The 117,943-nt window shown below is 52.5% G+C and overlaps 7 protein-coding genes and 6 long non-coding RNA genes across 19 annotated transcripts; 7 read left to right on the top strand and 6 right to left on the bottom strand.

The window, feature by feature from the left end:
- The first annotated feature begins 2,900 nt into the window (after positions 1-2,900).
- On the top strand, positions 2,901-6,558 carry HOXC11 (homeobox C11). Its single transcript, XM_031462392.2, has 2 exons — positions 2,901-3,619; positions 4,886-6,558. Exons 1-2 carry the CDS (start codon positions 2,938-2,940, stop codon positions 5,116-5,118), a joined length of 915 nt encoding a protein of 304 aa, XP_031318252.1. The 5' UTR covers positions 2,901-2,937; the 3' UTR covers positions 5,119-6,558.
- A 4,620-nt stretch (positions 6,559-11,178) lies between these two features.
- On the bottom strand, positions 11,179-14,595 carry LOC116156328 (uncharacterized). Of its 2 annotated transcripts, XR_010382932.1 has the most exons (3): positions 14,451-14,592; positions 13,362-13,590; positions 11,179-12,179 (listed from the first exon to the last, which is right to left on the bottom strand). It is a non-coding gene; the product is annotated as an uncharacterized LOC116156328 (long non-coding RNA). The 2 variants fall into 2 exon arrangements; XR_004140084.2 differs by lacking the exon at positions 11,179-12,179 and having other exon boundaries at positions 12,261-13,590; positions 14,451-14,595.
- A 259-nt stretch (positions 14,596-14,854) lies between these two features.
- On the top strand, positions 14,855-20,005 carry HOXC10 (homeobox C10). The gene is made up of 2 exons (XM_010986603.3): positions 14,855-15,739; positions 18,888-20,005. Exons 1-2 carry the CDS (start codon positions 14,989-14,991, stop codon positions 19,163-19,165), a joined length of 1,029 nt encoding a protein of 342 aa, XP_010984905.2. The 5' UTR covers positions 14,855-14,988; the 3' UTR covers positions 19,166-20,005.
- A 3,510-nt stretch (positions 20,006-23,515) lies between these two features.
- Positions 23,516-25,837, bottom strand: LOC116156325 (uncharacterized). The gene is made up of 2 exons (XR_004140075.2): positions 25,543-25,837; positions 23,516-24,715 (listed from the first exon to the last, which is right to left on the bottom strand). It is a non-coding gene; the product is annotated as an uncharacterized LOC116156325 (long non-coding RNA).
- Positions 25,838-28,735: 2,898 nt separating this feature from the next.
- LOC135322393 (uncharacterized) lies at positions 28,736-29,479 on the bottom strand. 2 transcript variants are annotated; one of them, XR_010382933.1, is made up of 2 exons: positions 29,414-29,479; positions 28,736-28,981 (listed from the first exon to the last, which is right to left on the bottom strand). It is a non-coding gene; the product is annotated as an uncharacterized LOC135322393 (long non-coding RNA). The 2 variants fall into 2 exon arrangements; XR_010382934.1 differs by lacking the exon at positions 29,414-29,479 and adding an exon at positions 29,282-29,345.
- Positions 29,480-29,734: 255 nt separating this feature from the next.
- Positions 29,735-32,674, top strand: HOXC9 (homeobox C9). Its single transcript, XM_010986602.3, has 2 exons — positions 29,735-30,435; positions 32,122-32,674. The coding sequence occupies exons 1-2, from the start codon at positions 29,898-29,900 to the stop codon at positions 32,364-32,366; spliced, it is 783 nt and encodes a 260-aa protein (XP_010984904.2). The 5' UTR covers positions 29,735-29,897; the 3' UTR covers positions 32,367-32,674.
- A 2,382-nt stretch (positions 32,675-35,056) lies between these two features.
- LOC135318437 (uncharacterized) lies at positions 35,057-38,638 on the bottom strand. Its single transcript, XR_004140080.2, has 3 exons — positions 36,357-38,638; positions 36,167-36,265; positions 35,057-35,764 (listed from the first exon to the last, which is right to left on the bottom strand). It is a non-coding gene; the product is annotated as an uncharacterized LOC135318437 (long non-coding RNA).
- A 473-nt stretch (positions 38,639-39,111) lies between these two features.
- On the top strand, positions 39,112-43,192 carry HOXC8 (homeobox C8). Its single transcript, XM_010986601.3, has 2 exons — positions 39,112-39,594; positions 40,969-43,192. The coding sequence occupies exons 1-2, from the start codon at positions 39,159-39,161 to the stop codon at positions 41,259-41,261; spliced, it is 729 nt and encodes a 242-aa protein (XP_010984903.1). The 5' UTR covers positions 39,112-39,158; the 3' UTR covers positions 41,262-43,192.
- A 2,554-nt stretch (positions 43,193-45,746) lies between these two features.
- Positions 45,747-47,728, bottom strand: LOC116156326 (uncharacterized). Its single transcript, XR_004140081.2, has 4 exons — positions 47,644-47,728; positions 47,459-47,524; positions 46,537-46,645; positions 45,747-46,099 (listed from the first exon to the last, which is right to left on the bottom strand). It is a non-coding gene; the product is annotated as an uncharacterized LOC116156326 (long non-coding RNA).
- Positions 47,085-60,338, top strand: HOXC6 (homeobox C6). 5 transcript variants are annotated; one of them, XM_031462390.2, is made up of 3 exons: positions 47,085-47,150; positions 58,112-58,457; positions 59,174-60,338. In XM_031462390.2, exons 2-3 carry the CDS (start codon positions 58,304-58,306, stop codon positions 59,479-59,481), a joined length of 462 nt encoding a protein of 153 aa, XP_031318250.1. In that variant the 5' UTR covers positions 47,085-47,150; positions 58,112-58,303; the 3' UTR covers positions 59,482-60,338. The 5 variants fall into 5 exon arrangements, with proteins under 5 accessions (XP_031318250.1, XP_064347138.1, XP_064347139.1 ...); XM_064491068.1 differs by lacking the exon at positions 47,085-47,150 and adding an exon at positions 49,055-49,191 and having other exon boundaries at positions 59,150-60,338; XM_064491069.1 differs by lacking the exon at positions 47,085-47,150 and adding an exon at positions 49,055-49,191 and having other exon boundaries at positions 58,232-58,457; positions 59,150-60,338.
- On the top strand, positions 47,087-84,890 carry HOXC4 (homeobox C4). The gene is made up of 5 exons (XM_031462386.2): positions 47,087-47,150; positions 82,029-82,145; positions 82,291-82,377; positions 82,784-83,228; positions 83,721-84,890. Exons 3-5 carry the CDS (start codon positions 82,339-82,341, stop codon positions 84,074-84,076), a joined length of 840 nt encoding a protein of 279 aa, XP_031318246.1. The 5' UTR covers positions 47,087-47,150; positions 82,029-82,145; positions 82,291-82,338; the 3' UTR covers positions 84,077-84,890.
- HOXC5 (homeobox C5) lies at positions 62,393-64,897 on the top strand. The gene is made up of 2 exons (XM_010986597.3): positions 62,393-63,106; positions 63,811-64,897. The coding sequence occupies exons 1-2, from the start codon at positions 62,653-62,655 to the stop codon at positions 64,023-64,025; spliced, it is 669 nt and encodes a 222-aa protein (XP_010984899.2). The 5' UTR covers positions 62,393-62,652; the 3' UTR covers positions 64,026-64,897.
- Positions 84,891-97,442: 12,552 nt separating the features above from the next.
- On the bottom strand, positions 97,443-107,892 carry LOC116156324 (uncharacterized). The gene is made up of 2 exons (XR_004140074.2): positions 106,636-107,892; positions 97,443-105,846 (listed from the first exon to the last, which is right to left on the bottom strand). It is a non-coding gene; the product is annotated as an uncharacterized LOC116156324 (long non-coding RNA).
- Between the last annotated feature and the right edge of the window lie 10,051 nt (positions 107,893-117,943).

Here is a 117,943-nt window from a genome sequence, read left to right on the forward strand (position 1 = left end):
CTCTTGGGAACCGGTTTGTGAACCACTTTGGGGTCTCATGTCAGGGGAAGCTGTGATGTCCAGGGGTGCAGGCTGAGGCAGGCAGCTCAGTCTTTGCCTCAAAGTGACCTGGACACCAGGCTGCTCGCCCACACCCCCACACTGTGGGCATTTTTGCCCATCAATGCCTGACTGACCTCAAAAGCAAGCTCCAGTTGCTGGGATATTTTTTTAAGTTATTGAAAAAATTAAAAGTCAGACCAAAACTAGAAAGAAAGAAAGAAAGAAATTTGAACTCTGTGCTTTACTTTTAGAGGGAAGAATATTCATGTTCAGAAGCTTTTATTGGGAGACCCTCAAGTTTCCTGAACATTGACTCCTTGGACATTCTTTCTTGCCTTTCTTTTTTGTTTCGAGGAAATAGAGCCGCCAGCAGCTCCTTGCAGCCGCCTGGCTCACTTTTATGGTGGCCCTGGAATAAACTTTGGTGGTCAAATTCAAGTGCTCAGGCCCACAGCTGTCTCCTTGCAGGAAGCGCACCCCCTCCCCACTGTCGGTCCTGGCGGTGCAGAATTTGCCTTGGGCCCCATGAAGCCCCTGATCCCAGGGTGGAGGAGGAAGCAGGGCCCTGGGGGGAAGTGGTGAAAGCCAGAGCTGAGACTCTGAGTCCTCATCCTTACCTCTGCAAGGGATAGGGGTACCTCTTACCTCCCTCTTGTCGGTTCCTAGCACTGTTTGGGGAGCATTTTGCCTCCAATAAACTCAAGTTTAATGAGAAGAGCATGAACCCCATAAAAGCCATAGTCCATAGTTCCCCATCATTATAATTAAAAACGCTGGCCCCAGCTTACCCTATAAAAAGGGGTAGAGGAAAGAGGAAAAGCAACAGATTTTTTTTTTTTTTTGCAGCCCACTCTTTAGCAAAGCCCCAGTCTAGTTCCTCTTTGCCCTTAGTTAAAGTCTGGCCAGAACTAAAGGAGGGCTTGAGGAAGCATTGCCCAGCAACGAATGGGTGGAGGGGTGCTGGAGGCCTATCCCTGGGTATTCCAGAGCCACCCAAGAAGGGAACCCCTGGCCAAGGCGGCTCCACCCCAGGTTTTGCTCTAAAGCAAATCTGAGGAGGGGGGAGGATTGAGAAAGAATGATTGGGGGGCTTTGTACATGGGGACAAGATACCATTTTTTGTGTATTCCCCATCTGGTGTTGGGGCCTTAGTATTTCAACAAGTTCAGCAAGGAAAATTAAAGACAAATAATATTTTTAAAGTGGACACAAATTTTAACCAAGAGTTAGGGGTGAAAAGAGGGTTTGAGCCATTTCTGGCTTTTCCTATGAGCGAAAGGAGCTGAGTCTTTGGGGGTTTCAGCTCTTCCCCGCTGCGGACCCGAACAGAACAGATTGTGCCGTCACAGCTCCTCCTTGGATGCAAAATTGCTTTTTGCTCATGGGCAGTTGCTCTGGTACCCAGTCCAGAACCTTTCAATAAAGTGATTTTCAGCTGCCCAGTTGTGTCCTGTGGTGCCCAGAGGGATGGGAGGCCAGGGAGGGCAGAATCACTGAGTCCATCCTTGGGTCATAGCCATCCAGGAAGCTGGCAGATGTGGAGGAGGGAAAGGCAGGGCTGAGAAACAGGAAAGAGGCACCAAGGCCTGGCTGCAGCCCTGGGGAGCGGGGGAGTGGGGCTGGGGGTTTCCACTAAGGAGTGGCCCCTGGTGCTGCACTGCCAGCCCAGGGTCCTCAGCTCCCTTCCACTGCCCTGCTGGTCTATCCCAGAAACCTGTACCCAGCCCCACTGTCCACCTCAGAGCCCCTAAATCACTCAAGTATATGAGCCCCAAACCCAGTCCCTCCACCGTATCTTTCCTAAACCCCGACACTAGGCTTCTTTGCAACGCACAAGCTGAGGCTGAACCCCCAACCCAAAGGGCCCCAGAAAGAGAAGATACAGGGCTCTCATTCCAACCTTGTTCTCCGGGGTTTGAGATTTAAAAATCCACAGTGGATGTAGCTTTCTGCACATTGATTGACAATAAAGGCAGGCATGAAATATTCACCCAGGGCCACTCTCTCATACTAAATATTTAACACAACATTAGAGAAGGTTTTTCCCAGACTTCGCCAGGCACCGGCTGGGCGGCTGGCTCACTGCTTACCACTGTTTATGACTAATCTGAGTCCCCAGCCGCCGGCAGCACAGCAAACCAGACAAAGTTGGGACACTGGCTTACTGCTGGGCCGCCTCACCTTTGGGAAACTTCAGATACTCTTCCTGGGAGTCTCTCCAAAGGGGAAAGGGAGTCTTGATACCCAGCCCTGGCCGGGAAAAGAATCGACTTCTTCAAACTCTTGTAAACAGGCGCTGGCCCTCTTCGGGTAGATGGGGTAAGAGTCCCTGAGAGTTGGGGAAAAGGATTCACATCTGTGGCGGAATCAAGCAGTGGGGAAAGAGGTCCTCATCCCCACTCCAGTCTTGGGCTGATCACGGGGAGGAGGCAAGTCCCCCCCCCATACGTGAGAACCCTCCTCCTTCTCCCAACCCTAGGGAGAAAAAAAAAGAGCAGCAGCTAGAAAAAAATACAATTACCCCCTCCCAGCCGCCGCCCCCGCCCATCCCACCGCCCACCCCACCCCAACCCTCTCTCTCCTCCTTTGCTCACTCTGTGGAATGGAGAGGAGGGGAGTGTCGAGAGAAAAACGAATACAAATCTGCAATTGATTTTCATAATGTTTCTGCGGTGTTTGCAAACCAATCGCCTGAACGTCCCCATCTTACCTAAGAGAGAACCCCTCCTACGTCTGCGAAGTGCTCCGAACTGATATATGACAATATCTACTTTGGATCACGTGCTCGGGGAGAGAGACTAAGACGGATAACGCGTCATCTCGCCTTCCCAAATTTTCCCCCCTCGCTAGACCAGGTCCAAAACCTCCATCTGGAGCCGGCAGGAGAAGAGAACGATGTTTAACTCGGTCAACCTGGGCAACTTCTGCTCGCCGTCGCGCAAGGAGAGGGGCGCTGATTTCGGCGAGCGAGGGAGCTGCGCCTCCAACCTCTATCTGCCCAGTTGCACTTACTACGTGCCCGAGTTCTCCACGGTCTCCTCCTTCCTCCCCCAGGCCCCCTCTCGTCAGATCTCCTATCCCTACCCGACCCAAGTGCCCCCGGTCCGGGAGGTCTCCTACGGCCTGGAGCCCTCCGGCAAGTGGCACCACCGGAACAGCTACTCCTCCTGCTATGCGGCGGCCGACGAGCTTATGCATCGGGAGTGCCTGCCTCCTTCCACCGTAACCGAGATCCTCATGAAAAACGAAGGGTCCTACGGCGGCCACCACCACCCCAGCGCCCCGCACGCAGCCCCCGCCGGCTTCTACTCCTCAGTCAACAAGAACAGCGTCCTGCCTCAAGCCTTCGACCGTTTCTTCGACAACGCCTACTGCGGTGGCGGCGACGCGCCTGCCGAGCCCCCCTGCCCAGGCAAGGGTGAGGCCAAGGGGGAGCCCGAGGCGCCCCCGGCCTCGGGGCTGGCGTCCCGGGCTGAGGCGGGGGCCGAGGCCGAGGCCGAGGAGGAAAACACGAATCCCAGCTCGTCCGGTTCAGCCCACTCGGTGGCCAAGGAGCCGGCCAAGGGAGCCGCCCCCAGTAGGTAGCAGCGGCCGGGAAACATGCGGACAGGAGGGAGGGAGCCAGAGAGGGAGGGCGAGAGTAGGGGGGAGGCGAGGGGAGCGGGGACGGCCTCGTGTTTTGGGTCAGTCCGATTTTATGTGGAGTTTTATAAGCATTCAAAGGATTTTATTATAACCTACAAAGCCCTCTCTCCCAACGACTCGACTTTTTACGATGGAGAAGGGGTGGGGAGGGAGGGAAAAGGGCTCTTTGGAAAAGCCGGGTGAACCCCCTCCCCGTTATCTCCCTCGGTCTGTGAAATTTTTAAAAGCGCCACCATAGCGGGTGATATTAACTTTGATCGTGAACTTAGAGGAGCATTTAAGGAAGGATGGGGAGCCGGGCTGCCGGGGGGTGGGAGGGAGGGGAGGGGTGGAGGGGGAGAAAGGGGAGGGCAAGGGAAAGACCGGGAGAAACTCAGAGAGGGGGAGTGGTGGGGGAGAGAGGCAATGGAGCAGAACCTGAGATCGAGGAGGCCAACCAGCACTGCTCTGCTTCTTTTAAAAACTATTTTTGAAATGTTCAAACTCTGTGTTCGCGGGTCCTTGAGCAGAACCCGGAGTAACCCGGGGTCAGGGGCGACAGGGGAGTGGGGGCGAGGCGGCTCAGGGGTCCACTATGCTCCAGGCCTGGGTCTCAGCGCTCCTCTGCGGCCCTCGGCCTCCGCGCCGGCCTAGCCCGGCCGCGGGGAAGGCGCGGCCCGCCGGGCGTCCCGGGGCGTCAGGGCCCCCGGAAGCGGCTCTCGGGTGTCTTTGGTGCCTGCTCGCTCGCTTCCTCCCCGCCTGCCCACGACTCTCGCCGGATCTCACTTCTTCGCGCCTGTTCTCCGCGGTTCCCCCAGATTTCTGGGTGAGGGGGGTGCTGGGTTTTCAGAGCCACAAGGAGGGCAGCGTAGGAAGGGGCAGGGGAGCGCGGCTGAGCAGGCTGGGGGAGCGCACCGGGGCGCACTTGGCCCCGGCTAGCTTCCTCGTCCCCCAGGCTCCGTCAGCTCCGGCCCTCGCCGGAGGGGAGGGGCACGGGTCCCGCGGTGGCCAGGGACGGAGGACGAGCTAGCCCCGGCAGGGGGTCGCGGCTCGGCCCGCCGCTGCGTCCGCGGGAGGAGAGCCGGCCGGCCTGGCGGGAGGGCTGCCCGGCGGTGGGGCAGGGAGAGGGGCCGCCGAGCGCTCAGCGGGCTGGGGTCGCTCGGGTCTCACGTGTCTCTCTCCCCCTCTCCTCGCACTTGCCCCCTCCCCTCCCCTCCAGACGCCCCCCGCACCCGCAAGAAGCGCTGCCCTTATTCGAAATTCCAGATCCGGGAACTGGAGCGAGAGTTTTTCTTCAACGTGTATATCAACAAAGAGAAGCGGCTGCAGCTGTCCCGGATGCTGAACCTGACGGACCGACAAGTGAAAATTTGGTTTCAGAACAGAAGGATGAAAGAAAAAAAACTAAGCAGAGACCGGCTGCAGTATTTCTCGGGAAATCCTCTGCTGTAACCGCAGACCGGGCCCTTTTGGGGGAGGGGGAAGAGGGGGAAATTATTTTATTTTATTTTTATTTTTTATTTTCTAACTCGCCTTCTTCCCGCGGGTGGAAAACTGGACTGTGGCCAGGGCTGGCCCCACTGCCGTTGCCCGCACTTCTTTCCGGAACCTCCTTCACCTTGGTCTGACTCAATGAGGGACAGGGACCGGGCCTGAAAAGGGGGGTGAAGGAAAGTGACCCACGGCGAGTGGACACCGTTGGCGCCGAGGCCAAGACTCTATTTAAAAGAAAACACACCTCGCGACAATGTCTTGCTGCTCCGATTGGGTGGGGGAGGGGCGAGAGTAGTGGGCGCCTGAGCCAAGCAATCCTTGAACTAAAAGCCTTCCCTTGCCCAAGTGAGAAGATCTAGGACACCGTGTCTGCGAGGGGAGACTTCCCGGGCTCCCCGCCCCCACCCCACCTCGCCCCACTGCTAGGGGGCAGCTAAATGTGATCCCGCCTTGCTGTGAAATTTCTGTACCTTCGACCTGGTGTTAGGTGTGCAAAGTCCGTGTCCTACCTCCGTCTGCGCCCAGGCCCCGCCCGAGCCTAGTCGTTCTCCCCTTGAACGTGTAGAGCCCTCCTTTGAAATTTCTTAACTGGTGCATTGAGGTTTCCTAACCTTTTTCCAAGCCGTGCCCCACTCCATGGATTTATAGCTATAGTCTATGCAGTTGTTACCTCCTTTTTTTTTTTAAGGAAAAAAAAAGATTGGGGTGGAAGAGGCACTAAGGAGATGGTATTGGGTGCCTCCCCCATGCTGGGGTCTGAATTTTTGTAAATAAATTTCACACGCGTTTCTTTCTACCCTAAGGGGATGTGGGGAGGACTCGCCTGGAATGAGATGCGAATCACCCATCTCCATGTGCGTGAGTGCGTGTGTAGTACGTGTGCAATCCCCACCCTGCTCCCGTCCCAGAGGGATTGCTGTGAATTTTTTTTCTGGTGGCAAATAAAGATATTTCATCCTGTTCAATATTATGATTTTATTTGACCCTTTTATTAGCCCCTCTCCTCTTAAAACCCTCAATGCTCCTGAGGCAGAGGAGGAGGCAGGAGGGCAGAGCCCAGCCGATGAAGAGGGCATGTGAAGGTGAGGTAGGCCAGAGCTGGTGGGCCTGCACCCCCTCTCCCATGGCAGGGGCCAGTGTGGCAGTCCTTCCTCCTGCTCTCAAGCTGAGGCCATTCCACACTGCTCTCAAAGCTCTCCTTTCTCACATGCAGCTCGAGCTGTGTCCAAAAGCCCTGCAACGCTTTCCGTTTAAGCACACGTTTGTTGCGGAGTTAATTGTAACCATCATCGAATTTAAATTTATAGGAATTTTCTTGGCTCCATCGCCCTCCCGCCAGATGTCTCCGTCTGTCGCAGTTAAATGTGTAAGGTTGAGGGTAGGGCTTTTTTTTTTTTTCTCTATGAGAAGACTGTATTGGAATTTTTATATAGAGTTTTGAGAGAGAGAAGGGAGAGGGGGAGAAACCAGGCCCCTCCCTTTCCTTACCACTCGGCCCCTGAGGGTGGGAAGGTGGGGCTGGGCCCCTTCCCCTCTAGCACAAATGGCCAGGCTCCTCCAGACACAACAAGACCCTAGGCTGGGGCCACCCTGATGTTTATACATTGGTCTCTTGGGGTAGAAAGCCCCAGAGATTTGTTTGGTAGGAGATTGGCTTGGGGTGGGGCAATGGGGGAGGAGGTGACCCTTGAGGACCGTCGCCACACCCGTCTGTGTTCGATGCATGTTTCTTCTGTGTAAAGATAACCACAGTCCTTTCAGTGCGTTCGTGAGGGCACTCTGAAGGTCTCTGTTCCAAATTCGTTATTTGGGGGCAGAGATTTAGAACCAATTCTCTCATCTTTCCCCTCTCTTTGGAACTCTTCTCTGTAATTCAAAGAAAATGTTTTTGTCAATACAATTCTGTTGAATGAAAGAAAAAGCACCATGACTCTGGGCTATTGCGTCTAGGTTCCGTCGTTTTTGTTGAGAGGGGTCACTGCATTTTTGGTGTCTGATTCTGTCATTTGTAAATGTGGGTCTTGAGACAAAATCTGCATACTGGGGTGTATATGCAGCCCCACAATTCCCTCGTGTGCCCACACACAAATATTTAAGTCGGATGCCTATGGGTGCACATGAAAAGAAATATTATTTGTACACTGTTGCCTGTAGTATGGAGTAAAATTGACCATATGCACATCTAGGGTTTGTGTCCTCTGACATGTGTAACCACTGGCAGTGTTTAGTGCGTGTCAGCAGGAATGCAACTGAGGATCCTGTGTGTCTGCATGTGTGTGCTTGTGCACGGGTACAAGAGGCTTCTCTAGGTATGATGTTTATCCACTCATCCAGTCATAAGAAGGAATATTAGCCTGCTGGACGTGTTTCCAAATAAGATGGGATGGAGATAACTATACAGAATGAATCTGTATATAAAGAATATAAAGAATCTGTTTATAAAGCAAAATATTAATCTTCAAATGGCCCCTGATTTTGGAGAAAAATATTTAAAAGCCAAAGCTACCACCTTCCCTGCAATGTGCAGCCCAGAAAAGATTCCCAGATCTAGAAGGGGTTTCTGAAGGAAGAGGGGGTGGTGTCATAGTGAAAGAAAAACAAAAGCATCTATGGCCCAGGTCCAGGAACCTGCCAGTCCTTGGCGACCTTCTAAAAATTAGAAAAAAGAGGTCTCTGTCCCCCAAACAAACCCACCTTTGGGCCCCCGGGATGTCCAACCCCCACTTGCCAGGGGCACTCTGGGCCCAACCTCTTCGGGTAATCCCCTCCAGCCCTGGCGCTGCCAGGGAACAAAAGAGCCTCGTCTAGACGCCGCCATAAAGCGCCCCCCGCGCCTCTAAACCCAGTTTCATTTTGCCCTTAACGACCCAGTCTGGCCTGTGTTAGAAAACGCTTCCGCCCTAAATAGTAAACAAACCCGCAGTGGACAGTCTTGGCTCCCCCAACACACCCCAGACCCCCACTCCATTACCCCCTTGCCCACATTTCCCCCTTCTTCTCCTCCAGCCTTTCTTAGCTCCCAGCCCCCCATCCCCTCCACCCCCACCCCAAGTAAATAAACCCGAGGCCGAGTTCAAAGTTTCCCGGAGCTAAGGAGGAATGTTGGTTGTAAAAATCCAAGTTTATAGCGCACGTGGGAGTTTACAAGGGTATTAAGTGGTGTCGGCTGAAAGAGCACTCTGGGCCCCTCCCCCTCCCACTGTGGGCTTTGGGGGTGCAGGGGGACCCTGTGGGACTTGAAAGGAGAAGTTGGTTGGAGCCAGCCTTGGGTTTGGGGTTTCTTTGTCACTCAGACCCCCAGGTTGCTGGGAGATGGTGATGCAAGGGCGCCTTGGAAGGTTCCCAAAGCCCCACCAAGCTCCTCTAAGAGAAAGCCCACAGATTCTAGGTGTCTCAGATGGGGTGGATGGGGTGCCCTGCTTTGGGGAGGCAAGAAAGTTGCAGACTAGTTGTCTGAATGGTGAATGGAGTTGGGGATACATGCAGCCACTAAAGGAGGAAAAACTATCTGGGGCCAATTTCTCGAGTGGGTTGAAGGCAGAGAGGGTTTTTCTTACTACGGCAAAGAAGAACTTTGAACTTCAAGGAAGTCAAGGGCACCACCCCTTCCCTCTCCCCGCCCCTCTCCGGAATCTGTAGGGCAATTCGTTTCTGGGCCAATATTCCCTCAAGGGGGCAGCCCCTGGGGTTTCCTGGTGCCCCAGGGCTGGATAATGCTGTTTGCTGAACCCTCCCAGCTCAGAGCCCGCCAGAACTGTGTGCACGCGACTGCACTCTTTATTATTCATATAAACCTCTGGAAAAGGCAACGCCTGGGAAGTTTTTATAACTTTGTTTGGCATAAAAGTTTTACAAGATTCCTCCCCCCTTTTTAAAAAACTTTTTTAAAAAAAGTTTTGGTCTTGCCATGGAATGAAATCTCAGGACCTTTGGGAGGCTGGGGAGAGACCGGATCTGGGGCCCCGGTTTGGGGTGTGGGGTGTCTGGAGCTGCATCTCTGCCTAAGGCAAAACAAGGCTTAAAGGTTAGGATTAGTCCTTCCTGAGTCCCGCCTTGGACTCAGCTTTGGGGACTACTAGGAAAGTCCTGGCCACCCTGCTGTTGAGACACACCCTTACAGACCCCCAAAGTTTAAAGTGTCAGCAAGACCACATCTTCCCTGTTGCATCCTTTTGTTCTCCTGTAGACATAGTTTTCTCTCTCTCTCCCTTCTTCCCTCTCTCTTTCACACACGCGCGTGCGCACAGGCGCGCGCGCGCGCACCCCCCCCCCCCCCCGCATACACCCTCAGCCCACTGCATAAAGTGGAGACCCATAACCTTGACTCAGACCGCCAAGTTAGGAGAGTCTGCTGCACACACAGCCCTGCATCCCTGCCTGCTGCAAAGTCCACAAAGGGTTTGATGAAAGACAGAATTCAAAAGGACAAGAAATGCCTGCTCAGAGGTTACAGTGGTTGTAGGATGAGGGAGAAGGAAGGCTGGCCGGCTGCAGTTCAGGAGCTCTCAGAACAAAGGTGACTGTGCGGGGACATGGCCTTGGGCTGCTAAGCCCGCAAGTGACCCTTCGGATCTGCCTTCAACCTGGAACTGACAGAACCCCACTTCTTCATTTCCCCTAATTCCAGCCTTGGGAAGGCAGGGGGGCTCAAACTGGGGCCGTTTTAATGTTCAGCTCTGGAAGTCAGGACAAAGATGGAGCAAATTTTCCAAAGACAGGCCCGGTGGATGAGGCTTGTTCAGGACGATGGACTTGAGGATACCTAAGCCCTGGAGTCGGGTGCTTCAGGGAGCCATCGGAGCCTGTCAGGATGTGCCCCACTGTCTGCTTTTCCTCCCCTCTAATGGCGACTGCTGAGGCCTGGCCGCCAGCCGCTGACAGCCCTACACTTCGCCTTGTGAGGAGCCGAGTTAGGGCTGAAAGCGGGAGAAGGTCAACTCCAAGCTTGAGCATCGGGGCTGGGGAGGGAGGCTATGGAGCCTGCTGCCCTTCCCCTCACTGAGCCCAGTGCAACCAAGAAAAACAAGAAAGGCTAGGGGTGAAAGTCAAGGGGAAGGAAAGCATTAAGGAGGAAAGAAAAGAGCAAAGAATAAATTGTATAATAAAGAAAGAAGGAAGGAAGGGAGACAATTCATTAAGAATCAGAAAAAGAGAAGGAAACAAATGAATTGCAGAGAAAAAGAGAAAGAAGCAAATAAAGAGAAAGGAGGAAGACGAAAAAAGAAAGGAAGAAAAGAGAAAACAGATCTTCAAAAAGGAATTTAGCCGGTAAGGGAGGAGCGGTCTTTTCTCCGGAGGAGGTCGGCCGAACTACAGCCTTGACTCCGGTTGGAAACTCGACCTAATGGGCAACATGGGAGCAAACCATAAAGCGGGGAGCAAAGCTCCCCCACTCAAGACATCCTCTCACCCGTCCTCCTCCCAAAGCTTCTCTTGGATGTGTTTGTGGTCTGGTTTCAATTCAGGAGGCAAAGTTAAATAACTGACTGGCTTCGGCAGGGCAAGAAAACAGTTGTGCTGGCTATCAGACCTCTGGATGCCGGGATCGAAGGGAGCACATTTTGGGGTAAAAGTGAATATTTCTGGCCCTGTACATATAATTAAGCGCAAATCAGACACGCGTCTAGGCGGTAACCTCCATAGCATCTGGGGGCAAATGTGTACAATGTCCAGATGTGAGAGTGACTCTGATGGCCCGGCTGCCGCCAGGGTGGCGGCAAGATCCGGAGTAGACCAGAGGCCCCTCCAAGCGTCCTCGGCCTTCCACTTTCTTCTTGTACCTGTTTGAAAATCTGTTTGGGGAGTTTCTGCGCATTCTGCCTTTTGCCTGGGATTTCTCTGCTCCCAGTCGAGCAGGGGGCAGGGCCCCGGTGTTAGGGAAGAAAAAAAGCAAATCCTTCCTTCAAGTTTTGAGAAGAGATTGATTTTTCTGGGCCTCCAAAACAAGAAGGAAAAACCTGCAGTTTTCACCACCGGTATAATTTGGTTTTCCATTTCACATGAAGAGATTTCAGCAAACACGCTGCTATAATTATTTTATTTTATTATTTTACCCCAAAGCGACATGCTTCCTTTTCTCTTCTCATCTTTGGAATTTCCTAGATGACTTTCTTAACATCGTGGGGAAACTCCACTAATTTTTCTTGGAGAAATCAGGGTGTCTCTGGGGCGCCTTAGGGGCTAGGGCCTGGAAAACAGCCGAGGTTCCTTTCTGTTGGTTGAGCACGATGCTTTCCTTCTTCTGTTTTCATGTGGGGACCCCTAGCCCCTCAGTCCTCAGCCTCCCCTCTGGAACCCCGCTGACCATCTTAAAGTCTGTGAGGAGCACCCTCCACCTATCCCTTGCTCACAGCCCTACAGGCTGTGGCAGGAGGCCCAGTTCCCCATCCCTGCTGCTCTTCCAGGGTCTCTGTACTGGGAAGAAGAGTCCAGGGGGCCAGGGCTCTTGGAGTTGGGGCATTCATCAAAATATAGGTGCAGCCTGAGCCCTGCTCTGGCCTGACACCCCTGGATTCTCACATCCTCAAGTTGAGGCAAGAAGAGGGAGCCCCTGGAGTCAGGCATAGACTCGGCACTCCCGGAAAGTTGGGGAAATGGCTTAACAGAGTGACTCTAGTCACACAGACTCCTCCTGGACCCCAAACCAGTTCCCTAGAGGTGCAGGCCTGAGGATTTTAGCCCTATGGGGCAGAGCCAGTGGGTGCCTGGCAGCAGAGGCGGCAGGCCTGACGGCCGTGGCAGCCTGAGTGCCTTTGAACGCCAGGCCCGGACAATAGGATGGAAGCAGCCTTTGCTTGTGGCCTCCGGAAAGACGGAGCCCAAGGGGGCAGGGCTGGGACCCACATCCCACTGTACTGTATCACACCGGACCCGCATGAATGCTCCCCTCTCCCCATCCTCACCCTCATGTCTTCCTTTCGCTTCCGCTGGGGCAGAATCCCAAGTCTGCAAAAACCCAACAAATTATTCAAGTCTGCGTCTTCGGGTTCTTGTTTAACAGCTCCGGGTTTGCGTTTATCCTGCGTAATTAGAGGCAAACATTTGTCCCACCGGGGGTCCCACTTAGGCTGATGAATTTGATTTCTTTTTTCATTAATAGGCCGTGTTTATCATACTTTTAATTATTTCAACTTTAAACACTATTCGTTCTTGTGAGGAGATGGGAGTGGAGGCAGGAGGCTCCTTCCTCCTGGGGGGATTATTTCCATTAATAATGGCAAGGATTCTGAAAGCAACTCCAGTCCCTTCCAGGGCTGAGGTAAGGAGTGAGTCTGGGACGGGGGTCGGCTGGGAGGGGGAGACAGGTTGCCAGGCCGAGTGACTGCTTCTCTCCCGCTGGTTCCTCAGGTTAAGCTGTGGGGCTTGATGTTTTTGAGAGGCTATCTGGAGTTTGTCTCCTACACTTTGCCACCTCCCTCACCCCTTCCCGGGTTGGGCTGGGCTCAGACCCTTCACCTTCGAGACTCTTCGAAACCTTCCACAGCCCCCAGCCCCAGCCGATTCCAGCCTGGCCTGGGCAGAGGCTCAGGGATTGTTGTCCGGCCCCCAGCTACCAACACCAAGAGAAAGACCAGGGAAAGCTGAGGTGACCAAGCAGCACCTGGGTGTCGGGGAGAGGGCCCAGCAGACCCCAAAATGCAGGGCAAGGGCAGAGGACTGGGATGCCAAACTCCAGGGACAGGCACACTAGGCAGGAAAATAAAGGAGATGTGAAAGAGAGGGGAGGGAACCCCCCAAAGCCATATAATTCTCAATTGCTTTGGTCTTTAATTTCATCGCCCCATAAATGAGGAAATATCAGTTCCCATACTAAATTTTTATCCCCGGCTGATAAATATGACGGGGAATTTTCGTTGGGTCCTCGTAAAAGCGAACAGTTTCGATCAAACTGGTGGGGAAAGACTTATGCAGATAATACAAACAGAGTGGCCATAAAGTCTCCGAGTTTCCCGCGGGGTGGGCGGTGGGGCAAATGGCTCCCTGGATTGACTGCCGCCCAGGCTGTCCCAAGTCTCGTCTGGGGCCTAAACAGCCTAACCTTGCCCGGCCCAACCCCCTGTGCCGAGCCCACGGCAACCCCTGCAAATGAAAACACAAAACCATTTCAAATCTCCCCAGGCTGGCCCTGACAGCAAGTCACATATTACGCATTTTCTGCCAGTTTTCCCGGGGTTCAGGTACCCCTGCGCCTTCTCTCTCACCCTCTGGATGAGAGAATTCGGCAGATTTCTTTCTGAAGTCTCCTTCTAGCAGCCGCGGGCTTGGGCCTCCCTAGAAGCGATCCAGCCTCCTTACTCCACACCAGGGCGACCGGAGCTCGGGTCCTTTCTTGGCCAGGCTCCGGCCCTTCGGAAAGTCAAAACCCAAGGCTCGGTCCAGGAGAAAATGCGGGGCGACCGGAAAGACAAGTTATTCTCCAGATTCCGTTTCCTGAGGAAGGGGTGGAGAGTTTAGTTCGCTTTGGGAGAAAGGCGATGAAGAAACGGAAAGAACTATTTGAAACGTACCCTGTCCCTTAGTTCTCTCTTCCCTTTATTAAAAAAATAATAACCACGAAAATAGACTGGTCCCTCTTCTCCTCTCAAAAATGCCCCCAGCTCATTCGCTCTGTAAAGGACCTTTCTCCGGGTGGGATTTTGTTGCGTCTGTTGTCCTGGTTTCCCGGTTGATACGTGACTCCCCCAAACTGCCAGAGGACCCGAGGTTTCCCTCTTTCTCTCTGGGAGTATTCCCTGTTTTCGCGGGGGCAAGGTCAACTGGAAAGCGAGGGCCACAAGGGCCTGGAGCAAAGCAGCCGAACCGACTCCAAGGCCAAAGCCTTCCTGCCCCAGGGTTGATAACCCAGGAGCCGCCCATCCAGCCAGGCCCAGGCCGCAATCTCCGGTCGGGGAGCCGGTGCCTTTGATTGCCGTCTTCCTCCTCCCGAGACCCCTAAGTCCTCTCGGAACCTCCCTCTCCCAAGCAGCCCTGAAGTCATCTTGACCCCCTCCCTGGCCCGCCCCAGACACTGGAGATTCCCGGTCAGTCCACACAGGGAACTTGCAATTCAACCAGCTTCCATGACGGGCGGTCCCGAGCTGAGCTCCCAGCCCCAAGGGCCAAGCCCGACGAAGGAAGACGCAGGAGAACAGAAACTTTAGTTCTGTTTGGGATTCCTTAACTTTTTCTCTCCCTTTCCCTGCCCGCTGGAGCCCTCCCCCACTCCTCACCCCACTCCCATCCCAGGGGAAGAAGCGGGGGGCGGGGGCCAAAGCAAGGAAAAGGGGAGGTGAGGAGAGGGGAAGAAGTACCTGAATCGTGTCTTGACCTTTTAATTTGAATTTGACTGTTTTGAGCCCCGAGTTGCCTCGCTCTCTCACTCTCTCCCGCACTTCCCCCCTCTCCGCCCTCCTCTCCCCAGGAGTTACAGGCTGGTTCCCGGGTAAACAAACCCCATTCTCCCTAGAACCCCCCCATCCCCCTTCACCCGCCTCTTGCCCCTGTCGCCCCGGGGGCCCTTCCTTTGTTCGCGGGGAAGGGCTCCGGCGCCCCTACCCCGAGGCGGCTGCTAGGTGGCGCTGTTACTCCACGCTGCGCGCTCCGCCTGCCGACAACTTGACCCCGCTGACGTCACGGCCGTCTGAATCATCAAGGCCATTTTCAAATCCCATTGGTCTAGCCGTCACATGGTGAGGACCGAATGCGCGGATAATTATGGAGCTGATATTTCTCCCCCTCCCCTTCTTTTCCCTCCTGCCCCTCCAACCGCCCCCCCTCCCGGATGGGGAAAAAAAAAGATGTCAGCTCCTCCGCTGTAGTATTGCTCCTTAAAAACCCCTCTCTCTGAAAATGACATGCCCTCGCAATGTAACTCCGAACTCGTACGCGGAGCCCTTGGCTGCGCCGGGCGGAGGAGAGCGCTATAGCCGGAGCGCAGGCATGTATATGCAATCTGGGAGTGACTTCAACTGCGGGGTGATGAGGGGCTGCGGGCTCGCGCCCTCGCTCTCTAAGAGGGACGAGGGCAGCAGCCCCAACCTCGCCCTCAACACCTACCCGTCCTACCTCTCGCAGCTGGACTCCTGGGGCGACCCCAAAGCCGCCTACCGCTTGGAACAACCTGTTGGCAGGCCACTGTCCTCCTGCTCCTACCCACCTAGTGTCAAGGAGGAGAATGTCTGCTGCATGTACAGCGCAGAGAAGCGGGCGAAAAGTGGCCCCGAGGCAGCTCTCTACTCCCACCCCCTGCAGGAGTCCTGCCTCGGGGAGCACGAGGTGCCCGTGCCCAGCTACTACCGCGCCAGCCCGAGCTATTCCGCGCTGGACAAGCCGCCTCACTGTGCCGGGGCCAACGATTTCGAAGCCCCTTTTGAGCAGCGGGCCAGTCTCAACCCGCGCGCCGAACATCTGGAGTCTCCCCAGCTCGGGAGCAAAGTGAGTTTCCCTGAGACCCCCAAGTCCGACAGCCAGACCCCCAGCCCCAATGAGATCAAGACCGAGCAGAGCCTGGCGGGCCCCAAAGGCAGCCCCTTGGAAAGCGAAAAGGATCGGCCCAAAACCGCCGACTCCAGCCCAGACACCTCGGATAACGAAGCGAAAGGTAAGGCCGCCTGGGCCGTGGCCCGGCTGGGACGTTCGGGCACTTGGTCTTCGTGGCTGTGGCCAGGGCGGGGGCAGGGAGAGGGTTGGGCCGAGGAGGCCCTAGATGGCCCTGGAAATGCGACCCCGGCTGCGACTAGTGTCTGCTGAGAGCCAGGCTGGTGGCGCGTCATTTGGCTAGGGAAGGTAGGAGGCGAAGTGGAGGTGCCGGGCCGACAGCGGCCGTGGGCGCCGAGACAGGGGTGGTGCGCAGCGTGGGCAGTCTGCAGGAGCCTTGTGCTGCCCAGGGAGGGTGACCGCTCCCGGGCGCGTGCTGGCTTTGGTTTGCTTGCTCTGCACTGGTGTCCTGGGAGGGGTGCGGGGGGCTGATGTCCCCCGGCTCAGGTCAGAAGCTTGCAAAACGCTTAAAATGGCGATCTTGGGCCAGGGACTAGGGAAGGCTTGGGAGAAGGGGGACTTCCTTTACTGCGTTTTCTCAGTTGAAAATTGTTTCCAGTGAAGCGCGATTTGTTGTTTGTGGATCTGATTTGGTCGTGTGGTTTGGGCTCCTGCGGTTTTGGGCTCGGCCAGGGGCCTCCGGCAGCCAGGCTGGGGCCGGAAGAGGTGGAGGTGAAGGGCTGCCCGCCACGTCCCTCCCTCCTCCAGACGCCTAGCTTGTGTATGGCGTTGGAACAGGGCATTTGGAATGTTCTAAGTTTTTTGTCTCCCCTTTAAATTTTTTTGTTTTCCTTTTTTTCTAATTACATTAAATTTTTTTTCTGTTGGTTTCCAAAAGCAGCTTACAAATGAGTGGTTGGGAAATTTCTGTGTGCATGGTAAATGGTTTTCTCCTGAAAGGCAGTGTGGCTTTAGTTGGATTTCATTGTGATTTTGGTTGGCGAGGGAAAAACCTAGCCAGAGTTCAAGCTCAGGGTTCAAGATTCATTTCTGCTGCAGAAACTGGAGGCCTTCAGGATCTTTCTCTGCCACCTGGAGAAAATGTGGAGGAAACGGGAGCAGTGGAGGGAGGCTAAGGGGACTTAACTTGAAAAGTTGGAGAAAAAAAAAAAGCATCAGTAAAGGCCCAACTGGCAGTGTGGGGGGTAAACCAGCTCCCCATGGCTCCACTGGCTACTGGAGGCTGTGTGTGAGGAGCTCTTTGGGTGCAGAGGCAGATGAAATAGTGAGAACTGAGCAGACTGGGGGCGGCCTGGGTCTTGTTGCGTTTTGTATATGGATGCGGTGCACACGCGTGCCTGGCGGCGACCTGGTGTCACACTCACACACACTAACATATGCCCACTCACACATGCACACACACTCTTTTGGCGGGCAAGGGCAGAGCCTCACCCTCTTGGGTCTCCTCTGCAAATCAAAGATGGCCTGGGCAAATACACCCATGGAGACCCTCCAAAAGATGGGCATGGGTGAGTTCACGAGGGTGGAGGGAGGGAGGCACACACCTCCATGAAGCTTTCACAGTGCCACGTGTGCAGCACAGAGGGTTTAATTTTATACCCTCTCTCCATACCCTGAGCTGGCTTGGGGTGCAAATGCAGGGTATGAAGAGCTGCATTCTAGCCCCACCAAATGCAAAGTCAAGTTTAACAAGCTCACCTCCTAACTCAAACTGCCCCCATGCCGGTAGGCTCCCCTTTCTCTCCTGCCCTCCCCATAACAATCCAAACCCTCCCACCTCAACTAATCCCTCTCAGTCTGTACTCTGACTGTGCCCTTCTTGCCTCCCCCACCCCATTTTGGTGTCTCCACCAGGCCAGAAGCAAGGCTTTGGGCCAGACTTCCCCATTTGTAATTTCTCCCCTTTCCCCTAGACCCAACAACCCCAATGAGAAAGTAAATGGCACAGAGTTAGAAGTGGAGAGCCTTTAAACAATTTGGCAGGAGGCTGCAGGTGCAGAGGCAGGAACAGAATTGAGGACATTAAGGAGTGTTTTCAACTACAGCCTCAAATTTGCATTTTTTTCTGGAGCCTCCTGGTTCCCCTAGGGCCCCCACCCCACTCTCCATCAAGACAAGGTCCAGGAACCAGGTGGTTTCATTTGGCATAGTAGGGGAGGCAGAGCACAGAGCCATCAGCAGAGTCCTTTACTCGGTGTCCCTCTCGGGTCTCTGGACCATGGATTCTTCCCTAGAAAAGATGGCCAAGGTCTCTGCTGTTAGAGGAGCAAGACTGGTCCATTGCAGCAATGTGAGCCAGAGGGAGAAGCTGTCAATAAGATAATGGGAAACATACACTGTACTTATAGAATCTCCTTATATAAATAGATCCATGTGAACATCTCTCTCTGTGTATGTACATATGTGTAGGAATGCATATTTCTGCAGAGATACACATGGACATGCACACAGGTGTAGCTACCTAGACAAGGCAGGAGAGTTTCAGGAGGCTGCATGTCCTCAAGATCTCTCTCTCCCTTGACCTTAGGTCTCTGGCCAGGGCAGTTGTCTGAGGACCCCTCAGCATGCCCAGAGCTGTTGCCCCTGACCTCTGCTGCCTGCATAAGCTCCCTGCCTCAGCTACTCCTGGGAGCAATGGCCAGGAGCGGTAGAACTGGCAACGGGAGACCCAAGTTGGGCAGAGTGGCTCTGTGGCACTTCCAGGTGGGAGCCAGGGCTGAAGGTCTGGCGCAGAGAAGGCTGCCATGGACTCTGGCCGCAGAGACCGGGGCGACATCCCTCCACTGAGTTGGAAGGGGTCAAAGCTCTCTGGGAATTGCTCTGGGCAGTGGGGGGTGGCCTCTGTCCCCCTGGCCTGAGGCCTGGAAAACACTTTTCCTTCTCTTTGGATTTTTCCAGAGTGAAAGGAACCAACAGGAGGGAGGGCCTGGTGAGGCTTAGAGCGCCCACCAGGGTCAGCAGGCTGAGGGAGAGCGGGAGTACTCAGAACCTGCTCGGTCAAGGTGGATTGGGGTGATTTAAATTCAATAGATGCCTTGGAGGCAACCATCTTCTGTCTTTCTCCCCTGTAAGTCTAGACCCCAAAGAAATTCTAAGAGCCCTGAGCCCAAGAGGACCCCACCAGCCAGGCCTGTGGGGTGAGAACGCTCCCCTGCACTCCCTCAGCCGCCCCCACAGCAAGCTGGCCACTGTGCGCTGTGAGGGTTTGCCTCTTCGAGGGATACTTATGTAAATAATGTTATTTTTAACAGAGGAGATAAAGGCAGAAAACACCACAGGAAATTGGCTGACAGCAAAGAGCGGAAGGAAGAAGAGGTGCCCCTATACTAAACACCAGACGCTGGAATTGGAGAAAGAATTTCTGTTCAATATGTATTTGACGCGAGAGCGCCGCCTGGAGATTAGCAAGACCATTAACCTTACAGACAGACAAGTCAAAATCTGGTTTCAAAATCGCAGAATGAAACTCAAGAAAATGAACCGAGAGAATCGGATCCGGGAACTGACCTCCAATTTTAATTTCACCTGAGCGCGCGGAGCTCCCCTCCCCTTCCCCTCTCTGCCCCCCTCCTTCCTTTCCCCGCCCCTCCTCCCTTTGTGCCTGGTGGTATATTTTTTTTTCCTCCCTGAGTATAAATGCAACACGCCTGCAAAAAAGGCAAAGACCTCAGACTCTCCTTCCGAGGGACCTATGGTTCGTGCTGCGAAGATGCATCCACCTACAGCATGAGAAATGGGGTGCTGGGGTGTAGGGTGTGGTGTGCCCGCATAGATGAGGGTGGGAGAGTGGCTGGTGTGTGTGTCAACCCCTCACTCACCCACGCACTCACACACAGCATCCTGTTCTCCAGGCAAAGTTAAGGTCGAATCCACCTGATTATAGGGGTAAAAAAAAGAGGGAAAAAATCAACCAGAGAAGGTCTGTAATCTCGCAGAGCACAGTCAGAATCGCTTCTTCCTTGCTGCATTTCCTCCTTAGAATAATAGACATTTTGGAAAGTTCGGCTAGTGTTTGTGTTTGTCGTAGCGTCCAGCGCCTCCACCAAACCCTCTCCGTGTCTTTACCTCCCAGTCGCTCTGAGAATCTGCTTGAAGTCTCGTATTTGTACTGCTTTCTGCTTTTCTCCCATCCTCCCAGCACCCCCACATCCCCCATTCACTGCCATCTCAGAAATTCCATCCAGAGGAACAAAAAATTTTTTTAAATTAAAAATAGAACATAGTGAAGCAGACAGAATGCCCCTCCCCCAAATATCGCCCTGTCGCTGTCTGGGAGTTGTGTTATTTAAAGATATTCTGTATGTTGTATCTTTTGCATGTAGCTTCCTTAATGGAGAAAAAAAATCCTAATAAATTTCCAGAATCGTAATCCTCAAATGGGTGGTTTTTTGTTTTTAGTGTTTTTTAGCGACACCCTCCCCCCAAAGAGGCTGAGTGTGTGGATGTGTGTGTTTTGTGTTTGACTCATCTCCTAGAGCCTTTCTAGAACGTCTCTTGGCGGGTTTAATGTAAGTGAGAGACCATAACGTTGATTTAAATATTATCCAGGTGACCACAATAAGTCAAGGTCATAAAACAGTAATGTCAGGACGGTCTTGGTGCGCGCGAGAGGTGGATTTTATGATCTGCAAATATAATGTGGTGCTGCAGTAAAAGATGCATTTAAAGGTGACTGGAGGAGGGAAAGAGGCAGAGAGCAAACTGCAATCTTGAGGAGCAGACGGATCTGATTGCCTGGGGTGCTGGGCCAGGCGCACCCCACCGTTGCTGGGGGGAACCCCAAGTGCCCCCCACCTATCCAAGGAGAGGAATAAACTTAACCGCCGGAGGGGGACGAGGAGCTCAGCCATCCCCCCCCACCCTCGACAGCAGCAGCAGAAGCGCGGGCAGCGACAGGAGGAGGAGGAGGCAGCGACAAGGTAAGAGAAGCGGTTTCTTGTTCTTCTCTTGGCGGCGGAGTGGGGACTAGCGGCGTCCCCAGGTGCCCGGCGTGCAGCGGGCAGAGCAGGGAGGAAGGTGTTTCGGGTATCCGGGCTTGCTGAGAGCCCAGGCTTGCCTTGTGGCGGCTCGCAGTGGCCATGAGCTCCCCCTCCCCGGCCCGTTGCTGTGGGGTTCGGTGGTTAAAGGGGTAAATTGGTGGTTTTTGGCTTCTTTCTCTACTCGGGCACTTAGGGTCGCCTCGAGGTCGACACATGGGTCTAGGTGTCTGGTCGTCTGCTGGCGGGGAGCAGAGTGAGGGTGGGCTTGGGAGGGTTGGAGCTTGAAGCTTAGGTTTTTCTGCTTTCTGCTGGTTTGGATGTGAGCCTTAGCCAGCCTCTCAGTCCCCACTCTCCCTGGCCATGGGGCTTTGCCAGGCAAGTGGCCTGATTGGAAGAGGCTCTGGAGTGGTTCGGCCACACATAGCTGAAGGGAAGCCAGAGTCCAGTTGAGAGAGGGACAGGCTCAGAGGGAATCCAGGAGGAGAGCACAGGAGAGCCAGAAGGGCAAGGCAGCGGACCCAACTCCAGAGTGGAAGGACACTCCAGCTTCCCCCCAGGGCCAGGGCCAGAGGCAGGGGAATAGCTCCACTGCGGTGCTGGGGGCGGGGCGGGGGTTTGGCGGCTGGAAGTCCCATTTCACCAGTCTCCCTGAGCGATTTGCTTAGACCAGAAGCTGATGAGGCAGTTAGATCCCCCTACCCATCCAGCCACCCAAAGTCTACTCTCTAGTCCTCAGGGAGATTGTGGGGGCGGAAAGGGGGACGGGGCTGAATTTCTTCCTTCCCCAACCCCCTTCCCTTCTCCTCCAGATAGATGCAAAGCTGAATCTCCCGCCCTGCTCGCTCAGCTGATCTGTGGCTTAGGTAGTTTCATGTTGTTGGGATTGAGTTTTGAACTCGGCAACAAGAAACTGCCTGAGTTACATCAGTCGGTTATCGTCGAGGGCCCCAACCCACCTATCCTGCTCCTTCCCTCCCCAGTGGGACTGCCGCCCAGCCCCCTCCTAGATAGGGCAAAGTGGGTACAGACTGAGGAGGGCGAGCTGTGAGTGGGGCGGCAGGACAAATCTGGAGAACCCCGCTTTATACTGTCCACTCCCCAGCCTGTCCCAATCCCTGTGATTGAGGGAGAGGAGTTTTTCCTGCAGCTATTGTTTCCTGGGCCCAGCTGATGGAGACAGACAAAGAAGGTCTAACCAATTCCAAGGAAATTCAGGAATTTGAGTAAGAGGTGGCCTGGAGGGCCAGCTCAGCTGGGTAGCAGGGTGGGGCAGGATGATCAGGAGAGGGAAGAGCACAGAAAGAGAAGGGAGGCCCTGGAAGGCTTAGCTTCTCCCACCTGCCACCTCCAAGGGAAAAAAATCTGCCTCCCGTTGGCTGGGGCTGGAGCTTCTCCTTAGAAAAGTGGGGTGCCTGGGGTCCCAAGAGTTGGGGATCTCTGAGCACTAGCTCAGTCTTCCCCTTCCATAGCTCCATCCCCAGGAGAAGGGCATATTTAGGGTGTTAGTAGGTTAGAGGAAAGCCATCAAGTCCAAGTAGAACCCCCCCCCCCACCCTACTGGGAAGCATCAGGGCAAGAATCTGGCTCTGGTCTCTTTCTAGCTGTCTGCTACCCGTAGGCCTTGGTCTGTTGTGTCTGTGCCTGTCAGGCAGCTGCTTGTCTTTGCGCTGTGTCGAAGTGTCTGGGTGAACGGAGGCTGCCAGCACCCACCATTACCATATTGTTGGGGAGGTTGTTGGCTGATGCCAAGGGGAGGAGGGGAGGCTACTGGGCTAAGGGGGACTCTGAGCAATGTGCAACTTCGCAAAGATTCTTCCCCTCCTTTCTCCCTCTGGCTCCTCACTTCTGGCCCTGGTTGCTAGAGAGAAGGCTCTTCAAAGAGGCTTTTCTGCAGAGAAAAATGGGGAGGGTCAGGAAAAATGGGGAGATCCACCCCTGTTCTCAGGGAGACTGGGAAAGAGAAAGCCAAAAGGAGAAGGATAGGTTCTTGGTTCTCTTACTTTGGAATTATTATGATTATTAAAACATTGTAAACTTTCAGACAGGGGAACAAAATCCTGTCCCTCTAACAAAATATATACATGAAGTTCTGTATTCGTGCAGTTGTCTGCTGGGGGGATATATGTAACCTTGAATGAGTGTAGGTCTCTGTTTCTAGATCTCTGTCTCCTCCAGGCTCTCTCAGACCCCCTGCATATATTTTTGTGCATCCTCATATATTTTTTTTCTCTCTTGTACAAAGAGACCCCAAGGAGTCTAGGGAAGAGAATAGGAATAGAGCCTTCCTTCTCTCTAGCTGAAATTGTCAGTCTGTCTGTCTGTCCCCCAGCCCTCTGTAGGGGGAAAAAATCTTTTCCCTTGGAAGGAAGTGCTCAAATCTCCCTGTGGCTTCCAGGAAGATGGGGAGATTTTCAGAGGAAGGCCAGCTGGTGTGAGGCAGGCAGGGGCTTCCCTTGTTTGGCAGCTCCTAGCAGTCTCTGAGTTTTCAGGCTGTCAGAAGCCCGGGGCCAGCTGGAGTGAAGGGAGTCTTAGGCAGGGGTGGGGTGCTCTGGAGTGCCTGGCTTGGAGACAGCGTCCCTGATGGGCCGAAATTCACCAATGAACGACTTCTGAGCTTTGGGTCTCTCTGCCCCAATTTCCCTTTCAGAGCTGGTGGGCTTTTGAGGGGGGTGGCCACAGAGCCATGGGTCTGGGTGTCCCCCCTACATCCTGAGGAATGGGGTGTGTTCTCACAGGGCCAAGGTGAGGGCCAGTCTGGTGGCCAGAGTCCACCCTGGGGCCCTGGGGCCATGGATCATGGCTAAGGCGATGGTGATTATTTATTCGCTTCGCTGGAAGGGAGTCTTCAAAAGAAACAGCGTGAAGAGGAGGGAAAAAATTATCTCTCTCGTCTGCGGATATTAAGATGGATTTTTATTTCTTAAAGGACCCTCCCCGCCGAGAGCGCATAAGCGTAAACTTAATATATGCTCCGCAGCCCAACTCCAGAAATCGCAATAAAAGTTAAAACCTCCCCTACTGGTTTTTTTTAATTATGATATGGGAAAGAGGAGCAGGATTTATAGAGCTGAACTCTCGGTGTGTGAGTGTTTAAGACTTGCGGGAGAAGGAGGAAAAGGCAAGAGCTTGCCAAGGAGAGCCTTGGTCTCTGAGATCTCTCGTTGGCTGCGGGGGCTTGGGCTTAGCCGGCAGATCCTCTGTGGCCTCCTTGGGACCTCGGCTCCCCAGCACCCTCCACCAGGGCCCACCGCCTGGCCTCAGCTCGCTGGGAGATGCCGCCCTTCTCCGGAACAGGTGAAGGGCAGCGGGGCCGGCCGGGGACAGGGGGCGGCGGGTGGGAGCTTCAGGACAGTGGGCTTTGTGTGGGTCCCGTGCATGGGAGGTTTGCAGCCCGCCCGAAGTAGGACTGTGGCCCGAGGGTGGCCAGCGCGCTCCTTGGCCAGGAGGGGTGTCCGGCCGGGTGAGAGAGCACGGACAAGGTGGACTGTGTGTGGACTTTGGCCTCAGACTGAGCAGAGCGGGCTCCGGGCAGAGGCCAGCGGCGAGGCAAGCAACCGGATGTTGAGTCTGTAGGAAGGACCTTGAGGTCTGTTTGGTGTTTGGGCTGCCGAGGGGCGGCGACCCAGAGTGTGGAGCGCGCAGTGCGCGGGGCGCGGCGGCCAGCGTGGGCGAGGCGGCAGGCCCGGCACACCTCTGCAGCTGCAGGGCCGGGGCCGGGACGTCTGAACCGAGGCCGACCAATGGTCAGAGCATGAAAAATAAATGCAGTCGAGGGTCTTTCTTTTCCACATAAGAGGTCCTTTCTTTTTTCTCTCTTTCGGAGATACCTGGATTTGGTCCAGAACAGGTTGCCCGCGGGAGGGCCCGGCGAGCGGTAGCGCGCGAGGGAGGGAGAGAGGGAGGGAGGGCGAGGAAGAGGGAGGGAGGGAAGGAGGGCGGGCAGCCGCGGCTGCGGTGGCCAGGGCTTCCCTCCCCCGGCGGAGGCGGCTGCCCTGCATCTGTGGCCATGGGGAGCCGAGGAGCAGGTAACGAAGGCGCTTCCCGAGGCGGGATTGGACCAAGCCAGAGGGACCGAGTCTTCCGGGCCTCTGCCCAACGCCCTGGAAGGGAGAGAAGGTAGGGAAATCGGCGCCCGCCGGCCTGGCAGAGAGGCCTCGGGGAATGTTGAACCTGTATTTGATTTAAGGCTCACACTCATGTTGTGAGTCTGTCTGCCTCCGGAGACGCGATTTGCCTGTCTGTCTGTCTGTTCATCTGAGACAGCCCAAACCCTATGCTGTCCTTCCAAAGGTTGAAAAAATCGGGAAAATTCGTCGGAATGTGCACTTTCATTCATTGGATTCTCTGCAACTCAGCGGGGCTAGTTGCTGCGCCCCCCAGTTGGAAGGGAGCATCCCTCCTGCTTTCTGGATGCCGGATCCTCTGGTTCCCTCCGCCATGGGTTGAGTTTCCGGCTCTAGGTTCGCGGGTTGCCCTGAGGTTTGAGGCCAGACAGCTCCCAGTCTGGCAGGGAGGGCGGGGGAGAGACTAGCGGCTCGGGCCCCTTAATTGTACTTCGGACCCGTATTGTCTCTCCTTTCGCCACCTCGGCTTCCTCAGTCTGGGCTCCAAAGTCACTGCAAATTTCCTTGCGACACACACATCACACAAAGATCAGGTAACCAGGCGCCCAGGGCTTCGGGGACTCCAGGCAGAGGGCACCCCTGGCTCTAGGGGCTGCTCCCCCTCCAGCCACTCCCCAGGCTGGGAAACCAGACGGGGTTGGGGGAGCCGGAAATAGCCCCGTTTGCTGCGGGGCGGCAGGGCAGGGGGCCGGCGGGAATGCAGGCCGTGGCGTTGAGAGGGCCACGTTCACAGGCCCTAGAGGTTTCACTCCCGCTGGGCTTAGGGGCTGGACTCCTGGTGTGTAGGGATCCGGGATACCCACCTGGGGTGGGGGCAGGACGCGGGTCTCCTCGCGGCAGGCCAGGAGAATTCAGTTTCTGCTTCCAGCGCAGGCCTGAGCTAAGAGGAGTTGTGTGTGGGTGTGTTTTTCCCAACAAAGAGGGATCAGGAGAGAAAAGGGGGGAAAGTCGAGGGGAACCAAAGAGGGGGCGGGGAGGAGAGGGCAGCGGAGAGGTGAACTGAGCCCAGTTCAGGGGGAGAAGGAAAATGAAAGCAAATGGAGCACGCGAGGCCTCCTCCGCGCGGGCGGTGCTGACGAGCCTGGAGCGGGCGCCCTGCCTGTGGCGGGGCGGCAGGGATGGCCCGCTGGGGCACCGGGAAAAGCCTGTTTTAAATTTAAACCGAACTTGACGGTGTGGATTGAACCGGAGGGAATTTAAATCACTAAAAGGGAGGTGCAGGGCAAGGGGAGGGGATGACTCTAACCTGTCTGTCTTTCTGTCTGTCTGTCCTTCCCATGGTGGTACTAGCTTGCTCTCAGCTGCACAGGTCTGAAGTGATGCAGTAAGGGGGCCCCTCCCACTTGAGGGGCTCTCCTGGGCCCAGTGCAGTCTTTTGGGGTCAGAGGAGCGCTCTGAGCACCAGAGTGAATGCAGAACTGCTAACTAAAGCTGGGATTTCCCCATCCCAAACAGGGACCCCCAGTGGCCTCTGGTCCCTTGGGTTGCCCCATTGGTGCTGAGGCAAATTGAAGGGAGTGGTGGGGGTGAGAGGGAGTCTGGGTAACTGGTGGGAGATTCAGCAGGAGTAACAATCTGGGAAGACAAACCACTCCTTCTTGGTGTCCCCACATCCGTCACACCCCCACACCTACAGGCCTGGACTGGGGGGAGCTTGAAGGCCTGCCTTAGAGCCCTGACCTTCCACCCCACCTCCAAATGCAGAGAATGGGGATACAACCCACAGGCAGTTGTGGAACCGAGAGACCTCAGCCTGGTGAAGTCAGGGGCTGCCAGCCGCTTCCAGCCCCCCTCCTCCTGGCCGCCTCTCTCAGCAAGGCCTAGGCAAAATGGGGCATTGGTTGGGAGGGGGCTGTGGGCGAGGCCTGCTTCCTGATCCACAGCTGTGTCTGTGTCTGAGTGGGGAAGGTCTGAGTTCACGCTCTGAAAGGAAGGTGACAATCTCCCCTCGGTTTCACAGGGAATTTGACGGCAGCGGAGAGCGTGGGCCTGGTGATCCCAGCTGCCCCACTGCTGCTGTCTCTGCTGGGTGGGCAGGCAGGGTGGGCAGGCCGCTCCAGTGCTGCAAAGAAGGCTGTGGCAAAAGGGGGTAGGAGAGAAAGGGGCATCTTTTTATAACCATTATGTCTGGTGGGGGCCTCCCCAATAGTAGAGGCCCATAGGAGAGGGGCTTTGGGGCGACTTTCTTCTAGGAAGACTGAGACTGGGGCAGATGGGCCCTGTTGCCTGGAGAAGATGCAAAGGAGGAGCGGGCGTGAAACCTTCTCCTTCCACATGTCTTCTTTGCTCCTTGATGAGAGCGTGGCTCGGCCCCCAGCCGCCTGGGCAGCTGCCTGGACCAAGATAGGGTTCCATATCCCAGAGGCCTGTTGTACCCACCCCAGCAGGTCGCCCGGGAGGGGCAAGAGAGGAGGCCTCTTCCTCCTTTGTGTCCGGACAGAAGTGGCCGCTGCGCCCGGAGCCGGTCCCGCCGCAAAGGCCCGGCCGGCCAGCGGGCTGCACAATGCCACGGCTGCTCCGCCAGCCCGCGCCCTGCCCTGTCCTGCCTGCCTGTCGCCGCCCTTCCTCCAGCTAGCTCTCCGCATGCCTTCCTTTCCCTGCTCTCCTCTCGCTTTTCGTCTTGCCTCCATTCTTTTCTGGAATTCTCCCCTCTCGCTTTCTTTCATCCTCATCCTTCGTTTTCTTCTTTCCTTCCTTCCTTCCTCTCTATGGGCCTGGAGCCGTGCTTCAGTCGTGCTGTCTCAGGCTGTCTCAGGCTCAGTCTCTCTCAGCCTCTGTCCCTTGATATCCTCTTGGTCGCAGTCTGGCCCCGGGCCCTCTGAAGGCTACACATCTTTGCTCAGCGCTGCCAGCAGCCACCTAAGAGCCAGGCAGGGTCCCCGGCTCCGCCTGGGCTGGGGGAGGTGCTGACGGCGTTGGGGATTTGGAGGAAGCCTCCGCAGGGGGACAGGAACCTCCTGTCTTTTCCTTGAACTAGTGAGGGAGAATTTTTGATTGACAGCTAACCCAACTCCATCAAGGCCAAAGAGATATTCTGTCTCTTGCTGTAATTTGGATTTCCCAGACCAGTCCAATCCGGGGGAGGGGAAGACAGAGCCGCCGAGGGTGAAGAGGCTGAGGCCCTGGGTCGCCTCTTCCCAGCCGGGCACTTCTCACATCCCCCCCATGCGTCGAAATCCCAGCCCCGCTTGACCGAAAAGGAAAGAACCGGAGAAGGGGAGGAGCAGGGACTGGGGAGGGGGCCTGGCAGGCTGGGGTCAGTGCTTCGGGGCTGCAGATCTACCCTCCCCCCCCTCAACTTTCCTCCCTCCCCAAACACACAAACTACACTCTCTGGGACACCTCTCTCTCTAGCCCTTCTCTTCCCCAGAGGAATCAGGTCGACAGAGATGCAGGAAAAAAGCAGCCTCCACCCCCACTCCTGGCGTTTGGTCCCCTCCTAGGGACAGGAGTGGGAAAGAAGGGCAGGCGTCTCAGGTCTGGGAAGCCTTGTCCTTCCCTGCTGCCTCAGAGCCTGTGTCTTAGCCTCAGCTCCTGCCTGTCTCCCCTAGTGCAAACTGAACTCCTTCCTGCTGACCGTGGAATTGCACCCCTCCTTCAAACTCACTCTGCCATGCCTAGGGTGCATCTGTCTCTGGGGACATCACCTGCCCTTCTCCTCCACCCCCAGCCAACTTCCCTGCCCCCTCTCTTGCACACACACTGAGAATTTCCTGTTTGCCTAAAGCCCACCTTGACTAAACCACCATGAGACAGTCTCAGGGAAAGCAGAGGGCTGGGCAACGAACCCCCAATTTGAGGAGGAGGGTAGCAACCAACTTACTGGGGGGAGGACTCCAAGTTGTGTGATCTTCCCTACAATCACACTGCCCCTTCCAGAATTCCTGCTTCTGACTCCCAAGAAATTGCTTTCCCCCATTCCTCTGTAGCTTTTTTCTCGTTCCAAAAACAGCCTACAATTTTATTTAATGAAAGACACATTTATGAACAATCAAATGATCCTCATAAAATTTTTATTGAAGGACGTAAAAACAAGCTACTTGCCCACGACTGAGGTCGCTCTCTTGCCTTGCCCGCTCTCACCCTGGCTCTCTGCAGACAGAGCCCTGTAGTGACTTCTTTTTGGGGGGGCGGGGGGCAGGATGTCTCAGAGATGCAGTTGAGGGCAAAGGAGGGTGAACAAGCAGCAGGGATGGGGTCACCCCACTGAAGTTGTGTAGACCTCTCCTCCACTTCTTCAGGCTGGCAAAGAAAGATAAATAGATACAGACAATAAATTTAAAATGAAGGCGTTTGCATATCTGTGCCAAAGCAAAGAGAGGACTTCTAGTAACAAAGGTGTACAGGTCCCGAGGTCCTACCCCTCCCACCCGTGGACCACCTTCCCCAATCTTTCCCTACCCTAGATTTGGGGGGCTGAATTGGCCAGTGGCAGAAGGACGCTCCCCTTTCCCTGCTTCCCTCCCTCCACCCCAGCTTCCGCAGTCCCCTCCCACTCTCCCTCCCTCGCTGCTGCTGCTCCTGAAAGAAATACATACGTACACACTATTTAAAAACGCATTTTTAAAAGCCACGTTCCGAACTGACAATCTCTGATCTCGGCTCGCGCAGAGACTGCGGGAGCGTAGGGGCCGACAGAGACGGATTACGTCAAGAAATAGTTCCTCCACCTACCTCGGCCGGCCTCTCAGCCCCTGCGGGTCTCCCGCGCCCAGCTCGGCCCCGGGGGTCCGGGAACCCTGGCTTCAGGGACTGGCATTTTCACCCCATTAAGAAATCCTCCTGGGGGTGGGGGCGGAGGCCATCTGCTTATGGGTGGACATGGGCCAGGGGGTTCTCTGCTGAGATGCGAGTTGTCCTGAGGGGGTGGCCAGGTCCTTGGGTCCAGAGTGACGGACCCCCAGGAAAACGCAGGTCGCGGGGATCAGCAGAAAGAAGGGGGTGGGAGAAGGGAAAAAAAAAAAGCCAGGAAAAAAAGCCCCTGCGCATTGATCCGCGCCGTATTTTTGGGTAAATACGATCACGTGGGGGCCAGGGAGCCAATGAGCTGCGGGGAAAAGGCTGGAAAAATAATTACCTGCCTTGATTGTTCTGTGAGCAGATAAAAAGTACATATACAGTTCATACAATAATCTTATGTATGTAAAACCCTGTTACGATGTCGGCGACGGGGCCCATCAGTAACTATTACGTGGACTCGCTCATCTCTCACGACAATGAAGACCTCCTAGCGTCCAGGTTTCCGGCCACGGGGGCTCACCCCGCGGCCGCCAGACCCAGCGGTTTGGTGCCGGACTGTAGCGATTTTCCGTCCTGTAGCTTCGCGCCCAAGCCGGCCGTGTTCAGCACGTCGTGGGCGCCCGTGCCCTCGCAGTCGTCCGTGGTCTACCACCCGTACGGCCCCCAGCCCCACCTCGGCGCCGACGCGCGCTACATGCGGACTTGGCTCGAGCCGCTGTCCGGCGCCGTCTCCTTCCCCAGCTTCCCGGCCGGGGGCCGTCACTACGCCCTCAAGCCGGACGCCTACCCCGGGCGCCGCGCCGACTGCGGCCCGGGCGACGGCCGCAGCTACCCGGACTACATGTACGGCTCGCCCGGGGAGCTGCGCGACCGCGCCCCGCAGACCCTGCCCTCGCCCGAGGCGGACGCCCTCGCCGGCAGCAAGCACAAAGAGGAGAAGGCCGACCTGGACCCCAGTAAGTTGGGAGCAATTTTCCTTTACAACCCGCGCGGGAGGGGAGGGGAGGACGGGCGGGGGGGGAGCCGGATTACAGCCCCTTGGAGCGGCGCAGGGAGCGCGGGAGAGGGGCGAGGGCGAGGGGGCGAGGACTCAATAAAAGCGAATTACCTTGGGGAGCTTTTAGGGGCAGGAAGGTCTGAGAAGGGGGCCTAGGGAGCCAGGTTGGGAGAGGGCTGAGGGGGATTCCTCTCTCAGGAGCTGGCTTTGATGAGAGCCCCCGCCCCCACGCCCCCAGTCCAGGCTTTTTGGCTCAGTCGCTTCTTTCGAAGAAATGCAGACAGGGCTAGGGGATGGGGTAGGGGCGAGGTTCATTTTATGGTTTGAGGTGGGATGGAGGAGAGATGAGGAGGACACTGGGGGCAGAGAGGAAATAACCCCAGGGAGAAAAGCTACCCCTAGCTCCTAGACAGCATGGGGGTCGTCATCCCACTAGAGATTCATAAAGCAGAAGGTCCATGGGCTTCTCCCCCAGGAGCACTTGGTGAGGGGTTTGGGGTCTTTCACAGCCTGGGAACTTGGAGAGATCAGGACTTTCAGAGTTGAGGGAGATAAGTGGGGTCCCAGTCTCCTTAAACTTGAGAGTCCTCTTCTGAGGGTCTGCATAAGAGAGGGTTAGGAATGGGGGTCAGAGGTGAGAAGTGGGGAGAGGCATCTCCCCAGATTAGAGAATTATACACATACACACACCCCAATCAAGGAAACAGGAGCCTTTCTGCAAAGAAAGGCAGGAGTAGGTGGGGGGACAGGTGAGAGCTGCAAGGCCAGAGAAAGAGGGAAGAAGGGGAAACAGCAGGGGAGGGGGTGCAGCCCCTGGGTGTGAGGAAGTGTCTGGGGGAGTCCCAGGAGGGGGCTGCAGGAAATCCTTTCCTCCAGCCCCATAAGGGGCCAGGGCCTAATTATACCCCTCTGAAGGCTTCCCTTCTTGCCCTCAGCTACTCCCATAAACCTGAAATTGGAGGCTTGGCTCCTGCAGAGCCTGTCCTGGGGCTGGCAGGAGAGGGGCACTGGAAGCCAAACAGGGGAGCTAAGATATAGGGGAGTCTGTCCCCAAGGCCAGCAGCTCCCTGGGGAGAAGAGAAAGGCTTTTGCCATCCCAGCATCACCCTGTGAATTCGCCTCAGCAGGGTTGAACTCCGAGAGAGGGAGAAGGGCGCTGGAGAGGGTAATGAGGGGCTTGGAGACTCTCAGGGTCAGGAAGCAGAACTGCTGAAATTTCAGGACTTGGTCGTGGGCTGGGAGGATGGGAGGGGGCAGGGGAGGAGGGAAGTGGGGAGGAGAGAGACCTCGCTATAAAAATAAAAAACAAGAGAGAGAAGCGTTTATGGGCCTATGAAACGGTTGGGAATTTGGACTTTTTATGAGGATATTCTCGAATTACTACTCTTGAAGCTGAGGACCAGACTGTAGAGGCTTTGATAGCTTCGATTTCCTATAGTTTTAGGTGCTGGAAACAGAGGAGGGGGGGAGATCGGAAGGGGGGAGGATGCAAAAGGAGTAAGGGGGGAATTCCTAAAGCAAAACGTGTCCAAATTCAGGTTCAATTATTGGGTTTGGGGAGCCTGGCTGAGCCTGGGGGTGGGGTGGCAAGGGTCCTGGGCTGGAAAGGGGCTCCACTGACCCCTGCCTGTGTTTGGCCCTCCAGGCAACCCCGTGGCCAACTGGATCCACGCCCGCTCCACGAGAAAGAAGCGCTGCCCCTACACCAAGTACCAGACGCTGGAACTGGAGAAGGAGTTTCTCTTCAATATGTATTTAACCAGGGACCGTCGGTACGAGGTGGCCCGGGTTCTCAATCTCACCGAGCGGCAGGTCAAAATCTGGTTTCAGAACCGGAGGATGAAGATGAAAAAGATGAATAAAGAAAAAACCGACAAGGAGCAATCCTAAACCCTGCCCCAGCCTGCTGCCTCGGCACAGCCAAGGGAAAAACAAAAAAACCCCACAAAAATACCCCAACCCAAGCGGGAGACAGCACGAAAAAGAAAAGGAAAGAACAAGATAGAGAAAAGCCAATCAGCTTAAAAAGAAAAAAAAAAAGGAAGGGGAAAAGGAAAACTCTTGCAATTTGGGAGGGTTCAGTGTTGAGAAATTGGTGTTTTAGAGTTAGTTCTACCCAGCGAGGAGGAGGAGGCGGGGAGAGAAACCGCTTTCTCTTCTCCCAGCGCAACTGAAATAAATGACAGACACAAATGTGATTTTTTTTCTCCTTTCTTCAGAGAAGCCAGTACTTGAATCGCTATATTTCTATTTTTTTTTCCTGTATCGTATTTGGTCCAGGCCATCAGTCCTCAGGCCTGGGGTGCTCTGTGTGCAGATTTTGTACAGAAAAAAAAAAAAAAGACACACACACACACACACAAGAATGCTTCCCAGCCCAGGAGCTGAGGGGCGAGGGTCGGGGACCGTGCCGCAGGCTGGGTCCGGCGGCGGCGCAGGCCGGCGCCTCGAGCGTGTACATAGCAATGTTTCCTCTCATCCCTAGAGTCCGTCCTGTAACGTGCTTCTGTTTGTTATGGTAGAACAGCTCTGTGTTAATATATCGAAGTCACTTAAAAAACAAGAAACCCAACCGCATCCAGTTCTCATTATTTCTCCTCCCTGTGGCTCCCAGGCTGCTGTTGTGGAGGAGGCAAGTGTTCAGGTCCTTTGGGGGAGGCCGAGCCAGGGAAGGGGCTCCCTGTACTTCGGAAGGGCAAGTGCCCTCTGCTTCTCTCCAGACAGGGTGTGATGGAGCTGAGGGCTCCCGGAGTGCAGTGGAGGCTGCTGAGGCCCAGGTCCAGCTTATGCCTGCCTAGGCTGGCTGCCCGTGAGTCTCCTGGTAGCTCCATGGAGTCCCTGAGGGATGAGGGCACGGCAGGAATGGTTTTCCCTGGCTGTAATTAATTGTAGTAATTTATGAGTACATGAGATCAGAGGGAAGAGATAGGTGAAGTTGAAAGTTGGGTGCTGGGTGAGGGCCCAGGTTGGATTCTTGCTTGTCTGCATGGTGCTGGTGCTTCGAGGGATGGCTGGAGGGGAGGGTACTAGGGAGGGTGAACAGTGAGGAGGACCGAGCAGGCCTCAGGGAGTGGGACAGGCACTGGGGGTTGCATTGAGACTAGAAGAAGGAGGATGCAGAGAGGGAGAGAGAAAGTAGAGAGGGCACCAAAAAAAGGAAGGAAGGAAGGCAGGAAAGAAGGAAGGGAGGGGGAAGGAAGGAAGGGAAGAGGAAGGAAGGGAGAAAGAATGGGAGGGAAGGGGAAGGGAAGGAGAAAGGAAGAAAAGAAAGAAGGAAGGGAGGGAAGGGGAAGGGAGGAAGGAAGGAAGGATAGGAGGGAGGGAGGAGAAAACCAATGCAATCAGAATTAGATTGTTTCTACTTCTCAATGTGTTCTCAGCTCCTCTCTCTTCCCCATCTCCTAGTTCTCTCTTTTCTAGTCAATCTCCATCTCTCTGTCTCTCTGGTGTTTAATTTGAATGTTGATCTAGGGGTGACAGGGTTAGGCTGAGTGGCAGTATTTCTGGGGGGATGGTGCAGATAGGACCCAAGGAAGCTGGTCAGGGATTAGCCAGGAGTGAAGTGTTCCCTGGTGGCTGTGGGACCCCTGGCGCAGGGATGTGGGGATATGTATGTAACCGCCCGATGGGGCTGGTCAGCTGCACAGCACCCCAGAGCGCCTTCCCCAGAACCGGCAGTTTTCATCTGCTAATCAGAAGCAGACTTAAGCTGCCGGGTATGCCTCGGCCCGGCGCCCCCTTTCTCGGAAATCCCCCAATCTGGAAACTATTAAATTCAGACTGCTTGAAATATAGCCCTTTAATATCTCAGGCTGCCCATTCTGGTGAGGGTGCAGGGTGTTGCTCTGAGTACTCAGGGAATGGCACAGTAAAAGAAAATAATTGGGGAGCCCAGTCCCTGTGCATCTCCCCTGATCGCATCACCTTACAGGATTGGTGAGGCACTTGCAGGGACCAGCCCCTTCCCCATCATTTGAATCTCCTACTCCCTCTTTCTATTAAATACTCCAATTCTGGGGGCTGGAGGAAGGTAGGAAGGGGTGAACATTTTGTTTGGATAATATTTTGAGGGGGGACAATCAAAGGTCACAAACAGGGCTTGGTTTTCCCAGTCGCTGAAGCAGCCTCTCCTCTTTCCCGCTTAAGAGACCTCCCCAATTCCAGAAGCGATTGTTTTCTTGGTCCTTTTGAAAGATGCTTTGCCTGTAGTTTTCTCTCTTTTCTCGCCTCCTCACTCCTCCCCTTGGCCATGTTGCTGCTATGGGAGCCTGGCCTCGGTTCCACACCGGGAGGAGGAAGGGACAACCGTCTCCCTCTGTCCCGTCCTGACCGCCGGGTCTCAGGCTTCTCTCCCAGCCCGAGCTCAGCGGCGTTTCCGGGCCTCCACCCCGCCCCTGCTCCAAGGCCCTGTCGCCTCCCCTCGTCCGTCCGTCAGCGCGGCCTGCTTCCTGCAGCCGCTGGAGCCGGCCTTACTCGGGGCAGGAAGGAGGGCCCTGACCAGAGCGTGGGATCCAGAGCAGGCCCACCCGGCCCAGACCACTGTTCAGTACCAGCTCAGCCTACAGCCTGCAGGTCAGGATTGGATTCGATTTTTATTTTTTGCAATTTGTGAATTCAAACCACAACAACACAGCACACATCTGGGGAAAGAAACGAACGCTGGGGTGGGGGGGAGAGGGGCTAGGAAACGCTCCCCTGCCCTAATCTTCCCCTCCCATCTCTCCTCTGCTCCTTTGTCAGAATCACAAAACCCTAAAGGATGTTCCACTTGGGAAGGCAGAGGATAGGTACATTTCCGCGGCCCCGAAATGCCACTTTTATGGCGCTGTTTGTCTCCCTGCGCTGGATTCTGAATGGGGCCGAACAAAACAGCAGCGCGGAGCTGGCTAGACGTCTGGGCTTAATTGTTTTATGGTTTAAATAAGGTGGACACTCTTTCCTTTGAAATCGGATTATAGGAATGTTTTGTCTATGGCCCACGGAGAACAGGACCTCACTGGCTGGGAGGGAGAGGTGGAGAGAGCGCGCGTGAGAGAGAGGGATGGGCTACAAACCAGGGGGCAAACAGCCGGGAGAAGTCAGAGTCCCACCCCAAAGTCCTGCAGGCGGCGGCGGAATAGGCAGTGCGGAGCCGGCAGCAGGGTAAGAGGAGCGAGGAGTTTAGGGTGCGCCCCGCGGGCAGGCGGTCGCGGGAGCTTCGGGGCGTGCATCTGCGTGCGCGGAGGTGTTGCGAGGCCAGAAATGCGCCTGAATGCGGGGGAAATCGTGGCAGTTCCTTTGCAGTGTCTCTTAATAAGGGAAGGGAGGTGACAAAAAGAAAATAGTGTGAAATCTTTGACGAGGTTTATTTCGAGAATTTAGAAAACAAAAGAACATTGGTCCGGGGGAAAATCCCTTCTGGGGACCCCTCGCGCGCGCACCCATTTGGAAATTCCTTCTTCCCACTTCCCACCTTTGGGCCAAGCCTGGGGACCTGCTTGCTCTAGCTGTTGGCCTTTTCCCGGCCGGACTGCATTGGAGCAAGTGGACGCGAGGTGGCGCTGTTGCTCAACGTTAGAGGCGGCGGCGGTGCCCCCGGCCGGCCTGGCCGCGCTGACATTTGAGGCCCGACCCCGAGGAGCAACGACGAGAAGGCCCCGCACCCCGGCCCAGCCCGGCCCCTCTGGCTCTGAGCAAATCAATCGTCTCACCTGCGAGGTGTAAATAAATCGCGAGTGGCGGCGGGAGATGGGCCCTCGCTCTGGCAGCAGACTCGGGAGGCTCAGGAGGGCGGGCGTCGAAAATAATCGCTTTGCGGAGGAGATAAGCATGAAGCAGGCAGCGCGTAATTAACACGAAAAGGCAGAATGACCCGGACAAACGAACATAAATCCGTGGTACCTAGGAGGGCGGTGCAGGCCTCGGGGCGAGGGACAGAGACGTCCCAGCAAGGATGGCTGCTTGCGGTTCCTTTATTTCCAGGCTCCGGGAGCGAAATCAACCAGAAACGTGTAAAAGAAAAAACAATCAAGTGAACGAAAGAAAGAGAAGGAGAGGGACACCACCCCCAAAGGGAAAACCAAGTCCAACCAGGGATTTCGGGACTGAGGGGCTCTCAGAGCAGGCGGTGCTGGTGGCACACTCGGGACAGTCGCATTCCAAGACACAAAGGCCCAGAAGAATAGCTCTGTGGCAGGGTTTTCGCTGGACCATAAAATGTCGAGATACCCCCCACCCCCTAAAAGATAAGGCGCAGGCCCCAGAGTGGATCCCTCCTGCCCAGCCTCCTTTTTCCAGGAGGGGAAGGGAAAGCATTTATGACAGTCCCCAGTGACCTAGATGCTGGGTGCCCAGAGTCTGTCTCTCCTTCTGCTTAGTACCCGCAGAACAGGCTCAGAGAAGGCAGGGCTGGAGCCAAGTCGGGAGCATGCTCTGGTAGTGGAGGAGAACTCTGTCATGCCTTCCACTGTCCTGGACCCTGGGGAGGACTGCAGCCCTGGCACAGCCCTCCGCTGACCCTCCCCTCCTGCTGCTCCAGGGCCAGAGTACTGGGTGTCGCAGAGTTTGGTAGGTCCCTAACTCAGATTGAGGTGGGTTCTTCCCAAATTCAGGGGATCCTACAAGCCTTCTCTGGCTGGCAGCACCAGTGACTCTCCAGTGGGAATTTGGCTGAGAGTGGCTATTTCCCCAGCAATATTTAGTTAATAGAGAGAGGGAGGGTCTCATTCTCTCTACACCATCCTCCCAGCACTTTCATTTCTTCCTCCATCCCCAGAGCTGGGCTCTGGATAGGGAAGAAAAAGATCTGGTTTTCTAACTGCTTCCTTTCCGCGTCCAACCCTGAAACCCCAGGATGTGGAAAGAAAAGAGGTAGCACATTTTTGTTTTCATGATGCAAAGAGCTAAAGATGTGTGTATGTTTATCAGGTCTTGTTTTCATATGTGCATAGATGTGCACGTGTGTGCACAGTGTCTGTGAGGTGACAGGGGTACTTCCTGGCATGCACGATAGTTTAGTGAGCATGCATTTGATGTTTTGGGGGGTGAAAGGTAGCACATACAGTACGTGTGTATCCCGAGTGTGTCCCCGTGTTGCCTGTGTGTAACAACCTCACACACTGTGGAGGAGGAGAACCAGAAAAATCATTCTTATTCATCTTCTTCATTCATCTGCACACAGCACACATGGCCACAGCTCTCTGACTTTCTCCCTTTTCTCTCTGTGTTAAGTCCACATAACTGTAGACATTTATGGCCAGAGAAAGGTGCTGATGGAATAAGGTTCTTTTATCCATTAGAATTAACTTGAATTTACCCAGCCTTGGGGATGGGGTAAAAAAGCCCAGAGAAGTGTGGGTAAATATTTAAAGAGTGTCTGTTGACAGTTCCCATCCACATCCTGGCCTGGGCAGCCTGCCTGGGGAAGTGGGGGGTGCAGTGAAGCCAGCGGGACACTATAGTCCCCGAACTGGCATTTCCTATGGGGTTAGGGTATGTGGGGACAAGGAAGAGGCCTGCTCTATTCTCCCCCAACCCAGATGCAAGTAGTCTCCTGAGAAGAAAGCTCCTGGATCAGGCCAGCCAGAAGCCAGGGACCCACCAGCTGCCCTCTCCTTCTCTGTCTCCACAAGCAGCTTTGCTCTCAGAGCCTCCAGGCAAGCTCGTGACATGGCTTGGGCTTCCTGCCTCAGACAGGAGCTGGTGTCTGAAGGGGCAGTGCAGCCCTAACTGGGTATATGGGGTGCCCCCTGCCCTCTCCATTACCCACAGCAGGCAGGCAAGAGATTCTCAAGGATCTAGGAAAGAAAGGGTAGCTTTCAACCCTGGGGAGGGGCAAGAGACATAGAGGGCTCTGATGCGTGAAGTGTTTGGGGCATATCATGTGCTTGTTCCTCCTCAGAGTCCCCAGCCTTAAGGACCCCCTGGGGAGCCCACCTTTGGGGGTTAGGGGACCTGCTCTCTCTTGTTGGCCTTCAACCACCTCGGGGGTCTTATACCTGTTGAGGTAACCTGAGTTGACCTGTTGGCTCAGGTATCTCTCTTTCTCTAAGAGGAAGGAAACGAGAAGGGGGGAGAGGCACCTTCAAATCTGAATGCGCACCTTGGAAAAGCTGGCCCTAGCCATTAGCTGGGGTTGGCTCACCCCCCCCAACACACACATATACCACACCCCCATCCCTCCCCCTTCCTCCCCTCCCCTTGTTCCAGGTCCCCCCCAGCCCTGAACCCCTCAACCCCCACCCCCCCCCGCCCTCCATCCCTTCCTTCCTTCCTTCTCCCTCTCTCTCTCCCTCTCTCTCTCTCTCTCTCTCTCTCTCTCACTCTCTCGCCTGTCTTCATGTCGTGGATTGATGAACGCGAATCGCGTGTAAGCGCCGCCACCGCCGGGAGTCTGAGGAATTCGCCTGGGCTGTTAAAGGAAAGAGCTAAGTGCGAGAGCGCGAGCTCTACCTACCGACAGTGAAGAGAGCCGCCGCCACCGCCGCCGCCCGCTCGCCCGCCGCCGCCCGCGCCCAGCCCGGGAGCTGCGCCGCCCCGCCGGCCGCCGGCACCCAGGCGCCCCCCACCTGCCCAGCCCGGCCCGCCGCCCCGGGAAGCCGGCCGGCCTGGGGTTCGCTCCCGGGGGGAGGGCAGTTTCGGGGGTCCCGGGCGGGGGAGTCGGGAGCCAGAGGGGAGGGGGCGGCGGGTTTTCATGTGCCCAGCATGAGCTCCTACTTCGTCAACCCCCTGTTCTCCAAGTACAAAGGCGGCGAGTCCCTGGAGCCGGCCTATTACGACTGCCGCTTCCCGCAGAGCGTGGGCCGGAGCCATGCGCTGGTGTACGGGCCCGGCGGCTCGGCGCCCGGCTTCCAGCACGCCTCGCACCACGTCCAAGACTTCTTCCACCACGGCACCTCGGGCATCTCCAACTCGGGCTACCAGCAGAACCCGTGCTCGCTGAGCTGCCACGGAGACGCCTCCAAATTCTATGGCTACGAGGCGCTCCCCAGACAGTCCCTTTATGGGGCTCAGCAAGAGGCGAGCGTGGTGCAATATCCCGACTGTAAATCCTCCGCCAACACTAACAGTAGCGAAGGACAAGGCCACTTAAATCAAAACTCGTCTCCCAGCCTCATGTTTCCATGGATGAGACCCCACGGTGAGAAGCCTTTTCTCTTTCCCCCTTGGTCTCCCGCGCTCCGGGGTCTTCCCCCCCTCCCTTGCCTCCTTTTTGTCTGCCCTCGCTTTCCCTCCTGGCTTGGGGATCTCTCCAGCCCCACCCCCGGGCCTGAGTGGGTTTCTGGAGGTTGGGAGGTTGCGCTGGGGGTGGGGCACGGGGCTTGCCTGGGAGATTTGGGGGATTGGGGTGAAGGTGGGGGAAAGGTGGTGTCTGGGTGCAAAGGGTTAAAAAAATCGTTTCTCCACCTCTGTCAGTCAGCCAGTCTGTCTGTCTCTGTGTCTCTCTATCTCTCCCTCTCACTATCTCTAGTCAAAGTTGGGGAGGTGGCTGGGAAGGGCCCGAGGACTCTGAGGTTGTCAGCCTTTGGAGAAAGCCAGTTTCTCCATAAGGCAGAGAGCCTCAGTCCAGGGCAGTGGCCAGGCTGTCTTGGGGCCAAAGGAGACCCCTGCTTCCTTCCCCTTGCTGGGCCAGAGGGTGGCGGGACCCCCAAGGACAGGTGCTCTGGCTCTCTGGGGTACCCACCGTCTCCTCTCAGAGAACTAGACTTAGGGCCACTACCCCAACTTTGCTTTACTTCCTTCAGTTGGAGAGAAGAGAGGAGAAAAAAGAGGCAGGAAAGGAGGGAGGCCATGCAGATTAGAGGGCTCTGAGGTCCAGAGAACCCTTGCCAAGCTGCCCGCAATCAAAGGTTTGTGGGGTCTTCCCCCTGAGACCCTCAGGGCAGCTCAGGTCATGAGCCCCTCCAAGGGTGGCCCCTCATAACCCAATTTCGAAGTAAAAGGGGAAGCAAGAAAGTGACAAGTTCCAGCGGGGATGGCCCGTGATTTATTTGCTGGTCTCCAGTTAGCAATCAGGCCAAGCACTGATACATTCTAGGAGATCAATTATTTTTCTTCCTGGCAAAGCATTAGGTAGAGAGGTCCGAGGAGGGGCAGTGAGCAGAGACCCTCTTCTTCACCCCCACCCTTTTGCCTTCCTTTTGGAAACAGACTCTGTCCCCAGCCCTGCTCACCCAATGCCCCTCTGCACTTGTAAACAAAGCTGCAAGAGCCAGTTTCCTGGGACTTCAGGCCTGGGGGGGGTACTCTGCAGTGCTACCCTGGCCCCTGCCAGCCCCCAGTTTCCAGGCAGACCCCAGTCCCTGCCCCTACCCTCATCCTACCTCCCCAAGCGAAGCCAAGCCAAAACAAACCCTCAAACTTTCCTGCCCTTGCCTGCTTTTTGCTCTAGCCTTTTCTGCGGGAGGGAGGGAAACTGGGGAGACCAGAGGGGGTACTTCAGGGGAGGAAGACTGACAGAGGAAAGCTCAGCCCCCACCCGTACATAACCAGACTGGGGTTCTGTTCTGTCCAGCTCCGGGGCGGCGCAGCGGAAGGCAAACTTACAGCCGGTATCAGACCTTGGAACTAGAAAAGGAGTTTCTCTTTAATCCTTATTTGACACGAAAGCGCCGGATTGAAGTCTCTCACGCCCTGGGACTGACTGAGAGACAAGTGAAGATCTGGTTCCAGAACCGAAGGATGAAGTGGAAAAAGGAGAATAACAAGGATAAACTGCCGGGAGCCCGAGATGAGGAGAAGGTGGAGGAAGAAGGAAACGAGGAAGAGGAGAAAGAAGAGGAGGAAAAGGAAGAAAACAAGGACTGAGCAAAAAAGAGAGACACCCCCCCCCCTCGCCCTTAGCAACTCCCTTGAAGTTTCGTTTTATGGTAGCGGATAAATTGAGAAGTTTACGACTGTCATTTGCTTTTATAGAGAATAGAATGACACTCACAACTCTAACTACCTGTCAGATACTTGCAGCTCTGGTTTTATTACCTTTGGACTTCCCTCGATCTTTATTTGTCTGGGGGCTGGAGGGGGGAGATGGAGACACTACGAAAAGTTCCGAGTCTCTGTCTCAGTCTTTGCCCCAACACACACACTTGTCCCTCCCCCCACCCTTCCAAGTCCTGCCTGGATTTTAAGGTCTGAGAGAGACCTGGCCTCTTTGCCCCTTCTCCCAGCCCCTTCTTGCCACACTCCCACCTCCCTACTTCTCTGATAGTTATTTTAGAGGGGAGCCCCCCTCAAAATGTGGAAGAAGACTCGTGGCTTTGTTTTCATGCTAGGATTAGTGTATTAGATTTACTTTTTTATTTTCAAAGGAAAGAAAAAGTGAAGGAAGGAAGGAAAGGAAAGGGAAGATGTTTAAAGACATTTTTCAAATGATAGCAAGGAATATCCTCTCTCCTTCCCTGGGGCTCCCTGCTTAGACAGACCCCCTTGACTTTCTCTAGGAACCTGGTGGAAACCTGAAGGAGATGGGGGTCTCCCCCTCCCCCCTCCCTTTCCACAGGGTAGATAGAAGCCTGTAGTCACCGCTAAGATCCTACCTAGCCATCCCATGGTCACTCGGGCCCATGCCTTCCCCCACTTCACTGTCTGATTTCTGTTGTTGGGCCCACATTCCTCTGAGCTGCATCAGTGTTAGTGCTCAGAAACCACCATAATCATGAAAATAATGATGATAGTAATAATAATACTGATAATAAATCTTTAACATACTACCTAAAGGGAACCTGCAATAATCTTAAAAACACAAAAAAGAGAGAAATTTTAAAAAATCCTGATACAGGAGAAAAAAAGAGAAAAAATTAAAATGAAAAAAAAAGAAGAAAGAAACTTCCAACATATTTTATCACTACCTATAGAGAGAAATCCTGCTTTGAGAGTATTTGTAATGCGGTTTTGTTGTCGTTTGTTGCTGCTTATTTCACTAAGAAAAACCCAACAACTGAGACTGCCTAGCCCGCCGGTCCTGTGCGCTTTTATTGTGCTTCTAACCCCAGTAGAGTAGAACTAAATTGCACTGAATGTATAGTTAACTCTGTCTTGAATTCTCTGTTTATGCAATGTGCTCGAAAGAAAAAAAATGTTAAAAATATATCTATAATAATAATTTTTGGTCATTTGTCTTTATGTCCAGCTATGAATGTAGATTTTGTGTCTCGGCAGCCCTGTTTCTGGTCCAAGTACTTTGTATTGTATACGTGAGTCATAATTAAAAAAAAGAGAAAAAATATTTGAGGCTGGAATGGCTGACTTGCTTTTTCCCCAATTCTCCTCCTGCCCATTCTCTAACACCTGTCCCCTCCTCATCCTTTTGCAACACTCTGGTGAAGGTCTCCTCCACTGATCTGACTTTGGTTAGAGGGAACTCATGTGGAGAGGAGCAGAGGGGTTGAGAGAGCAGGCTGGGCTGGGAGGGCAGGTGGAAGTGGGGAGGTGGAGAGGATGGGAAGAAGACCGGTATGCTCTTGGGAGAACCTTGGCTCCAAACAAATGGGTTTCTGAATGCCAGGATCCCAGTGGGAAGATAGCATCTTCCCTCCACTGATCCACTGTCTTCATCCTGGCCCTGGGCTGGGCCCAGACCCCAAATCTTCTCCCAGGCCCTTTTCGCAACTAGGCCTTTTTCTTCCAGGGTCTGGGGCTGAGGATGAGGTTGAGGCAATGGGGTTCCTTCTGATCTCCACACACCCCCAGGGCCAACCCTTGGTACACAGCACCCAGCACTACAACATGAACAGGGTGGAAACAAGGTGAGGCTCCAGGCAGCCTGGAGGGCTTGGCTGGAAGATTTCTTCCAGTCGGGGATGAGGGAGCTTAAGCTTGGGGGAGGGCAAAGAAGGGGAAGGTGAGTGAGCTGGTACACCAAACAGCCTGGGCCCACATTCTGGAATTCAAATTTGGCCAGCCCAGAGCCATCACTGTCACCCAGCCCGCTTGCACCCACTCCAGCCTCTGTTCTGGCTGTTTCAAGCCCACTCCCAGTTTCACCTTGGCAGTTCCTGCCCTGCCCTCATAATTTGGGTCATTGGCCTGGGGCAGGGTGGACCTGCTGAGTGGACAGTTCCCCACCCCAGCCACAGCAGGGTAAGGACAATCTTCACTGAATTCCTCATTCTCCAAAATAAACGGTCAAAGGCTAAGGGATTCTGGGGGCAAGGGGTCTCTCATTCCTCCCTGGAGGGTCCTATTCAGAGAAATCTGTTTATGCCTGTAAGATTCTGGCAAATAATCCCAAATTCCAAAGATACAAGTCGTCTGATTCAGTCAAGAGAGGGGGGAAAGAGGAGGGGATGTGATCTGGTCTTAAAAACCAGACCCCCAAAGAGTGAAATATTTTTGAGACCAGATCTCTCTCTCTCTCCCCTGGCCAATGATTTCCCCAGACTTAGGCCCAGACAGACCCTTGTTTTGTGTAATTTCACCCGCGTCTGGGTCCCTGGCTCCCACGCAAAGTGGTCCTGAATACAGGATTGGATCAGGCGTCGTTAACGGGGGACTCCTGCAGCCCGAGAGAGGCTGCGGATTGGAAGCGCAGGCGGCGGGCAGCCGGGAACAGATTTGAGCAGCTCTGGGGGAAGTCTTTCGGAACCTGGGGTCCCTGCTGCCAGCCGCGGGGCCAGCCAGGTAACCCCTTTGCTGCGGTAAACACCGGCTACCCGCTGGGGAGACCCGAAAAGAGAGCATTTCGCTCCGACCGCAGGCCTTCCCATGGGCGTCCAGACTCAGCGGCCGAGGGCCGTTTCATTTTTAAATGTGGAATTATGATTGCTACTAATAAAAATCGCTGGCTCAGTAGCCGAATGGGTTGACCGTGCACTAACTGGCTTCGAAGGACCTCGCCGAATTTTCCCCATGCCAAATGTCCCATTCATCCCTGGCCCTGCTCAGCCATGCCCGTGGCCCCAAGCCCGGCGTCGGCGTCGGAGGGCGGGGTGCGTCTGGCGCCCGGCAACGCTTGAGATGCTAAGCCTCGGGTGGGCCAGACCAACAGAGCTCCAGCCACCCCCTCTTGCAGCATCCGCCCCCCCCACCCCGGTGCCCACCGCCTCTCTTTTCTCGTTTGGAGAGAAAAGGAGGCAAAACCCATTTTATGGGGGAACTTAATTGCGAGCGGGATGCGCTCTCTTTAGAAACGCGTCCTCCCAAATGCTCCCGCCGTCCCATTACCGGAATGGGGACCATTCGACTGCAGCAGATAGGACTTTCTCCTATTCTTTACTTTTTTATTAGCCAATCAAAGTGGCTTCCGAAAGCTATTTGTGATTTGTGAAAAATAGTATCTTTCAAAATGCTGAGTTAAAGCATCTCGCTCATTTCGCCCTGAATTTATTATTCTAATCTCAACCGTAGAGACGGGATAATGCAGCTATTAAGTTGGGGGGCAAATTCGTTTCTCTGAATTTTTTTTTTTTAATTCTCGGCATTTTCTCTCCCTCCCCACTTTACTGCAGAGGCAACGGAGTTGGGGGCCTGCGGGGGATCTCGGGGGGGTGAGGGAGGTAGTGAGTGCCCTAAAGGGCTCCTTGGGGGACCCTGGGGTGGGAGAATGGACTGGCCTCCTCAGCCTCATCTTTCCTAAATGAGATGCCCTGTAGCTGCGAGCCGGCTGGAGAGTTACCCCGCCCCACTTAGAGCGAACTCAGGACAGGTTGTGCCACAGACTAGAAGTAAAATTTCCGGTGAACTGCCCGCAGCGCTGTCCCATTCTCCCCTCGACCCATTGTGAAAAGCTGGGCCAGAGCTTCCTTGTCGTAATTTTTAACTACCTGTTATAAAATTTATGGGTGGGTTTGTAAAAGAAACGAGGTCCCTACATCCGGCTGAGGGAACTGCTTCTCTTACCGTGAAGGAAGTTTGGGGAGGGCATGAGGGACCCCCTGTTGGTTGGGGTGGGGCACCCAGCCATGGAAGTCCCCATGCCAGCTTGATTCAGGACCAAGGGAAGAGCCTTTGGGCCTTCAAATCTCCAGCTGGTGGGGAGAGTGGCTGGGTTATGACTGGCTGGCAAATAATCTCTATGGGCGAATTTATTCTGGGCTCCCCACACTGGGCTCATTGTCAAAATTAGGGGTCTGGAGAAAGGTGGGGGTGGGTAGCGCCTCAGAGTTTAGCATGGAAGGTGCAACTTAGAGAAGAATAGGTTCTTTCTTCAGGGCTTCCAAGGTGTGTCCCAGCTGCCCGGACATTGGAATTTTTCTGAAAAATGCAGGCGGGTGTGGGCCACCTGACAAGACAGAAAAGCTTCCCACCACCTTGCACCCAAAGAAAAAGAAGTGGGAACCAAGATCTTGGGTCTTAATTTGATTTTTAATTCTAAAATGATTAGAAGTAAGCTGCCATCTGAACCTAGGAATTGAGGAGACCTGACACTAGGGATGGTCTGGGGGGATGTCATTTTCTCTGAGAAAGGAACCTGGGGATGAGGCGCGCTTTGGGGGTTCTGGAGGTTGGCCCCCATTCTCACCCCTCCTGCGGTCTCTGCAGGACTGCCCAGGGCAGGTCTAAACCCTCTCTGCTCTTCAGACCACGGCCAGGTCAGGCTTGGCGATGACGCTTCCAGCTTCCAGCGGCCTGCCCCTCCCATTTCCATCTGGGCTGGAGTTGGGGACTGCCAGGACTGGACACCCCTGGGGAAGAATGCCGTTCTCTTCCTAGAAAAAAATGGTAGCGGTAGGGAGCGCATCCCTTCTCAGTCCCCTCACGCTGCTGGCCGTCACTGCCCCAATTGTCATAAACCTTTGCAAAGCTTTGGTTTCCCCAGGTTAAACCTTAATACACCATTTATTAAGGAAAATATGTAAAAATTCTGCATGGCAAAGGGAGGCAGCCGACTCCGTGCCCGAATCTTTCCTTCTCTCCTCTCGTGTCCCCCTTTTGCCCTTTCGGAGCTGACCAGGAGCAGCCCGCCCGTGGGGAGTGGGCGGTGGGTGGGGGTGGGGTGGGGGGTCGGGGGATGCTCCCTCTCCAAGAGAATTGGGTAAACATGGCGACCGCGGCGCCCATTTGCACACGCTACACAAATGCATCGCATTCCCGGTTGTTTGCAGAAAATTTACAGCTGAGTAATAAAAGTTTACGATCGACTCACAAGTTGGATTGGCCACAAGAAGTCATGTGGATTCCATCCATGAACGTGAACTTTTTATTGTGGTTTGTCCGTTCGGAGCGCTCCGCAGAACAGTCCTCCCTGTAAGAGCCTAACCATTGCCAGGGAAACCTGCGCTGGGCGCTCCCTTCATTACGAGTATTTTTTTTTTTTATTAATCTGATTAATAATTATTTTCTCCCCTCATTTAATTTTTTCCTCCCAGATGGAATTGCCGGAAGCTGGGGGCACCTAGGGAGGGGGGATGGGGGAGCGGCAGGAGTAGAGGGCACCCCTCTCTCCCTTCTCGACCCTCTAGCCCCCCAAGGGGCAGGAGGAATGCGGGAGCAGGAGTTGAGACAGGGAGCTGCATATGCCTCCGCCCCTCCCCTCTCCCAGGCTCTCCCTCCTGCCCCCTTCTTGCAACTCTCCTTAATTTTATTTGGCTTTTTGAATATTGGGACTATTTTTTTTTATTTTTAAATTTCTATAAAGTACATAAATGTATGTGGAGCTGAGACAGGCTCGGCAGCGGCACAGAATGAGGGAAGACAAGAAAGACAGTGGGAGAGAGAGAGGCAGAGAGAGAGGGAGAGGGAGAGTGACAGCAGCGCCCGGTAAGTGTTTCCTTATTGGTTCAAATATGTAACTAATGGTCCGTAGCTGGGTGGCGGTTTCAAGATAAGGACAGCAGCGGCTTGTCTTGGTTAGAGAGGAGAGGGGGCTGGCGAGAGGGTGGGCACGTGGGCAATTATGGGGAGGAAAATGGGGGGAGGATAGCAGAAACTAGGTTAAACTAGAATATAGTAGTGGGGGAAGTGTGTTGTTCCTATGTCACTGTGTGCTGAAGTTGGGGGTCGGGGGGCCAGAGGACTGCGCCAGTGGGGCTCAAGGCCAGTAGTGCGCCGACCATGTATGTCCTTACCTGTTATAATGGATCTGCGGCCTCTTGGCTAATGGGACTGGGACAGAGGTGGCCCGGGAGCTCAGACTTCAGGGCAGGAGAGAGAACTTGTAGGTTGTAACCATTGCCCCCAGAGCAAAGTCAGCCCCCCAACCCCCAAACAAACTTTCCAGCGCCCCCTCCCTGCTCCGCAGCCCCCTCCCTACCGGAGAGCGCGACCGCTAGAGCTCACACATGCGCAGTGCTGGCCCAGGGCCGAGCCGCGGAGCAGGAAGAGCGCGCAGCTAGGCGGGCGGCGGGGCCTGTTAATTGGCAATTAGGGGGGAGGCTGGTGGCTGGTGCGCGTCAGCGGAGGGGAGAGCGTCCGCCCACCCCCTGCTCCCACCCCTACTCGAGCGGATGGAAAGATGGGAGGTGCCCTGCGCTGCGGGTGGATGAGTGGGGGTGGGGGACTCGGTACTCAAAAGCCATCTTGTGCTTGGAAAAAGGGGGCCAATCTGCCTTCTCTCTCTTCCTGCGCGTCGCCTTCCACCCCCAACCGCGGCCACCCCACCCAGGGTACCCACTGGGCTGCTTCACCCGCCTCGCCTGGCTGCTCTGGTCTGGGATCTGCCCTGTCTGGAGCGGAGGTGGGAATTGGGGAGGCCCCAGGCTGGGTGGGGATAGGCCCAGGCCTCACTGGCGGGGCCTCCTGGGTGAGCGGAGGCAGTGAGGACTTAAGGCGCGGCCGGTTTAAGGGATAGGGACGTCAGAATTGGGCGGCCCAGAGGGTCCTGGGCGCTCGGGATCTTCCTAATAATTGGTGCTAATGGCGTGTTGTATAGTCTTAACCCAACACATATGGTTTCATAACACAGTGGCTTAATTTCTTCCAAATGTACGTGGCCCTGAATGTGTTGCAGCTTGATATATGACCCCGCCCTGCTCCCTGGCCTGGGTCCGAGGCGGCCCCTATATATATGTGAGCTTCTGTTTATAAAAGGCGATGCACACAGAATTGCTTACACACCCAGGCAGACACACCCCAGAAGAGGGGAGGGGCGCACATTCCTGGAGAGGTCCGAGAGTCTGGGGGCCAGACTCACCTTCAATCCAGGCCAAGAGCACCCCCCGCATCCTCTCCCAACGGCGCGACTTGGCTTCTCCAAACCCGAGTGGGGGAGGGGATCGCTCCCTGATTTCCTGTTTAAACCCCCACCGGTCGCCTAGGGGGTGCGGGGGGAATAGCCTACTTTTATCAAATTCTTAAAAATATAGTTCGATTGCATTCAAATCAAACCCCTTGGGCTGGAGTTGAGGGTGAATCTTCCCTCCCCTCCCCCCATAATCCCCTTCCTTTCCTCTCCTGCCCCCCCAAAATTCCCCTTTCGCAGCCGACATAAAGGCCTCTGAGGTATTCTCCCTGGGGAAGAAATGGCATTTTCTCTCCCCCTCCCCCCCCCCAATAGGACTTGTGTGTATCGGCAGAGGCGTCTGCCGAGGGGCTAATTTCGCGTTCCTTGTTTACGATCGAGAAAAGCGCTTGGCTCTCCCCAAATGGGCCCAGCCTGCCGCCTGCTCCGGCTGCGGCGCGCTCTCCCGCCGCTCTGGCCGGGCCCAGGGGCTGACGCCCCGGGGAGCCAGGCCGCAGCGGCCGAGACCCCGAGTCCCTGCGCCCTGCAAAGGGCAAGGGGAGTACAGTGGGCCAGTGGAGGAGCCCCGGAGGCCTGAAAATGGGAGCCTTTCTCCTGGCGTACTATGGGAATCGCGGATCGGTGAGGCCTCTGTTTCTCTCTTTCGCCTGTATTTTGTCTGCCCCCGCCCCTGCAGATGGCCCCACTGACTTGGGGAGGGGGGCGGCATAAGTCTCCTTTGTTCGTGCAAGGAAGACAACAGTTTCCGGAAAAGGCCACTGAGGCCAGTGGGGATTCACCTGGAATACTAGAGGGGCCCCCTCCCTTTGGAGGGGTGGGCCTGGGCAAGGCTGGGGTGTTTCTCTGGGACTACCAGGATCTAACCTATTGTGGTTGGTGAGATTTCAGTACTAGGGTTCCTGGTTGTCTGGTTGAAAAGCATCATCCTGAAATGTCCTTATATAATATTTTAATGAATTGATTTTCTGTCCCTTCCTGGCTAGAGTCTCGCAGGCCCCCACTCGTTTCACCCCTAGAATCTTCCTCATGAGACAGAGGGATGCAGAGAAAGCATTGCAGTGGTGACTGGCCCTGATTTTCCATTTTCTAGTCTGGCCAGGGGAAAAACCCAGCCCCAAATACCAGCCCCTTCCCTCCTTACTTTCGATTTTCCTTCCCTTCTCTCTCTCCCTTGCTGCTGCTCAAACAGAAGCAAAAAAGGGGCCACCAGTGGTAACCCTCAGCCTCCTTGTAGACCAAATTCCCTGTAGACGAGGTCCTTAGAGCAGGAGAGCACTGCTGTGATTATCTAATATTAGCCAGGGCGGCTGAGAATAGAAATCAGGCTCAAGGACTCTGCACACCCAGGACTAAAGATGGGCAGAAGCCCTGAATCTGTGGGTCAGGATCTGAGGACACTCCCTGGAGCCCAGGGTGCCCAGCACTCCCTTCTGAGTCCACTCTTTGGGCACCACAGGCCTGCCCCTTATGGGGCTTTGTCAGTCTTGCCATGGGCTGTATTTCATGAGCCAGCTCTTAGCTAAGGAGAAATGGGCAAAGCAAACCCTTTCTCTCCCTGGTCTGACAGTTGTGATCCCCACGAAGAATACGGCCTTGTTTGGAGAAGGCAGTCTTGTTGGGTTGGCTGTTGTGTTCCAAAACCAGGCTTGATAGCTTTATACATTTATTATATACAGGCTCAAATGTACCGGCGCAGACTTACGCGTGAATATATATACAGACTCATATTTCCTCGGTGGTTAATTGTATATTGCCATGCCTATATTCGCTCAAACACCATTTTATGTGCGTGAGAAATTTTGTTAGCCCTCACTAGATGGGTGTGTGCTCAAGGAGGCACTGGGTGCCCGCTGTGCATGCTCTGCTGAAAATGTGTGTGTGCTGGAATCGGAGTATGCGGGATTCAGTCACCAAGGGATGCCACAAAAGCTTTCTCAGACCTGATTGCCTTCGCTGTCCAAGTAGCTGTCCAAGTAGCCAGGCTGGGGAAAGACTGACTCCCTTCTGCTTTCTCTCCACACCTCCTTGAAAACTTCCCCAATTCAGGACTGTTTAACCAGGGGAATGCAGTTGTGTTGACAGTGCGTACTGTGGGGCTCTTTCGTGGAGGAGGTAGGCCTGTGAGCAGTTCTGAGCAGTTGCTGGGCCCTGGGGCTTGAAACCTTGCTGAGGTGGTGCAGGAGACTGGAGTGGTTAATAAGGTGGCCTCTGGGCAGTGGTCTGGGGTGGCTGCCGGTCAGGGTGTCTGGACAGGCCGGTGGAGAAGGAGAGCTAGAACCGGTAGGAGTGCGGTGACCATATATCTCCCGCCCCTGTTTGCCCGGCTCTCACCGGGCCCCAGCTTTGCCTGTGTCATCTGTGGGGCAGATTAGGGGTTCTCTAAGTTCCCCCAAATGCCCAGATCTGGTTACTGGTGGGACTTCATTTTAATCCTCTCTTTTACATAAGCCGGGAAGACGGCTGATGGGGAAGTGCCAGAGAAGAAGCTGGGTCTGGCCGCCTGTGGGCCTCGAGCACTGAGTGTGGGCTGGGGCTGGGAATTCCTAGCCTTTTTCGCTCTGGGACCACGGAAAGACAGAGCAGGGTGGGTATCAATGTCTGTGAAAACCCCAGTGAAAGAAAGTAAGGACAGGAGAGGAGCTGGTGGGGTTTTCCTCCACTCCCTAGGCAATCAGGTTCCTTGCAAGAATCTCCTGTCTAGACTTGCTGCGGGTGCCGAGGTGAGCAGCTTTCTCCCACCTTCTCTCTGCCGCTCACTGAAGGTGGCCTCGGGCTTTTGGGCTTCGGCCACCCCCCGGGTGCTGGGGTGACATTACCCACAAAGTGTGCCCCTCACCCGGCCCACGGCCTCTGCCACGTCGCTGCAGTTGCCCCTGTTTATTGTGTCTGTGAGTTGTTTACTTGTTTTGTCTGCTGCCACCCTGCGTCAGAAACCCGCCAAACCAGCAAACTCACCCAGAAGAACAAAGTGCAGCACTATCCTGAACTCCCTCCCCTTTCCGGCACCCTGCTCCCGCCATTACCTCCTCCCTTACTCTCTCTTTCCGAGGGGAGGAAGTAGAAATCGTCCTAAAATAGGGCAGCTGTTTATAGGGTGGGGGAATTATGGGGACACCATAAACCTCCCGGTGGTGGAGAGACAGAGCAGCCTTCCCCTTGCCTCTGGCTTTTCTTCCCTCCCCCTGGCAACTGCTTGGTTAAGGGGGCCACATTCATTGAAAAAGTTGAGTCCCCCTCACCCCACTCCTTTCTGCAGGAGGCTTTCCCTGAGACACAGGTTGTTGGGTTTTAAATCAGGATAATGTGGGTGGATTCATAAAGCTAGATAAAGAATGGCACTCTCCTCTCACTCTCCCTTCTCCTCAGCCCCCCAAAATAGCAGTGAATTTAAGCAAATCCTACAAAATTAAATTGCCCCTTCACTAAAGATCCTATAAATCTCCAATCCCGCCAGGTGTAGAGTCAGAGAGGCCGCTGATCGCCTCTAATTTTGCTCCTGGCTATCAAATCTAAAAGAGTATCATCAAAGTAAGTAATATTCTCCTTTCTGAAATTAATTCCCCCTCCCAATCTCTCTCCCTCTTTTCGCCAGCGCAGATTAAATGATTCTTTCAGATCTGCAAACAATAAAGGATAAAATTATTTACAGGGAAATGAGGATGATGTTTCATTGTTGGCTTATTGTTCCAGAACATAATAACATTTTATTTTCAAGTGGAAGAACTTAGACCAGAGGAAGAAAAAGGGGAATGGGGGGAAATAGTGAGGGGAGGCAAGGCACCCACACACCAAACTCGTGCTGTATATAACTTTTATGACATTTATAATTTCCTCATGACAACTCACTGTGACGTCATAAATGCTGTGTTCTTGGATTTTACAGTTCTCATAAACCTCCAAAGTGGGTCCAAGCAGTGCTAGGTGTGGAGGGATGTAAGAGAAGACAGGAACTTGGGGAATCCTTTAACCTCATTCTGGGGACCAAAAATATTCTGAATATTCTGGATTTTCATTTTCTCTTGGGCCAAGCAGGGCTACTTGCTTTGCCTCCCTAAAATGTCACTCAGGGTCTGAGTTCCCTCCCCATTCCCAATGGGGACTAGATACTGTGTCCTAAGGCTCTCTGTCTGCCCTCTCCAGAGCTGATATTCAGCTGCTTGGGATAGAGGTGAGAGGCTGGGGGTCCAGGCCCCAAAAGCCAGAAATGATTTCTTCCAGAGGGAGCCGCAAGGGGTTCAGGGCTGAGTGTGATGGGACAGAGATGCTTAAGATCTGTTTTACTTTTTAACCCTCAGCCAGAGAAGTGAGTTGAGAAGCCAAATGCTGGTGTGGTACGGGAGTCTGTGTCAGCTGATGGTAGCAGCATTAAGTGGAGTGGTGGTAAAGAAAGGTCAGGCAGAAATCTGGAAAGAGAGGGAGAGGAGAAAATATGACATGAGTTAGCAGAGCCCCTCCATGTACCTTTCTTCTCTGTTTAATTGCAAATAAAGCAAAAGCAGCTTGGGCAGCCTCACTACCTCTCAGCTCAAAAGAGGAGTCACCAGCCCAGGCCTCTGAGGTGTTTAGGGCAGTTCTCAGGAGCTTGACATGCCCCATCTGGCCTTTTCCTCCTCCCCGCCTCCCTGCTGACCCCCAACTCCATTCAGCTGGCCAGACTGGGCCCCGTCCCCAGAATATCAGCACCCCCAAATGGGATCCATTTCCAGGTTGGGTGTGTCAAATTTCACTTTTCTCCAAGTATCTCCATGCCTGAACTTTGAAAGGAGAAAGAGCTTTCTTTTTCGGAATGCAATGCGTCTATAGGGGGTGTGGGCTCAGACAACTTCCTCACCGTATCTGTGAGCAGCTGGGGGTTCCTTGGGTGAGCTATGCTTTGGTGTCCCCAGGCAGATCCAGTTCCCTGTGGTCAGGTTCTCTGGTGGACTAGGAGACTCTCTCTGCAATCCTTTTACTCTGGATTCTGTGGAGATCAAAGGAGCTCATACACAAAACAGTAGACATTTGGAGTAGGATTTATTTTTTAAATTTTTAAATAAAAAAAGTCCAATCATAAGCCAGTCGAGCCAACTGAGCAGTCACTCCAGAACAGCAAAGCCTTAACCAAACAGTGCAATTGTGAAGTGAGATGAACAATTATTGAAACTCAGCTTTCACTGCAAGAGGGATTTCAGCCCTCGCCCAGTGGCACAAAAGGGGCCGGTGGGTCAAGGGCTCCTCTCTGGCTCTGGAAATCGAGGATTGAGGGGGTAGGTTGGGCAGCTGCAGTGGCTTCCAGGCAGCCAGGCGCTCAGGCCGAACGCTGAGTCCTGCGGCTCCAGTGTCCGTGTCCCTGAGCAGCCTCCGGAGGCGCCGAGCTGTAGTTGGTGGCGCCGGCAGCCAGGAATGGAGTGTATCTGTGTTTGAGGCTTGGTGAATCAGACATCCGCGCAGAGTTGGGGGATCTGGGGAGAGAGAGAAGACTGGCAGAACACAAACTAAGCAGGACCTCTGGAGAAGACTGTCCCCAAATAAAAATTCCAGATCTCACCCCCACTGTCACTTTAGATACCCTTCGCCAAGAAAATAATATATTTCCCAGAGCAGAGTTGAAAGCAAATGCAGGCAAGGTGAGGCCTGCCCATGAACCCCTCCCAGGCCAGGGTCCAGTCCCAGCCACCCTCTCCCGGGTTCAGAGCTACACAGGCCCCCAAACCTGGCCTGGAGCGGAGCAAGGCTGGAGTAGGAGCCCTTCACTCGCCCTGGGAAACCTTCAAGTGGCCAGCCTCCAATGCAACCCTTAACTTTGGGGACTCCAGGCCAGTGACTGCCCCCTTCTCAGGCCCAGGGCGACTGCAGTATGTTCCTCTCCTATAATTAGTGCTCATGAAAAGCATGTGTTTTGGATGGGGAGGAGTGGAACGGTGACCGGCAACTTTCTCCCTTTATTCCTTTTCTGTGTTTTTTGAATTCTGTTTTCGAATCCACTAATTCCAGCTCCGAAAGCGAAAATCCGTTCTTGCCGCCAAACCCCTTCGGAATGCTTGATTCCCGAGGAGGCCGAAGGGGCAGAGCAACTCACAGACCTGTGGGCCTGATGGGGGTGGGGGGGTTTCTCTGAACCCTCTGATTTCTCTAGGCTTGTTTTATAGAAACAAAGAACAAGTTCTCCCCCCTCCTTCCCAGGACTTGTGCATATTTACAGAGCTCAACTGCAGTTTTAATAAAACATCTGTTCTTGCTTCTGCTGATGAGTTTCCATAATTGTTTTCAGACAAATTTAACAGGAAAATATAAATATATTTAGAAAAATCCAAGTCCCAGCTCTTCTCCCATAGACACTCGTTCTTTTGCAAAAAAAAAAAAAAAAAAAAAAGAAAAGAAAAGAAAGAAAGAAATTAACATGAAATGAAAAAAGGAAAATAAAATCCAATGGAGGGAAGATCCGGCTCATCTGACCTGCTCTCCCCCCTTGGAGCGAATCCTTCTAGCAAATTTCTGCTGCATAATTAAAGATCTAACTGAAAGAAGGTGGCTTCTTTCCTCAGGAACGGAAGGTGATGGAGGGAGACTGTGCTGGAAATTAATTTTGCCAAAAGTCTTTAAGCAGTGGGGGAATTTATTTGTATTTCTGCTTCCCCTTCTCTCCCCCTTCCAGCATTTCTGCCTTTTTCCCCCAGCAGCTGGTTCCTGTTCATTATAAATCGGCGAGACCTTTCAGTCTCTGCCCTCTGTTTAGGGACGTAATAAAACACTTAACTTTCCGGGGCTGAGACTTACATTCTGCTCCTCAGGTCGCCCACCCCCGCGCCCACCGCCTTTAGGCCCCAAAGGAGACTCTTTCCAACTTTGGGGCCCCTTTCCCCTCCAGACCTGGTTTAGGAGGGGCTCAAGGAAACCCAGGCATCCTGGTTGGGAAGCTGCAACACATGCTTCCCCAGAAGCCCTTTCTTGCTTCCAAGATCCTTCCTTCCCTTACCCACCCATAAAAGAGATTTAAAAATACATGGAAAATCAACACTCATTGAAAGTGAAACCTCATTAAGACATCCTATCTTCCATCATTCAATTTGTTGAACATTGCAACAATTTAATATCTTGAAGGAAATATCACTGACATGATTTATCCCTCCAGCAATCTCTCTCTGAAATGGGGGGGGGTGATGAGGAGGGAGGGTATTTACTCTCTCTTCTGGCCTGTCCTGTGTGTTGCACAGCTACCCCTAGGGCAGAATTGAGGCTGGAAACTCTGAGAGCAGCTACTTGTGTCCAGGGGTGCACTGGCTAGTCCCTTAGCTCATCCCCCTGGGTCTTCCACTCCCTCCCCAGTTCTCTCTCCCTCTTGCCCTCCAGGGGGCCTGGAGCCCCAGCCAGCTGTTGGAAACCTCTGTCCAGGCATGTCATGAATTCGAAGACAGCTGGATTCTAGAGCGAAAAGCAGCTCAAGCTGGTGCTGGTGTCTGTGTACCTGCCATGTCACCCCAAAATGAGACAACTCATCTCAGAATTTCTTTCTTAATTTTAAGAATCCTTCTCTAGACTTTCACTGTCTCCTTGGGGAGAGGAAAGTATGGTCCAAGAGGGGGAACCTTTATAATTACAGGGCGTTTTCCCTCTGCCTTTCTAAATACCAACAATTTCCCTCCTCTCTGAAGGATTAGGGCTGCATTTTGAAAAGCTAACACCAACTGTTTCACAGGAAGACTCTTCAATCCCATAACGAGGTTCATGCATTAACTAACATGTCTCCATCAGCTCCTACACACTGTCTGCTTTTGGGTTCGAAACTTTATTTTTCCCCCCTAGCGACACTCCAGGGAAGCCTTAACGTTACAGAAGATGAATAAACGAGTTTTTTCCCAGCGTAGTCCCGTTTATGGCTTTATTGCTACCCATTGATTACTCCGCTTTGTTACACAGAAGGAAAAGATCATAAAATCTGGCGACATCCGGGTTCTTGTTATAGCCAGTCTCCCCCCCCCCCAAAAATGGTGAGGGGAAAATATGAGCTTCCACTGCTCCCTTTGCTTGTCCAACCGCCCCACTCTTTGTCAACTCAAAGTATTTTCAGCCTATGTTACGATATCAAATTAAGTTTGGATTAATCAGGGGAAAAAAGCCCATCTGCACACCTTCCGCTGTTTCTGTTCGCCCATTGCGGCTCCCTCAGAAGCCTCGGACTCAGCTGCCTTTCCCTAACCTTCTCTTCCTTTTTCTCAGCCCCAAGGTGGGAAGAAAATAAGAGTAGGGGCTGCTGAGAGGCCCGGACCCCATCAGGTGTGGCTGGCCCTTGGGTGAGAGCTCCCCAGGAAAACTAGGCTGGAATCTCCAAGCCCCAGAGCTCAGGTCCAGGAACACCTCCCTTGGCAGGGCAGAGTCTGAGGGGGCAGGGGCTTCTGACCTGGGTGGGGGCTTGAGCCTGCAACATGCTCACTGTCCATCAGAGCCCCATCAGCCTTCTTTTTCTGGCTGGATCCTAGTGAATTACCCCAACCGGCCCTGGCTGGCTCCAAATCATAAATTCTCACCAACATAAACAGGAGTTGATGTGTCTAGAAAGACACTCAGAGTTTTCTTCTTTCCTTCTTCCTTCCTTTTCCTCTCTCTCCCACCTTTTACTTCTTTCTCTTCCTTGCCTATTGTATTTTTTTCCAATAAATTTTCCCTTTTGGGCAAAAATGCTGCAGGAGTTTCCCCAAAAAGAGGGTCCTGAGGAGGAGGTGGAGGGGGGCTAGGAGGAAGAAGCAGCAGCTCCTTTGCACACCTCACCTTCGCCACTGCACCCTGAAGTCTTGCCCTTCCCTTGTAAGACTTAGTAGCTCCCCACTTGCCCCCTACACCCCAGACTCTCAGACACACTCTCCTTCCTCTGAGCATCCTGTTTTATGCAACTTCTTTCTACTTTTGATTTTTAAAAAATTATTTGGAAAAAAATATACTGGTTTAGTGATGGGGACTCACACCATGAAGTGTCAAACCAGGATTTCCTGTAGGATTTCTGGGGATCCCCCTGAGCTGAGAGGGAGCTCCTCCTCCCATGGGGGAATCAGGATGTAATTTTAGAAGGGAGCATATATAAAAGATGAAATCAGATTGAACATACAGGGATTTCTCCAGCCCTGGCTCTGGTCACAGCACAGCAAAGTTAACTGGGGCTGAGAGATTTGCTGGGAGTGCAGCTCTCTTTTTCTGGGCCCCAAGGCCCTGCTCACGAACATTCACCCTTCCTTCACCTTCAAATCAGTTACCTTTCATATATATTTTAAAGAAATCCAAGTCTTACTTTCAAAGCACACACTTAGTCTCAACTAGGGAATCAACAGAAGCAGAAGCGATTTTTTTCCCCCTTCTTGACATCTGGCTTGCGATTGGCTGGAAGGGGGTCAGCTGACTTTGTCATTTTGTCTGTCCTGGATTGGAGCCGTCCCTATAACCATCTAGTTCCGAGTACAAACTGGAGACAGAAATAAATATTAAAGAAATCATAGCCCGACCAGGTAAAGGCAAAGGGATGAATTCCTACTTCACTAACCCTTCCTTATCCTGCCACCTCGCCGGGGGCCAGGACGTCCTCCCCAACGTCGCCCTCAATTCCACCGCCTATGATCCAGTGAGGCATTTCTCGACCTATGGAGCGGCCGTTGCCCAGAACCGGATCTACTCGACTCCCTTTTATTCGCCACAGGAGAATGTCGTGTTCAGTTCCAGCCGGGGGCCGTATGACTATGGATCTAATTCCTTTTACCAGGAGAAAGACATGCTCTCAAACTGCAGACAAAACACCTTAGGACATAACACACAGACCTCAATCGCTCAGGATTTTAGTTCTGAGCAGGGCAGGACTGCGCCCCAGGACCAGAAAGCCAGTATCCAGATTTACCCCTGGATGCAGAGAATGAATTCGCACAGTGGTGAGTTTTACAGCTCCGAGATATAAATTAAATAAACTGAACTGGCTTTATGACCGGCTTCCCTAGAAGAACGGGCGGAGAGAGTTTTTTATGGCCCCATAAAAACAATCACGCTCGTCTCCTCGCCGACGCCGAGACAGGGCCCCCTCTTCTGCCCCCTCTGCTCGCCTCCCGCTTGCTCGCAGGGGCCTGGCCCCCTCGGCCCCTGACAGATTGGAGGGCTCCAAGGCGAGCTGAGGGGGCAGGAACAGGGCAGGGGATGAGGGGTGGGGGTGGGGAGCCCCCCAAAGTCAGTCAGGCTGAGGAGAAGGAGGGGGAGAGGAGGGGACAGAGAAGTGGGGAGAAGTTTCCAAGGAGCTAGGGTGCTTGGGGAGATGGGGGAGCCAGTCGTTAAGAAATGGGGCCCTCATCCCCAATGTTTGGGGCTTTTCAAAAATCAGCTATTATACTTACAGCTTTCTGCCTGGTTCTGCCACCCCCCTACACACCTCTCTTTGGGACACACCTACCAACCTATGGGGGGGGACTGAATGAAGTTGGGATCCTGGCTGTACCCCCAGTGGGGGTGGGGACAGGACAGAGGGGAGAAGTCTGGAGCCTGAGGCGGCCTGTGAGTTGCTGGCCAAGTTAGGAGGGTCAGGGCTGTGCTAGGCTAAATCGTCTGCGGAGGATGCCTTGCTGATTGTTTTTAGTGTGTTTTGTGCCCGGATCTCTAGGGGTCGGCTATGGAGCGGACCGGAGGCGCGGTCGCCAGATCTACTCGCGGTACCAGACCCTGGAACTGGAGAAGGAATTTCACTTCAACCGCTACCTAACGCGGCGCCGGCGCATCGAGATCGCCAACGCGCTGTGCCTGACCGAGCGACAGATCAAAATCTGGTTCCAGAACCGCCGGATGAAGTGGAAAAAAGAGTCTAATCTCACGTCCACGCTCTCAGGGGGCGGTGGAGGGGCAGCGGCTGACAGCCTGGGCGGAAAAGAGGAAAAGCGGGAAGAGACAGAAGAGGAGAAGCAGAAAGAGTGACCAGGACTGTCCCTGCCACCCCTCTCCTGCTCCCTCGCTCCCCCCAGCTCCCTCCTAATCACACACTCTGTATTTATCACTGGCACAATTGATGTGTTTGGACTCCCCGAGACAAAATTAGGGCGTCAAATATGGACCTGAAAAGTCAACTTTGGACCCCCCTCCCTCACCGCACAAACTCTTTCACCAGGCGCCTCCTCCTCCTCGCTCCCGCTAGCTCGTTCTCGGCTTGTCTGCAGGCCCCTTCCCCCGCCCAGGCCTTGGGGCTCTCCCCAGAACCTCGCTTCAGACTCCACAGATCTTCCTCCAAACGAGGACTTGGCCTCCCACCCCTTCGGCGCCCCCCACCCCCGCCCCCGCGCAGAGAGCCGGCTCCCGGGCCCGGGGGCCTCCGCTCCGGGGCCTCAGGGCCCGGCCTGGCCGCCGGGGAGGGCGGGAGGCCCAAGGAGGGCGCGTCGTGGCCCCACAGCAACCCCCAGGGCCTCCCCGCAGCCCCCGCCCGGCCCCTCTGCCCCAGCAAATGCCCAGCCCAGGCGAATTGTATTTAAAGAATCCTGGGGGTCATTATGGCATATTACAAACTGTGACCGTTTCTGTGTGAATATTTTTAGCTGTATTTGTGGTCTCTGTATTTATATTTATGTTTAGCACCGTCCGTGTTCCAATCCCACCTTAAAAAGAAAAAAAAAAAAGAGGGAAAATTACAAAAAGAGAGGAAAAAAAGTGAATGACGTTTGTTTAGCCAGTAGGAGAAAAAAATAAATTAAAAAAATCCCCTCGTGTTACCCTCCTGTATAAATCCGACCTCTGGATCCGTTCTCGAATATTTAATAAAACTGATATTATTTTTAAATGTTTATATCGGGGTTTCTGTTACTTCGCTCGCCCGCCGGCCTCGGGGTGAAAGTTGGAGCAGGCTCCGAGCGCTCCCGCGTCTGCCCGCCGCCTGTGAGCCCCCAGCCCCCTGCACGCGCCTGGCCTGGCCTGGGCTCGGAGCCCTGCCTCCCGGTTCTCCCAGTGATCACGCTGGGGGGGCTGGGAGGCCTCTCTGGGCTCCCCACGCAGAGCAACGCACTCACCCCGCAAAAAAGGCCGCATGGGGTTTCGTTGCGGGTAGAGGGGGAGCCCGGGTTGGTCGGATTGGCCTCCAGCGCCACACAGGCCTTTCTTCCTGTCTTTGGTAGTCTGGGGTCCTCGGCGGCTTCTGAACCCCGAGCCCCCAAAGGCCAGAAAGGACGCATCATCCAGGCTTCGGGTCACCCCCGCCCACTCCCCGGAGTGATGAGGGAGGCACTGGAGCGAGCGGGGCAGCCCCCGGCCCGCGCCAGGCCGACTCTTGCGAAACGTGGCGGAGGCGGAGAGCGAGGGGAAAGAGGAGACCGCGGGATCTGAGCCCTTCCGCAGGGATTGAGCGATTCAAGGACATCTCGGAAAAGAAAGCCTGGAAAGTGAGCTCTCGCCTGCTCTGGGACTCCTGACGTGGCCAGAACCAAATTCCTTCTTCCTTACAGCCCCAGCCCCAGTCTGGTTCCTTACTCTTTCTTCTTCCCCAAACTCGGCGGCTGAGGATCACAGCCAGACCCTAACCCTTCCCCAGCTCAGGCCTTCTTCCCTAACTCAGCCAGAGAAACCTGAGTGGACCTAAGGGGTGAGGTAGTGAGGGGGTCTCCCGGAGGGAAAAAATCCTCCAGTTTTCCAGACCTTCCAGATCCCCGCCAGCGCCCCCTCCAGCGCCTCCGCCAGCGGGGGGGCAGGAGGGGGGCTTCCCCTGGCAGGGGCGGAGATTTCCTGGGGAGAGGCAGGCAGGAAAGAATAAGACTTGGGGCTAGGGGAGGGGGTTCGGAAAGGGGCCGAAAGGCTGCGGAGCCCCTGGCCCCAGGCTGTGACGGTTGCCCAGGCGCTTGCCCTGCCCACCCCCATCTCCCCACCGCCAGCCAGGTCCTTTCGGCACCTCCAGATAGCTCAGAAATTGCTCTCCTGTGAACTTTCTGGACCCAAGTCCCTGAAAAACCTGGTCCAGAGGCCTTTTCCCCAAAGGGCACAAAACAGGCCTTTTTCTCTGCCCTGATCATGTAATATTTGTGGAGGCTTGAATTTTGCTTGCCCTCAATTAACATCTAGTTTCTAACCAAAATACCTGGCATAGGTACCACACCAGGGTCATACACAGGGATGCAAAGCAGTCCTCCAGCCCATTGTGTGTGGTTCTTTATTCATCCACCCACCCATATCCACACCCACACACAATTGAAAATGGTCTTGTTGCCAGTCTGGGATCCCTGGCATGATGAGGAGGTCTACTCATTTCTCCCTGGCTCCTCACCTCCAGGTTCATCCCAGAGTCCCAATTGCTCTTAGCCCCATGATCCCCCTGTCTAGTTCTGCCCACCCAGGACCCCTCCTCCTGGGCATCTCATCTGTCTGTCTCTAGATGCTGGGTTCACTTTCCCAGGCTGACAGGCACCTCCTCAGCAGTAGCAGGGCCGTGGGGCCTCCAAGGAAAGGGTTCTCTACCCTTGCTTTAGAGAACCTGAGATAAGCTCCCCCCTCCCCCTTACCTTAACCCTCTTCTCTCAACCATTTTTGAACATTGAAAGGCCCTGGGGCTTTTGGGCTATCTATTACCCCTAAACCCTCTGTGCATCCTAATGAAGCCTCATCTCTCCTTAAAATTAAATACAAATTAAAAGGCCATTGGAGGAGTTGCAGCAACACCCAGCTTCTCCTCTACAGGGTAGAAAATCCAGCAGCCTGAAGGCCAGCTGGTGAGCCAAGCTGCAATTCCTCAAAGTAGGCACCAGGTGTCGCTGTGGGCTCGTTATCCCAGCTACCCCCCAATTCCAAGAACCATTTTTTTTTTCTCCCCCTTCTCTCTTTCTCTCTCACTCCCTCTCCCCCTTGGTTGGGCTTTGCCAACATATCAAGATGCGTTTCGCCGGCTTCCATCACTAACCTCCCGGAGGTCATCAAGCCAAATTTATGAGTGGCCGCTCGAGTCACGTGACTCTATTTAAGGCTCCCTTATTTGGGAAGAGCGCATAGGATAAAGAAAGAGATATCTCCACCTATAAATTGTGCACTTTGGAGAACAAAAAACCCCTCAACTTCAAAGAGTCACAAATCACCCTTAATCAAAAAGGGTGCAGAAATTTTTTTTGGGCCCTCCCCGCCATGAGCTCCTACGTAGCCAATTCATTCTATAAGCAGAGCCCCAATATCCCTGCCTATAACATGCAAACTTGTGGGAACTATGGATCGGCCTCAGAGGTGCAGGCATCCAGGTACTGCTACGGCGGATTGGACTTAAGCATCACTTTCCCACCGCCTGCGCCTTCCAACTCTCTCCACGGGGTAGACATGGCTGCCAACCCCCGGGCTCACCCCGACCGCCCCGCCTGCAGCGCCGCGGCCGCTCCGGGACACGCTCTGGGCAGAGATGAAGCGGCTCCTCTGAACCCCGGGATGTACAGTCAGAAGGCGGCTCGCCCAGCGCTGGAGGAGCGAGCTAAGAGCAGTGGGGAGATCAAAGAGGAGCAGGCGCAGACAGGGCAGCCCGCCGGACTGAGCCAGCCACCGGCCCCGCCACAGATTTACCCGTGGATGACCAAACTGCACATGAGCCACGGTAAACTTTAGGACTTCATTTTGCGCGCTCGGGTCCGCCTGGGTTTTATAGGCCATGCGGGGCAAATAAAGAAAAAAAACCTGCGGCCATAAATTTTACGATCCAGGCATCAATGGCTCGTAAAACTGTCCACTAAAAGGCTTAGAGGCTGTGTGCGCCCAAATTTACGACGACATAATTGGATCATAGGAACAAAACGTGTATAAAAGGCAATATTCAATTTTTGGGGGAGAGGGAGGGAGTTAAAAAAATAGAGGGATCTGAAGGGTGAGGAGCAGCGCGGGGCTCCAGAGCGGGGATCCCCCCGCGGTCCCTCCTCCCTCCCCTGCGGAGCCGGCTCGGCCGCCGCTTGCCGCTCCGGAGGATTCCAGCGACTCGGGAGGGGAGGGAGGGGGGTCCCCGGTGCTCGGATCTCGAGGGTGCTTATTGTTCGGTCCGAGCCTGGGTCTCCCTCTCCCCCCCAACCCCCTCAGCCCCTCCGGCTGCTGAGTGAAGGCTTCGGCGGAAAGTTTCCTGCCTGGGTGGAGGCGCCTCTCCCGGGGCCAGGCAGGGCTGGGCCGGGCCCGCCTGCGGCCCGCCGGGCCTGTCCTGCCCCGCTCGCCTCTTCTCCCTCTGGCCGCGGTGGGGGCCTGGGGCTGGAGTGGGGACGCTGGGGCGCTGCACGCTATTCACCCCTTCCTGGCTTGGGGGGGTTTATATTCCAGAGACGGACGGCAAGCGTTCCCGAACCAGTTACACGCGCTACCAGACTCTGGAACTGGAAAAAGAATTCCACTTTAACCGCTACCTCACTCGCCGCAGGCGCATAGAGATCGCCAACAACTTGTGTCTCAACGAGAGACAGATCAAGATCTGGTTCCAGAACCGCAGGATGAAGTGGAAGAAAGATTCCAAAATGAAAAGCAAAGAGGCTCTCTAGAGGCAGCGGGGAGGCCCGCCGAGAGCACCCCGAGCCCGCTTCGGTCGCCCGTCCTTTTCGGTTCTCCTCTCTAGATATTTTGGGGCAAGGGCGGGGGCTGGAGCATGGGCTCCCGGGCCTCACAGAGAAAAGCTCTTTCCCTTGGCATTCCACATCCCCACCGACCCCAGGTTCCCGTGGGACTCCCCTCAGTTCTGCTCAGCACCGAGATCCCAGGACAGGCTCCACAGGGGCTCCCCCAGAGGGCTGTGGCCGAGGGGCTGGTGCTGAGGGATCCTTGGCCTGGGTTGCCTCTCAGGATTCCTACCCCAGCCTGGCGCACCCGAGTCCAGGTGGGCCTTGTGGGCACGACAGGATCCGCTCCCAGACCCTCCGGCCTCGCCCTCTCCTTTGTTTCGGGCTTGGGCACGGCAGGCAGCTGTGGGCTTGGTGAGAGAATGGTTGTGCCCAGCAGAGTCCGGCACCAGACTCGGGGTACTTCCTTGTAGGGATTAAACTCGATGTTCATTTTTAAAACAACTTGCATATGAAAGGGGGGAGATGACTAAACATCTGCCTAGGGCCCCCTCAGTTGCCCTATGCTCTCCAAACCTGCTCCCCCACCCCAAAGCCCGGGAACCTCTCCAGCCTGCGCTCTCTGCATGCCCTTGCAGGCCCTCAGCCTCAGACCGATAGCTAGCTCAGCTAGTGGGGTTCCCTGCTACTGGACCCCAGCAAGCGGTCCTAGAGGCTCCTGGCTGCCCAGTAGTCCCCGCCACGACTTTCTGTGTCCTTCTGCCCATCGCTGTTGTCCAACTATTTATTGACTCCAGGTCTTTCCTGAAACTATATTTTGTCATATCAAATAAAGACAAAGAAAGAACAGGACTAAAGATGCAGCGACTCCTCTCTGTTTGGGGGTGTGTATTGGGCAAAAGTGTCTAAATGGGCTGTGGGGTGTTGGGGGAGGTCCACAGCCTTTAAGCCTCTCCTTTAAAGTAATTTTTAGGAGCCTCTAGGAGTATTGAGAGGAGGGAGGTGAAACTGAGCTCCTTACTGACCCCTGACTTCAAGAAAGACCTCTTGGGGAAGTGGAGGGCACCCAGGCCAGGCGGCTTTTCCCATGCTGTGGCTTTCCAAGGCATTCAGGCCTCTGCACCCACTCCCACATTGGCTGGGTGGAACTGAGGCCTCTAGAATGGCAATGGCCCCCCACTTCATGCCAGAGCTAATCTGCAGGGACTGGTGGCTCCGTGATGCTCAGACTCAGGCCTTTCTGGGCCTGTGAAGGTCTCTCCCAGGGCCAGGTGGTCCCTGAGGGGACTCCCTGGACATAGAAGGAGGGCTGAGCCCTCTGCCTAGGGGCCCCTTTGGTCCCCAAAAGATGCTCAGAAAGAGTTGGTACTGCTGGGTAGAAGGGCGCTGGGGGAGTCGGAGGAGGTGCGTGAGCTTTCTAAGGTATGAAGAGAGAGGAGCAGTGGCAAAACCTGTAGGGTGTACCTGCTGGGCAGGAAATGTTCGGACTGTCTTCCCCACCTCCTAGGGCCTAGGGCTATGCAGGACAATTAGCTGCAAAAGAAGCTGCGTAGACCAGTGCCTGAGTCTTGTCTCGCGTCTGTTTGCCATCATTTATCTCAGTCTCTGGGATTTTGTGTAGAGGGGGAGGGTGGGTTAAAGTGAAGGGGAAAAGGCAGATAATTCAGGTGATGCCTGAGGCTGGTCTAGGCCCACGCTCTGCTCTGCTCCGCTCCAGTCTCCTGGGATGGGATGGGGGAGGAAGTACTTTATAGGAGAAACAAATGTGGGAAGGGTCCATAAAACTTTACTGCATTTCCTCTCCTGCCTCCCACGACGGGGTGATTTCCTGGAGCCAAGCCTAGACCCCCCACACTGGGGGCAGGGGGGGCACAGTTCAGGAGCTGGGCTAGAAGGCTGTTCCAGCAGCCAAGAGGGAAAGGGAGCTGAGAGACTCTGGGGAGGGGCAAGGGGAATATTTATGATTATTAATGCTGAAGCTCCTTGAATTTATTATAAGAACTGACTTCTCTGCATCCTACTGCCTAAGCTGCCAGTCTCATTTTATTTTTTTGAAAGACCCAAGAGCCTTGCCTCACCCCAGGCTAGCACATGGGAGGTTTCAACACATATGTACTGAACTGCACCCATGGCTACACCCTTCCCCTTCTCACTGCTCTTGGGCCAGGTTAGGGCATCCCCAGAATGTCTGTCCTCCACCAGCGCACAGCAGTCAGCCCAGCCGGCCCAGCACCAACTCATCTCCTCTCTCAATCCCCCTCTCTAGCAAATAAAATGTGTAATTTTCTTCAGGGAGTTATTTTAATTTTTTCTCCATGCTGAGGAAAACTATTGGGCGAGCAGTGGAGCATGGAGAAGCACTAGCATCTCCAATGGGTAACAGTTAACTAAGAAAGAGGCCGTGGCGCCCACCATCACCCTCCCAGCCTCCCTGGCTGCAGAGGTTCTCTGCTTCCTTGCCTGGGGTTATGCACTGCCTGGGGTTGGAGGAGAAAACCAGGGAATTGGCCAGGGGTGGGGCAGTGTTGCTCCGACCACCAACCCCACCATGCGCTGACTGCCTCCTCCCCACAGGGTCTGAGCCTCTTCTTCCCTGGAGGAGCTGGAGGACTGACTCGAGTCGCGGCCAGGTTTGGGTAGGCGCAGCTGTGCCTGCCAGTTTTCCGCCCTCTGTCATAGTCTGCAGGCCTGCTCTCAGGCCCCAGCGGCATCTGCGACCACAACCTAGACAGAGGCCACGGACAGACTCCCCTGCACTGGGAGTGGGTATAGCCCAGACCCTAGCTTTCTCCTTGAGCAGAGGCTTCTGCTTTGGAGTCTGGGGGTGGTTACCCCACCAGCCAGCCTCCTGGAACCATCTCCAAGTACCAGGGTTTGGCATTGCTCTGGGGGACTTAGTGGAGGGGCTTCTGGGTCCCAAACAGAGACCGTGGAGCCTGCTTCTCCACTTTGCCCTGGAACCCACCCCCTTTGGCAGCGAGAAAGAAGGGGAAGAAGCATGACTTACCTTCCCGGGGGAGTGGGAAGAGGGGGAAACGTCCCACTCTGAGCAATTAGAGGAGAGAGGAGGAAAAAAATAGGAGAAAAAAATATCAACACGACCTCGAAGGCGACAGGTCCTTATGGAAATAAGTAAGTAAGTAAATAAATAAATAAGGATCCACCCTCTCCCCCCTCCCCACCCTGCAGGGGGGGTGGGGGTGGGGCAAAGGAGCAGCACAAGGCCTTTTTAGTGTAACTGAGCATTAGAGAAATACGCACAGCTTCTATGTGAATTTAGGAGTTTGAAACTTTTGGAGGTTATTTATGTGAATGGCCTGAAGGCAAGCCCATGAGTGGCTCTTGGGGGACCACGTGATGTCATTAAACCAAGTTTTATGGTGTAGGGAGAGCTGACAAACCCACAATATATTTACATCATATATAATCTTAACTGTCCAGCCACGCAGCTGCTGGTGAGGTTTAATGCTAGGACAGAGGGCCTGGCAGTTAGAGGGGATTACGGCGCTGGGGATGGTGGTGAGAGAGGTTACATCTTCGCAAATGAATCCCAGGCGAACGCTGTAAGTTAATTTTCTCTCTCTCTCTCTCTGACTCTTTCTCCCATTTACCTAACCCTCCGTCCCCAGATAGGAGGCAGTCCCCACTCCTTAAGGGGAGGGGAAGCCTCCCCAGGCCAGGGTGGGAGAAGAAGAGGAGAAGCCGCTTGGAGGTAGGAGAATGGGGAGCTTGTCTCCCCAGACCAGCCCTCTCCACCGTCAGCCCTTTAGTCTCTCCAACTGCAAGTCAACTGGGGTAAAGAGAGGCCTGGGTTCTTCAGAGCTTTGCCAGGTCTCTCTGACCCCCCATCTTCCTCCTCAGTTGGGAAGAAAGACAGCAGCAGACACAGGGTTGTTCGGTGTTTGTAGGAATGTGGAAAATCTAGGCGCAAGCGCAAAGGGCCTCTGGGGCCCTTGGTCTGGGAAGGGGCCAGTTCAGCTCTTGGCCAGTGGCCCAGAGTCCAGGCAGGGCAGGCAGCTGTGGAGGGAAGCAGGGAAGGACGGCTTTGGGATTTCTGGGCCCACAGGCTGCGATCTGAAATGGCAGAAGCATCGTAAAGGTGGCAGGTGGAGCCTAGGGAGTCCCAAAACACTCTCTCCTCACCACCCGGCCTAGGTGGGCAGCTGTCCCAGCCTCCACAGATTGGGGTCTTAGTTTGTTTGGGGCCAGTGAGGGTTCATGCCTCCCCCTCCCTCTAGCTGTTGGGGTTTTTCCTGTCACCCTTAGTGTTGGCCTGTGGTAAAGCTAGGCCCAGGAGGCCTAGAGGCTCCTGCTGTGAATGGGGAATAAAGGGGAATGGGAATGGAGGCAACGTTTTTACTAGGCTGGCCAAGAAAGTCCCCCAGCCCAGAGGAGAGAGTGGCCTCTGGGGGATGGAGCCCTCGGACCTAATATGGGCACGGCACCCTGGGGCCATTCTCAGGCTGGGGCTCCCTTCAGGTTTCTAGGAAGAAACTGCAGGGACATCAGGCACAGAGGCACGTGTCCTCCACACCTGCCAGCGTGTACCCTCCCCATGTGTCACTGGGAGCTAGGAAAGGGACAACCTAGGAACTCAGGTTCCCCGAAGGGGCCAGGGATTCAGAAGAGGGTGACTCATCTAGGCCACGGGAACGGGGAGGAGAGCGCCAGATCCGCGCGGCCGCCGCCGAGGGCCAGGGGCTGCTCTGGGGGCGAGGGGCTCTGGGCGCCCGCCTGGTGGACAGGTGCCGTTGGGGGACTGGGAGAGGATGCCGTTAGCGTGCCACTCCACCCAAGGGACTGAGGAAGAAGCAGAAATCAAGCAGAGGCGGAGAGCCCAGGGTAAATGGGGAGGGGGTGGGCAGAGACCCAAAGACACCTGGCTTTGGAGCCAGAGCCCAATCCCAGGCTCTAGGGGGCTGTCGCCTGCGTGAGAAGCACGGGTGCCCAGGCACTCAGGTGGAGAACTCCCGGAAACCCTTCCCTCCGGGGCCTCAGTCTCTCCACCTGCCTCCCTTGCCCGCCTCCCTCCACCCCTTTATTTCCTGTCTTAGAGCTAGGATCCCAGCGGTTCTCCTCAGCAGCCCACTGGAGAAGTTAACTCAGGTTCTCCTTCCTCATTATCCACCCTTCTTGACTCTCCCGCTCCCCACTAGTCTGATTTTGAGTGTTTCTGGAAACTTTCCATCCAAGCAGCAGGGAGATGGGAGTTTTCCTTGGTCTATAACTTGACTCTTCCCTTCCCTCCGGCCTCCCCGGGGCTTCTGGGAGCGAGTCTAATGGTTTTCAGCCAAAAATTTAACCAGGGCCAAAGCCCCACACCCAGGCAAGACTCGCCGCCTTCCCGAACCCTGACCAAATCTCAGTCCCAGTCCCTTCCGCTCAGTGTAGTGGGGTGTGTGAGTTTGCCTCTGTTCTACAGATTTACACAGCGTCTCTTGTGTGTGTGTGTATGTGTGTGTGTGTGTGTGTGTGTGTTGGGAGGGGTTCTATGACTTCCTCATCCCCCTTTTTGTTTCTTAGGCTCAAATTCCCGTTTAAATAACCCACCTTCTTCCCACCCCAGCAATAATCGATCGTTCTTCCTCTCAAATAACTTCTCAGCCAGTTTTTTTTTTTTTTTTTGCTGTTTTGTAGGACAAATATAAATGGAAGTAGTGTAAATACAAACGGGCCTTGAGATTCTTGGTTTTCCCACCCCTCCCCCACGCCCGAATTTGAGGTTTCTCTTGGGGGGGGGGGGGCTCTTAGTCCATCAGATGCCAAGGTTCCCCAACTAACCCGGAAAGCTTCTAATTTTGTTCCTAGGTCTTTAACCCTAGAAGAGGTCAAACAACCAATCAGAAATGCGCTAAGCAGGGTCACATGGCCTCCACCAACCAATCAGCCAAAGAGTACTTGGGTCTCTCTCTCTCTCCCTCCCTCTCTCTCTCTCTCCCTTCCCGTGGACTCCTTTTTCTTCGTCCCACCTCCCCCTTTAGTTCCTGGGTCCTCCCTGCCTCTGGTGCGGAGGGAAGAAGTGATGCTGAGAATATTTTAGCTCCCTCCTTCTGCCCCTGACCCAGCTCTGAGGAGGCTTTGGCTTGTGTCCTCTAGTTCTAACAAAGCTGTACCTCAAGGTCAATCTCAGTTGTAAAGGGATCTGAGGTTGTGGGGTCATCCTCTAAATTATTCCCACTTTCTCCCATGTGATCCTACCCAATTCCCTGGACTTTATAGAAATGCATTAGGCCATGTGGTGGATGTGGATATGAACTCCAGGCCTGAATTCCAATTCTGATTGTGATTATTCCTTATACACTTACCTTGCACAATTTTCACTCTCTTCTGATCCTCTTGGGGGCAGTGGGGTGATTAGAAGAGACCTATTTTAATTTATCTTTCTGGAAATACTTTCTGGAAGCCATTAGCTTTATCAAACTGCTTCTGGCATGGTTGGGGAAGGGAGCAAAAGTGGAGAGTTTTTGAAGGCTGTGTTTGGTAACTTTAGTTTGTTGAGTAACTTTGAGCCAGTTGAAAGAAGGATTCTGGAAAAGGGAATGAGCACAGAAAGCCCTTCCCCCTCCCCACCTGCCATATTTAACAGTTGACAGATTTAAGTCCTCTTCCTTTCCATTCTTTTAACAAGATATGATGATGATAATGATGATGAGGATGAGGATGAGGATGATGATGGTGTGATCCTTTGTCCTGGCCAGTGGCTATCAAAGGACACAGCCAATGAAGATGTGAATTTCTGTGTTTATGTGGGTCAAGTCAGAGTAAGCAATGGGTGATAAACTATTTCTGAGCAAGAGCATCTGATGGCACAGGGAATGTGCATATACGGCAGAAGTGCCTGTGTCTCCTGAATGCTGGGCTGGGCCCTGAGCCAACTCACTTGTGGGTCCAGACCCAGGCGTTTCTCCCCCAACCACACCCCACCCCCATCTCAAAGGCTTAGTTTCAGGGTTAATTTTCCCATTGATTTCCCCTCCCCTCCCCTTCTCCTCCTGATCTCCTGCCCTCCTTGTGCTGAGTGAGGAGCAGAAGTTCTCATGGGCTGTGTCATCCAGACCTCTAAGCCTTCCTCTGGGAGTATCAAGGGTGCAGGAGTGGGAGGGATAGCCCAGTTTGAGCTGGGCTTTGACAAACCCCCTTGCTAGTTTGTCTTCTAGGTGGGGATGATTTGGGGACAGTGCCACAGGCCAGATGGGAAGGATTAAAATGAGAAGCCAGAGGGAGGGCAGCTTGTCTCAGAAACCATTGAGCCCCTGCTTCCCAAGACACCTTCAACTCCACTGCTCCATTGGCCTCTTTCATGAGTTAGAATTAGAGCAGACAAGCTTAGTTTTTCCTGGTAGTTGGTGTGATAGTCTTGCCTGAAACCAATCCTCATCTCCAGTGTGGATATCTCATACTGGAGTTCTAGATCCCATGAAAGCAAGGAAAGAAAGACAATTTGGGGGTAGGGGATATTGGCTCTGTCTAAGCAAGCACTGGGAAGAGAGATTTTTATCACCTCAGCTCCTCTTAATATCCAGGTAAACTTTATCTGTCTCTTTGGCTCTCCCTCTCTGTGTAACTGCTTTGCACTGAGTTTCTGAGCTGAAGCATCATTGTCCTGGACTTCAATTCTGGGTTTTCTTTTCCCGGAGAGACAAGTGCTGCTCTGAGCCTCCTCCTCAGTGGAACTGCAGACTCTGGAGTCCTTAGAGATGGAGAAGGGAGAAAGGGAGTCAGGACTACCAGCTAGGGCTTTCTGGCTTTTTGAGATTCAGTTTAAGGAAGAGACTAGTCTGCTAGAGGGCCAAGAAAATCATATCCCTTTTATTGGGTCCTTGTAACCCAGTATGGTGTGTCTGTTCTGATACTTCCCTTCACTGCTCTGATGGGGCCCCAGGAGCCCAAGGAGTCTGAACTGAGGAACTGGGGTGATAGAGATCTCTTTGTTCTTCAGTCCTACAGAACCCTGGGATCCATTTCCTTCTCCCATTCCTAGGAAGATTCACTGTGGGGGTGGGGAGGAGATGAAAACTGGGACTTAAGGAAGTTGGGCTAGGTAATCCAGGACCTTGTTCAGCCTCTGATGATGAGGCCTTAGAAGCTACAATGAGAGGTCAAATAGAAGGCTCTGGGTATACCAGGGAGCCAGTGCAGGAAGGAAGGTACTTCTCCACACTTGACACAAGTGCAGAGAAATTTCTGCCATGATCTGCAGCCCTATATGGGAGGGGTGGAATGTGTGGGCTCAGTTCCCTGGGATCCCTTCAACACTGCATGCGCTGTAGCTCTCAGAGAGGTAGAGTAGGTTGGGCTCTCACTTTGAAAGATTCCTACTTCTCCCAGTCCCCAGCCTGGAACACTACACCTGAACACAGAAAAGTATATGGATGTGCCCAAGTGTGGTATGAAAGAGGTCAGAAGCCCAGGCTGGACACAGTAAACCAGCCTTAAACCATCTTCCGGTCCTTGCCCTGGCCCATTCTTCCCATCAGCCCAGCCTGGAGACCATTTGTCCTCCTCTCCCCACTCCTGCCCTCAAGCCCTGGGCAACTGTTGAATTTCCTCCTTTCTGCCTCCATGGAAAACCAACCCCCTGGAGCAGCCCCCACAGATGGTGGCAGCCAGGCTCTTGGTGACCTTTAGTGGCCTGTTGGCCTGTTAGGTTGTAGGGGGCTGGAAGGCAACGTGGGGCTATGAGGCCAGACCCTTATCTGATCAAATTCCCCTTTCCCAGTTCTTCAGGCTCCAACTCCAAATATCTCGGGGTTGCTTCATTGCTCAGACAGTGAAGAAATATCTTGTCTAGTAAATACTTCTTTAAAAAGTCAACTTTCCGGTTGGAAAACCCAGCGTGTGTATGTGTGTGTGTGAATGAGGGAGTAAGGGTCAGGTCCCTCATTTTAGATTATGTCTCTCCCCCTCCTCTGGGTGGAGGATGGGGCGTGGGCTGAGGTTTTATTGAGGGTGCTTTTCCTGTTGGGAGTAGAGACCGGGTCATAAAAGCCTAGAGGAGGCTGTTTTGATCTGGTGATTTCTCAGGAAGTAGCATCTGAGCTTTTGCTTTGTAAATCACTCTCTCCCTAGCTGGCCAGCTAGATTGGATTGCACTTCCCCAAGCCCACCTGGGGCCCTCCTTACCTCCCCTTCCCCAGTAAACCAAAGAAGCAAAATCAAAGAAGGTCCAGGCCCCCCCCCCCCCATCCTCTGCCTCCAATAAGAAAAAAGCTCATTGGTGATTTCCCCCCCTCAAAATCCCTGATTTGAAAATCTTTTGCCCATGCAGATGTTGGTCCCCGAACCCCTCAATTAAAAAGGAACTAATATCAAAGGCAGTCAGCTTCTGAGCCTGGTGGTAAATGCCATGAGTCCTGGGGCCTCTACACTCTTCTGGGGCCCAAACCCCTTCTTGACAAGCTGGGACTTCTTTGGGTATATAAGAGAGAGCTCATGAAGAGAGGGGATGGGCTTGAGGTGTACAGATGACCCCAGCTAGCACCGTGTGACTGGGGGAAATGCTCTGCAGTTTGTGACTGGATTTTATGTAATTAAGATGGGTGCAGGGGTGTGTGTGAAAGCCCACAGCCTTCTGACATCTCTAAGCCCCAAACAAAATCATATTTTACCTAAATGGCTCCATTTTGTAATGTTAATGAGCCTTCCCCTGCTAAAGACACCCCAGCTTCCCATGGGTCCCTCCCCTGGAGCATTGGGCTAGAGAACTGAAGAGGAAAGAAGTAAAGAGCCCTCTACCTTCTTCTCAGTTCAGGCTGCATCAGGTCAGGACCAAGCGTCAGGGCTCCTGTCTATCGCCAGAGAAGTGCCCCATATGCTGGAAATGAGGCCATTGATTATATGAGTTCTTGGGCCTTCTGACCACGCACTTACACAAGCTCCACTTTACTCTCATTTATTTCCCAGAGAAGTCTGGGCTGGGGCATCCCAGACCCACAAGCATCAGAGAATTTCCCTCATTCCTAAGACTTGATACAAATACACGTGTCTTCATAGAAACCTGAGCAATCCTGCAGGTGTATATGTGAAAATGTATTTAGAGATCACTCTGTGTGTAACAGGATGTATGTTTTACATCCCTCTGTACTCCACATTTAAATGCAGATTTATAGATCTTTAGATTTATAGATCCACAGCAAACATAACAATCCTCTGTCAAATTCCTGTGTGTACATTACCAATCTCTCCGTAGTGTTGGATGTATAGGCTGGGATATATTGGTACAGCTCTCTCTAAATATCTGGACGAATATTTGATGGGTTTTTCCCTTTGGTTGGAAAGAATTGTGCATGTGTTATTCAATCTCTATTTTGAAAATTTTATCTAGATTTATGCAAAAGTCCCAACTCATAAAATAGCTACATATTGAAGCTACATATTTGGATGTCTTTATAGTCTTTGCAGTTTTGCTACAAAATTAAATACTTGAAAATATGTTTACAGATGGTTCTATAATGCATTTATCTATGTGTTGGGGCCTAGATCTCCCTCTAGAAGGATTTAAACTTACTGCATCTCTCTGTCTATCTTTGTGATCAATAAAGACATCAGGTGAGTAGGGATAGGGAACAAATACCTTTTGGCTATTTTGCTTATTAAAGAGAGTGTTTCTGTTCTCAATTGTCCAAGTCGAGCCCAAGTGAGTTACCTGCCCTCTGAAAGCCCACTCTAGGGACCACAGCCTCTCTCCAGGCTGTCCCTGTGACCTGAAATTCCAGCCCAGGGCTCCCCAACCTGCAGGACCTCCCAAGACAGCCACTAAGAAGGGACAGACAAGGAGAGTCCTCTAGCTCGGTTCTCTTGGCTCCCAGGGTGGAGAGGCTGACAGAGGCATCAGTCTCCCCCACCTAAACTGGGCCTTTGAAATTTGGAAAAAAAGGGCCTTCGAGTCCCCCACTATTTTTGTAAGGCGCCCAAATGGTGCCAGGGTGGCTGCCCGACCCATAGATGCCCGCTCCCCAATTGTTTTTGGTGCCCAGGGCCCAATTAAGCGGCCGCCTCACTCCCAGCAGCCGAGCTCTTATCGGCCGGGATTGATGCCTCCGCGGCTCCTGTATATCATTTCCAAGATTTTTTCTGTCCAACTCCTCGGCTCCTTTGGCTTCCGCGGCTTTGACTAATGATTGCTACAGATGCCAACGTCTCCAGAATCCTAATAGCCAAGCAGGCGGACTCTTATTTACCCGGCAACATTGCTGGGAGGGGAAGCGGGGCTGGGGGAGCACGGGTTGGGGTGTTGCAGGTCCGGGGGGACAGGGAGAAGGTGGTGACCAACTCAAGTTTCAGTGAACTTTCTTCCCAGGGGAGAAAGACATTCCCATAACTCCCTCCTTTCCCTGAGGGAAAAATAGAATCATAAAATACTGCTAATAGGAACTCATAGCTTGCCTCGTAGGAAAGGATCAAAGAATGAACAGGATGTGGGAGAATAATCAGAGAGGTGTTTATTAGTTGTAAACAGATGAGAGATTAAGGGGAAAACCAGCGGTTTAGGGAGGAAAAAGAGTTTGTTTTTTCTTCCAAAGGAGAGAAAGGGAAAGTCAGTCACAGTGGAAGAAGGGGCTTCTTTTCTTTATTTCCCGTCTTTGCCTTCCTCTTGCCATTGCAAATCTAGTCTTCTCATCGATGGAAATTCCTCCCCTCCTTCCTCCCTTCCTTCGCCTCACCTTCGGTTCCTCCGGCGTGGGGATGACCGGTGTGTGACTGGACCCTGGTGCGCGCGGCCACCTCCAGGAGGCTGCTCGGGTGCCCGCTGGAGCTGCCGGGGTGACCGGGCCTCTGTCTGGGGCTGGGGAGCAGAATCAGACCCAAAGGCCAACTGCAGGCTGGGGGCCGCCAGCCCTGCAGCCCCACCCGTGCCGAGTAGCAGAAAGTTGCGGCCGAATTTGCTTCCCCCGGAGCTTCTGGGCCGCCGGCGGGGCCGGGTCTTTGGGGGAAGCGGCTGGAGCTCCCAGCCGAGTCCGGAGCCGGGCGTCGTGCTTCCTCGAGTCTCAATGCAGACCTTCCCGTACATACACACCTCATTCGGGTGAAGAGAAAACACAAAAACGCGGAGCAGCCCGGCTCCGAGCCCAGGCATGGAGTGCTAACTCCAACACGGAACATTTTTCTATCAGAGAATAATGGAGCACAAAATAATTCTGCAAGGCGAATGGGCAGGAGCACAGTGTGAGAGCCCCACGTGCTGGGGCGGCCGCGGAGAGGGCCGCGCCGCGGAGCCCGGGAGGACCATTTCGTTGGAGTGTAGGGCGAGGCCGCAGCCCGACCCGGACCCAGCCGTCCGAGGGCCAGTCTCTAAATTATAGCCTTTCAGGAGGACTTGGAAATGCAAAAAAAAAAAAAAAAAAGGGAACCGAAAGATATAAACAGTCGGAGGCAGAGGCGTCCCGATGCGGCCAAAGCGAAAATCAATCACGTAATTAAAATGGGGGAGAGGGCGAGGCCCGAGGCTCGGGGTCCCGGGTTCCGAGGAGGCGGCCAAGGTGCGGGCCAGGGCGGGCGAGTGCCCCCGGATGGGTCTCGCGCGCCGTGGCCGAAGCGCCGGGGGGCTGCGGGGAAGTTTCTAACAGATCGCTATTGATTCCCGCTTGGCTGGGAAAAGCAGGCTGTGTGTCCTCTCCCAGGCCGAATCCTGAAGCGACCCGATGGGCTCCTCTCGGGCTTTCCCATTTTTATGGGGTTGTGGCGTGTGGTTAAAGGCTGCTCTCCAGATCCCAGTGGTGCCCCAATTTGTCCAGGCAAGTTTGTCTGAGTGCAGGTGATAACAAGACGTTGCCTCCGGGTTTGAGGGGATGGAGGGAGGTGGCACCCTAGTTTTAGGCACGAACATGTTGTCCTCGGCCTTGATTCTTCCAACCCAGAAATCAAGACTTGCCTTTGAAATGACTCCCATCTATGGGCTGAAGCTTGGGCGGGAGGTGGGTTGCCTTATTAAGGGGAAACTTGGGCCTGAGCTAACTGGATCCCTGTGAACAGGGAAGGAGAAGGAACAGTTCCTAGAAGAAGAAAATAAGGTACCCAGGGAGCTCTGATTGTGAAGGACGGATATTCTTATTATGGAGGTTAATAATGATAATGATCAGGTGTGGCTGGGTAGCCGGAAGAGGACAACCTCTCCACCACCCTTTCCCATAGAGTCTTCTCTGGAGAAGTCAACGGCTGGCTCCCCAGCTTGGCTGTGGTTGAGGAGACTAAAATAAAGACCTTCCCTCCCTTTTCCTGCCCTTTCCTCTCCCATTCCTTAAGAACTCCAGAAAAAGAAAGAAACTTATAAAATCGCTATCACCTCCCATCATTTTTCCTCTGATCTCTCCAGTTCATTAAAATGCATCTTCTTGGGCATTTTGCTTTTGCCGGGTACCCTTCTTATGAGGTTCAGCAAGCAGTTACCCGACCAAGTCTCTATGAATTCTGTTTCTGACCCTGGAGGACCCCCCTTGCCTGCTTCATGGAATTCTTCCTCTATCCTTCACCTTTCCCAGTCTCTGCCTTCCTTGGTCCCGGGTGCCCCATTCCCTGGGTCTCCAGCAGCTCAAAGGCCCAGAACAGATTAGAGCATCTTGAGATGCCCTCATCAGCCCCCAAAAGGCATCCCAGCTTCCTATTGGCTTCTTAATTCTGGGAGCACCAGGTCAGGGAGCTCTCAGTAAGCTACCCTAAAGCCAGCCTAATTCCTGGATCTTTCAAAACCACACTTAGACTCCTTTACAAGTAGAAGTCCTTTCCCCCCTAACAGGAAAGTTCAGGTTAGAAATCTTCGGCAGCGCAGGCTTCCTGCAGCCCTAAGTCAGAATTTTCAACAACAACAACGGCAACAATAAGAAGAGTTAAAGCTGCATCAAAGGGAGAATGGGACACCCCAGCCCAAGTTTTTAAGGGGATACAATCCAGCAGCCATGGACCAGAGTGGGGGTTCAGTGAGGCCAGGATGAGTAAGGAAGGGGGTGGGGAACCCAACCTCTAACTAACAATTTCTCCAGCATAAAAATGAAACATCAAATTCGTTAGCCCAGGGCCTTCATTTTTCCTCTTCCACATTATAACTAGTTATTGAACTCGCTGGAAGATCTAAAGGCCATTTGCGAAGAGACAAATTTCAATGGAGTTTCCCCATCAATAACCCCATGGCAGTGACCTATTGGAACAAGTCAAACACCCGAGGTGAAATGCAGGTCACTCTGTCTAACCAATATTAAAATGCGGCCACTTTTTAAAAAGCCACTTTAAACGAGATTTGAGGAAAATTGAATTCCAAGGAAGGCAAAGCAAGGAGGGGGAAATCCATGAGAGAACCTTGCCTATGGTCTCCGAACAAACAAGAGAAATTCATCTTTAATATTTTAAAGGGGGGCAAATTAACATTCCATGATTGCTTTTTTTTTTTTTTTTTTTGAGACTATAAGCGATTCCAGGAGAAAAAAAAAAAGGTTGAGTATTTTCTGGTGACACGTCTGGGTTATTAAAATCATTTTAGACCAATTCATTACTTTTACTGACAAGAGATTTAAGAAAAAATCAATTAAGCATTTGCATATTCTTTTGCATACATTAGCCCTGCCTGCTGGCATTAGAAAGGGACAAAAACACATATATATACATACACACACACAAACACACAGGCGGGGAAATGGAATAAGAGTCCTGCTTTAGTTTGGGGTTTTCAAGTTGCTTGGAGGAAAAAATAAAAATGAAATGAATTACTGGGTTGCATACCCTCTAAAAGTCAATTTCTTTGAGGAAAAAGAGAGACACATTGCAATTTTTAATCTCTAAAACAACAAAAACCAGACACACAAACACAAATCCTGCACTTCTGAGAGCTGGGGATGGAATGACCCTCATTTTCCTCCTCTTTGCCTTCCAAATCCTGAGTTGGTTCTCCCACTTATTTTTCTCCCTAGGAAAATCCAGGGAGTCTGAGAGGTGAGATTTTAATGCAGCACAGAATCTGTGGAGCCGCTGAGGTCTCTCAGCCGGCAGCTTGTTACTGGGGAGGGGAGGAATATGGGTTATCCAACGGTCAGTATGGTAATCCGGGCACAATAAGGCCTCGCACACAATGGACACATATTTTTCTTCAGCGGTGTCAGAAGGGAAGCGCTTTGTACTGAAACGTGTTTCCAAAAGAGAAACTAGATCAAGATTTAGAAAGGAGATTGGAGCGGTTGTGTGTGTGGAGGGGGAGGGTGGCATTTGGAGAGCAATTGTTTGGAAGCTGGCAAAAGGTGATCAGAAAAAATAAAAAATAAAATTGGGGCAGAGAGAGGTGGAGGGCAGAGCCGGGGCTGGAGATCCTTGGGCTGGTGAGGCAGGAGGCAGGAGGGCAGAGCACAAAAGGAGATACAAGGATTCATTGCAGGCAAGAGCCGCTTTAGAACCACCCCCCAGCCCTATTAAGCCAATGCTAAGTACAGGAGCCCTCCGAAGGGATCTTATTTCTGTGCTTGCAACAATATTCAGGTGAAAATGTTTGCATGTATGTGTGTGGTGGAGCCTGTCTTGCTGTTTTCCCCATGTGATAGGCGACTTCCTTGCTATGAAGATATGGGAGACTAAAGAGAGTATTTTTTGGTTAATGATGTAGAGTGTGGACATCTTTGGGGGAACCTCGCAGATTTCACTTTCTGAATGTGCATGTTGCATTAGCTGTGCAAACCTGGAATGAAAAACTTCACATATTTATGGCTGCATAAGGAGGCATTTAATACATTAATAAATATTAATAGGATGAATGCATATATATTTGTTAGCAATAATAACCAAAAACAGATTTGACATTTGGTTGGAGCATCTGAACTCTCTGGATCTACTTACACATACTGGCCTGAAGTGGGTTTCCTCCTCCCATTCCCTGTTCCCTGGACCCACCTGCAGGAGCTCAGCATCCTGGGGCACGCGGGAGTAGGATGGGCAATGCATTAGGAAGGACTCCCTAACAAGCCCAAGAGGGTGTAGAGATTGAAGAAAAGCAGGTTGAGACAGGGGCAGGGCTGGTAGAAGGTAAATGTGAGGGCTGGGAGGAGGGGAGCCAGGTAGAGACCGAGAATATTCCGGGCCAGGATAGGGTGGGGCAGTCTGACCCAGGTGTGGGCCTAGCTGGGAGGATGGGGGTTGGGCAGGAAGGCTCTCTCCTCCAGCAACCTTACCCCCACCCTACTTGAGCCCTCTAGAGCTTTGACTCACCCTATGGGGCAATCTGGGGCTGGGTTTAGACTTTTTATGTAGGTCAGCAGTCAGCATTGGTTTCCCTTTGCCACTTCTAGCAACTTATGATGAACCCCTCCAACAATAATTACAAAAAATAAAATCCTCATACACCACTCTCAACCAAGCAGCAGCCTTCCCCTTCTCACAGTCTCAAGCTCCTCTTCCAACCAAACCAGCCAGTCCTTGCATGCAGTGGGTCCCGGGCAGGAGTGGGCAGGAGCTCTCAACCAACTCTAGAGATTTGAGAATCTCCTCTAAGAGACAGTCAACCTCTAGGGAATTCTGGTTCTCTCACCCACTTGGTGGCAGGGGGTGGACACTGTCCTCTTGGGGAGAAGATATCCAGGGACCCCAAGCACTGGCTCCTGGTGAGCCAGGGGTGAGGGTAGGGGGCTGGAGAATTGCTGGAGGGAAGGTGGCCAGGGGCCCAGGCAGGGGGAATCAGTCCCTTTTGGCATCGGCTGTGGCCCAGCTCCCATTTCACCCCTCAGGGTGAACCCTAAATTTGGAAGTGGGGACCTCTCTAGCATCCCAAAGGTGGTGAGAGACAGGTTGAGAATCTCCCTTCAGTCTCTCTCTCACAAGGGTTTTATTTTTTTTTCCATTTTCCCTCCTCATTCCCTTAATTGCAGATGTTCTAATTAAACCCTCAAATAGTTGTTATGCCGTTTTAAAAGGTACTTATTCAAGTGTCAACCAGGCTGGGCTGGGAGGAGGCAGCGTAGGGCGGCGAATTAAAGGTAGATTGACTAATCACAGCGGCGATCATAATAATAAAATCAGAGGGAAAAAAATCACATTACGACTTTTCGTGGAAAGGAGGGAGCAGGCAGCCAGCGGCCGCCAGCCCTGCGCTGCCGCCGACACAAAGAGTGCGGGCGATTCCGCGAGACTGATTTATGACGTTTTACAGCCCTATAAAAGCTGTAGCGACGAGGCAAGCGCTCCTACCACCGCTGGCAGATTTAGTCTAATAAATAAAACATAAACAGTTAACTTTATGTGTCACTTTTATTGTTATCAAGTAAAATATAGCCGAGCCCCGGCAAGCTATGATTTTAAACTATAATTGTTATCAAGTACAACAAGGGGACCCGGCTCCCTCCCTGGGCTCTCCCTTCTGCCACCCCCCCTCCCCCAACTCTGAGTTATGGGATCACTTAATTGGAATTGGTGGCATGACGTGGCCACCCCTAGCTGGGGGAGGGGGGGTCCTGAAAACATCTCTTCCTTGCCCCCTCCCTCCTCCATGGCCCTGCCACCCCACCATCAGGGTATCCCTGTGGGTGGCTTGGCAGAGAGAGGGGAGGGGGCAGGAAGGGACTGAAGACCCCCAAGGCCTTCCCAGCCTCCCCAGAATCATGAGCTCACCCTTCAGCTTTTGGAAGGCAGCCTAGAGCTGGCCCTTGGGGATACGTGTTTACATGTAAACACGTGTGTTACATGGATACAATCCCTGGCCGGAAGCAGGATCTACCCACGCAGGCCTCCCTCTTAGCTAGGTCTGCTGTGTGTGGAGATGGAAAAAGTAGTGCTCCCAGGGCCATGGCTGGGTACCAGGGCACTGACCCCTGGCAGATTGCTCTCCTCCCTGCCCCAGCTCCTTAGGAACCAGCCTTAGTGGTAGTTGTCAGAAAGCAGCAGGCCAGGCGGAATGGAGAGAGGAAACAGCAGCCAGCAGAAGAGATCCTCTGCTCCGGTCTGGGCAGGGAGGGTCAGTGGGTACTCGGGGAGGGCAAGGTTTCTGAACTCTGCTTTTGCCAACCACTTCCTGTCTCTCTTCAGCGGGGGCTCAACCCCCAGACCTCCAGAAATGACGTCAGAATCATTTGCATCCCGCTGCCTCTACCTGCCCGGTCCAGCTGGGACCCTGCCTCGCCGACCCCATGGCCAGAGGGTTGGGTGAGTGTGTATGGGGAAGGGGGCTGGACTCTGGTATCCTTGGATGGGGGGCACCCCAGGCTCACCAGCCTCCTGGGCTCAGCCTGGGCTCCTCCCCATCCAACCTCCACTCCAGTCCTCATTTAACTTCCTCTTCCTGCGAAAGAGGGGCGCTGCCCGATGACCTACACGGACTGAGACAGGATCGCCATGAATGGAGACCTCTGGAAAAGCTCAGGAGCAGAGGCCCAAGGTGCCCACCGGAGGCCCAAAGGGAGACCTTGGGAGGGGGCTGAATCACAGCCTCCCGACAGACCCCCAGTGCCCAGGCTTTGGAAGGGAGCTGGGGGCTTCCCATCTTCTTTTGCAGGGGAGGGTTGTCAGTCAGTGGGGTGTGCTTTGGGGGCACCCCAGCCCCTGCCAGCTAACCCCACCTCACCACCACACCACCCCCCAGCACCACCACCACCACCACACACAAAAAAAATTGGATACATTTTGAATAAAGCGATTCGGTTCCTTATCCGGGGACTGGGTTGCTCCGTGTGATTGGCCGGCGGAGTCACATGGTGAAAGTAACTTTACAGGGTCGCTAGCTAGTAGGAGGGCTTTATGGAGCAGAAAAACGACAAAGCGAGAAAAATTATTTTCCACTCCAGAAATTAATGATCATGAGCTCGTATTTGATGGACTCTAACTACATCGATCCGAAATTTCCTCCATGCGAAGAATATTCGCAAAATAGCTACATCCCTGAACACAGTCCGGAATATTACGGCCGGACCAGGGAATCGGGATTCCAGCATCACCACCAGGAGCTGTACCCACCACCGCCTCCGCGCCCTAGCTACCCTGAACGCCAGTATAGCTGCACCAGTCTCCAGGGGCCGGGCAATTCGCGAGGCCACGGGCCGGCCCAGGCGGGCCACCACCACCCCGAGAAATCACAGCCGCTCTGCGAGCCGGCGCCTCTCTCAGGCGCCTCTGCCTCCCCGTCCCCAGCCCCGCCAGCCTGCAGCCAGCCAGCCCCTGACCATCCCTCCAGCGCCGCCAGCAAGCAACCCATAGTCTACCCATGGATGAAAAAAATCCACGTTAGCACGGGTAGGCAACTTTGCTTTTTGCTCTCCCCCTCCCTCCCCTCTTCCCCAGCGCTCCCCACCCTCCTTGGCCCCCTCCGGCCCCGTCCTCCTTTCTCTCCTTCCCCCTCTCTCTCCAGGAGCGACTCTGGGTTAGCACAATTGAACTGGATTTACGAGCGAGAATGGGTAATTACATCCCCCATAAATTTTATGGCTTAGCTACTCTGGGCAGTCCGAGCCATGTGCTACGATCTGTTATGTATGTGTGAAAACTATGCTCGCTTTCTAAGGGCGCATAAATAATTCAGTGTCGTTACAATGAGGATTCCCCTCTTATTACACTACAAAGTCTCCAGCTTCCTTCAACTTCTTTATAACCCGTTTAGCTTGATGACTTTATTTCCACCACCCCCTCCTCCTGTTCCACGGAGCTGAAGATGGGGTGAGGGTGGGGGGTGGGGAGCCTGCTGCCTTTGAACCCCACTATTTGCTTTTCCCCTCCCCTCCCCCCCAGTGAACCCCAATTATAACGGAGGGGAACCCAAGCGCTCGAGGACAGCCTACACCCGGCAGCAAGTCCTGGAATTAGAGAAGGAGTTTCATTACAATCGCTACCTGACCCGAAGGAGAAGGATCGAGATCGCCCACTCGCTGTGCCTCTCTGAGAGGCAGATCAAAATCTGGTTCCAAAACCGTCGCATGAAATGGAAGAAGGACCACCGACTCCCCAACACCAAAGTCAGGTCAGCGCCCCCGGCCGGCGCTGCGCCCAGCACCCTCTCGGCAGCCACCCCGGGCACTTCTGAAGACCACTCCCAGAGCGCCACGCCGCCGGAGCAGCAACGGGCAGAGGATATTACCAGGTTATAAAACATAACTCACACCCTGCCCCCACCCCAGGCCCCCGTCCTCCCCTCACACACAAATTGACTCTTATTTATAGAATTTAATATATATATATATATTTTGGTTCTTTTCTCTCTTCCTCCCACCTTATCCCTTGTCAATTCCAAACAGACAAAACAGATAAACAAACAAGCCCCCTGCCCTTCTCTCTTTTCCACTGTTAAGGACCCTTTTAAGCATGTGATATTGTCTTAGCATGGTACCTGCTGGGGTTTTTTTTTTAAAGGCCATTTTGGGGGGGTTATTTATTTTTTAAGGAAAAAAAGCTGCAAAAATTATATATTGCAAGGTGTGATGGTCTGGTTTGGGTGCATTTCAGGGGAAATGAGGAAAAGAAAAAAGGAAAGAGATTTTAAGCCAATTCTCATCTTTCTTCTCCTCCTGCTCCTTCCCCCCTCTTTCCTTAGGCCTTTTGCATTGAAAATGCTCCAGGGGAGGTTAGTGAGGGGGAAGTCATTTTAAGGAGAACAAAGCTATGAAGTTCTTTTGTATTATTGTTGGGGGGAGCTGGGAGGAGAGTGGGGAAGACAGCAGACAAAGCTAAATGCATCTGGAGAGCCTCTCAGAGCTGTTCAGTTTGAGGAGCCAAAAGAAAATAAAGATGAACTTTCAGCTCAGAAAGGGAGTCTATAGGTAGAATACCCTCTCCCCTCATCGTGGTTATTGTGTTTTTGGACTGAATTTACTTGATTATTGTAAAACTTGCAATAAAGAATTTTAGTGTCGATGTGAAATGCCCCGTGATCAATAATAAACCAGTGGATGTGAATTAGTTTTACGTCAGTGTCTGATGGTTTCTTTCCCCCCCCTCCTCTTTCTGGCCTGGTAACATCCCACCTTCTCTATATAGCTGCCTAAGTTTACTCTAAACAAACACACCAATCTTAACTCCAGTTTCCCAGTGTCCTCAGAAGGACCAGCAAATGGTAGAGGGGATGTGGAAGATTAGGGCTGATCTCTCCCTGAGTTTGCAGAGGCCAGGCTCTCTTGGGGGTACTTAGAGTGGAGCTGGGGGGGGTTCACTTTTCTATAGTTAAGCACAGTGCCTTCTTTTGTCTATTTCCCTCCCCTCCCTTCTCCCTTCCCTCCGCTGAGTAGGCCTGACTAGTTTGCAGACTAGAAGGCAAGTGTACAGAGTTGGAGGGAAGAAGAGTTTTCATCTTTTGGAGCTCTTTAGGGGATGAGGGACTAAGGAAGATGCCCTCTCAATATGCCTGTTCTTCTTAAAAGAAGAAACATTTTGAGCTGGTGATTCTGAAGCAGCAAAGTGACCTGTCAGGATGGTTTCTCTGTTTGTTTAGACTTGGAAAGAAGGGTGAAGTGGAGGCCAGAGGCCTGGGAGGCCCCCTTGCATGGGTAGGCCTCAAAGCCTGATGCCTGGAGATAATGAAGCACTTTTCTTTTTCCCCCCTAACTTTTATCATGGACCTGCCAGGTGTTGAGAAAATACACAGAGAGAGGCAGGGACCACCCCTCTTCCTAAACCTCCCAGGTCCCCGCAGGGCTTGGGGACAGACGGAAGAAGAGTTGCCTGGCTGTTAAAAAAAAAAAATGTTTTTTAATTATTTCCTTGGTGGAGGAGGCGGGGTTAAACAAACAAACAAAAAAACTGAGCTAGACTGCCTGAATAATTAATTTAAGCCAAAGTCTCCAAAGAATTCAGGCCCTAAGCAAGGCTTGCTCAGATTTTTGCTTGTTTGTTGGGAGAAGGTGAGGGGATAGTTGGTGAGCTTCTCAGGCAGTTTGTGCAAGTTTCAGGATGGAGGGCTAATGAGAGATAGAAGAAGGAGGGAGAAGAGACCTGGGGTATGTAGGGGAGCCAGGGATACAGCTGTCCTCTCTCCCCAGATTCCGGAGTGAAATGTAATAGAGAAACAAAGTTATGAAAATCTGGTATGCTTTGGATTTATTTCCTCTTGAACCACTTGCTGGCTGGTACTTTGTGTGTGTGTATGTGGGTGTGCTGGGGGGAATCACTTGGTCCTGTAGGTCTACTTTCTCCTCCCTCGATGGTGCCCTGGGGACAGCAAAACATGCTGTCTACAGTGTGAGGAAGGAGGGCCAACAATTATCTGGAGTGATTTTATGTAATCAAGTGAATTAGGGGCCAAATAGGACTGTAACTCCCATCATCTTGAGGGAATTGACTTTGGGGCAGGAAAACGGGGTCTAGCTGTGCTTGGGAAAAGCGAAGGAAGGTCTGAGGGGAGGACCTGTGTATCTTTCCAATCCCGTAAGGAAGCTGAGATGGAGAGAGAAGGGGAACTGGAAATTAAGAGCCATAGCCCTTTCCTAACTTTGCTCGTTTGGTTTTAGGGAATTTATTTCCTCTCCTCCCTAAAGTAAAAGAGACGAAAGCCAGGAGGGGGAAAATCACTATTTTTTTTATGTCTTAAGCTTCTCCCTGAACTTGCTGAAGGGACACACTCTTGCTCAGGAAGAGCAAAATTAAACGATTGGGGTAGTCCTTTTATTTTTCCTTCTTTAAGGGCTTCTGTTTTCCCTTCCTCTCCACACACACACATAGTCACTCTGTGTGTGTGTCTCTCTCTGTCCTTCTCGGTCTGGAAAGGGGAAGCATCAGACATCCATAGTTTGTGACAAATAAAATAAAACTCAACTCCCTTACATTTGAGTTTTTGAAAACTCTGGCCTCTGGCCTTTCCTCCCATGGGTTCTATTCTCTCCTCTTTCCCCAGACCTCTCCCTTGCCTTGGACCTGACCACCCAGAATGGGATCTGGCTGCCGGGGAGGTGTGGGATGTCGGATGTGGGGGGCCAACCTGGGCCGGGGCCCCTAGCTCCAGCTGTCTTGGTCCCCGCCGCTACTGCTCCACGGGCTACTGCTGCAGCCTCACTGGGAAGCTGAGGGTCGGGGCTTTTATTGAAGTTGGGTTGAGCAGTGGGGAAAGGCTGGGGGGGGGGGCAGGGAGGACACAGCCCAGGTTCACGGGGAGGACACAGCATTTTCTCTCCCATCGCCTTTATATTCGGCAGCGCCTCTGACCTCTCCCCCACCCCCATCTCCGACCCTCCCAAGCCAGCCCTGGCTCAGCCCCTGGTCTCCAGATAGGATGCCACTGCTTTTGTAGGGCTGGGGATTTCTTGCCCCGAGTAATGGGAGAGGCAAGGCGCATGAATGCCTGCTAGCGTATTGTGTCTCTCTCTCCAATGGCTAAGTAAAAAAGAAGACGGGGTGAAAACAGGCGACACCAATCTTCCAAGGTCCTTCTCTCCAAGCACCAGGAGATCCCCACAGGTCAAACATCCCCTTGACATGTAAGTAGTTAGCACTGATCTGCTCTGGGGGCGAGAGCCCAGCAGTTTCAACTCTATCTCTGTTTGCCATTCAATTTTTATCTCAACTCCCGGTCTTGGGGAGGGAAGGCGGGAAGTCCAATCAGGAACGGAGGGTTTCTGCTTGGGACAAATGGGAGTTTCTGTGCCAAGTTGTGTACCTGGGGAATGAAGAAACTTGGCTCAAAAAGGAGAGAGAGTGAGCCGAGAAAGTGAGCCTGGGGGTGGGGGGAGGACTGGCAAACTTTGTTTCTCTGAGGGCCTCTCACTGCCGCTTGTGTGAAGTTTCCTACAAAGTTTTCTTCTACAATCTGTGCATCAGCTTTTTTCCAGCATGGACTGGGCGGATTGCAATCCAGAGACGTCTTCCTGCTGTTAGATGTGTGTATATGCATGCATTTGGGGCAGTGATAAGGAAGAGAAAACAATTAGAGGGTTCTCTGGAGCTTGGGGCCAGGATGCTCTTCTACTAGGCACGGTTTGTCTGCTTCTCTAAGATTAGGAAGACTGACTCTGAAGGGGGTCCTTGGGATGCAGGCTGCTATGGTGGGGAGGAGCAGTGAGCTGGGGCAATCTCACCATCTTTTTCTCTGCTTTTTGCCCAGTGCTGGGGGAGTGTGGTTTACAAAGTCACTTCTCATGGTTTTACACAGCTTCTATCCGGCACCCCAAATTTGGAGAGCTAATTCTTATGAAAATGTTCCCCTTTCAAGAAATCCTCCTCAGGCTAGGAGAAAGCGATGGAGGAACTCCCCAACTCCAGCAGCCATCAGAACAGAGGGAATATTTATTACCTCTCTGGGTATCATTACCTAAGAGTACAATTTTATGAACTTTCTAATCTGTTAGCTTGATTTATCTGGGTGGGTAGGGGACCAAAATAAACATGTGGGGGATTTAGAAGGGAAAAAAGGTCTTTGCCTGTGACCAATCTTTCTGATAGAACTGACCATCCTCCTCGGCCTGCTTTTTCTGCATCCCATATCGCTAGCCCCATTTTAATTTTTCTCCTGCAGCATGTGGCTGCATTGAGTATCTGAGTTTTAGCTGCCAAGATCTTGAGAATTAAAAATGGTAGGGTGCAGTGTTTGAACCGGAGACCTGAAGGGCTCCCTCAGCCACCTTAAAATATGTGAGACTCCAGGAGCTTGGACCCCTTTCGGATTATTTGGGGAGCAGAGAGAGACCAATGTCTGCTCATGGCCCCTCAGGTCCAGGAGCCTCTTACCAGATCTAGCTCTCCCTCCACACCTTAGGATTTTCCTGCTCTTCTCTCTGGTGTCAGCTCTGTAGATTTTTGAGCACAGGGTCCATCCAAAAGCCAAGCCCACACCCATGCAAGCAGGGATAAAGTCCTCTACTATCTTCCAGCCTGCCGATCCCTGCAGGCCCAGCTGGCTGATACATTAGGAGGCAGGGGAGACAAGGATGGGTAGGAAGGTCAGAGTATGTTTGAGTGTGAAAAGGGTTACAAAATTAATAGAAAGGGACTATTTTAAATTTCCAGTCCCCATCAGCAATTGCCAGATTCCCTAAGATGTAGGGTCCTCTAGGATGCTGCTCTGCCAGTCGTGTTGGGTTATGGGTCCAGCCCAGAGCAGCCTCACCTCTACTCACTCCTCCTTTCTGACCCGCTTCCCAGCATCAGAGATTGGGAGAGGGAAGTATATTTGAACTTCCGGGCGGAGAAACCCTAAATCAGAGCGGGTCAGAGGCACTGCCAAATAGCCCAACTGTAGGCTCCCGCTCCCCAGATCTGGCTTCTCAGGAAGCCGGGCGGAAGAGAACGGGGCAAAAAGCGGCTGCCTTCATTCGGGGGTCCCGGCTCCCCTCCTCGGAGCGGCCAGGGTCTGGAGGATCACGAAATGGGGCCAGCCTGTGCAAAGGAGAGATGCGAGAGGCCGGCGGCGGCCCAGCTCCTCCTCCGGGTTCCACGCCGCGTCCGCTCCAGGCGCGATGTCGCCTTCAGCTGGGTCACGACCCCGGGCTCGCAGGGCGGACAATAGGACGCGGGGCGGGGGCCGCGGGCTGCGTGGCCGGCCGAGCGGGTTCACTGCGCGGTGAACTCCGCTCCACCTCTGGGGTCTCGGCCTTTAGAGCCCAAGCTTCCTTTGCTCTCCCCAATTCCACCGTCCATTTTTTCGTGGAAAATGGAGTGGACTCTCAGTCTCTCCTCAACCGACCAATGTCTCTCCAAATAAGGAGATCCTTTGGAAATGAAAGGATCGTTTTCTCAGAGTTACAAGAGCAGGGAATGGGACCCTGTCAAGATTTTTGTGGGAACGCGGAGAGGAGAGATCTAATTAGTAGCAGAAGCATTCTCAAACCGAAGCTGGCGACTCCAAAGAATCCCAGGCCATCACACCAACTGTCTCCCTCCATAAGAGGAATTCCAGGCAGAGAATGGGTCCTCTACCCACCTCCACCCCAAATCATGGGAAGAATTGCCTCCTTCTTCCCCTGGCCTTTGTCTCTGGCTGCCAGGTTAGGATTAGGGCTCTTATAAAAGGGGAGGCACCTTCTCAGATCTGAATGAAGGTGTAGGGCTGTGTTATCCATGGGGTGTGGGGGTGGGCTGAGTCACTTGGGAGATGTCCCCTGACCAGTTTGTTCTTGTTCGGAGAGCTCTTCCCCACTCAACTGATCGCCTGGCTCCTACTTGTGAGCGTCCCTCTGGGCGATAACACGATGTTTGTAACTTTGTACATGTGGCATCTTTCCTCTCAGCTGGAACAGACTTTGAAAATTAAGGTTACAGAGCAAGGGTTGAGTTCTAGCTGGAGGGAAAAAAAAAAAAAAAAACAAAACCAGGCAGACAGTTTGGGTAGAGCAGAAAACAGGGGAGGTATGGAATAATCCCCAGGTGCAGTTGCTCCCACTTTTAGCTGCCTCTTTTCAACCCCCACCTCACCCCTGTCCTGCCTGACCAGGCTCAGAGGTGAGATGGGGAGATGTGGACCTCCCAACTGTAAACCTCTCTTTTTGGACTCAGTCTCTCTGATGATTTCAAACCATTTGGGCACGTAGCTGCCTCCAGTTCTGTCTGTCTGTCTTTGCTCAGCAGTTTCGAAGTCTCTGCCTGGCATTTCTGCTGCTTTCTGCACTCTATGTCCCCTCTCTTGCTCCTCTGCCCCTCTCATCCTGCAATAATCGCCTGGGACAATCTCCAGCCCCAGTGCTCCTCCTCGCACTCCCCTCCAACTGAGAAAGGAAGAAGAGGAACCAAAAGGTAGGGGGTGGCAATCTGAAGGGACAGCTGAGGTTCAAAGGTTCCTGGCTGAGCTTCCAGTCCAGGTCACCTTAGGGGCTGATCTGACCGCTCCAGAGCGGCCCCTGGGCCAGCAGCAAATAGAACAAGGTTTTATAGCCTGGGGCAGATGTTGGCTCACCCGGATTCCCCCTTTATCTCTCCTCCACCAAAGAGGCTCCAATCCCCACTCTACCTTTGTTCTCTTTCCTCTTTCCCCTCCTCCCCCTCCTCTTCCTCCGTTTGATCCTGCCTTTCCCCCTCAAATTATTTCTTTAGATCTGGAAGCATCTGTTCCTGCCTGCCCCTCCCCCCACCCTCCTTCTCTCCTTCCCCCTCCCACCCCCTCTAGCAGTCAAAGAAGCCCCCAAACGGAGGGCCTCTGGCCTCTAGCCTGTTCTGCTACCTCAGAGCCCAGAGCCCAGGGCCCTTTGAGGCCAAACTTTGAGACCCCTCCTTATCCTCCAGTCCCTTTCTTTTCATTCTCCCAGCTGGAGAGGGTCCTGGAATTGCACAACTTGAGGCTTGGCCCCCAGGACCCTGTCTCTTCTCTCACTGAGACAGTTATCCATTAAATTCAGGTAAAAACAAGGAACCTGAGGCTGAAGGGTTTGGTGCTGAATTATTTCAGTAATTGTCCCAGTTCTCGGCTGGGCTTTTTGGGACTTCAGATTTTGAACATATCTTCATAGTCTGACCACAGGGGGAGGTGGCCTTTTCTAACCTCTCTACCTGGTCAGTCTTTATCACTCTCTCCTGCTCAGTCTTTATCACTCTCTCCTGCCCCTTCCCTTGGTTGCAAAGTCATTTTCTAAGCAATCAGAATGCCCCTCCATCTGTCCCAGAATTCTGTAACAAACTGAGGAGAACAAGGCAGTGTCCACACTGTGCACATTGGAGGACTTCTTTCAACTATCTTCCAAAAAATAAAAAAGACACCAAAAAAAAAAAAAAAAGACTCCTTCACATCCTCTTTCCCTCCACTCATAACCAGGAATATATGGTCTCCAAAGCCTGAAGGAGAGAGTGGTAAACCCAATTAGGGCAGACAGTAGCCTGTCTTTTCCTCTCTTAGTCCAGATAATTCAGGTTCAAGATTTTTCAACTCTGCTTGGTAGACCTGTCCCTAACAAGAACCCACCTTATATCCCAGAGCAGCAGAATAATCCCAAGGTCATTGCCATAAGTGCCCACAGTTGAAAACTGGTAGATGAGAGTAAATCCTCCTCCCTCCCTTCTCTCCAGCTCCATCTTGAGATTCAGCACTGCCTGGGCTCCTGCCCTGTATTCTCTCCTTGAATATCGATGGTTGGCCAAGAGCCCCAGATTCACGCTCCCTGTGGCTCAGCCACTCAGTTTCCATGGTGATGAGAGGCAACTGAACTACCCCCAACCTCAACTGGTTGGATAGACTGACACCAGCCAGGATATTCCCTGAGGAAACCTGATCTAAGAAAGATACAGGAGATGGGAGCCTGTATTTTGTTATAGCATCTTTGCTAATTAGTCAGGATGGAAGAGGGAAGACCAGGGAGAGAGTCCCTCCCTCCTGTCTGTAATATCATACAGTCCTTTCTCTCCACATATGTGATTACCTAGAGGCACACCTCAAAACATACACGACACTGATGTGCAAAGACCTCAACACATTCATTCCTTCTGTTCATATATGCATGGGAAATGACTTTACTGAAGATGTGCATGTTTGTACGTGTGTGTGTGTGCATGTGTGTAGAGGCTATGAGTGACAGAGAATAACATCCCAAGTAGAGAACTTAAGAAGTAGGCTGTTTTACTTATCACTGATGCCACTGGTGACAGAGGCTTTTGCTGTCCCCTCTTCCCCATACACTGCTTTAAAACACCTGCCCCTTTGCTGAAGGTCATGTGACCTAAGGATTCATCCTTAATCCTGCAACCTGGCTCCATAGGCCTGGGGTGGCTATATAAGAAGGAGGCAGGAATCAGAGGTGTCTAGAAGATTAGATTCCTCACTTAACATTCTCACTTACATGTCAAAGTTAAATCAAAACCACCAACACTTATCTAAGCCTCCAATCTACACTATTTTGCCCATAGGCAGGACCTAGGAAACCACCACCACCACAATAGCAGCAGCAGCTACAGAGTACCTCCTAGGGTTCTTAATTGCCTTGGGATTAAGTGGGTTAATGTATAAAAAGCACTTAGATGAGTGCTTGACATAGAGTAAGTTTCAGTAAGTGCTATCTGTTGTTATTATTAACAATAATAGGCGTTTTCTTAAGTATTTACTATGTAACATGCACTGTGCTGATGTGTTATCTCACGTGAGACTTACAATGGCACTGCAAGGAAGTTGTTATATCCCCATTTTACCCAAGGGGAAGCTGAGTGAGACCCAAGAGGCTAACGATATGCCCCCTGGCAGAACCAGGACTCCAATCAGACTCACCTGACCCCGGAGTGGACACTCGGAACCAATTCTTTGCCCATGATGGACTTGAGGACTGGCTGTTAGGATGGGACTGAGTTTGGCAGGGAGCCCTGATGAGGATGTGGCGACAGCACAGGGCAGGAGGAACCTCGAGTAACCTGGGTTTTCCTCCTTGGCGTGGTCTTGCCTTGACAGGTTCTTGTCCTCGTCAACAACAGGCTTTGACGCAGTGGTCCACACACATGTTGGTCTTAGGACCCTTTTACACTCTTACATATTATTAGACTCTCAAAGAGCTCTCTTTATATGGGTTATACCTATCAACATTTGCCTTGTTGGAAATTGAAACTAGAACTATAAAAAAAAAGTCCTTTAAAACAATAATAAACCTATTACATGTTACCGTAACTTTTTAGGAAAAATTACTATATTTTCCAAAACAATTGAGTGAGAAGAATGTTATTGTTTTACACTGAAGCAAATCTTTTTTAATGTCTAGCTTAATAGAAGATGATTGGATTCTCATATCTGTTTCTGCATTCAATTTGTCGTGATATATTGTTTGGTTGAAGTATATGAATTACATGGCCTCATGCAGATATATAGTTGGAAGAGAAAGGACTTCACAGAGCTCCTGAAAGGATATCTGGGACCCCCAGGGATCCTTGGGCCACACTTTAAGAACCACTAATCTAACCAACTGAGATAACCAGAAATCACTCCATAACAATTCTCCTGGACACCTTTTTAGCTCTTTAGTGGTACTTCTAACTCCAAAACTCATCATCATTTCACTAGTCCATGCTGTATTTGAATTCTGTTATCTTGTGCAAGTTACTTAATTTTTCTATCCCAAAGATTAAATTATGTAGATAGATAGATGATAGATAGATATACATATATGCAAATATTTATATGCCATGTATGTTACAGGTGCACATTCATTATTTTTAGTATGAATATATAGAGTAAAATATAGATTTATAGATAAAATAGTTTTTATATGTTTAGCCTTGTGTGACCTGAGAAGCTTAGCTATTCATATCAATCTAGGTTTTCAAAAGGGGAAGCTGAGCCAAAGAGGGATGATGTGACTTGCTGAAGATGACACGCTCAGCAAGTGGTGGACAGGAGACCAGAACTCCTGTCCTGTGACTTTTGGGCCTGTGCTGCCCTGCTCAGGATCCCTCTCTCTAAACACATGGCTGCATAACATGCATGTAAAGGTGCCTGGGTGCCATACACAGTTTATGGATGTATTTGATGGTTTTATTTATCTGAACATATCCATGTATGGGAAAAAAAATATCATGTATCCCTGTGTGCAAAGTTGCAGTTTTATTGAGGGTACAAGTCACCAGCCTGCCAATGTTTTTCCTTCCTCATCAAACCCTCTGTATGATTGTGGCCCTGAGCTTGATCTGTCTAATTTCAGGGGCTTCTCTTCCTTCCAAGTCTCCTGTTGGTACATTCTCATCAGAGGTATGTAGATAACCCAGCTCTTCACATGAGCACACAGAACATGAACACCTGGAGCTAACAATTTGATCCCCTTCTTTTTTTTTTTTCCTGTACATCATGTGCAACACACCTTTGCAAAATAAGTGATCTACAAGTGTGCAACCAAGGGAAGCATAGCTGTGTGAACTGAGGTGTGTATGTGTCTCTGCAGATGCAAATGTGGAGCCCTTGGGTGTCCATGTACTTGTCTAGGTAAGCACCATGCCAATGTATGAGCAACTGGAGCCTCAGTAATTTCATTAATCTGATAGGTATTTATTCACAAATTCCGTATTTTATGGCTGTATGAGGCTCATGTTTATGCACGGTCCAATGAGAAGAACCCTGGGTGGGAATCAGGCTGCCGGAATTCGAGTCAGAGCTTTCTGCTCCCAGTTGCCTTAAACAAATCACTTACTCAGTGAGAGCCCTCCACTTCCTCATCCACATAATGGGGGGAAGTAATTTTCAGTTGCATCTCCAGATGGGAAGTGTCGTGGGGAAATAGCAGGAGATGCCTGTGTGAATGTGATTCTTTTCTACAATGGAAAAATCCAGATAAAATCATAGCAAGAATAATATAATAAGACACTCATATACCCATCACCTCACTTTAACCCTGATCAACCCAGAGCCAATCTAGTTTCATCTAGATTAAACCAACACTACCTCCTTTATTTTGAAGCAAATTCCAGACAACACATCATTTCTTCTATGAACAAATAGATGAATTTCTCTAAAAGGTAAAGATATTTTTTACAACATAACTACAGTAAGATGATCATACCTACCTTAAAAATTTCAGCAATTTTTTTCCCTTTTAAAGAGTGAAAAATGTCTAAAAAATGCAGAGAAGCTGACTGCCATGTGCCTTGTGTTCAGGGTTGATAAATGTCAATAAGGGAAAATGAGAAGGATGAGGAGGAAAGGATGGAGATTCCTTTTTTATATCCCTCCTAAAATCCCAGTTCACCTCCAGAAACTCCCCTCTACTCATTAGGTCCACTAAAAATGGGCTGAGAGGGTACCTTGGAGATCTAGATGTGGTGGAGGCAGCCAGAAGGGATCCTTGGAAAACACTGCAGACTTCATCTTGGAAGAAAATAGTTGTTGAGCCAGAGGGAATCGGAGCAGAGGGCCTGCCCAACCATCCTCCAGTAATAGATTTCACCTTTGGCTTGCCAGGCATTTGAGAGATGTCTGAAGTCTCATTGGAGTTACTGATCTCCAAAGACATGAAGATACATGTAATAGCACCCTCATACAGAAACCCGAAAGGAGATGTGCACAGAGGCACAGGCAAACCCACCCGTTCATACACAGGTCATGTACAAACACATGCAAACACTCAGGGACAGAGGCAAATGGACAAGCAGATACAAACTCATGCATGTGGGACAACACAGAGACACAAACCCACACACTCAGGCATGTGTGAATATGCAGGGATACAAACCTGCAAGTCCTGGAACAAAAACACAAAAAGCCAAACACAAAAGTCCAGAGGCATGCAAATACACGTTGGGCCATTTTTACTCATGACCAGTTAACATGACCAAGCCCCAGTCTAGCTGGTTCCTTCCCTCTCATTCTATCCAATGGGCTAAATATTGGCCAAAGCTACAGTATGAGTCACATTCATGCAAATATGCACCTGAGAGAAGTCATCCCAAGGTCTTCTCACTGCTCCTGCCAGCACAAGTTTTCTATCCCCCAGTCTTCTCTCTTCCCAAAAAACAAGACTAAGAGTAGTGTGGCATGGTATGTATGGGTGCATGTGCCCTTGTGAACACACGTTCCTCTGTCCTAACAAGTCAGCTCAGTGAGAAGGGGAAGGATGCTGGCCATGTTCAGACTGCAAGTCATCTCGGGCTGACAAGGGAACATTGCTTTGCCTACATTGTGCTATAGCTGGAGGTTAGACTGATTTTTCACTGACTTGATTGACCCAAGTGAGTGTTTTGGAACCTTATAGGCATGATCTGAGAGTGTTTTCTCTGGGCCTGAGGTCAGCCATCAGTTGTCTGGGTTTGATTTTTTTTTTTTTTTGAGTGAATTTACCAATCAATTCAAAGAATAATGGTGATGGAACTGAGTGGATCAGGTGGTTGACTAGGCCTCTCATGGCCACAGAGTGATTCTGAGTCAAAAAGGATGGACAGGATCTGACAGTTTAAATATAAGATCCATCAATTAAGCAGAGACAAACCAGTGGGGCTATTTGGCACTATATTCACCAAAACCAGCCAACTGACTAAAATGTTCTCATTTCCAGCAATTTTGCAAGATGCAGCAGCAGCAGCACCTGAGAGTCAGGGAACCCAAATGTGTGTGCACTGAAAGCTAGATCTACACTGGCACTGAGAAGCAGAAAGGGCTGTGTACATGGCTGTACATTTGGAAGAATAAAGTAGTGATGCAAGGCTGTGTGTGTAGCTGTATGAGGCCATGTATCTGGCATTGTGTGTATACTTTATTTTTCAATATATATTTTATTTATTATTTTATTTTTAGGGGAGGTAATTAGGTTTATTTATTTTTAGAGGTGGTTCTGGGGATTGAACCCAGGTCCTCATGCCTGCTAAGCATGTGCTCTGCCACTTGAGCTATACACCCACCCTGGAATTGGGTCTGCTTAAAACTAACCTCACTGGCAAGAAAGTAAAGTTTGTGTAGCATATCTGGGGCTTTCCTTTCTTACAGAATCACAGAGTGTTAGATATTGAAGGGACCTTAGAGCTCATGTGGAAATTGAGGCTTGGGGAGTTTTAAGTGACTTGCCCAAGGTCACACTGTGCGCGAATAGCCGAGCACATTTAGGCACCATATTAGGTAGCTAGGGCTGCCATAACAAAGTACTGCAGACCAGGTGGCTGAAACAGCAGAGTTTTATTTTTTTACAGTTCTGGAGGCTAGAAGTCCAAGAACAAGGTGTTGGCAGTGTTGATTTCTGTAGAGGCCGCCCTCTGTGTCTTGTAGATGGTGTTTCTCATGTGGTCTTGGCTTCACACGATCCTTCTGTGTCTGTCTGTGTCCTAATCTCTTCTTCTTAGGACACCGGTCATGTTGGATCAGGGCCCACCACTCTGTCCTTGTTTCACCTTAATTATCTCTATAAAGGCCCTCTATCTGAATACAGTCACATTCTCCAGTACTGGGGGGTTAAGACTTCAACATATGAATTTGAGGGGACATGATTCAGCCTGTGGCAGACACCAAGGATCTGGGCCCCCAGTCCAGTGATATTGTACCCACATCAATGATCTGGTGGATTTTGTTCCTAAATTGGTTCAGTTTCGTTTTGTTTCTTAAAGATGGGGCAATTGTTGTTTGGGGCCAACATGAGATTAAAGAATGTTTTCTGGAGTCAAGGCTCAGTGGGAACCTGAGTGAGCACTGACTAAGGAATCTAGGATTAGACAGACCACCCAACACTGGGAAAAGGAAGCTTCTAAACAGAATCTTTGGACCAGAAGGAACCTTGTGAGGTTAACTTGACCATGTCAGGGGGGTGAGAACTTACCTGATGTATCCGGAGGACATAGGTGTCTGACAACTTTCACGGCTGACAAATTCTTTTGTACGTATAATCAGCATTCCTCATGCTAAGCTCTACCCTCTTCCCTTGCCTCCAATCCTCAGAATTGGATAATAAGAGAGGTTTTCCTTTTTTTCCTTTGAAGCTTGAGCAAGGCTTGACAACTTATTAAGGAAAATTTTCTATTCAGGACAGCCTCTTTCTCTCCTCATCTGAGGCTGGAGGGAGGATGTTAGAGGGGGGGAAAATGCTTACCCCTTTGCAAAAATGCGCTGAGACCTGCAGCCTCTTTCCAGGTCTGGGCCAGCTGTAGGGAGTGTCTTGAGATGAGCTTACTCATAATATGGAACAGAAACAGGGTCTTCCCCTGTTTATTTGAGAGGCTCTCTGATTTCACAGAAATCACAAATGGGCTCCAGTGGGATTGTGGTGCATGGTGTGGGTATGATAAGGCATGTGCCAAAAAGTGGCCACAGCCAGGCAAGGGGATCCATATTATCATGATGGTTGGTGCCTATTTTCTCTGCCCTGGAAAGCAAGCTTGGTCCTGGGTTTTGGAGGAAGCAATTCCAAAAGTATCTAGCTGAAATGCAGAGAGAGCCAGGTGCAGAGTAGTGTTGGGAAGAATACTGGTTTGGAGATCAGAATGCCTGGGTTCTAGCCTCTGTCTGAGCCTCAGTTTCCCTTCATTTACAATGAAGTGGTTCAATCAGGTTATCTCTAAGATCTTTCCAGCTCTGAGACTCTAAGCAAAAACTAGAGGATGCTGGGGGGCAGGGAAGGAATACTCCTTGTAGCAAATCAAATGATGGACTATGTGTCTCTGTGAACCAAACCAGGCACAGAAAACTCTCCATCTTCATTCCAGAGTTGGTGGGGGTTGGGGGAGTGAGGATGTTAGCTGTGGTGTCTCCTCATTTGACAACTCAACCTTTCCCACAGGGCCCCTGCAGACACACCATGGGGAGCTGTCTCCCTTAAGGACCTTACCCCTGAGGGGATGGAGGCAAAGACAAGATGGGGCAGGACAATGGGGAGGGTGTCTGCAGGATACCAGCAGCCAGGTAAAAACAGAGACATCAGCCCACTATCTGCTTAGTTTCAAACATCAGAATAAAGGGATTCAATTTTAAAGCTTTCATCTGAAGATAATGGATAATGAGATGCAGGATCAGCCTTATGCAGTGATGCAGCTTAAAGCCCCTGGGAAGGCTCTGTTTTTCCCCTCCCCAATTATCCCGCCACTGAAATGCCTTAAGTTCCACCACTAGAGCACATGGTGTTAAGCGCAGTCTTCTGCACATCGCATCCTTTAAATACAAAAGCACCGCTGGGATACTTTATCAAACAAGGCTAGAACCAGAAAAGTAGTGATTAGAGGGGATGCTCAGGGAGATGAGGGGCTCTGAAGATTAATCTCTAGATACTTCTCAGTTTCATGTTGGCTGAGCCTTGTGAGAAAGCTAGACTCTGCCCGGGGAAGTGGGAACTCAAGGACTCCCCTAGAAACCAGCTGCCTGAGCTATGGGTATATTTCCAGTCTTCGAAAAGGGCTGAACTCTAAGTGGTGAGGCTAGTCATTAGGCTGAAAAATCACAGGGGCTGCCAGTAAAGCTGAATTCAGGGAGATGAAAATTCTGAGTGTTACATGAGCTTGGTTTGGCCAGTGGAGAAGCCAGTGTAGAAGTGTCTCACGGAGTCGCCTCTGTATGTCCAGAGGATGCAAAACTATTTTGGAAAAAAATTTTTTTCATTTCCATGGTTATCTGCTGTTTATTTAACCCAGAAGGCATGATTTGGAACCGTTCAAACCTAGCAGATGGGGAAACACACAGCCAGGGTTCAAACCTGGCTAAGCGACCTTGGGCAGGTGACTTAACCTTTCTGAGATTACGTTTCCTCATCAAATTCAGTATAAAGCACCTGGCATATAGTAATCCTCTATAAATGGAAGCTATTATGGTTATGAGTATTGAGGGGGCTTCAGGATACTATCCATGAATTGGAACTGAGTCATGGCGTGAATGATCATCATATCCTGAACAAATCAGAAGCCCAACCCTGATAATTCACACATAATCCTCACACAGGAATAGAATCCAGTTCTTTTACAACTTAATTTGACCCCTCAAGAACCGGTCATAGAAGAAATAGAAAGAATTCTGGCCCCCTCCTAGCAGCATGGAAACCTGAGGTCTCGGGCAAAGATGGCTTTCCCCACAGACAGGATGGGTGGTTGCCTTCATGATATGGTTTAAGAAAAATACCACTCTCACACAAATCTATACTGGGCCACCTGCCATGGGTCTGAAATTCCATCATTGTAGCTATGTCTTTCCATCTGGGCAATGGCTCCTGGAGACCGCTACCAAAAAGCACATAGTTTCCTGGGAGAATGTACAAGTGAACACATTGGTGAAGGTTTCCTAACCTGACAGTCTGGCTCTTACCCAGTGGAGACTGGGCTGGGAGTCAGGACCAAGTAAGTTTTGATAGGACTGGGGATATGGAAAGGCCAGAGGCAGACAGTGGAAAGTGTGAGCAGCAGACAGACACAAGGACTAGAGAAAGAGGAAAAGACACCACATGGGCTAGAGGACCCGCCGAGAATGTCTGCTCTGCCACCTATGGTTTAGAGAGGTAAAAAGTAGATTCAATTCTAACTTCTCTGGTTCACCTTGATATTAACTCTACCCAGCCCTTGCACCCTCCAGCCCAGACTGGCTTCTTTCCCGGAGCAGTTGTATACTTGGGCAGACAGGTGGAGGGCTGGTCTCAGTGTCTGGGCAGTCTGAGCAGCAATACCCAGGATCTCAGTGACAGGCCAAGCAGCTCTGTCTCTGACCAAGACTATCATGACATCAGCTTCACTTTTCCACCCTGGCTTGGGGCCGAGTGATGAGTAACTAGGTTTGTGCTCTGCAGATCCCTGGGACTCCAGGAGGCCTTTTTAGATGGTCCAAGAGTCCACCCAGAATCTGTCATCCAAAAACATATGTCTGGTTTGTGTTTTAATTATAACCTCTGAGAAGGTAGGAATTTATATTTAAATATATATATATATATACACACACACATACACATATATGTCTTCCTTCCTTCCTTCCCTCTTTCTTTTCTTTCCAGTTTCAAAAGAGGCTAGTAGATAAGTGAGGCCTTGCATCTCTGAGGTCTGGCCTAAATAATCTGAACGCCACTGATGTGGATGTTACATTTGCTGGACAGGCCACACTCTTACACTTGATTCAGATGTTTTGGCATCAGAGCAGCACAAACAAGTCCTCTCTCTAACCTGGTCTGCCTCTAAACTCTGTGCAAGGCAGTTTCTGCCCCCCAAAGAGCAATGGGAGAAGTAAGAATTTGGTTCCTCCCACATTATCCTAAATATTGCTGTGATGTCAGGGAAGCAATATTAATATCTGCCACTCTCTGGGCCTCAGCTATTTCCTAACAGGGATGGAAAACACTGGGAATGGGAGAGGAGAGTTGGGACTGGGAAGATGTTGGTAAGCAGGTGTAAAAAACCAGGAGGGGTTCTGTGAATGCTCCATCTCTGAGAGGGTGACTTTGTGGATGGGAGGAGGAGAGGAGCTGAAGGGTAGTAATTAGCTTATTATTGTTTCCCCTGGGTGTTGTGAGAATCCCTTAGGAGACACTTGTAAGAAAGCAGAGGGAAGACAGTAAATACACATCTAATGATATGCTAAATAAATTATTATTGTTATTATTATGACTCTTATTATAGCAATTGCAACTTGCTCCTTGCATCCAAGTTTCCACCAGAGATGGGAATTGGTCCCCTTATAGTCAGGCCTCTGCTGCTGCCAAGATGCCCCCAGACTCCCCCCACCCTCAGGAATTAGTGGAGTAATTGGGCAGTGGAGACCAGGCTTCAGTTAACAGCCACTCTCCCGGTTTCTGCAGGAGAGCAGATAAGAGCTCAGCATAAGCCTGCAGGGCCTCTGTCCGACGTCTGTGCTAGGGAACGAAAGAAGGAAAAGGGCTTTGCCAAGAATGGCAGGGCTAGCCGGGACCCAGACTCCCAGAGGGGTCACTGCCCAGGAGGAAATAAAGAGAAGTCATGGCGTTAAAAAAAAAAAAAAAAAAGAATGGCAGAGCTTACACTTGGGGAGGAACTTCCTGCCTCCCAAACAAGGAGACCAGGGAGAGCCAAAATAAAGGCAGACAACTGGGGATGGGTCACAGAAAGGTAGGGGAAATAAATATACAAACTAGGGCTCCATAGCCCTAGTTTCTGGGCTTCCTGGCTCCATTTAATCCCTGCCACTGTCAGCAACACTGTGTCCGTGCGTTCGCTGGAAAGAGAGCGGATTATTTTTACCAGCATCTCAAAGGAGTGTGGGACCCAGAAATAGCTAAGGGCCATTCTAGCCCAGGTAAAGGGACCCAAATTCTCTAGGCGAAACAAAGTATGGCCAGTGTCTCTTCATTTCCTGCCTTTTTGCCAAAGACAATTGTTATTTGAAACCCACATGTTCTGAGGTTTACAGTAAACTGCCCCCACCTCCTGGCCAGAGCCCAGACACCTGCTCCGAGTTTTGCTTAAGCAAACGTATGTAAATGCCAGCCCCTCTGCTCTCTCCCTGCATTTCCGCAAGGAAAGCATCCACCATCCCTGTGGGTGTTAGGTGTGTGTGTGGTGGGGGTGGGTTGGGGGAGCTGGGTGTCCAAACCCTGGGTGAACTAGAAATGAGATTCCAGGTTAAACTTAGCCCCCTCTCTGGACCTCAGTCCCTCACCCAGACATTGGGCAGATTGCCTCTAAGTGTCCTTAGGGAAAAAAGGAACCAAATTTGGGAGTGTCCTCCCTGCTCCAAACCTGAGGGGAAGGGGGACCCTTCCCTGCAGACCTGGATCCTCACTAGATGGGGAAACTCTGAACTTACCTATCTCACCCCACTCACTGCCAGTGACCGCCTGTCCCCAGATTCCCAGAAGGAACTATTCTATAGAGACCAAAGCAGGGGGAATGATGACAATTAAGAAATAACTATATGAAATGACCTGATTAGGGGGTGTTACTCTATTAGAAAATTTGTGAGCTTTTTAAAGTTAAAAAACTTTTTAAACATTAATTCGAATCAGTTCAGTAGCATCCTTGGAGCAGGGCTGAGGCATAGAGGCCTTTCCTCCGCCAGGCAAGCTGCCTCCACTGATTTATGTTTGTCTTATTTGTGTATTTCTTAATGGATCAAGTGGTGGTTCCTCTTTGGGCCCCTCAGGCCCACAGGCAGCTCCATCCCAGCCCAAGTCTCAGCTCTAGCTTAGTTTTCATATACTTGGGGGTCTGGGGAGCCAGGAGACTGAGGATGGGGAACCTGCTTTGCCCTCACCCCCATTTCTTGGTTCTGGGTACCTCATTCCACCCCCCAGCCCCCCAACTCAGGCTGGGGCTACTCTCTTGCCCTGGTACTAACCATGACCCCACCAGCGCCCACTGCGGGCAGCTGCCATGTGACCCCCAGCTGGCTTCAGCCGTGGTACCCGGATGCCTGCTAGGCTGTGGTGGCTGAGGAGGGTGACTCCCTCCGCCAAAAGCTTTTGGATTGATTGCCTTTAGGTTTGTTTATTGCAACAAGTATGTACTGGGAGACCCCTTCTGTGTCAGGCAGCAGAGAAAGTCCCTGCCTTGGAGCTCCCATCCAGTGGGCAGCGGTGTGTGGAGGCTGGCGCTTGGCTTTTAACCCCAGCCAAGGGAGTCTCTACGCTCTTCCCAGAATCCTGGAGATCCTGGAAGCGCAGCTGGCCTCTGAGACTGAGAACAGAGGAACTCCTTCACACAAACCATTCAGCAAAGATGCCTGTGACTCCCTAGTTTAAAAAAAATGAAATGGAGTTGGGGGCATCTTTTTTCCCCTGGGACGGTTGGTGGCAGGAGAACTGTGGCTCCTGGGCTTGGTGGCGCCTGGAAGGGGGCCGGCAGGAGAACCAAGGAGATAAGTAGAAGTGAGGGATAGAGATTCAGGTCCATGTTCCCTGCTCATTAAAGTCAAATTCTCCCCATAAAGGCCCCAGACAGGGCTGTTAGGGAGCTGGAGGGGCTCCTAGGTATCCAGAGAAGGGGAAACCCCAATCTGGGGAGCCACAGAGGAGTGGCCCAGTGGAGCAGAATTAGGCCCCTGAAGCCCAGGCCTCTGAGAAAGGAGAGGTGAGAAGGTCCTCCCCAAAATCCCATCAGAACAGGCCCACTACTGGAAAATTCACCTCAATCCACCAGGCTACCCAGGAGCACAGGAGGCCCAGGTGAAAGCAAGCTGTATTTGGTCACATTACCTCGATTTCCTGGCTGTACCACCAGAGAGCTGTGGCAACAAAAGGGCACCCCACTTCCTGCTCTGTCCCTCCCAAATTTCTTCACCTCTGAAGCCCACTCTTTCAGACCCCAAAATTAGGCTTCAAGGGAAACGCACCAGGGGTGAGAGTGGGGCTAGGCAGTAGCTGAGCTGTAGGGCACTAAAAGTCAAACAGAAGGCCCTTTAAGGCCTGCCCGCTCTCTCCCTCAGTGGAGAGCATTCTGTGGGTTGTACAGTAGTTCACTGCCTCCCCTTCCGTAAGACCCAGGCCCTCTCTGCATGAGCCCCTCACAAAACCGGTTTCCACTTTCCTCGGTGGGTGCCGGGCTGTCGTCCTTCCTCCCTGAATGTGCGGAGCCTCAATCTCCTTCCTTTTGCCTCCTCTCCTTGAGGCTTCCTATGCTCTGTTTACCCTTTTGCAACTCCATCCCTCCGTAAGTAAAGAACTCTGCTAGATGATTTCCTAGATGGCCAGATACAGCCTCTCGGTTGGCTCTCTGGAAACATTTCCACGAACAAGTTTCTCCCAGCCCCTGCATATAAATATGCCTGTACAGAGATAGACTGGCCTAAGCCCCAATACACACACATCATGAGATAATTACACCCTTATATACATACGAAAATCTCTATAGAGTTATATTCACAAGTGTCTATAACTCTAGAGAGATAGCAGCATGTACATATAGGACTATAATTACTTATGTCTATTTTTATAACTATGTAGTTATAAATAGATATGCCTATATATAGTGATAATAATATAGAAATATCTCCGTAGCCATATATGGCTCTAAGTGAATGTTCTAACTACTCTATATCACAATCAATAAGTGTGTATCTTCTGATACATAATTCCAACGATATACATTTATCTATATAGCTGCTCAGAGAGATAAATCTGTCAGGATATCAAATGTCCATAAAGCTGGATGGCTATAAGAGAGCCGTATATTTTCCCATATATAAATCTGGTTCCTGTAACTATTGTATATGCACAAATATAATGGAAATAATCATATTTTCCTCAAGCGTAAATCTGTAAAGACAACCACAGCACATTTAGGTATGGTTAGAGATGGAGCAATATTTTCTAGACATCAGTCTGTCAATAGAGCCACCAGTGCCTCCAGAGAGAGTTACAGTGGGAGTTATAAATAAACTCTCCAGATGTGAAGGGATCTGTAGAACTAAGTGTAAACACGGCTCTAAACCGGCCTTCCTTCTTTGTGAGATGTTCCGTGTGAGAGCACAGTCACACAGGACAGGGCGCAGAGGTGTCTGGGCACTGATAGTTTCCCCCTAAAGAGGTCTGGAGGTCGCTGGATTTGGGGAAACCAGGCGGGAGTTGGTGGAGGGCAGCCCAGAAGCCCCTTCCGTGTCAATCTCCTGGTGGCTGGGAGCTCGGGCAAGTGGAGAGGCCTAGGGGAGAAAAATGAAGCAGAGTCTGGCTTGAGTCACTTTCCCTCGTCTTAGGCCCCAAATCCGTGCACCAGGGAAGCCCCGACCAACCGGAGGATCCGAGGCGAGAGAACAGGAGACGCGCGGAGGCTGGGGAGAAGGGGCTACAGGCCCGCCCGCGGAGGCCGAGACCCGGCCGGGTCGTCAGCCCGCGCCGGCCCGCCGGGTGCCCCATCGCCCGGGGCAGCTGCCTCGCCCGGGGTCGCCGCCTGGACCCCAAACCTGGGCCCTCTCCGCGCGCCCCGCACTCTGGCGCTTCGACCTTTGTTCTTGCCTTTTATTGTTATTTTGCCCGATTGGTTATCGCTCCTCCACCCCGTGTGGTTTTCAAATACGAGGACGCCCGCCCAGAGGTCTCTTTCAAATCTTTGCGTGTACACTGGCCTTAAGTGACTCAGTGGAGAGTGCATGTCTCCGTCTCTTTTCAGACTAGATGGGTCACCGGCTGTTGAAAAAGAATCCAAATCTCTGAAAAGGTTTGTGACTTAAAATTTTTAAAAAGTTCTCACGCTCATTTGTTATGGTCTTTCTTTCTTTTCCTTTTTAAAGAAAGTTGGCTAATTTGTGTTTTTATATTTCGAGGTTTTTTGCATACAATTGTTTTTAAAGGGAGGGGATTTCGTTAGACCCGAAACTGAAACTGTGGGACGGCTTCCTCCCAGGCGAGAGCGTCCGTCGTATCCCTACACCTCTGACTCCATCCATCCTTCCTCAAATACATAAATAAATAAGATTATCAGAAATTTGTACCTGGATTGAATGAGGCGGACGTGGAAGGATCCAGGACCGTGCTCTTCTCTTCCTTTATGGAAATCCGCTCCGCTCCAAGCCCGGGAAGGAAAATTCAACGCGCCTCAACCCCTCCCTTCTCTCTCTCTCTTTTTTTCCTTTGAAAAGACCCCAGGAAGGCAACTTTCCTGGGGCTACCGGAGCCCCGGGCCTCGCTCTCCCCTCTCTCGGGCGGCCATAGGTGTTTTTCTGCTTCGATCTCTGCCCGGCGGCTGGTCCTCCCGGGCACCCCTGCCGCTCACCCAGCCTGGACACCGGCTGTGGTCATCGCTGCATCCATCTCTGCCCCTGGGCTTGATCCTACACACTTGGCCCTCTCTTTAAAACAGGGGCTCTAAAGAGTTTCCAAAGCCACTAACCAATCCCCTATGTGGGGTTCTTCCCCTCATCGCACAAAGCAAAAGCCGAGAAAGAGAAGCGGGACAGAGCGGCCTCCTGGCTCTCCCTCTCCTCCTCTGGCCGGAGGACCTCATCTGGGGTGAGGGGTTCCCACACCCAGCCCCCCAAGGGCATAGGAAGAAGTTAACTTCCTTCCTTCCTTTCTTTTCTTCCCCCAGTTGCTATAATCACCACTCCTTCCACTGTCCCCTCCTCAAAATATCTCCTTCTGCATTTTATTGTTACCCTGCTAGGAAGGGATGGCTAACTACTGTTTTTATTGTTATTTTTTATTGTTCTTATGAGTGTTGTTGATTTGTTCACCAGGTTCAGGGGACAGCAGCCTGGCCCAGAGGGAGGCTTGCTTGTCACACGTGCATGTGCACACAGACACACACCCCTCCTAGCACAGTGCACACATTCACAGGTATATACCCACAAATACCTACTCTATTCAGGCTCCTGAACAGCAATTCAGAGGAGGCTGGCATCCTACCCCAGCACACAAACAACACGTTGCCCACGCACACCAGCATTCAGACCCAACCACCATCCCCAGACAGATGCCAAAACCCACACAACGCACTTGAAAGGAAAGGAAAATATGTAAGAACCCACTTGCAGAGATCCCTTCTCTCCCACAACCTGGAGGGGCAAGTCAGGCCTCTGTCTCTTCCCCCTAGTCTCTCTCTCTTTCTCTCTCTCTTTTTTTTCTCCTTGTTTACAGCTTCAGAGAGCTCAAGGCCCATAAATCTTGAGGGGCCTACAGAGGCAGAGCACATTTGTATGCATCGTTAGGACTCGCTAATACCTAAGCCCATTAACGAGCGTGTTTGCGCGTGGTTTCCGGTGTGTATTAACTTATAGTTAAATTCTGGAGGAAAGGGCATTGTGAATTAACATATACCAAATCCATCACGGGCTTTTGTCATATCAGATTAGTCAGCCATGGGTTTGGGGGGGCCTAAGTTGCCTGAGTCCGGGTGTACCCACCCTCTAAGAACTTTCTGGTGCAACCTGAGGGCCTAAGGGAAGACAGGACATTCCAACCCCAGCCCCAGAGATTTAGATCCCCTAGGCCAGTAGCTGCACGTCTTCGGGACGGTGGATGGGCAAGGGACCCAGGTCTGGGAGGCCGGAGCAGGCGGCGGAGGGAGGCAGGCGAAGGGAGGTCCCGCCGGCAGTCCGCGGTTGTGCTGGGACCACTCAGTTGGCGGCCGCTGGGTTGTCATGTCTCCGCTTTCCAGGAGAAACCAGAGGAGAGGCAAGTGGAGTCGCTGAACTTTGATTAAACCGAAGAGAAAACAGTAGGGGGAGATTTAAAAACAAAAAAACAAAAAACGATTGCAGGAGGAGGAGGGCGAGAGACCGAGCAAAGGAAGCTAGTCTGGCTCGGAGAGATCTCTGCAAGGGGCTGGAAGCTGGGCCTTGTATGAAGGTCTTCCATTTGCCCACCCCAGCTTCTCCGCCCTAGCCAAGGAGGGTAATTCCAACCCTCTTTTAAAAAGAAAGAAAGGACAAAAGGAAAAGGAAGAAAAGGTAAAGAAAAAGAAAATCCTATCTAATTACACGGCATGTTTCGGCCAGGTGTTCCTGGTTCCAGTGACTCAGATCCTATTGGAACCCCAAGGATCTGTATAATTGGGCCTGTATAGACAGAGATGAAGGATGCCAGTTCTAGAGGGAGGAAGGGGAGGGGAGGGTCCATTTCTAGGGGTCCTGCAGAAAATGCCCAAAACCAAACAAGCGAAATTATTGTGTCCGTGTGGATCTGGTTGCCTATTTAAATAAAGCAATCGGGGTGGGAGTGGAAGGGGTGGGGGGATACACGGACGGGCCGGGATGGAGCTGGCTGGCAGGAGAGAAACCGCTCCCCCCACCTTCCTTTGCGAGAGCGGCTAAGGGGCCTCCGCGGCGGGGCTCGGGCGGCCGCGCGACGGGCCAGGCCGGGGCGGGCCGGGGCCGGCGGGGGGAGGGGCGGCGGGGGTGGGGGCGGGCCCTCCCCGGGCGCTGTGAACTTTAGCTGGGCCGCCGCCTGTCAGCCCCAGAAAGCGTTAAAGGTGCAGCAGCCCGCGCCAGCCTCCGCAGCCGCCTTTGTACGCGTGATTTATGACTTCAATCTTGGTTCACCGAGAGTTCACACGGCTTTCGCTGCTGTTGAAGGTTAAAAGATGGTCTTCGCTTGACAAGTGGGACTATTGAAAATTCCTTCTTCTTCGTTTTTTTTTTTTTAAAGAAGCGAAGAGCGGAGGCTCAGGAGAGAGAGAGAAAAAATTGGGGGGTGGGTGCAGGGGACAGGGGTTGCAGGTGGGGAAAACGGTAAATCAGAAAAGTTCGCCCCCCGCTACATTTAGGATTTTTTTGGAGCTAGGATTTGGGAGTATATGCGGGGGCAGGGGCGTAATAGGAGGAGCGAGGGAAGGGATTTTGGGTATCTTTGGAGGCCAAAGGAGTGGCAGTTTTAAAAACACAACTCGTGCTTCCACAGTGAATTATCTGGATAACTTGGATCACACCTTACTGATCCTCCTCTTGAGACCAAAAGTGGGGCCAGGGAAGGAGAGAGCTTGGGGTGAAGGGCGGATGTGTGGCCCCCATGGTAGTAGGTGCCCATGAGGTGTGCTTGGCTGACCATTCACGTTGCCGGTAGCAGCTTTTCAAGGGCAACTTTGTACCCATCGATTTGGAAAAGGGTGCTTTTTGGTCCCAATTCTTTCAACTCCCTTCATCCTGCATATTTAGCCTGATGTGCATATTTGATGCAAATGATAAGGCTGATGGAAAAAGTAGAACTGGGGTTGGAAATCCTTTCTAATACCACATCTCCTTGGTCCCCATCTGCTGGCTCCTTCTTCCTTCTAGCACTTTGAAGAGAGTGGTTCCATGGTAGAGATGGAGGTCAAGGATCTCCTAAAGGCCAGAATATAAGGCCGTTGAGCAGTTGCAAGAAAAAGAATCTGTCCTTCTTGTCAGATTCCCTGAGCGAGAGGAGATTCTCTGGAGCTGGGAGGATGAGCAGCTCTTTGAGATTCCTTTAAGATATTTATAAATCCCCTGAAGTGGGAATTTGGGATTGTGGGTGTTGGGGAGGGGAGCAGCTGAGAGCTGGTTCTGATGTTGAGTATGCCTCCCTAGCCCTGTTTAGGCCCACCCCCACCATCGTTGATACCTCCCGCGTAGATGTCTTCTCAGGTCCCTCAAACTCTGATCCTGGAACAAGGGCATCCATACCAGAAGGGATGTTCCCTGTTTCCCTTCCCGCATGGAGTTGGAGAGGCCTTCCACCACAATCTGAGGGCTCCTGGGCAATCCCCATGAGAAGGGATGGAGGAGGGGGAAGAGCAAGCTGGCCACACCTTCCTGGGACACCCAGCACCAGCCCCTCCTGCACCCCATATACAAACAGTAGAACAGGCAGCAGGGAACAGGGAGAGCCCAGAAATCCAGAGTCCAGGTTCTAAGGTCACTTTGGCAGGGATGGCCCTCTGGCCTGTGGAAGAACTGAGAGGCAGTGCGGCACTGAGTTTAGAGGCTTGGGGAGGAGGTGGGGATAGCTGTTGAGAGGAATCAGCCAAGGAAGCTAATGAATGTGTTCCAGGTTTGGGTTGAGAAACAGAGGAATGAACTTAAGGGCCTCTAGGAGTAATGGCTGTACCGAAGTCCCTTTCCCACCCCTTCTGACTATGTTCCTCTCTGGAAAATAATTTTAGTGGGCTTGTGCTAATCTGCAAGTCTGGAATAATTATGAATTATTAATTCATAATTAAGACTGTTGATTGTGACCATTGCCCTCCAGTGAGCTCATTGATTTCCTTCTCCTCTGTGAAGCACATGGCAGCCTCTGTTGGCCCCTGTCCTCAGCACAAGCAAACTGAGGCCAGCCCCTTGAACTCAGCCCCTGTGTGGAGTGGTTGCCTCATTACCAGTCAAGCCGCATTGTACCTCACAGAGTATTTGCACTCAATAAACTACCTCCCATTAACTTCAGATTTCAAAGTCTTCTCTACATAGGATTGGCTCCTAGAAAGATGGAGCGGGGACCGGAATTGAGACCCCAACCAGGGAAGCAGCTGGGCCAAGCTTTGTGTGGAGACAGGGATTAAGGCCTGGTGGCAGGACTCCCAGGTGCAACGCTCAAGTGATCTGGGATCAGGGATGGACATCCTGCCTCCCCTGCCCTGAGGTGATGCTGGCCTCCCTGAGCCCTCTGGGGACCCCTGAAGATGCACCTTTTTCCTTTTCCTGACCTCCCTTTCCCCCAGCCCGCTCCCCTGTAGGAGACAAAGGCTTCAAAATACACTGCACCCTGGGATCCCTGGGATAGCTGGGGACAGGGAAGTGGGATCTACCAGTTGTCTCACATCTGTAATGGCCTAGGGAGGGAGAAAACTAGATCCCATGAGATAATAGGCCTCTGAATCCCTGCCTGCAGCCCTCCTCCATCTGCACTGAGACACCTGTCTTCATCCCCTCTGCCCTCTTTTCCTGCCCTCTCAAAATGCTGGTGGGGAGGACCAGGCAGCTCCCACAGCTGCACGTAGAGAGAGACAGAAGGAGGAAATGGGGAGAGGGTTCAGATCTCCTACATCCCAGGACTCTTACCTCTATTCCTCAAACCCAGCTTGACACCACGATGCCAGGGCCTTCCCTCCTCCCTCCCACAACTCTCTCTCGTGGAAGAGGAGCCCTTTCTCCCTCCCTGAAGTGAGGGCTGCTCTAAGAACACCACCACCTTCCATAGGACATGTGGGGACCCAACCCCTATGCATCTCTCAGTGCATGTCTGGTCCAGGGGAAGCCAGTGGCCCTGCCAGCTCATCTCCGCTTAGTGCCCTGATGGAGTCACCTCAGCCACCATCCCAAAGCTCACTTGCTCTTCCTCTGGGCCACCCTGGCATCCCTGAGTTTCCCCTAAGCCAGGAGGCAGGTAGGTAACCCATCCAGAGAGTCCTCTGGAGCTGGTGAGTATATTTTAATTTACTGTTTGACGGCAAATAAAGAGACCTTGGGAAAACAAGGGAAGGAGCAACCATGCCTGGCGTCCTCCCTACTTGCCCCTCCTCTGGACATTGGCTTTCTCCATGAAACAGTGCACTGTTGTTCTTGGACAACCATTCTCCACCATCGCCTTCGAAGGGTTTGAGTTTCACCCTCCGTTCACCCCCATTAATCACCCCAGCAGCTAAACATCACCCAGCCCCCTCTGGCCCTTTCTCTTCTTCTTGCCCTTAGTATTCATGGCGGGCATTCCTCACTGCTGCGTGCCTCACAAAGACCCCTCCTCCGACACAAGGTCCCTCCCCCTCTCCAGCCACCCAGTCCCGGTGGGCACTACTCACCGGCTCCTGACATTCAGACTGCCAGCTCCCACTCTAGGACCCCATTCACTTGCCACACCCCCTCCTTCAGGTACCTCATCCCATCCCCACATACTTTGTCCAGTCTCTCCCACCCACCTCCACTCCCTCCTCCATGCCCCATCCACGTGTAGTGCCTTTCTCCACTTCTCCTTGCTTCTCTTTCCCTTCCCCTCCCCCAAGATATTCCCTAGGCCCACAGATACTGGCTTTGAAGCACTTCCCTTCCAGCCTTGAGAATCTGAGAGGCAGCTTTTAGCACAGTGGCTAGAAGCATGGGTTTTGGATTCAGATCCCAGATCTGTCAGTTGCTGGTTGTACAACCTTAGGCCAATTACTTAACTTCTCTGAGACATCCATAAAATGGACATGCCCACCGACCTTATGGATTTGTTGTGCAGATCAGATTAAATTTTATTTACATAGATCTAAGCATTCAGCAGGAGCTTGATAAATGGTAGTTATTAATATTAGAAGCTTCTTGTTGTTCATGTATGACTGAAGCATTATGCTGTACACTAGAAATTGGCACAACGTTGTAAACTAACTATACTTCAATAAAAAAATACATATACTGAAAAAAGAGAAAAATAAAGAAGTTTCTTGTAAGGAGAGAAAATGATGCACTTCAGATTCCAATAAAAGTGAGGGAATTGCCTCCTTCAACATCTGAAAGGGAGGGATACCAGTCATAGAGTCTTGCAGATCAGCAGGGCCCTGGACCAGCAGTCACTCTCTTCTATTAGCCCTTGAGGGTCTTATCTTTTGCCACACATTGGACCCCCCCCCCCCCGCCTCGGGGAGTTTTAAGAAATACCGATGCCTAGGTCCAACCTCCTGAAATTCTAATTTGGTTGGTTTGGAGTAGTGCCCAGGCACCTGGATTTTTAAGAACTCCTCAGCTGGTGCTAATTTGTAGCCAGGAGTTGAGGTATGGGCCCTAGGAAATGATCCAAGAGGTGGGAGGAGGGCTGTCACATTGCCCTTTTCCTGTCTGTGAACCAGGCGCAGAGAAGGAAGGACCCTCAGCACAGAGCTTCTTCTCAACACAGGGCCCTGCAGCAGCCACTCCGCTTCAGCCACTTCAATCAGTGGGGGGGGGGGGGGCTGTCATATAGGACTGGCTTCTCTTGAGATCTCAGAATTCCAGATGCCCATCCTTTGCTTTTCCTGCAACTATTGGGATTTTGAAAGGGGCCACCCCAAGAGGAGACAGGGGAATGGACAAATTGACCTCTTTGAGGACCTTCCCTCATCAGAAAAGGATATAATCCCCAGACCACCCATGACAGAGGCAGAGGCGGTTAGTGGGAAAATCTGTAGTTACATAGTAAATGGAGTTTCTACCTGGTTGCTACAATAATAGGCCAAGCAATTAGGATACAAGTTTCCAGGATCTTTTCCTCTATTTCCAAAAAGATAAATCACCCCCAGGAACAGAATCTGCATATTGTAATTAACTGATAAATATTTCATGCCTGGTTCAAACTTTCTCCTCTTCTATTTAATGGCCACAAACTTGAGCACAGAGGAAACCGGGGAGCAGGGAGAGGGAGGGGAGGGAGGCCCCCATTGGCTTTGGGGGAGGGTGAAACTGTCTCAGCTGCTTCATCATCTACTTTCCTCCTGTGCCTTTAAGGAAACATTGCTCACCTGAGAAAAGCAGGTCCCAGGTGGTAGGGGGTATGACTTGGGCTTCTTGGCCTCAGCCCTGACCTCCCCCAGGAGAGGCAGATCTCTGGTGACCTTGGGGCACTGGGAGCCGCATGCTTTGGAGTCCAAGTACCTAGTGTTTAACTATAAGCTCTGTTCTGCCATTTATTAACTGGTAGGCTTTAGGCAATTTACTTAATTTATCTGAAACTCAGTTTCTTCATCTGCAAAACAAACATAGTAATCTTTTCCTTGTAGGGTTACCTGTGCCCAGTAGGCTCTCCAATACATGATAACTACTGTTATCAGCGATTACAGTTTATCATGAGTAGTCACCCCATGGCATTGCGTTGGTACCCCTTCCCTCACCCACCCCCACTCCAGTGTTTAGGGCGCTGAAACAGTTGAATGCTTACAACGAAGGTGGTGAATACCTTACCTCATCTAATCAATACAACAACCCGATGAAGGACGTATATGATGATCCCTATTTATTATCTGTGTTATGCAAATAACTGGTGCCTGTAGCAGTGTCTAACCGAGGGTCACACAGGGAAGTGCTTAAGAGCACAGGCACTGCAGTCTGACTATAGTTTCAAAGTTGGGCTCTGTCCCTTAATAATAGCTGGAGGATGCAGAGTAAGTTACTTAACCTCTCTAAGTCTCAGTTTCTTTATCTGTAAATTGGGAGTATTAGTGGCACCTGGAAGGTAACTGTGAGACTTAAGTATGAAATGCGCCGGCAGTGCCTAGCTCAGTCCTGGCACACATAGGTGCCCAGCAAATATCAGGCATCGTCATCACAGTCCCCGTTGCACCATCAGTGGCACTCAGCAACTCGACCGTGGTGTCTCCTGCTCTTGGGGGTGCTGGGAGGTTAAGTGTGTGCTAGGGTTCTCCACAAGCCACAGAGCTGCTCTCTCATTAACTCCCCCTCTCTCCCCATGCACACTTCAGTACTCAGGACTTGGGAAAAAGGACACTAAACAGATTATGACTCCATTTCTGGAATTAAATCAAAACTCAAGACTAACTCAATTTGGCTTCCGATGAGAGGGAAAGGTTAAAAGGGAGTGAGGAGGCGTCTGGGTGTACTCAGAATTGTAATGGGTTCTGGGTCCTTGCTCCCAGCCCTCCGAGGGGCCCTCGCCCTAGGGGGACTCCCTGGGGTGGAGGAGCGAAGGAGCCTTAGAATTCTGGGTCACCTGGAAGTGATGAGGTCCACGATCTTTTCCCCAAGGGGAATCCTCTCCTCACTGGCCTCAGCCAGCCCAGCCCTGGATCCTTCAGGATCCCCAGACTGGATGGAACTGGGGCTTAGATGGGTAGGTGGGCCTCAGTGGAATGCAGAAAGAGTCCTGCTTGCAGCGTCACCTCTCTGGAGGAATACCTGCGCTGACATGCTTCTCCTCAAAGACATCTAAGCAATACTGATATTGTCATCTTCTAGTCAGATATACTGGTTAGATGGGCCAAAACACTATGACGTGTACTTTTGTAAACGTACATTCTGCACATGAATATCCACCCAGCTCTCATTGACTCAGATTATTCTGAGCACTGTGAACTAAAAAGTAAAAATCTATTTCTACTTAAGGGAGAGTAGTAATTTTCCTCAGTATTTTCTCCTTTGCTGCTAACACTCTCTATGCAAGTTTGGAAAGACTGTATTTCCTCTTATACAAAAGGGGAAACTGAGGCTCAAGGAGACACAGTGTAGGGTCCAAGGATAAATCCCCAAAAGAAACCAGTGCCTCGGGGGAGATCAGGCAGGGAAAACCCCCACCTCGCCCTTCACCTGGAGGCCCCAGGCCTTTCCAAAGCCCGGTGGGGTGGGGATAGCGCCTGGGCGGCCGGCGCTGCGGAGGGAGATACTCCGGGGCTCGCTAAACAGCGGGGCCTCGGGCGAGAGCGTCGCCAGCGCGTCCTCATTCTGCGATTACTGTCAGGGGACCATCCATCAGCGCCGCCCGGGACGCCCGGCCAGACTGCCCGCCGCCCGCCCGGGTCTCTCCAGATCGCATTAGCGTGGGGCGAGGGCGCGCTGCGGCACCGGCTGCGGGGAGAGAGGCGGGCCGGCCACGCTGGGGGTGGGGAGCCTGGGCACCGCGGTGGGGCCACCGCAGGGGCAGGGCACAGGCTGCTTTAGGGCTCCTCTCCTTGCAGTCTCCTGGCTGTGGCGTCGAAGGTCGAGGAATGGGGCGCTGGAACCAGGGAGCAGTGGGGGATGGGGAACCCAAAATAGAGAGGGCTTTGGGGGTAGTGGGGGACGGGTAGGGGGATAGATCACCAGAAGCAGAAAGAGAAACACCTGTAAAGGGAAAAACAGGAGTAAGTTGGCGGAGGGGAGAGGCTGAGAAAGGGAGGGCAGAGAATGTGGGTTAAGGGGGAGAGAGGGATTTAAAGGGGGAGAGAGGGATTTAAAATGGGAGAAGAGAACAGATATAGAGAGAAGATGGGTGAACAGGGGACCAGGAGTGAAAAAACCTTAGAGATAATCTGGTGCAGCCCCTTCATTCTACAGATGGAGAAACTGAGGCCCAGAGAGGGGAATCTCTTATCCAAAGAGCCGCTGCAGTTTCTGGCTGGGCTCTCGGCCCCCAGTCTCATTTATTCATTCAATCCATGTGTTTTGAGTATTTGCTCTGCTCTGGGCACTGGGGCTGCTGAAATGATGCAGGATCAGTTCCGTCCTTCTAGAAACTGCAGTCTTTTCTCAGGGGGTAGAAGGGGTGAGCATCCGGAAGAGCTCTTCCACCCCCAGCCAGGTGGGGTACTCTGAATTCAGCTCCCCTTGCCCTCTGCTGTTCTGTCTCTCTCCCGGTGGAGTGTGGTGGACCACGGAAGAAACCCCCTCCTCCTCTTTCCACCAGTCTCCCCAGAAGCTGAGCTTGAAAGCCAGCTCTCCCACAACCCTCCCTACTCAGTTTGTCCTCAGGGGTGCGCAAACCCCACAGGTTGCAGTCAGATCACAGCAAGGCGTGGTAAGTGGGATTGAGGTTGGACGGGAAGAAGTACTTCTGCACAGTCTGGAACCATTTTTTGCCGAGGCTCTAAAGCAGCTGTCCTTCCTTGAGGGTGGAGTTGGCACCATCTGCCAGGGAAAGACTTGTCTTCTGCAGTCAGATTCTCTAGTCTGCCTTATATGAGGCTTCATCCTGGGCATATTGGGGGTTCCAGAGAGCCTGGTCCCTGTCCATGGGGTCTGTGCTCTGGACATGGATGAACTGACATCTCCCTGGCCTCCTCCCCAATCCCTGCTAGCTCTGCAACATCAGAATCCCTGAATCCTTGGCAACCTCCAGATCATCTCATCCTTCCGCCTGCCTCTGGGAGAACTGTGTGTGAGTGGTTGCATCTAACACTCCCCAGCATCCCTCCTTCAGCCTGTTTCCTCATGATCAGGAAGTGCATCCTTGTGTCTAAACTTGATCCCTCCACCCCCACGGTCCATCATCATCACTTTGATGGGATTTTGTTACTACCAGGGCTGCAGCAGTGCATTCTTTCTCAAACACCCCTCCTTCCCACTGATACCCAGTCGTCAGTGGCCAGGTAGGGAATGGGGATAGCCTCCCTTCAAGAGCTCTTGGAACTTTTCTTTTCTCTATTTTAAACCAGCTCCTATATGCTCTGAGGGGGTGGTTGTCACTTTAAAGAAAGGACCATCAGCCCCAGTCACATTCAGAAGAAGGCAAATGTGAGGGAGTTTCTAGTCCCAGCCTCTGCCTCTGTGCCAGCCCCTAAAGAGGCAAGGGGGTCAAGAAAGGAGAGAACTGAACAGAGCTGGGACATGAGCAGATTTCCTGTCCCCTCTTCCATCCCCGGTTCCCAGGGATGGGGCCCCACAGAACAAGAGAGGTAGATACTCTTGAAGCTCT

This window comes from Camelus dromedarius, chromosome 11 (genome assembly GCF_036321535.1).
Source record: "Camelus dromedarius isolate mCamDro1 chromosome 11, mCamDro1.pat, whole genome shotgun sequence".
In the NCBI taxonomy this organism is placed as follows: Eukaryota; Metazoa; Chordata; class Mammalia; order Artiodactyla; family Camelidae; genus Camelus; species Camelus dromedarius.

What these genes read in the sequence shown, in the direction of transcription:
- HOXC5 (XM_010986597.3), top strand. Translation starts at nt 62,653, where the DNA reads ATGAGCTCCTACGTAGCCAATTCATTCTATAAGCAGAGCCCCAATATC. An exon ending in CAAACTGCACATGAGCCACG is followed by an intron (nt 63,107 to 63,810) that starts GTAAACTTTAGG and finishes TTTATATTCCAG; the next exon opens with AGACGGACGGCAAGCGTTCC.
- HOXC4 (XM_031462386.2), top strand. Translation starts at nt 82,339, where the DNA reads ATGGAGACCTCTGGAAAAGCTCAGGAGCAGAGGCCCAAG. An exon ending in CTCAGGAGCAGAGGCCCAAG is followed by an intron (nt 82,378 to 82,783) that starts GTGCCCACCGGA and finishes TTTCCACTCCAG; the next exon opens with AAATTAATGATCATGAGCTC. An exon ending in AAAAATCCACGTTAGCACGG is followed by an intron (nt 83,229 to 83,720) that starts GTAGGCAACTTT and finishes CCTCCCCCCCAG; the next exon opens with TGAACCCCAATTATAACGGA.
- HOXC10 (XM_010986603.3), top strand. Translation starts at nt 14,989, where the DNA reads ATGACATGCCCTCGCAATGTAACTCCGAACTCGTACGCGGAGCCCTTG. An exon ending in CTCGGATAACGAAGCGAAAG is followed by an intron (nt 15,740 to 18,887) that starts GTAAGGCCGCCT and finishes TATTTTTAACAG; the next exon opens with AGGAGATAAAGGCAGAAAAC.
- HOXC9 (XM_010986602.3), top strand. Translation starts at nt 29,898, where the DNA reads ATGTCGGCGACGGGGCCCATCAGTAACTATTACGTGGACTCGCTCATC. An exon ending in GAAGGCCGACCTGGACCCCA is followed by an intron (nt 30,436 to 32,121) that starts GTAAGTTGGGAG and finishes TTGGCCCTCCAG; the next exon opens with GCAACCCCGTGGCCAACTGG.
- HOXC11 (XM_031462392.2), top strand. Translation starts at nt 2,938, where the DNA reads ATGTTTAACTCGGTCAACCTGGGCAACTTCTGCTCGCCGTCGCGCAAG. An exon ending in GGCCAAGGGAGCCGCCCCCA is followed by an intron (nt 3,620 to 4,885) that starts GTAGGTAGCAGC and finishes CCTCCCCTCCAG; the next exon opens with ACGCCCCCCGCACCCGCAAG.
- HOXC6 (XM_064491066.1), top strand. Translation starts at nt 58,058, where the DNA reads ATGAATTCCTACTTCACTAACCCTTCCTTATCCTGCCACCTCGCCGGG. An exon ending in GAGAATGAATTCGCACAGTG is followed by an intron (nt 58,458 to 59,149) that starts GTGAGTTTTACA and finishes GATTGTTTTTAG; the next exon opens with TGTGTTTTGTGCCCGGATCT.
- HOXC8 (XM_010986601.3), top strand. Translation starts at nt 39,159, where the DNA reads ATGAGCTCCTACTTCGTCAACCCCCTGTTCTCCAAGTACAAAGGCGGC. An exon ending in TCCATGGATGAGACCCCACG is followed by an intron (nt 39,595 to 40,968) that starts GTGAGAAGCCTT and finishes TGTTCTGTCCAG; the next exon opens with CTCCGGGGCGGCGCAGCGGA.